This window comes from Dermacentor variabilis, chromosome 7 (genome assembly GCF_050947875.1).
Source record: "Dermacentor variabilis isolate Ectoservices chromosome 7, ASM5094787v1, whole genome shotgun sequence".
Classification (NCBI taxonomy): domain Eukaryota; kingdom Metazoa; phylum Arthropoda; class Arachnida; order Ixodida; family Ixodidae; genus Dermacentor; species Dermacentor variabilis.
In genome coordinates this window covers 92243574-92387752 of record NC_134574.1, presented here as the reverse complement: position 1 = coordinate 92387752, position 144179 = coordinate 92243574, and the positions used below count along the sequence as shown (strand labels likewise).

Sequence of the window (144179 nt, the reverse complement as noted above, 5' to 3'; positions counted from 1 at the left end):
CCCAAACCCGCGCGCGTTTCCAAATAAAAAAGTAAACTATCAGATAACGAACACCAGCCCTCTAAAGATGACATCGCATGTTTATTAAAACTATTGCGGCACTCTAAGAGCACATTGATTTCAGGATAAGCGGATTTGCAGAAAGGTATTTCTACCTTTATTCCCAATCGGCAGCAATAATTTGGACATGATGATTTGTTTACCCACATTTTCTCTATGTTGATGCTTCTGCTGCGGAAGGCGTAATGCCTACACGCGAATTGGTAACGAAAGTTTCATTTTCTCTATAGAAAAAAATCGTAAGGGCTTTGAATTAGGCACCTTTGTTACGACAGCATTACTTTAGAATATTTTCAATGCAGCTGGATGATGTGTTTTCGCATATTTGAATATGGTTAAAATTAGCTACTCACCGAATGCCGAAGCGAACAATATAAAAACGTTCGCCCAAAGATTAGCCTCCATTGTGGCGGATTTCGCTTGACGTGGCGTAGGGTGCTGTCTTAAGCGCGGTGGAGCTTTAAGGTATGTACGCGTTTCAATATAATTCTTTTTCTCGAGGTACTATTGTCTGTACGATTTCTGTCCAAAGCATTGTAGTGTCACTACTCTGAGTTCCGCATGTGTTAGCTCCAGCTGAGCGCTTGATGACGCACTGAAAAGTCGTCGGTTTTTGTTGACGCCTTGTTTTGACATTTTCTAACGGCTATTCCTCGTATTCCAACTGTATTTGTGACGGTGCATAGTGAAGCGCAAGGCCAGTGTACAATCACCTTTGCCGTGATAGTGTCAATAATATCAGGATTGCTACGATATTTTCTAAACGTAGGCTTACAGCTTTTACTAGGCATTCAGAGGTGCTTGGAACCCAAAAATATACCATAATTCAAGCTTACCCGCCGTGGTTGCTCAGTGGCTATGGTGTTGGGCTGCTGAGCACGAGGTCGCGGGATCGAATCCCGGCCATGACGGCCGCATTTCGATGGGGGCGAAATGCGAAAACACCCGTGTGCTAAGATTTAGGTGCACGTTAAAGATCCCCAGGCGGTCGAAATTTCTGGAGTCCTCCACTACGGCGTGCCTCATAATCGGAAAGTGGTTTTGGCACGTAACACTCCATCATTTAAATTTTTAATTCAAGCTTCTCACAGACGACAAGACAAGCAAACTGTATGTGTAGAGGGACACAGAAAAGCCGGAAAGAAGGTTTAGGAAAAAATAGCAGCATAGGTGTTGAGAAGCGACAATAAAAGTGAAGAACATAGCTATGCGTCTCTTAACCTAATTGACGTTATGGCACAATCATAGCAAGGAACAATGCAATACTCAGAGCAATGAACACCTGCGGCGTTTAGAGCAGTGACACTACTATATTTAGGACACAAACCGTATGTAGATAAGTACTTATAGAATGAAAGAAAATTACATAGGTACACATTCATACCTTAAAGCACCAGCACATAAAAGACAGCACACTTCGCCAATTCAAGCGAAATTCGTCACAATGCTGAATCCACAGTGAATTCAATGCAGAATTCACTTCTATATTTGATGAGTAGCTGTATTCCAGCGCGATGTCAATCCAAACCTGCAAACATATACGTCATTGCAGTTACACTAAAATATGCTAAAGCAATTGTGTCCTAATGAAGATACTTAATTCAATGCACTGCCGACTTTGTCCTATAGAGAAAATGAAGCTTTCGATACAGCCCTATGGATAAAACCCGGGTAAACAAATCATCATGTAGAAATTATTACAGCCAATCCCAAATAAATGTAGAAATACCTTTTGCAAATCCGCTCGTCACGATAACGTCACCACAATCCACTTGTCAAGAATTCAACGTATTTTTGCAGTGCCATAGTCGTTTCATTCAATCATTGAGGTCTTTTGTAGATGGTTGGTTTTCGCTATCCGACAGTATGATGCTACAGTGGTAAACGCACCCGCGTGTGGGGCTACTATGACAGAGACATGGTGTAGAAAATAGAGGTGACAGATCGGCGCGAAGGCGCAGCACAGCAGCCACGTGGAATAGTTGTTCGCGTTCACCTTCTTACCGTCAGAAGGCACTAGAGATATCGGGGCCATGGAGGCCTGCGGGCGACGCGCAACCTTGCTAGGCGCTACTTCTGTTCGCTCTGTTGCGAGGCCATGTTTGATATCGGAACAGCCTTCTTCATGGTTTGTGAAAGTATTCGCAATTCTTGAGAATATTCCTTCAACCAGTGAACTTATATTAGCTGCGAGCGACGATAGAAGTGATGGGGAGAAAGTTTTTCACCGCACGTTGCACGGCAGGCATAAGTCGTGTACTGAGAAATTATCCCTGTTCTCCGCACCGAGAGAAGAGCGGGGTGGGATGTCGAGGAATGCCATACCACGCAAAGATCGCATACTGCCATATATCGGCCATCCGTCCTACAGAGGTGGACTTTTAAAAGAAAGATAAGATAAACTGTAAGCAAATGAAATCTTGCGTCTCGACCATTGATGTTGTAATGGACCAACAACTGTCTGCGATTTCCTTACATCAGACACAAAGATGATGTAATTGCTGAGATATTTCGTTACAGTGAAGCCCCTATGTTGCCGCTCTTCCGACTTACGCTGTGACTGTGGTGCATGTGCCACGCAGTACTGTAAATTTTTAGACGCAAATTTGTTATCGTAAATTCCTGTCAGCAGTTATTAGTCTCACACGGCATATCGCTCTAGTGGTTAAACAATGTCGTCCCAAAACAAAACAAAACGATGTCGTCCCCCCCCCCAAAAAAAAAACAAATTTGGAAGCTGCTGCTCCACTGTTGCATCCGTCTGTTTGTATGACAGGTTAATCCCGATATTGATTGCTTCTAACATCCTTTAGCATGAAATCTGCGAAAATTGACAGCATAGAGGCACCACCATGCTTGCCGCGGGCCACGTATCGACACTAACGTGGTGACAGTTCTACAACCTGCACCCCAATCTCACCATAAATACGACTATTTAACGCCATGCTTTCCTAATCTTTAAATATTAGTATTGTCACAAAACACTAGATAACTCAAAATTGTTGTTTCTCAATTGCAAGCACACCATTTTACCAGATATTAAACTTAGGACGAGAATACACGCGCTTGTGTGGTTTCATATATTACTGTGAATAGGTTATGTAGGTAATGTCAATTATGCAGATTTTCTTTCTGGTTTTATCACAGAGACTCCCCAATCACTATATAGTACACTTTGTTCAGAAATAAAATCTTTGATGTTTGATCCGATGGCAAATCAGGGGCTTTATAAAGAAATATTGTTCCGATCTGTTTTATTCCTTCTGTTGACGTCAAGTTTATGTAAGTACCGGCGCGCACATTGTGCGATGGCCTGCAGCTTTTTCTGAATGGCGCCATCAAATAGTCTCCTAGTTGTAGGTGGTGAGTTTTGTTTACTTTCAAAACGAATAATCTTGCCTACGTGGAAAGGTGTGCCTTATCTCATAGTCTGAAAAGAGGTTTGGAGCATGGTCAAGGCCAGAGGGATTGAATTGGGCCGAGCCAGTGGACTGAAAATAGGTAACCGGATGATGAAGGGGGTACCGGCATCTAAGATTGCTCCGCACGCGGTTATATAGCTTTTGGTGGCTGTTCGAAAATCGCGGTGGCCTGCAACGGAAGGCTAAATTCCGATGAAGTGGATCCTCAGCCCAGAAGAAATGAACGAGTAAATTCGTGTATGTGCCGAAAGGACCTGATAACATTACAATGTCCTGCAAGAAGTTCATTATACGCGAATAAATACCCGCTTTCTGGTAGGTGTGACCAGCCTGTGCTTGAGCGATCAGCGGGGAGCCATCTTATATGCCGTTAGGAAAGGGCAGCCTCCGGCTATTGAGAAAAATTATCCCTTTTGTTAGGCACAAAAGGGATTATTTTTCTCAATAGCCGGAGGCTGCCCTTACCTAAATAGAAACACACTGGGTGTAGAGAGATCGCCTAACCACGTTCAGAGACCTCATCCAACACGACAGACTCGAAAGACGCACATTCAGGCCACCGCACGATAAATTGAACAGGAACGAGGCCGTAACTTTACGCTTGCTCCAGACGCAAACCTACCCTAGCCCCGCTATCTTATACCACTGCTATCCGCGTTTATATTCAACAAAACATGCGGACAGAGAGCAACGCTGCGACACATGCTCTGGGAATGTGCCGGAAACAACGGTAATCCAACCAGCTCCATTCGCGACGCGTCCATAATCGCGGCCGTTGCCAGAGTAGAAGGCTCGTGCTCGCTTCTTCCCGATGCTGGCCCGGATGCGGGAGCCGCCGGGAACCTTCTCCGTAGGTGTCGCCACCACTGGGAGGCGGCTATCAAAAGTTCAGAGTTGGCAGACAAGCTCTGGGCCGTCCGGCAAGCCGAAGATGCTGCTCGAGTCCAAGGACTTCGAGCCGTCACCTGAGGCCACCACGGCAAGAACTGCCGGACTATCTTTAATAAAGTTTCTTCTTCTTCTTCTTCTGTTGGGCACATGTTGAATATTTCACGCTTACATGTCACTTTTAAACGGTGATTTTTCGTGGTTTTGTGATGTCGCGTTACAGACCGGCGAAATGGGCGCAACCCGAAAACGTTCGACCAGCAGCGGAGAACTAATAGCGAAAAGGCGCCGAATCAGAAATTTGTTTTTCTATTATGTGGCCTATAGGTACATAATCAATGCGTACACTTTATCTCATATTGGGATCTAATAAGTTGTTCGTGAAGTCTTGTGACAGTCAGGGCAGGTTCCTATACTGCGTTAACTATGCGACCTCCTTCTGTAACGTGACTGAACACCGAAAATTATTTCGGCTAGTTTCTTTGTGTGAAGCATTCAAAGCATTCGCAAACCTTTGTGTGTCACTTGATTTCCCGGCAGGTCGTTCTAACGATATGCAGAGGTTACATGGCGCGGCACAACACCCGAGTGAACAGCTGCTCCCCAAAGGGAACACCACCGGGGTACATTGCAGGCTTGTGAAAGTGCTAGCGCTATCAAGAGTGGCGTAAGTAGCGTGACCAGGGTAGCACGTCGGTGCTGCACGAAATGTGATTAACAAAAAAACGTTACCTGAACCTAATCATTGAATAGGTGTCTTTCACTGGCGCCAGCACCTTGGCGTACAAATCGCACTCGCAGAAATCGAACAAATCGAATTCACAGAACAATATTTTCTATTAATTAGCGAGTAAATATCATGCCACCGACTTGTGTGTGAAGTCATTAGAGACGCCATTACTTACGCTTTCTACTTCCGAATTTCCAAGAATTTCGCCATAGTCGTAATTACGCGAAGGGTCTCTAAACCCTATGATTCTGTGCTTTGGTATGTGGTAATAAGTGATTTAAAAAAATCGTATTATTCCAGACACTTCAGTAACTCTACGTTTAACTATACTTATGCTCATTTACCACATGCAATACGTAACCCCAAAATTTTGTACAGTACTCTCTTTTCCTATTTAGGAGTTACTTATTTTTCATTTCGTCCGCGGTTGTCATAATGATCTACAATATTGATATCTATTTCCGAAATATCAGTAACTCAACTTAAAACTAAACTTCTGGCTGGGATTAAACTATAATGCTTGCGCTGCGTGACTCCTGGTGGTTAAGCTGCACTGTCTACATATACCACAAATCCTCTATTGCCCTTTCGAAATATCGCAACATTCTTGAAGACCACTTCGATGGCGTCCATGCTTCAGCTTTGCTCGATATTGGGGCGCGCGTCTCAGTCATGAGGTCAGCTTTCATCATACTATGAAGATCATTTCAGTTCCCAGGACACAAGTGTTACGTGGACTACACAACTCGGCACACCGTAGCTGGTCATCAGGTGGTTTCTATTTTTACAGTACTTGCGGAGCGCCCTCACGATCTCATACGGGATTTTCTTACTGTCATTTCCTCTCTGATTCAGTGCTGCGCCCGTGTCCGCCGCCTTCAACTGCCTCGCCACTGTGAACTGAGTTACCAACCTCTTCCATCTTGCTCACACTGTAGCGGCTTCCTTCGACTACCATCTAAAACTGTGACGTATGCCCAATTGTCACGTTCGCCCGCTGTTTCTGATGACGAGTGCCACGTGACGCCTCTTACTGATTTGCTCTTCGCTCAAGGTATTGCTGCGCCATACATGGTCCCGAGAATCTACTTTTCACTCACTAATTTGACCTTCACCGAGAAATTATTTCCACAAGGGCTTTCCATAGCTCACATCTGCCCATTGCAAGAGTTTTGGCTAAAAGATGCTGCGCTAGCTGCTAAATTCGAACTGCGAAACACTTCTATTTACCTATGTGAGAGAAAGGCTTTCGCTGCTTTGAGGTGCTCTGTTCCAATTTTTTTACGAAACCGCTCACCCATCTTCTTAACCTCGGGGTAGACTTTGGTAGCGACCATTACATCTTGGCCACGCACCTCCAAGTCGAGCAGAAGAGACAGCGTATGTTCCAGTACACAGACTGGGACAAATTTCGCAAAATTAGGGAAGAGCGAACGGAGTGTGTGGAGAAGCCTAGCCTCGAACAATGGGTTGTACAGGTTAAACAAGACATCAAAGCTACTACCAAAGAGGTTTGTACCGATCTTCCAGTGGAAAAGATGGACAGCCGTCTGGCTCACCTGTTGGAGGCGAAGCAGTCGCTCCTCGCCAGGTGGAAAGGACAACGGCTCAACCGTAGGCTAAGAAAAAAGATATCGGAAATCAATAGAACTATAGAGGAACACTGCAGAGCCCTTTCTAAGCAACAATGGGATGAGGTGTGTAACTCGATCGACGGGCAGCTGCGCAACGGGGGCACCTGGAACCTCCTAAAGCATCTCCTCGACGAGACAAACACTAAAACCAACCAACGCAGCACACTGGCGCGCACCCTACACACAGCAAAGCGAAAATATTCGAACAATGAAATTTTATCCAAACTAGTGAAGAAGTACCTATCAGTTGCATCGGGCCCTACACCACCTTCCCCTGACTACGAAGGCTCCGACAACCCTGAGCTCGACGCAGAATTCGGGATTGAGGAGATCAGGCAGGCGCTCCATGCCCTCAACGGCAGATCGGCTCCGGGTCCGGACAAGATCACAAACAAAGCTTTACGGAACCTGGACGAAAAGTCCATCGAATACCTAACGGACATCATTAACCAAACATGGAGCAGCGGTAAAGTCCCGGAAATGTGGAAATCGGCCAACACCATTCTTATCCCCAAGCCAGGCAAGCCGCCCAGCCTCGATAACCTCCGCCCAATTTCGCTCACATCGTGCGTAGGGAAGGTTGCTGAGCACGCAATCCTAAACAGGCTGTCACGCTACCTGGAGGACCACGACATTTACCCGCACAACATGATCGGCTTCAGGGTCGGACTGTCGACGCAGGACGCCATGAAGCTCATCAAGCATCACATTATTGACTGTACTACGCGGGACACGAGAGCCATACTAGGTCTAGATCTGGAAAAGGCCTTCGATAACGTTCTTCACTCGTTCGTTTTGAACACAATCTCGAGTCTTAACCTGGGGAAGCACTTTCATTCCTACACGAGATCTTTCCTGTCAAACAGAGAAGCCACCCTTAAGATCGGGGACCTGACTTCAGACATGATCAAGCTGGGGTCTAAGGGGACGCCACAAGGGGCAGTCATATCCCCAACTCTCTTTAACCTCGTCATGATTGGGCTATCCAGGACACTCTCTGCTATCGACGGTATCAGTCATACCATATACGCAGACGACGTTACCATCTGGTGTACGGGAGGTAGTGACGGACAGGTAGAGACGGCCCTGCAAGAGGCGATTGATGCTACCCAGAGATACCTTGAGTCCACGGGCCTTCGGTGCTCACCGCACAAGTCGGAACTGCTACTTTATCGACCCAAGCGAAGAGGCCCGAAACCAAAGGGGTGGAAACCACTCGCCGATTGCGACATAAACCTGCGCACAAACGACGGAGGATATATTCCGAGGGTGGATGCTATCCGGATTCTCGGCATGATGGTAGAGTCGAATGGTTCAAACAACCAGACAGTGCTGCGACTCACTAAGAAGACGGACAATGCCATCAGGCTAATCAGAAGAGTGGCCAACCGGCAGCAAGGCCTCGGAGAAGATAACCTCGTGAGATTGGTACATGCGTTCGTAATGTGTCATTTCACTTACGTCGCGGCTATGCACAACTGGCAAAGATCGGAGCGGGATAAGCTCAACGCATTAATCAGAAAAGAATAAAGAGAGCTCTTGGCCTCCCCATATACACTCACACGGAACGCTTACTTCAACTTGGCATGCATAACACGCTAGAGGAAATAGCGGAAGCACAGGAGAGGGCCCAGTTCGTCAGGCTATCTACCACACAAGCTGGAAGACACATCTTACAGGAGCTGGGCGTTTCCCCCACAGTAATCAAAACAAAATTCTGTAGCATCCCTCGAGAGCAGCGGGACCGCATCATTGTCGCCCCGATCCCACGAAACGTCCATCCAGAGCACAACGTGGGAAGACGTCGGGCGCGCGCGAAGGCTCTCCTGGAAAAGGCTCGTGAACGGGCTTCGGAGAACAGTTTCGTAGACGCAGCGCGCTACGTCGACGGACAGGCCTTCGCTGTAGTTAGCGTAGATCATGAAAGGCAAATAACAAACGCAATCTCGATTCGGACGACGTCCTCTGAGATCTCAGAGCAGGCTGCAATAGCGATGGCCTTATTGGACGACAAGAGGACATCAATCTACAGTGACTCCATATCAGCTGTTAGGGCGTTTCCCAAAGGAACCATATCCGAGCTGGCCCTAAGGATACTAGTAAGCAAGGAGATCAAGCCACACACATTGATATGGTTTCCAGCCCACATGGGACAGATCGAGGGTGCCCCGCCCAACCTCAACGAGTCGGCACACGGAGCTGCGCGAGGGATCATCAACCGCGTAGCTACCGGGCAGCGTGACGCTGGGGCTACTGACAATCGGGACTCTCCTTCCTCCTACACGGAAATTACTAAGCACTTTTATTTGGCTCGGAGGATCTACCCCCTCCCACATTGCAAACTCAATAGACCTCAAGCTTTGACACTAAGGCTTCTACAGACGGGGGCTTACCCAAACCCCCTACTTCTTCACAAGGTGTACCCCGAAATTCAGACAACAAATGCATGTGCACTATGCAATGATTTAGCGAATTTACCTCACATGCTCTGGCGATGTCCCGCGTTACACAGCGATAAAAACAACACTTCTTCACGTTGGGATGCGGTCCTACACAGCCCCAACCTCGAAGAACAGTTATGGGCTGTCCAACGGGCCCGCGACGCGGCGGAGAGACTCGGCCTCTCTGTCCCGACGTGGGAGCGGCCCGCTGCGCGCTAGTGCGCGCCCTAAAGGACTCTAATAAAGTTTTTCATCCATCCATCTTCTTAACAAGACGTCCCTTTTACCTAGTGTTCAGCACAAGCTGCGGCTTTCTCCGAGTTCACCACACTCCTTCAGACGCGTCCCATTTTGGCCCATTTCGAAGCATCAGCCGAAACCGTAGTCCGCAATGACGCGACTGGTGAGTGTCTAGACGCTGTCTTGGCCCAAAGCAAACGTCGAACAACATGCGCGGTCGATTCGGCTAGCAGGCTGCTCTCCGCATCGGAGCGAATTTACGCAATTACGGAACGTAAGTGCGTTGCTCTTTTTTAGGAACCTGCGAAATCTCGCCCTTGTCTTTTCTGGCCGACCACTCACAGTAGATTCCGATCATCATGCCCTCTGTTGGCTCACCTTTTTGAAAGATCCTAGAAGCAGACTCGCGCGATGGGCACTGCGCCTGCATGTGTACTCCTGCACAGTCTTATACAAGACACAGAAAGATGGTGATTTTTATCCCGCTACCGCGTAGCCGGCTCCGACTCTTCACCGCGGACGAATAGCGTCAGCATGCCTACTTAAGTGAAATAATCGAGTACCTACGATTCTCACCCTGCGATGCCTGAGTGTGCATGATCACAATGGAGGATGGCGCCTTATATCGGCGTAAAATGTACTCTGACGGCCCTGATTTTCTCCTAGATATACCATCACACCTGCGTCCCCCCCTTATTCACGATCTTCACGACGACTCCAACTGTTGGAGACCTTGGTGTCACACGCATACATGATCGCGTGTGCCATCACTTCAATTGGTGTGGCCTGACCCTTGATTTGGGCGTTGAGTCAGCGCCTTCGAGCTCTGTCAACGCCATAAGAAAGTGTCTACGCTTCCTGCTGGGTATTTACAGGCTATCGAAGTCGCACCTGAGCCCATCCTACATGTTCTTTTGAACATTTTACGATCCTTTCCTTTACCTGCTTCAGGAAGCAGATGTGTCGCCGTCGCTACGGGACGGCAACACAGCGCAATGAGACGATCGCTACCGGCCAGCGCAATGAGACGAGCGCTGGCCACCATTTTTGCTACAGACGTCAAGTACTTTCCCTCCGGGACGTAATTTTAGTACATGGTGCCGCACGTCGTTCGCTGATTGACCCTAGCGGCATTTTTCTCTTTAAAGTCATCGGCAATATCCTGCGCTGGTTCTCCACGCAGGACAACATGGTGACATCGTACTATCACCAGACGAACAGGCGTTCCTATCGCTTGAATCGGAACTTAATAGAAATGCTTCTGAAGTATGCGTCGGCTCCCAACAGTAGTTCGGGCCTTGCACTGACATACCTGACGCCCGCAAAAAAATTCTTATTGCCACGAGATTGAAGCATACACTTCCGTTTATTTCTTAGTAAGATGGCAATCGACTTTACCATTGCATATATTTATTCCTTCCCTTCAAACGTTAAATAGTGAATATAGACGCGACGCCATTGCATGGGTGATTACACAAAGAAGATAGCCATTACTAAAATTCCGGCCTCTCAAGGGATTTGGAAGCACCTTTACCACTACATGCACACTGACGAACGTTTCGCTCCAAGTGCCATTATGCTACTGCGAACCCCCTCCCAACGTGTGGGCCTTTCTGAAAAGCCCCTTAGCCGCTACACGGGCCTGTACCAAGTCCATCGACAAGTGACTGACGTCAGTACCGAATTGTGTTCGATGGTCGCCACTACATCTTCTGATCCGCTTCCCAGCGACATCTCACAAGTCTGAAGAATCAAGCCTTACCAACCGTCCTTGACTGAGGGCCCTTAGTGGCGCCGGAGCAGCACATATGCCGCCGGGTGTTATGCTACCTGCTACTCCGATCAGAAAATGTCAACATTTAGTGGCAGTGGGACGTACCCATAAGTGGCCTCAGCCTCATCTCAGGACGACGACGTGCTTCGCATGACGTTGGCTGCCTTCCATGTTGGTCAGTCGCTTGCTACCCCTTGTAAATGCAAATTTTCAATAGGTTGCGTAATGCGCTGTCACGTAAAATTATATTGGCAGCGCCAACCTGTGATTATTCATTGGTACACGCCTCCGTTGCTTGTTCCCGTAAAATATGCGGGTCGTTATTAGTGCGATTCAGTCTTCTCTTGTGAGTTTCGAGGGAGGCGAAAATAAGTTCAAATACTACATGTAAAGCAGCTGCCAATATTGAGTATACCTTGTCGGCGTCTATAAGCACAAGCAGGAAATTACGCCAAAGCTGGAACAGGGACTTGCCTGTGGATTTGTAGCTCGATGACACCTACATGTCGCGTTGACATACTAGATTGGCTGTCAGATGCCGTACACAGCAAAGATTATACGCCTGACGCCCTAGTCGCAGCTTCGATGGCCCTGCTATTTTCGCCAGTATTTCCGTCAGCACGGTGTGCTGGCATGGATCGACTGTCTCAGATCTCCATGTGGAAATCGCGATGGCCGCAATGAAGAACACGCTAGACAATGTCAACGCCAACTGACATTGTATACTTGCTTGTGCAAAGAAAATGTTTGAGACAACATTGCGAAATAATGGAAAAAGCGAACGTGGTCGAAGAACGTTCTTAATTAGGTAATTGGCGTTCGCAGCAGAACAATGGCAAAGTAAAAATGAACAATATTGAGTATTGTGCCAAGGGAAATGCATACCTAGCAGCGAAACCGCGCTAGGTTAGTGACCTCGGTGTCTACCATTGAGCTTATCATCCAAGCATACCCAAGACTGCGCATGGTTCAACGAATTCCTGTCCGTTTGAACGCCATCCCTGGAATATCAACCAATATTCTTTATTCGTGCATTACAAGCCCTCTCTCTTAAAACGGTTTCACTTTTTGGGGTGTATATTCTTTCCACAACAATAATCGTCCGCAGCCTTGCTTGCGTTTCCTTTCTTGAAAACTCGGCTGCTGCCACTTTTTTCGGGAATGCTGTGTCACACTAATACCAGGCAAGTCCTTCATGACTTCGAAGTACCAGGCTCGCAGTGTGAAAGAAAGGAAATGCGGGAAAGACAAATGGGGTTAATCGTTGTGGGAAAAGGTAAACCCCAAAGGGAAAAATATCTTTAAGAATGGTGTAAACGCGCTCCCCCATCTTGCATTCATAGCAGCGTAAGTCTTCCATTGCGTTGCTGGGAGAGACATTTGAGCTGCCCAGTGAGCCTAAACCTCACCACATCTTAAAGATTATTGATCCATTTGCGAGGTACTTCATCTTTTGAAACGAATTTTCGCTTGCATACACCAAGCGTGCTGATGACACGTGTAGCCATTCTCCTCGGCACAATTTTTATGTGTTGGTGGCTTCGTCGTGTATTTTACTCGGATGCCTGCTGTTGAGTGCAGGCCTGCGGTGTATGTTCTCGCCACGAGGCACACTAACCGCTAGGTCCATTAGTCACTTGATGGTCTTCTGGAGATCTATTAGTTCTTCAAAACGTGACATGGTACTCGAACACAACAGAAAACATTTAAATGTTATAATTGACGCCGTCGCATCTTGCCATATACTATGGCGAGATAGTGGTAGATCATGAGATAGGTCTTCTTGTCTGGAAATTTTCCAAATGAGGATGTCCAATACCTTAACAAACAACGGAAATGCAAAGGAAAACACAAAGGAATCAAATAAAAAAACTGCCAGCAATACAACTCAGTTGGTAAAGCACAACGAGTATCATAAAGGTTTTTTTGTTCATTCTGTCAATGGGAGCATTCAAAAATTCTGGCGGAACCACCTCATCCTTACTAACAAAGTTACGTTGATGATGTATTTACAATATTCAGAAGAGAGACAACCATGCGTAAGCAAGATGGCTGCCGAGATCGATTGAACCTACACGCGTTAAATCGTCTTCTTCATTCACTTCAAATTTTTCCCAGCCCATATCACCCTGCACATCTTCATTTGTAGTCTTACCATGAGCGCCCAATGTGAGTCGTGCTACTGACCTTTGGTTGACATCGAGTCCTGATTGTATTCCTGATTTCAAACAAATACCCGCATCTCGAAAAGTAAGTCCAGCAATCATTACATCTTTCCACATACCCCGGAGCACCTCGTACCTGTTGTATACCCGTAGCCCTCTGTTTCATTATGGCTGCATTTCGTTTCCCCTTTACTGTTATTGTTATCGTCTTGTTTGATTGCCTCGCATATGATTCTTTGTTTATATTTGAATAGTAGCGCCACCTTCATGACCAATCCGCAGCTGTGGGTATAGGTCGTAATATGGAGCCAATCATCAACAACAATATGCGGTGATGGTTGCAAGAAGTAAATTGCGTTGGCACTATTGGAGTATAAGTGCAATGTGGCCTGATTGTTTGGAAATTCCCAACATCAAGTATAGAGAACTGTGCCTTATTAGAAAAACCGTACTGGTGAAGGCGTGAATTTGTTTCCTTTAGGGTATTCAGGCATCATTTGCTTCGTTATTGAGCAAATACGTAGAAAACAACGTATGAAAACTTCTAGTAGAGTAAATATGGTAGATGTTTCCGTCCTGTGAGATATTCCAGACAGCAGCATCACCCAGCAAGCACCAATGTTAAGGGAAGTGTGGAATAGGGCCAAGCAAAACCTTTGTTTTAAAAATCACAGCAGAATTGCAGTTTTTATTGTATTTGTGTAGATCTTAAATGACCTAGCGCATAAAGTGCGTCGTTGTTGCATTTGAAAATTAAAAAATGCAGTCTAGTGAGAATACCTGCATTTGTAGTGCATTTAAATTTTTTGACGTGCATTATGGAGATGACACATTCTGCGAAGCGAGCGGAGGCCGTGAGCTTTCAGAAGCCACCATTCCATGCATGTACTGCATTTCCTTGAACACATTGTAATAGCATGGCCGGCCTGATCCACTGCGTCCTGCGGAATGCGCGATGACCGCAATGAATAAAGTGGTAGAGACATGCGATTTCAAATAATAACATTCTATACTTGCGTGTGCAAAGCAAATGTTGCATAAAGGATTGCGAACTAACCGAAACAGCGAACATGATTGAACAACTTTCTCAATCATGATTGAAATTTGCAGTAGAAAAATGATGGCTTAAACATGAATAATACTCACTCTTGTGGTGAGGCGAAAACATATGTCAGAACGTAACCACGGTAGGTTAGTTAACTGGGTCTCTGCCATTGGGCTGACTACTAAAATGTACCCCGACTCTACGCATGGTTTAAACGTGCCAGCAACTATACCGTGTGCTACTGCTTTAAACGCAAAGTGGTAAAGTTTAGTTTAGTGCTCGCTTCAATGCCGTCACTGGAATGCCTGCCGACTGTTACTTCGTATATTACAAGCCCTGTGGAAGTGTGCCCCTACATTTTTGCTTTCACTAGCTGTACAAATTTGCCAATTTATTGCTGGGAGAGACATTCTAGCTGCGTATTTAACTGAATTGTCAGCACATGCTTAAAAGTTATAGATCCTATTGTGCGGTTCTTCAACTCCCACGATAGCTTTCTTAGCTTCCGTAGATGCCTCGCGAAGATGCCACAAGTATCCATTCTTCCTGGCACGTTTTTTGTTGATTGGCGGTTGCTTCGCGTGTTTTACTCTGATTCTTCCGTTCAATACATTTCTTTGGTGTACTTTCCTGCCACGAGGCACGCCAACAGCGACGTCATATGACCATTCGAAGTTCTTCTAGAGATGTATTACTTGCTGAAATGTTGGCATTGTACAAGAACACAACAGCAAGAATTGAAATGTCATGATTGACGCCATTGGATTTCACCGTTTACGTCAGGCCCCCGGAAAACTTGACGGCTGAGAATCATGCGATCTGTTCAAGGAAAAGTACATGATCGAGTATGTCTAAAACCTTAAAAAAAGCGACATGAGAAAGAAATACAACAGGAATAAAAACAAACGACTGCCAACAATACACCTCAGTTGGTAGAAGACAACGCGTATAAGAAATCTTTTACTAGGTCTTTAGGAACGTGCGCAAGTTCAGAGAGAAGCATCTCAACGTTCATATTATATAGCAATATTAGTCCGACTAGATTCAAAGCCCGTTACGAACACACGGTATTGCAACCATCCAGGTCCATCAACACGCTGCACAATTTCACAGACACTCTGCCCCATTTGACAGCACAACCGAATAGTTTTTCCTGGCACGCTTGCGAATATAAGTTTAATAACGGCGCAGGGAATTACAAACAGTTACGCAAGGATTAGCGATCGCTTGTAGACGTCGTAGACTTTTGTATTCTCTCGAGGAGACGCTTATTCAGTATCACCTTCTTCTATACTTGCTATTGCTTTGAGTGCTTCGCCTTCGCACAAAACTGCAGTTTCATTTTCGGCAACGACCGGCCTGAAGTGACGTGGTAAAGTTTGTTTTACTTCTCGCTTGAATGCCGTCACTGGAATGCCAGCCGACTGTTACTTCGTATATTACAAGCCCTGTAAAAGTGTGCCCCTATCTTTTTGCTTGCACTAGCTGTACAAATTTGCCAATTTATTGCTGTGAGAGACATTCTGACTGCGTATTTAACTCAAAATCAGCACATGCCTAAAGGTTATAGATCCTATTGTGCGGTTCTTCAACTCCAACGATAACTTTCTTAGCGTGCGTAGATGCGTCGCGCAGATTCCACAAGTATCCATTCTTACTGGCACGTTTTTTGTTGGTTGGCTGTTTCTTCGCGTGTTTTACTCGGATTCTTCTCGTTCTATACATGTTTTTGGTGTACTTTCCCGCCACGAGGCACGCCAACAGCGACATCAGATGGCCATTCGAAGTTCTTCTAGAGATTTGTTACTTGCTCAAATGTTGGCATGCTACAAGAACACAACAGCAAAAATTGAAATTGACGCCTTTCTATTTCGCCATTCATGTCAGGCCCCCAGAAAACGTGGCGGCTGTGAATCATACGACGTGTTTAAGGAAAATCAAGGCCAATGCGTATAAGAATTTTTTTACTAGGTCTTTAGGAAGGTGCCAAAGTTCTGAGAGAAGCATCACATCCTTCATATTATATAGCAACATTATTCTGATTAGCTATAAAGCATGTTACTAACACACGGTATTGCAACCACCCGCCGTGGTTGCTCAGTGGCTATGGTGTTGGGCTGCTGAGCACGAGGTCGCGGGATCGAATCCCGGCCACGGCGGCCGCATTTGGATGGGGGCGAAATGCGAAAACACCCGTGTGCTTAGATTTAGGTGCACGTTAAAGAACCCCAGGTGGTCAAAATTTCCGGAGTCCTTCACTACGGCGTGCCTCATAATCAGAAAGTGGTTTTGGCACGTAAAACCCCAAATATTATTATTATTATTACGGTACTGCAACCGTCCAGGTCCATCAACACGCTGCACAATTTCACAGACACGCTGCACCATTTGACAGCACAACCACATAGTTTTTCCTGGCACGCTTGCGAATATAAGTTTTATAGTGGCGCAGGGAATTACAAACCGGTACGCAAGGATTAGCGATCGCTGGTAGACGTCGTAGAATGCATTCTCTCGAGGATAAGTTAATTCAGTATCACCTTTTTCTACACTTGCTATTGCTTTGAGTGCTTCGCCTTCGTACAAAACTGCAGTTTTATTTTCGACAACGAGCGGCCTGAAGTGGCGTCGATTATTTTTTTTTTTCAAAATTACCGGCTGATGTTTTAACTAAGTCAATATTCGCTAACGCGTAACACTACATATCTAGAAAGTAATTCCTAATCAACCATCCAAAGGCGCGAATAATAATATTAAATCGGCAACAAAAGTATCTAATTTCCCAAAGCAATACGCATTAAAAAGAAACGGTATATTTGGGCACTTGATGACATCATTGGGGTTGATTAGTATAGTGATGAGATCGAAGAAATGTGCACAGTTTATACTTCACAAAAAATCTCGCAAATACGTAGCAAGGCCGGGCAGGACTGTATCGCAGGATTCAAAGGTTCTGATAAATCAGGTAGCTCTCGTGAAACGACCGATCCTGTGCTTCAATGCCGGAGCCGCAGTGATTCCTGGCGAGGACTCGTGTAAGCGATTGTCGGCCGCGCTGGCGGCATTTCGGTCGGGCGAAAAGCAAGAACCCAGATCTTCTTAGATTGACATCCAGCTGCGAGAAGCTCACGGGATGCAAATTTTTCCAGAGTCATGCACCTCGTTCCCAACTATAAATTTTATTTCTTATTAAAATATAAGGGCTGATAATGATATTTTCTTTGTTTCTCGACTTAGCACAGTACGTATGAAATAGTAAATTATCCTAATTTTCCGAAGAACAGTTCAGGCGACCTTTTGATAGTCTTGTTTACAATACATAGTTGTGAATTAAGGTAGCACAATAACAGCCAGTGTCATCGGGGAAAGGGAGAAGAAGCTCTATACTTATGACTTAGCTAGAGGTAACAATATGAGGACGGCCAACCTGGCTACGAGGCCACTTTAGCAGCTATCACCCGGAGGGGTGGTGAGCCTACCATGGTCTTCTTTGCTGTGAAATAGCCCAACGAAAAGTTGTTTGCTATTCTTGAGTAGACTGTATAAATTCCAGAAATTCATTTCTTTGCACAAAGTTCTATGTGGTCGACATGTGCACTTCGATGAGGCAGAAGAAGTTGGAAAATCCACAGTAGTTTTTATTTTCAACATCTCGCTGCCGAAACCTGAACACCACAAGACTACAAGATACCTAACTACGGTCATAACATTGGAAGGTAGGCTCTACGCTACCCACTTGAATTTTGAAGTTGTCAGGAATATTCCTGTTAGTCTTCTTCGACACACAGTTCAATCCTGCAAGAAGATTCATTATCGATGCCCACACCCGCAGCAGGAATGGGAGCCTATTATCTGTGCCCTAAAAGTTCCACATTTAACGTATTCCTGGTTCATGTGGATACGCAAGTGCAAGGGCGCTTCATCCTGCAAGGCTTACAAAACACAATTAGCAACCACCTTCTTTGGGTATTCGAGATTCGGTGAACACATTGCTGCACGTGAATTTCTGCCACAATACGATCGCGTTAATAGCAGCAAAGCACGCAGGTTGCGTTATTTGTTTGTTCGTTGGTCTCCCTTAAGAAGGAGTCGGACATAGCGCTACGATGGGCTAACGGGAATAGTGCAGTCTTGCCGCGATAAAGTTGCTTAACCAAATGGGCTTGATTACAACTAGGCTCCACTTAAAGGGACCGTATGAGAACATATTAGGATGGACTAGATCGAAGGATTAGGCTTTCAAATAACGAATCCTCCATTGTAGCGAGCACATATGTTTTGTAACTGAGGGAATTATGAAAATAAAATACATTGAAGTGGTGCCACCTATAGTATATATATGGAGCGCTATAACGTAAAACTATTCCGAACTTTTCTATTCCTATTCTGCAATCATCTTTGCGCGATTGGTCTAAAAGGTTGTTGGACCACCGTCACTTCACCTATTTGTCACGCGACGTCAAGAAAACCGCGATAGGTCCCCATCTGATTTGACGTGCACACGCTGATTACGCATCGCAAAATAAAAATAGTTATTTCTAATTCGACGCCTTTTCACCATTAACCCTCGGCTATTGGTCAAAAGTGTCCGGGCTGCACGGAATTCACCTGTCTGTTATGCGACGTCACGAAACCGCCAAAAGTCACAGCGTCAATGTGACGTGTGCGCGTTAAAGTTGCCTCAATATGCCGAACAAAACCGAAAGGAATAAAAAATGGCTACCGCCGATTGCTCGGGAATTCGCTTATCGAACCTTCCGGAGAGCATGGGTTAATTTGCGTGTAATAAAGTTTTTGCGTAGCCGTGTAACGTCTTCGAGCACTTGCAGCACGTTTCCGACTTCGTTCTGCCGACTATTCTTTGTTGAGGATTCGTTTTAGCGTCATTCTTAAGCGCTTCCGTTGCATGCCGCTGCCATTTTCGACCAGCCAGCTCAAGCTAACTAAGGGAACGCGGACCAATTGCAGACGCCGCCATCGCCCTTTTCATCCGGTTATCGATTTTCAGTGCAGTGGCTCGGCCCCACTGAATTCTTCTTCACTTGAGCGTCCTCCTCACCTCTTATCAGCCAATTAGATAGGACAAGCCCCTCATTGTAGACAATGTTATTCGTTTTTCAAGCAAACAAAAGTGACCTCCTTTGAATGAGGAGAGCGTTTGATTGGTTTGTTCAGACAACCCTGCGGGTGACCGCCCCATACTCTCGTCTGCGGTTACGCAAAGCTGACATCAGGAGCTGGCAATAAAAACATATTGGAATAGTTTTACGTTATAGGGCCCATGATAAGAGCCCGATGTCCGCACGTGACATCCGAGTCATTACTCAGTGCCACGCTTAGCTCTGGTTGATTCTGATAGCGTAGCACAGAGTAAGGTCACTTGGGGCTTAAGGTAACTGGTCTCTTAAGGGCACGCCGACTGAAGCTGCCGGACCACTGCGACATCTTCAGCGGCATTTCTTTATGCAAAAAGGTGTTCGAATATTTGCATATATCTGTGCATGATGGTTTTAAATGTGTAGAAGCTTGTGCGAATCAAAAACCATGATAGAATAAAAACGCGGACGGAACAGCTTTTTCAATAACGAAACACGAGAACAAAAGCGACGCCATTGTGTACCATCAGAAAGGAACGCATTATGATTACAAAGTAAAATAGGTGTGACATTGTAATTATCACACGCGATCAAATGCGGTGCCCATGCATATTAGGAAGAGTCTGGTAGGCATAGCACTCGACCTATGTCATACAGGCCGACTAGGGAATACTAAGAATTTTTTTTTGTTTTTATTGAAGGTACTTCTGCAGATCATCAGCATAATAGTACTTCATTGGAGGCGAGTGGTGCAGCTCATTCCTGGAACAATCCAGCACCCTGTTTCGCGTTTCACAGCACAGGCACCCATAGTGCAAAGGGAAGCGGAGCCAGCGCTCCACTTTGTCACTCGCAGTTGCCCCACCATGCGCGCAGACAACATCGCGGAAAAGCTCAGCTCCAGAGTAGGGTGACCCGTCCAGCGAGCAGGAACGAAAGCCATCCAAGGGAAACCATATGTCAGCTTTCTCGCGGCGCCGCGAAAACGGAACAGTGATTCTTGATTCATTGGATATAACAAAAAATCCTACACGGTAAGTGAATTCTAACTTGCGTGCACGTTCTGCGTATATGACATGCTATCGCCGGCAAGTCGTCGCGACGTTTGCCCGACATGATTGATAAGGGAATAGGAGAGCGTGTAATATCTCTCGATGTCAATCGAAAAAAGCCAGTCATAGCGACAACTGCATGTGGTCTGATCACTTGCCGCTATCCGTAAGAGCTTTGAATATCACAAACGCTTCCAGAATCATGGTATGTTCAATAAGACCTGAGGCGAGGACAGGCATAAAATGGTTTGTTTACCAGCCCATGATTCCGAGCCCCTGATGAGCGCGCTTATAGTGCGCTTTGTGTGTTTAAATGAATTCAGTTTGGTCGTCTATTGCGTACGGGACGATGCTGAAATAAGAGTCGTATAACAGAAGGCGTCATCTTGCAGGTAGGCATGCTTTCGTTATAATAGGCCGCGTTCTTGACGGGGTCTTTTGTCCATGCGCAATCTGCGACCATTAAAGCTGCATACGGCGCCCGTGCTAGTTTGAAACATTGCCGCATACATTCAGCTGCATCCTGCAGGAGGTCAGTTCGGCGCGTTATTTTGAACACACTGAAAACACATGAGGAATTCATGTTTTGGGCTGACTAAGCCTGGGCTGTTTTTTCTCATGTATTAGAATGGTCTGATTATATGTCTGATCTTATATCGCGTGTTGCGGTTCTCGAGCACAGTACGAATGTGAAAGGCTGCCTATGTTTACGAACTCCGTGAGTTATCAAGCTATAAGTTATGCATCGGAATCGAATATAAGGACTACTGTGTGGAAGTACAGTTGCAGTGCCGTTTTGCATGCGCTTACAGTTTTGGACAAGTCTGGGCATTCCCAAAGGTGAGTTGGCACTTCAGATCTATGTCATATGAACAGTTAAATCGCCCTTCCTGGAGGGGGGGGGGGGTTACAAGCGTAATCTGTCGATTTTGCAGTTGCATGGCAGATCAAAATGTGTTTATATTTTTAATATTTTGTCACTGATAAATATTGTCACGGATAAATAAAGTATCAAAATAAAACGTTGCTTTCATTATGTGTTGCTAGCCGTCTGTCATACACAGAACAAATACTTGGTCTAATAAACTAATAACTGTGGTCTATCTTTAACATTTACGTGCCATCAAGAATTTAAAATGCTACATTTCAAACTACAGCCAGACTAGTCTCTGAAAAGTGACCCCCATTGCGCACCTCATAAATGAAGATATGTTCATGCTTTTAGTAAGCCTAGATGCAAGCCGCAGTGAGCTGTTTTTGTTAGTCTTGAAATGTGCGTGAGCCTTCCCTAACAAGCCTTGATGCCCATTCTTATAAGCACATTCAGTAATATCCATTGAACTGGAGGACAGTAGTTGCATCCCTATTGAGCATCACGTTTGCAGACATAATTCTCAAATTATGGCCTCAGAAGTGGCACAGCCAGAGATGGTGCGGGGGGCAGGCACGTGCTTAGGATGTGTGGCAAGTGGTGTATGTGACACACCAGACTACTCACAGACTTGCGACATCTCACGGTGACCAATTCCCTATTTATTATTGGGAATATTCTAACACAGGTGGCGAAGGGTGATTAACTGTCGGTTATTTCTTTTTTCTTTTAATCTAAAAATTCAAGTTTGTTTCCAGTCATGTAGATGTTTCGCAATGCATTCCTCGTGTTGACTTATGCACACGACATTTTTCAGGCCTGCATTTTGTATAACGCAGGAAGGCAGCTGCAAGGATACAAGGATGTCAAAGAGCCAGCCCAGCGCGACTCCACGTTGTGGAGGGGAGCGTACTTTAAAGAATCAAAATACGTTGCCATGCAATTTGTACGAGAAAACTAGAATGTGGCTCTATTGGGTGTACCATTTGACTAAATGTCACCAAAACTACTAAAATACACTGTGTCACACCAAGATGAAAATTCTCACGTGCTCTAGGCAATCATATTAACGTGGCATTTTTGGAAGATCTCTGATGAGAAAGTCAAGATTAAGAATACTCTCTTGAGACAAACACATAGTATTGCGTGCGCAGAGTTAAAGCACCTCCATATGCGTATATAGAAATGCCTTCCTATGACTGTCCAAACGCCAATCACCTCGAGCCATTATTCTCCAGTGAGCGTTCAATGTTTAATGTATGTGCATGCCTCGCTCTTGCTGCCCTTAGTGTCATTGCCTTAAAGAAATGTTGGTATGGCAACTAGCTCAGATGAAGACCGACCTGGTCCGTCAAGCTGTTACCATTATCACGCACATCCTCAAGTCACATCATAATTGCTCGCCTCGCACAAACGCGTTAGATTAACTGGCAACCCTTTTCAGCACTACAACCAATGCTCCATTGCCAGAAAGTTTCAAATGACACACAGAGTACCGATTGCGACCGTGTCAGTGATTTTCGTAATTTGTGATATTCGCTTCCCTACCCATTACCATTATCCAGTACCATGACGGTTCAAACATTTCACAGAGAATGACTGAAGGTTTTAATTTTCATTCCACCTTGACATGTCGGCAACACTCGTACCAGGAAGATTGATGTGAGCACAGTGTTCAGTCCTCGGATTTCAACTGAAAGTAATATAAACGCGATAGCAATAAGGTCCCTGTGTCGCAGAAAGTCCGGCGTTGACGTCGACGTACGCCGTCGGTGGCCTTATCCCTCAGACAAAATGATCCTGACCCACAACCACGCAGACCCTCCGGGTAGCGCAGAAGCCTTAGAAGAAGGAGAAACAGAAGGATAACATGCCGAATGAGTTTTTGAAAAGATATGGCGATTGTAATTATAAATATTTTGGCCATATGCAAGTCGCTTCCTTTGTCTGAACTACCTGAAGATTATAAAACTGCTAAAATTGTAGCGATTGAAAAGTAGGGCGATACTAACACACGATTTAACTACAGACGAATTTCACTTATCAGTAAACCGCATAAAATTTTGGGACACATTATAATCAACCACTCAACCGCATATCTTCAGGAAAACGTTTCTGGTAGGTGTACAAGACGCTTTAAGAGGAGGTTTATCGACAGTCACTCAGCTAAAAGAGGTAGCACACGATCTTTCTTTAAGTGTTAATAATCGTAATCAAACTCCGCTGCTTTTACCAGATTCAAGTAAACGTTTGATTGTATGTGCCAGACTAAACAAACTGTCAAAATTAAACTTCCAATGAGAAAATCTCCTATTATGGGATGTGTAAAAACATCTCACTTATCACAATTTGCCTACATTGAAAACATCCCATCTGCTTATATGCCTACTACATCGGGCCTCCCTATGGATCAGTAGTGGGTCAGATCGTACTTTGGATATTTATCAGTGATATTACGATTAACATTGATCGTAATATAAACTTTTTGGAGACGACTACATATACACGGAGACATACGAATTCACGAGGACGACGTCCTGCGGAATAACACACGAGCAAAAATAACAGAATGGTGCGTTGACTCGCATACTACTGGCAATACAAAGAAAACTGTTTGCAAGACAGTACAAAGAAAAGAAAGACATATCGTTGTTTTTCCTTAGACACCTAACAGGACCCTCGTATCCAGATTTCAACAGAACAAGTACCTTGGTTTAACAATAACGTTGGAACATAACTGGGCTAATGTATGCGACCGGGGTGGTCGCTGTCGATTGATGTCGATTAACAGCGCGAACTTGGGTAAATGGCGGCAAAAGGAGACACACAACGCATCGTTTACCAAAAGTTAGGATAAGTATATTATATTGAATAAAGTTGCACCGACATGTTATTTATATATATATATATATATATATATATATATATATATATATATATATATGCAGAAAGTGCCACAAAATATGAAAGGCGCCTCGGAAGCGAATTGAACCGAGCGCATACTATTCGCAATAGCCTATAGTAACTCAGGTCAGTTTTTTTTGTTTTCGCCATAAATCACTCACTATTAGGTTTAATTACTCAACATTTCATTCAATGGCGGAGCACCCCGAACATAACACGCAGATTTTAAGAACATCATCAAAAGCAACCGATCTAGTTGTTTCCTTTACGATACGTCTCACGTAATCCTTTATTGCTGGTTGAAAAGAAAACACGCGAAATAGGAAAAAATGCAAAGGCGCGTGACGGAGCATTTGCGTAATTATGCTGCTCTCAAGCGTGCCACAGCTGAACAAGGTTGGCTGCATCCTGACTGGTGGCGAGGAAGCGGCAGGGAGTTGTTTGTCTCATCAGCAGCGCTCGCTCAGCAGCGTGCATCTTTGGCGTGATCCGACGGGAGCCGACCTTCTTCACCAAACGCACGCTTGAGAGCAGCACAATAGCAATGCGCAAGCGCTACGTGACGTGGCTTTCTTTTTCATATTTCGCGGATTTTCATTGAACCCACGAAAAAAAAGGACTACGGAAGACGTATTGCCAAGGAAATAACTCGATCAGTGGTTTGTGAAGGTCCTCTACAAATCTGCGTATGATACTTGTGGTCCGAAGAGAATAAATAAAAAGTTTGGTAAACGAACTTCATTTGTTAGTAAAAACAAAAAGATTGTCGCAGTTACTCTAGGCTATAGCGAATAGTATGCGTACGGCTGAATTCGCTTCCGACGCGCCCTTCATATTTCAATAGTTATATATATATATATATATATATATATATATATATATATATATATATATATACCTAAATACATATATATATAAATATATGCGTGTGTGCGCGTGTGTATGTGTGAAGCAAACGAGGGTACAACGTACATTGGATTGAGACAGTATATTTTACTGACGTTTCGCCCAGCAGCCAGTGAAATGTACTGTGCTACTCCAACGTACGTCGTAATCTCTCTTGCTTGATTTTACTACCCGGGCAAGCGTTATTTCCTCAGGCAGAACTAATATATATATATATATATATATATATTTACTGGCTGGTGGGCGAAACGTCAGTAAAATATACTGTCTCAATCCAATGTACGTTGTACACTCGTTTGCTTCCCACAAACCCACAAACACCCACGCACACACGCATATATATATATAACAATTGAAATATGAAAGGCACGTCGGAAGCGAATTCAGCCGAACGCATACTATTCGCTAAAGCCTAGAGTAACTGAGACAATCTTTTTGTTTTTACTAACAAATGAAGTTCTTTTACCAAACTTTTTATTTATTGTCTTCGGTATCATACGCAGAGTTGTACGACCTTTATTGAGTCTGAGAGACGCGGCGAAGGACCCTCGGCCTAATCCGCTATGACAATGCGACTACCCGCACGATGAAGGAGGGCACCCACGTGATGATGATAATATACAGCTGATGAAGCACTGGACAATAAATCTTCACGCTAACTTCCCACGCCCGAGAGCGGCCATCCTGGCGGAAGCGTAAAGGTTTCGGCAACGCAACGTGAAGGTCTTGATACGAGAAACGTCGACCGCGTTGGTAGTGCGGCAGGGTGATAAATTGAGGGAACAAGGGTCACATGATAATTACCAGGAGAAGTCGTTTTCAGGACCATGTATGGGCCAATAAACCGGGACTGAAACTTCTCACGCAACCCAGGAGTGTGAACTGGTGTCGAGAGCAGAACTTCATCGCCGGGCTTGTAGAAAGCTACGCGATGAGATGCGTCATAATAATCCTTGCGGTTCTGTTGTCTGGCTTCGGTGCTGAAGCATGCCCGCTGGCGGCAATGGTCAAGGCGGGAAACATATTCTCCGCAGGAAGATGGAGATGGACTGACAGGGGCAGAGAAGAAAGAAACGTCGATAAAGGAACTGAGCGAACGGCCATAAACAAGGGACAATTGCAAGTAACCGGTTGTGCGTTGAACGGCGGTGTTATACGCGAAAGTGACAAATGGCAAAACTACGTCCCTTGTTTTTGTGATCTTGTTGAAAATAGGCAGCTATCATGTCAGAGAGCGTACACAGAAACCACTCAGTCAGGCCGTTGGTCTGAGGATGGCAGCCTGAAGTAGACTAGGGAGGTGTGCCGGACGCTCTGAGCACTTCGCCTACCCGTTCTGAAAAAAATGATCTTCCGCGGTCGCTCAGAAGGACACGAGGGGCGCCATGACGCAGGATTATGGCTTCAAGAATGAAGGTAGCAACCTTGGAAGCGGATGCAGAACTGACACAAGCTGTTTCGGCTTTGCGCCTGAGGTGGTCGACGGCTGTAACTATCCATCGACTACCGACGGGAGTCATGGGACTTGACCCATAGAAATGAATGCAAACAACTTCGAACCGTTCCGCAGGACACGAGATCGGTAGTAGCTGCCCGGCAGGAGCTGATGATGGCCGCTTTCGACGCTGACAAATGGCGCAGGAAGAGACGTATCTCGCCACACAGGTAGACAAGCCAGGCCAGCAGAAGCGACTTCTTATGCGGTCGTAAGTTTTCTGGACGCCAAGGTAGCCAACAGTCAAATCGTCATGAAAGCCCTGAAGGACACGAGCACGAAAGCAGCGAGGCAGTACGGGCACCGAGCGTCGTCCGTCAGGATGATGGATATGGTGGTACAGCACGGAGGTTTGTAGCTTGAATTCTGTCAGCTGTCGACGGAGCCTGGTGTAAGGTGGGCGCGAAGCTCCACGCATGCGGTCTATAATGCGTAGACAGTAAAATTGGCGACTTGTTGAGACAAAAGTTATTCATGGTCGTCCAAAGTGAGATGGTCAAGAGGGGTGAAGGACGAAATGGCCGTTGAAGAGACGTCAGGGATTGCGTCCCTGAGTGCGGCTGTGGGAAGCATGCAGCGAGAAAGAGCGCCTGCGTCTTGGTGCTCTTTACCAGACCTCTAGGTGATCTCAAAGTCATATTCTTGCAGATGAAGAATCCAGCAACCAAGACGTCCTGACAAATTCTTGACTGTGGAGAGCCGACATAAGCTGTGTGTGGTTCGTAGCAATAGCAGAATGGTGGCCGTGCAGGTAGGGGCAAAACTTATGGACGGACCAAGCCACAGCGAGGCGTTCCTGCTCGGTGATGGTATAATTCTTCTCGGCAGGTGTGAGTACGAGGCTTGCATATGTAAAGACTCTCTCACGCAGTGAGGTGTATCGGTGGAGGAGAGCAGCATCAATTACATGGTCGCTAGTGTCGATGCGCAAGATTGTGGGTGCAGTCGCATTAAAATGACACAGGACATGTTCAGATGTAAGGGCGCCTCTCAGCTGGTCAAAGGTAGATTCGCGTTCTCGTGACCACACTGAGGGAGCACCAGAACGAAGTAGGTTGTGCAAGGAGCAGGGAGAGAGGCAATGTAGCGTATAAATCAGTGAAAATAGGAATATATACGAAGAAAACTGCGTAGTTCTTTTGTCTTTTCTGGTCGAGGAAAGCAAAGCACCGCCGAAATTCTGTCAGTGTCAGGTCGAATATGATCCTTGCTCACAACGTGACCTAACACCTTGATCTTCTTGCTTAAGGGCCTTTTTGGAGTTGAGCTGAAGACGAGCATTAGCGAAGCAATTGAGAACCTCGTCTAGGCGTTGTGGGTGCTGGGAAAATGTCGATGAGAAAATAACGATATCGTCCAGATAGCAAAAACATGTTTTCCACTTGAGGCTGCGTAGAACAGTGACAATCATGCTCTCAAAAGTTGCGGGAGCATTGCAGAGGCCGAACGGCATAATGCTGAACTCGTAAAGGGGGTCTGGGGTTGCAAACGCTGTCTTTTCTTTATCGTATTCGTGCATCGGAATTTGCCAGTAACCTGAACTCAGACCAACGTTCGAGAAGTACTCAGCACCTTGCAGACAAGCGAGGGCATCATCAAAGCGAGGCATATGGTATATATCCTTGCACGTAATCTTGTTGAGCGCTCGGTAACCTACGGAAAATCACACTGACCAATTTTTCTTTTTGACCTTTGACAGATCCGTCCCTCTTTGACAGAGTGGCGGATTATCTCACGTTGCAACATGTCGGCGACGTTTTCCTCAATAATCATGCGCTTGGATAGAGACACCCGATACGGCCGGCAACGTACGATGCATCTGCCGTCTGTCTGAATGTGATGCGTTGTAACGGAAGTCTGACCCAATGTCGAAGAATGGGCGCCGAATGAAGTTGCACGCCTCTTCAACAAACTAAATAACTGTTGTGCCTGCGAATGGGTCAGGTCGGGGCTGTTTAAGGCTGCAAGAGCGGAGGTAGAGGGAGAATGTCCAGCATATGCGATTTCAGGGGGAGCCGCCTTCAGGTGAACGACACAAAGAGGCTCGGAATCAACGACGCAAGCCAAGGAAGTGGCTTTCGGATGGAGAATTTTTAAAGTGTCATGTTCCTTTCTGCGAGCAGCCTACACCCATTGTCGAATATAACTAGGCCTGATACAATGCCTATCCCTTTTGTGAAAAAACGAGCAGAAGGTAACGCTAACGCATCTCTATAGTCGATGACGTCGGACGTGAGAGTGAGAATTTGCTGGGAGCTTGGAGATAGCTCGGTATCTTCTGCAGCGAGCAGACGAAGTGACCGGTACTTTTCATCGCGAAACGAATAGTCGGTATCGGTCAGATATACGACACATTGCTCACAACATATAGCAACAGCAGCAAAGGCAAGGAAATCCTATCCTAAAAAGAGCTGGTGGGAGCATGGCGACAGCACCGCAAACTGAATGTGGGGGATAATGCCGTCTATCATTACACGTACACTACTAAACGCGGAAGGGCGTATAGAGCCTCCTTGAGCTGCAACCAGCAGTGGTCCATGATAAGGCGTTGCAACTTTCCTGAGACGCTTACACAAATCGGCATGCATAACAGAAAAAGTGGCACCAGTGGCCACCAAAACTTCAACTTGCACACCCTCAACGAACACAGACATCATATTACAAGGGCGCGCTGGAGGAATTGTAGTTCTGTCGGTAAACGCAGTTCTTGTTTCAATAACTGGATTACTTAGTTTATCGGGCGACGATCAGCGGTGAACCTTGTAGGCCGGAGCGGTGACGAGGAGCGGCGTCTGCTGTTGCGGTAACCCTTCGGTGCCTGAGTTCTTGCGGGCGGATATGTGGAACGCCAAGGAGGGGACGCGTAACGCAGGTTTCGAGAAGTGGCCCCACGAGAATACGCATCCCGTTAATTCATGTCGTACCCGCGACGCTCATCTTGCTGGCGCTTGCAGCACAAACGTGATATGTGGCCGCGATAACCACAGTAATAGCATATAGGACGAGAAGGTGGCCAAGGTGGGTAGTAGGGGCCGCTCAATACGCTGGGAGATAGGGCGGTCAGATGGGGGCGATAAAGGCTCAAGTGGTATTGAGGGGACATTGGCTGGAGAAGCGACACCAACCGGAGCGTATGTAGGTTGGCACAACGTTGAGCGGACGCCGGTCCTGGGCGTATGTTAGCAGGGGCGAGGAGCCACATGCGAAGAGCAAGTCATGGACGCGAACTCCTCCCTGATGACGTCGCGCAACAGTGCATCATAAGGCTGAGGAGAAAGGATCAACAGACATAAAAAGCCAAGTGATTGAAGCTTCTCGCGAATAATCGCCGGAATCATTATATATAGATCAGGGTCAGCCGTAAGATGGTGCCCGAGGTCCGGCTGCAAGCGTACACACTCGAGCTCATCGAGGCGCTGACACGTCAAGAAGATGTCATCGACGGTAGCCTGGTTCCTTGCGGCGGGTGCGTTGAAGGCCACTCCCCATGCCTTTCAGAATGTGTCTTACCCTGTCCAAATCAGCCATAGTATAATTGACACGGCGACAGATTGAAAGCACCTCCTCGATGTACGATGTGCTCACCTGAGTGTTCGCAAGCATCAAGAGTTTTCTTTGCAAGGGCGTAGTGAACCACCGGCGTTCCAAATTCTTGTCGAAGCTGCGGTTTGAAGGTGGTCCCATGGGAGAAATCAATATCATGGTTAAAATCCAGGTCTTCGTCACACCCTTCAGATAGAATGAGACGTGGCAGAGCTTCAGTAGGTCATCCCACCGATTAGCAGAGCTTACGCGCTTGTAATGGTCCAGCCATTGCTCAACAGCTTCACCTCGAAGACCAGCGAACAGATGGGGATCACGCTGGTGACCACTGATGACCAGAGAAGGCGCGGTTTGCCATGTCGAGTTGGTTACAGTAGAAGCGCCAGGCTGCTCGTCCTGCGACATGCTGGCGGACACTCGGCACAAGTGGCGGCCTGAACAAAACTCTTGGAAGTATGTCAGGCGTGCAGAGGACGGGAGACCAAGAAGCTCCTCTGCCACTAGTGACGTGAAAGTAAGGTCCGACCTGTACTGAATCAGAGAGGTGCAGCCACGGATATATATATATATATATATATATATATATATATATAGAGAGAGAGAGAGAGAGAGAGAGAGAGAGAGATAAACGAGAAGACAGTGAGGTTAACCAAGGGACACCATAGGGGGGATTACTTGTGCTTAATAAATGAAATAAAGAAACGCTAATTATTGGAAATTAAAGTGGATGAAAAAACGACTTGCCGCAGGTGGGCACCGAACCCACAACATTCGCATTTCGCGTGCGATGCTCTACCAATTGAGCTACCGCGGCGCCGTTTTCCCATACACTTTGTTTCGTATTTATGTGTCCTAGTAGAACCCTGGGAGTGTTAGCCAGTGCCACCATTCACAAACCTTGGCGGCGGACGTGGAACGTCCTTTTTGCCGCAGGCGTCACGAGAACGTGATCTTTTTGGGTGAAGGCAACCCCTCAATAAACCCACATGTGCTACAACTGAAGGCATCAATGTTGCCGGATTCGAGACCCTCGTTAGGTAATAAACGAGAAGAAAGGGGGTTGACCGAGGGGCCTGATTTTTATTAGTCATATCATAAGAAGCAAACAAACACTGACACCATAGGGGAACTTATTTGTGCTTAATAAATGAAATAAAGAAACGCTAATTATTGGAAATTAAAGTGGATGAAAAAAACGACTTGCCGCAGGTGGGAACCGAACCCACAACCTTCGCATTTCGCGTGCGATGCTCTACCAATTGAGCTACCGTGGCGCCGTTTTCCCATCCACTTTCTTGGGTATTTATGTGTCCTAGTAGAACCCAGGGAGTGTTAGCCAGTGTAACCGCTTACAGACCTTGGCGGCGGACGTGGAACGTCCTTTTTGCCGCAGGCGTCACGAGAACGTGATCGTTTTGGGTGAAGGCAACGGGTCAATAACCCCACATATGCTACACCTGAAGGCATCAATGTTGCCGGATTCCGGCAACATTGATGCCTTCAAAGTGCCGTATATATATATATATATATATATATATATATATATATATATATATATATATATATATATATATATATATATATATATATATATATTGTGGTATTGCATGTTTTCATTTAGACATTCGTTTCTTGCAGTTATTAGAGTGTGTGTACCATGTTCTATCAATGAAGAACAGAAAAAAACGGAACAAACAAAACAAATTCACAGATAAAGACAAAAAGTAAGAGCAAGAAATAAAAAGAAATTGCATTGAAACAGGAACTAAAGAAAGAGACCTCTGAGAATATAAAAGCCTCAGTAAGGAAATACAAGACAACCAAAAATCTGGGAAAATTACATTTGCTGCAACTTACTAATACAAGCAAACAAAAATAATAGAGAAAAACATAACTCAAAGCTAAAAGAACGACAACGGGCATCCGAAACGAAATGAAAAGAAAGTTTCAACCACTCATGCTCGTGAGGTTTTCAAACCCAAATTTGACAATTGTAAGTATAGCAGGACCCAAAAATTACTAAACCAGCAGATATAGAAGACAATTTTCTTGAAAAGGTGAAAATCGTATCTTAAATAAAACCCCACGTTTTCTCTAAACCGTACGAGGTGATTATTTTTACTTTACACACAATTTTAAAACAACGCCAATTACATTCCTCCTGCAAGAATACTCAAATAAGCAAACAATACTTGCATGAGAACACAAAACACATATGAACCTAAGAATGGCAATTCGCCTGATAACTTCTTACTTCATTACTTTAGAGCACATATTGAACTTTACAAACTGTACTCGATGAGCTTGCAAGGCTCATCGACATAAAATGAATTTTAGGAAGACACGAGTTTTCAGATATTCCTTGCCAAAATTTTCGGCGAAATACAATGACGTTGCATGTACTTTGGGCTTTTATTGTATGAAAGACGGACATTGTAAAAAGCGTAAGGGAAACAACTGTACATATTCCAATGGGAACAAATGTGCAGTTTTGCTGCGAGTTTGACGACGTTATCCCTCAAGAGAAAAGTATATAATAGCTGTGTCTTACCAGTACTCACCTACGGGGCAGAAACCTGGAGGCTTACGAAAAGGGTTCTACTCAAATTGAGGACGACACAACGAGCTATGGAAAGAAGAATGATAGGTGTAACGTTAAGGGATAAGAAAAGAGCAGATTGGGTGAGGGAACAAACGCGAGGTAATGACATCTTAGTTGAAATCAACAAAAAGAAATGGGCATGGGCAGGACATGTAATGAGGGAAGATAACCGATGGTCATTAAGGGTTATGGACTGGATCCCAAGGGAAGGGAAGCGTAGCAGGGGGCGGCAGAAAGTCAGGTGGGCGGATGAGATTAAGAAGTTTGCAGGGACGGCATGGCCACAATTAGTACATGACCGGGGTTGTTGGAGAAGTATGGGAGAGGCCTTTGCCCTGCAGTGGGCGTAACCAGGCTGATGATGATGATCTGTAAACCTACGGCATACTAAAGTTGGTTCCTAATGAATATGCGTTGCAAGCTAACGGCCTAAAATTTTTTATTGACAATATGGGCCATATTACAATTACTTAAGAAGTTATTCACTGAATATTCTTGAGCTCGTTCATTAGTGTCTCGAGTTTTCGTGGTTGTAGCGTCTGCCTCTCCGAATATTCCTGCTTTAGCAATGTAGCTAAGCTACCCGACTCAGATAACTTGCAAAAAATCTGTAAAACTTCGAAATGGTTACCCCGTATACAACTATACAAAAGATATGGAACATTAAAGAATTAACAAACATTTATTAATGTTTGCCTGCCATCGTCATCTTGCACTTGTGTGATCCCATTGTCCTCAGGGCGTCGGCGTCTGATTGCCGTCGTTATATCATCACGTTTACTTAAAAGAGATCGCTTTCATCTTGTCGTGCCGTCGTCCGCATTCGGCGTTTGTACCTTCCATCTACATCCTTTTTTATCCGTCAATTCACCGTCGTCACTGTGTTGCCATTATATTATTGGCCTCATGTCACCATGTTTATAGCGGCCTTAGCAAGCGTGCGCCATAGCAAAGTGGGACGATGCCGGTGTATGCCAAGTAAAGCCAACGCATCGAAAATCACTGAATGACCACTACAGATGTTACATAAACATGACTTCAGAAATACGCTATCCCAAAATATTAGTCGAATTCTAACCGCACTACCATCGAGTCTGACTGCGAGATGAGGTATGCGGTAATTTTTATTACGGCGCTTCATTTAAAACACATAGAATGTCGTACTATAAAACAATATCTGCGTGCAAGTTAGCTGGTAAGTCTATTCTAAAGGCGTAAGGTTTTACGCAGTGCAGTTTTGTGCTGGTGCTTATTATTTACTTATATCTACACCGTACATTATTATCATCATTATACGCGGGCATTTCTACAATGCTTTTGTCTACTCGTCATCGTCGTAATCTGCGTTTAGTGACTTCGTCATGTCTCACAGGCTCTAAATGTGTAAATCTTACTGCTATTTCACAAATATTGCAATATCGTTGACAGCGTACAAAGTGTAGATATGTAAACCTGTCGTTTATTTATGGGAGGACAACATCATCGTCCAAGTGGGTTGACCTTTGGCAATTCCATTGGAGGCGGTGTTGTTTCTTCTGTGCACACACTTACTGCAATAGAAGGAGAGTTGCACTTCAGCAGAAATGAATAAAATTAGGATGAAGTTTAGTTGTGCCAAACATAGATACTATTATGTGTTCGCAATGTTAAGAGTAGAAAAATGCCTTGTAATATGCGAAACTATATTTTTCTACAGCAGTTTAAATGTTATCATTGCAGAAGACGTTAGCGGACACGTAGTATTTTTTCAATTATAGTGGTATATTTTCCAAAAATGTAAAAGATATCGGTGAACAGCTTATAAATACCTTAACAGTGTCTTAATACAGACACAAGTAGCAAAGCCATCGCTTCAGCTGATATTGCTCTATTTACGAATTTATTGGTACAAATGAATCCTCTCTATGCTACTTACCTTGAAAAGAAAAGCTTCATAGAGGCTAGATAACACACAAAACGATTTTCTTTGACAATATGATAAGTGTCTTTCAAAATGTCTTCTTATCATACTGCATGCTCCCTTTTCGTGTGCGAAATGCCAAGTGACTTGAAACAGCAGGTGTGGTGTCAAATTTTAGGAAGTTCGAGGCTTTTTTATAAGCGTATAACTTCGTCATATTGTGACCAATTGAGAACCAGCTTACTTTTAAAAGCATTTAGAAAATGAAATCCGTGTTTAGTATTCGTTTCCGGACCAGCAACGGGGTAACAGCGCTTCATTCAGGCTCAGACAAAAGCGTAGTGAGCTGACGTTTAGTAAATTATGTCTTCATGTTATTATTACGAATAACGTTTCATCGTGCGTTAGCTCCTCCGTTTGTAGTGACCTACTTAGTACGAACCGAGTTGCACTCAAATGCATGCATTGAGGATGTTTGCGCTCACTCCGAAATAACATTTGCTCTGTATGGTTTTAGTGAAGAGGTTACAACGCTGAAGATTTATTACCATGCGGCCGAAATTGCGGTAAGTGAAATGATGCAGTAGTTAATATTTAGGCGCCATTGTTGTCTCATTATCAATAAAAATCACCAGCCTAAGTGCCCCTATAGCAACTGCATCTCATATACATAGTGGCCGCACGAAGTAATAGTTCAATTGTTAAAAGAGGACGACAAAACCCAACTTGGTAATGACTTAATAAACGAGCAAACGTCTAAACGAACGATCAAACGACGACTAAACCGAAGAGTGAACGAGTGGGCAACCGCAGGTTTTCATTGCGAGTGCTCCACCACCGCATCTTAAGAGAAAGCTTTAGCTCGGGCCCAACTCCGACGCGGCCTGTTCAAATACATGTAAAACGCAAAAACGTTTTGATGAGATAACCCCTGGACCGAGTTTGATGAAATTTCTTGCACTTGAGAGAGACAGTTAACTTCTAGTGACTGTTGGAAGCGGAATTTCGATTTAGGCCTTAGATTTTGTTCAATAAATTTTCAAAAATTCGGAAGTTCGAAAAAAATAGAAGAACGAACTTTATACTTTCATAACTCTGCATCAAAAACATATTTCGCAGTTCTGTAAACGGCATCCATTAGACCATTGAAAACGAAGAAATTTGATATGTCATTTTATATCTTAATTGAATTTGTTACCTTGTTTACAAAGCTTGTGCAAAAGCTGTATATCCACATTACAATTTTTTTTTACATTCATGTATAGCATATCAATTTTGTCCTCATTAGATGTACCATTATATGGAATTCACAGATTTGTATTATCATTTTTCGTTTCTGAGTTACAGAGTTAAAAACATGATAGTTCCTTTTTTTTTGAAAATTGCAATTCTTGCCAATTTTTAATAAAAAATTGAAGACGTAAATCGAAAATTAGTAAACAACAGTCACTATATTTTAAGGTTTTCTTATAAAGGCAACAAACCTCGTCAAATTTGGTGCAGTGGTTGCCGAGAAAAACGAATTCTCCTTTTACATGTATTTAGATAGGAGCACACGAGCTAAAGCTTCCTCTTAATTAAGCTCACGCGAATGAGCACGCATGTCTCAAAGACCTATGGTGATGTCGTTCGGCGGCGAACGCGCCCCGTAAGGGTACGTACTCACTTGCGGAAATAAGCGCGTGCCGCATTCCGCAGGCCACACCACTGCGCGTTCGCGATCGCGGAGGGCGGCGGGAAGGCGAGAGATCTTGCCCTCCCTCGAGGTGCGCAGTAAATGACCGCGCGGGAATAAGGCCCGCTCAGAAAATATGGCGCGTGCGGCGGTCGGGCTCGTCGGTAAGAGGGCTGCCCTCACCGCCCACGTGACGACTTCGGCGCCTGTGATTGGCTCACTCTGGGTTGCTGGAATGCGGCGCTGCCAACAAATGGGTTTGGGAACCATCCTCGCGCGGAAGAGAATTTATGCCGCGAAAGCACCTTTCGGGGAGCGCGTTTTTAAGCGCTGTTGTGTCATATTACGAGCACCACATGACGAACACGAGGCGACGAGAGCTGCCATACTGCATGCACCACGTGGCTACCACGAGGCGACGAGGGCTTCCACTTCTCCGCGCCGAATCAAGAATCCGGCAGGGGAGGCGACATCAAGAAGCCTCCAGCCATTTCCGCGTCGAATTCTACCTCTGGCGCCCAGCCACCTCGCGATGCCAAGCCGGTTCCTCGCGATGAGCGGTCGCCGAAGGGAGTTAAGGGAGAACCGCCCATTGTGAACAGATAGAGTTGCTTGCCGCCGCCCAGCGGTCTCATGCGCTCCTACTGCTAACTTTACGCTGTCATCCACTATCTGTAAATATTGTATAAAGTTTTTCGTTTCTCCTTCGTCTGCGGAAAGAGTCCGTCTTTCGTACTCCACCCCAAAGTCGCAACAGTGGATAAGAAGCAGTGGGATTCGAAGCCAGATAACACCCGCTACAACGCTCAACGACAGCCACGAGGACCACCGGTTTCAGCTACTTTGGAGGGCTGAGTTCCCGACGTTTGCCTTTTGCGTCGCCAGACCTTTGTCGAACATGTAAATGCTAAGGACCATTGCTCAAGTATTCCGAAGGGGTTGTAGTGGTTCTGTTTTAGTTCACTTCAGGCCTTGCCTAGATTTCAGGCTATGGAAGAAAAGGTAATTTAGAGGCAAACCGGAGACGAGCTGTCAGATCGCGATGGAGCAGCTCAGGATAAAAGACTTTCTTGATGTTTATCAGGAGATGGACATCTCGGTTGCCGCGGCAAGGCGAAAGAAAGCCATTCTTGACGTTCTGAGAGCACAAGAGGTAACTGAGGAGGAAGTCAAATAGGTTTGGGGAGAAATTCTGGAGATGAAAAGCGATAAAAAAGATGCGTGATGAGGAGCAGGAAAGGCTCGACAAGGCAGACGAGCGAAAAAGACGCGAAGAACGCGATCATGTTCTTGAAATAAGGGAAATAGGAATAGAGCAAGTTCGATTCATCTCAGCGCGTTCAAGTCCCCTTTCCGGTGGAGACGATACGCCTAAACTGAGAATTCAGGACCTGATGCGACCGCACAGGATAGGCGGTGATATCGGATTTCTTCTTGTAAATTTTATTCTAACGTCTGAAAAGATTGGGCTGGACGAATGTCTTTGGTCTCAAAACATTCTTTAAGTTGTTCCAGGAGAGACCGCGGAAGAGATCGCACGCTTGCCTAAAGAAGACTACGAGAACTACGGAAAGGTAAAAGCCGCGCTTGTTCGAAAATACCGCCTCTCTTCCGAGGCAGTTCGATACCGCTTTAGACAGGCAGAAAGGGGCAACGAGTCGCACACTCAGTTCGCGTGCGAGTTAGTCTAACTTAAACCAGTGGCTCAAAAGTGCAGGAGTGTATGGCAACCTTGACAAGATGCTCGAATGCATAACACTGGAGCAGTTTTACCGATTTCTTCCAGAGGAAGCTAGACATTGGCTGCAGGACAGGCTCCCCGAGGTAGACCTAGAGAAGGCAGCGCAGCTCGCTGAGGAATATTACACGCGCCGAAAATTCCAAGGAAAACTGCTCAAGGAAGATAGGCTAAAAATAAAGGACTATTCCGGAAAGCGATTTTGCCCGCGCAACCCAGTTTCGCCGAATAAGAAATTCTCCACGAGCGACGACTTCAGCAAGGCAGTATCGAGTAAGGCTGAGATGCCGAGGGAAGGGCCAGCAGAGACAGCCCAGTCGACTGGGGCCGCTAAAGCTAAGGCAGACGTAGAGCGCGCGTTCGAGGGCCGCAGACCAATTACCTCCTTTCGTTGCAGAAAGGAAGGCCATATTGGCTCAAATTGCAAGGAGAAAATCGCATACGCCAGCATTAGCCATTCGGACGAAAATCTGAGGCTGCTCGAGCCATATATGCAGGATGTTGCAGTAAACAGAAAAAGGTGCAGGGCACTTCGTGAGCCAGCCGGCACCATGGATGTTACTCATCCGTCCTGTGTTTTTGCTGGATACTGTACAGGGGAATGCGCCTTTACACATTTAAACAGAAGAGCTTCCTTTCTTTACTGAAACGAGTCTGGGATACGAATGCGCATCAGGTGACGGTGAAGAAATATACAGTGAAGCAACATCGCACTTGCCCAGAACTGAGTTCCAAGCGTTCGCAAACTGAGACAACAGAAGAGAAACGGCACCAACATGCCCTCCTCGCCAGTGGGTAGACGCTTCTCAGGCGAAAATGAGGGTGGAACGCGATTGCAGACAACCAAAGCTGGCGCGAGGGCCCACGACCCGGCGTCTGCCTCGCCCAGGGCGTGAAATGAGGAGGCGGTATTCTTCAACACGTGCCGCTACATTAAGAAGTTTGAAGGGTTTCAAGTCAGAAAGGCCAGACAAGAGCCCGGTTCCTGAATGACGCGTTTCCCAGCCTTCGTACATCATCGCGCGCCATGAATTTTAGACGTCCTCCGAAGGCTTCTCAGCCATAGCAATAGATGGCGCGGAGCGCTCTTACGGAAACGCGAAACACGAGCCTCGCTGCAGTACATGCCTCAAACAAAACTCGTTTCGACGGTGGCAGCGCGTTGTGCCACTGTATTTTCATTTATTCATATTGTCTTTAATATATAACCGTCCAAAGCCCTCGTGGTATTCGCTCAGCCGCAATATTTAATGCTATAGAGTTCATGAGTTTCTTCACTCACGGTAAAGCGACTATATACATACCTATGTTTGTATCTATTTTTGTTTGTATGTAGCCGTTCTCCTGCCAACCTGATTCATTCGGTAGTGAGTGGTCGAATGGTTAGCACGTCTAGTTTCTGTGCCGAGGGAAAGGTTTCGAAGCCAACCATCGTAGCAACTAGGGTAACGGAGTATGTGCCAATGTGTACATAGTGTCCATTGTTCACCCAGCCTCATTCACGCCGACGGGAGTCACTGTAATATTTGGGACCGGGTGGGTACCTCTGTTTGAATAAACTATGTGCCGACGAATGAACATATTTGACGCCAACTAATGCAATTAGGTATGAAAAACAGGGTATGTGCAGCGATAATTAATCACTTAATTATCTTTCATGTTGAACGGAATCGAAACCATGTCATAACGGTTTCTTATCGAAAACAAACGCACGCATTACCAGGTTGCACGAAAAGTGCACTGGGTATATGCCGCGTCTTAAAGAATGGCTTTCAGGGAGCGCTTTATTGAGCTACGCCATGCATTCACTTGGTATGGGCCGCTCTTGAATGAACCTCTCGCCAGCTTGATTCACTGAGCATGCGCCACTGATATTGCGACAAGTGAGGCAACGATTACCAGCCTTCGTAAGCACGGGTGCTCCGTGCTTCTCGTCTCTGAGGCCACCCGTGCACTTATCAACGGTGCCACCAGATGGCACAGCGTGTGCACATATAAATACCTTGTTATAAGGATAAACGAAGGCATTAGATATATGGAAACACAGAAAAAAGAACAATAACACAGAAAGGGAAGAGAAATGCTGCCATAATGAAGCACAGAGCGCAATGTGGATACAGTAGGTACTAGGTGCTCCGAGGTATGTGGAAAGGTGTAATGATTTCAGGACGCACTTTTGGAAATGCGGTTGTTTGCTTGAAATCAAGGGCAAAAGCAGGACTCGATGGGAACCAAAGGTCAGTGCGACGCCTCGCATTGGGCACTCATGGGAAGACTATAAATGAAGCTCTGCAGGGTGATATGAGCTGGACTAGTTCTGGAGTGAGGGAAGCTCGCAGTAAGATTGATTATGAAGAACGACTGAGTAATATGGAAGAAAATATATGGGCTGGGAGAGTGTTGAGGTATCTGTACAGGAAAAACATTGATTCACAGTGGAGGAAGAGAACTAGAAGCTTACCAGCAAGTATGCGGCCTGTAGGGATTGCAACACAGCAGCAAAGTACGTCAAGCGGACAATCAGAGCGGCTAAAGATATTCTCATGGGTGGCTCAATGGAAAACAAACCTGCCATAAGTAACTACTTGAAAGGAAAAAAAATTTGGAAAGAAAAAATTTATGATAGCTCAAAGGGATGCTGATTACTTTTTGAAGCGAGATCGGGATGCCTAAGAACACGTACCTATAAAGCAAAATATAAGGAACAAGAAGCGCGTGCTTGCTGTGGTAAAGGCAGGGAAACGATGGGGCATGTTTTATTAGAATGTGAAGACATCTGTCCAGTGGTTGATTTAGGCACCGCTGACCCCCTTGAAGCCCTTGGGTTGAGCGAGACTAGTGTAAAAGTAAACATGTCTGCAACAGAGATTAGTGAGAGGCGCTTGAAAGATTGGTGGAAGAAAGGTAGGGAAACGACAAAAAACGGAGACGTACAAAAGCTAAGATCGCAGTAGGGGGTCAGAAAATTTGGTTGTGGGAGCTCATAGTGTTTTGTTTCTTTTTTTTTCTTGTTTAACATAGGTACACCATTAGGCAGTATAAGAGGAAGAGCTTGGTGGCACAACCTACCGGCCCGTCCCAAAAGGGGACGCTCATACCATCCATTCATCCAAAGCACGACACAAAAGCGCGGTTGCCGCGGGGCACGTTTAAGAGCGTTTGCATGCACCGACCCCCCCGTATTTTGAACGCATAGCACAGGCTTCACAATGGCGGTGTTAGGTGGCGCCGATTGTTTTCAGGGAAGCGGAAAAGAGTACTTCCGCAGCATTGCGACACTCATATCTCGTTTTGACGTTGGCGATACGCTTAGTCGCTATATCGATTTAATGCTACTGCATTACGAGCTAACGTTCTCGCGAAATGGTTCCTGCCTCAATTTTGTATTCTTAATTTTACTTCTACAGGTGCTTGCAACTGATAGTTCGTTTTACTCGCTCGTCCATGGGTTCAATAGAGTGCGTATTTATTGAGTGAGGAGAGCCTTTGTTTGGCAGAAGTACTTCGTTAACCGACAACTTTCTCAATACAGACGTTGCACTACTACGCTGTTAGATAAAATTGTGACATCCCCTTTTGCGCAGGTATCATTTCTTTAGCCTAAGATCAAGTGAGGTTTAGTAAAATGTTGGTGTATATTGAAATAAACGAGCAGGTAAGATTTGCAAATCAGAACGAAACATGCTGCACAAGTGTTCTCAAACAGCACGGACATCAAGCTAAAGAGGAAGGCACTACTTTATTAATGTATTGGTTTCATTGTTTCTTCTTTACAAATACTGCAAGCCAGATTGGCCCAAGCAGGAGTGTGATATGACAATACATCAGAAAAAAAAGTTGTTGGACGTAATAGTTCTGTGGAAACCCGCAAGATGGAGAGAACTATATAATAATAAAGGGAAAATGAGACAACCAACCAAATGTAGCTAAGTGCTACAAAGGAAACCCATACGGGTTCCTCGAAAGAAAAGCTTCGTGGTAGAAGAAAAATTTGTCTTGGTGAGGGACTCGAACCCGGGCCACCGCCTTTGCGGAGCAGCCGCTCTACCCCCTGAGCTAACCATACGTCCAGAAGATGGCAGGCAACGTGGAATGGATCAACAAATAAGAATCAGAGGCAATAGCTTGAAGTGATAGCTCTGTGGAAACCCACAAGGTGGAGTGAAGTAATGAAAAAAAAGTTGGTGTAAAAGATACAATATTGTTAAGGAAAAGTTAGGGTTCGAGCTGTAATACCTGCGGAATTAAATTTAGTAGATATGTAGGTTATAATAGAAAAATTGTCGCTATGAAGTCATATGGAAAAATAACCGAGTGGCTACTCACCATTGCACCTCTTAAAGCAGTCGTCGCAAGTTGAAAAACCATTTTCATTATCTCCACAGTGTGTGCTGTCACTTCTCATACAAAACCTAAATAGCCTGTAGTAGTAATAACGAGTATTCCTGCCTGTGCATGACCTTGTAACCGTATAATTAGCGCAGGGGGAAGAAGCTGAAAAAAAAAGCCAATGACGAATTCTTCGGTAAGTTTTATTGCGTAGGTAATATTTTCTTTACTTCATTGCTTCTTATTCAGGTAACCTTCGAAGGAGACACGACAGTTAGTTGCGGTTACTATTCAGGCTTGCGGACGAAAAACGAGCGGTATTTCTTTTTTGTAAATGCCGTTTTACCGCAAGGAGGTCCTCCACTACGGCGTGCTTCATAATCAGAAAGTGCTATTGGCACGTGATATACAATAATTAATAAAATTGCCCTCTAGGTGGTCGTTGCAATGGAAGTTCTAAACCTGCCTCTGTAAAATCAGGTAACTCCGTGCTCTATACTATAGCCTTTATTGTTATCTCTTGTTATAAATGATTTAGTTAAGGTTCTTACTGTTGAAGAATTGCTTTTTGCTAATGACTGTGTTATTTATAAAGAAATCCGCACACCGGCGGATCAGGAATTGTTAAAGAAAGCGTTTAAATGCTTACAATATTTAAGCAGAACTCTAGATAAATCAAAGACAACAATTAAACTATTGGCCTGTAAAACATATGTAGGAACCCTCATGAAATACGCCGTAGTAGTTTGAGATCCCCATAAGAACTAACATCCATAGGCTCTGGAAAGTGCAGAGGAAACCTGTCAGATTTAGCTACCTCTCTTCTAGATGGAAAACATCCCCTAGAACGCTTTTACAGACAGCCAATTTGAAGAGTTTAGATGCAAGGCGGCATTGTGATAGATTAGAACCTTTCTACTTCCTGTATCATGACAAAAAAGAAATATAAAATAATGTATACTTTCAGCCAGTACAGCGACGGCTTACTGGGTCCTTCCACTCGTTTAAAGTCAGTGAATATCTGCCCAGAACAGCCTTTCCTGAGCGCACTTGACCATTTGCGGTAATAGGTTTCAGTCCTGGTGTATATGTCATGCCTATTTGTCTCGTCTTTCTGTTTATGTTTATTTTTCTTCTTTTTTCCCATTCTCGATTTCAATAATTCAGCTGCATTAATAAATATTAAGTTTGTTATGCGTAGCGCCGAGTGCTGTCTCGCAAACCGTTAACACGCTGTTGATCACGAGTTTTACTGCAAAAGGTGTACATGACTATAATTTCGCAGTGTTTTCGTTGTCCAGCACCAGAATTTGATTTAGCGATTTCTAACTAACCTATACGGGTGCAGTGCAGCAGTGGAGATGTCAATATTTGGAACAGATCAGAACGCTCACAGTGAGCAATAGCATGACGTCAAGGTTATCGCAGTACATTAGCACGAGAGAGAATGGTGCTGAATAATCGATGGGCTGGGCACGTATACCCTGTACACCCGAAGAACAACATGCGCACGGCGAGCGCAAGGGGGAACATCAACGAGAATGCAAACGGCGCCGGCGCGCAACGCCCACCGACGAAGAACGTTCCAGCGATGCTGAACGAAAACTATCATCGTGAGCTGGGGCACCTCCGAAACAGCAACAACACCGGAGTCGCAGCGCAAAAAATGACAGCCATTAAACTCTGTGAAGATGGATTGGCAGCCAAAGCCATTACTTTTCATTTTAAAGCTATGACTGTCGTCAGCTTTCGCGGCCATTCCATATTCACCGAGTGGAAAGGCTGTAATTTTTGCATCCTTGTATTGTTTTATACTCACTCCTGCCCAAAATCTGTCACCCAAGGCCAGCTGTATGTACCAAACTAACAAAGACATGCATTTTTTATTTCCAAAGAATGATCTAAGGTCGCAGAAAAATTCTTTGAGTTGCGCACGCATAGCGCAAGCATATATTTATTGAGGCTCGGTACACGTTAACGGACGCACCATGTATGCACGGCGGTTATTGCTGCAGGTCAGTTGCGGGAACGCGCAGTCTACCAAGTGTTGTGTGGCATCTTCTTCAGAACTATTGTAAACCAGCGAGACTGAAACAAAACAGACACAGACACAAATGCCACAGAAGAAGCCTTATAAAACGGTTCTTCTGTGCTGCTTGCGCCTCTATGTGTCCTAGTATTCGTCGTGCTCTTTCAGTATAGTCCTGAAGACTAACCAACGAGAAACCACCAAAACGTTACTCAGGCATCTTCTACATTCGCTCCATTCTGTGAGCCGTAGTGAAGTGAGTTAGGTCGGCACTTCTGAAGTTTCTGCTGTCGTCCTAGCCGCAAGCTTGATGTGTCCGCGTATGTTTTACTCTGTTTAAAGCCTCGGGAATCAGTCGTGTAATTCTAAAATTTCATTTGGAAATGTTGAATCAGAGCAATAGTCTCTTTGTAATAATATGTTGAGGTTTTGCAGCAATGAGAAGCTACAAAACATGGTTTCAACGTAGGTACCATGCTGCTTAATGGCCATCGGACTTTCATATCGTGAATAGAACATGCGGAGCCCTAGGGGCAAGTGACATCAAAAGGCGTATGCTCCTTGCTCACAGCCTCGAAGGGGTGACAATGGCCACCAGCGACACGAACCCGCGTAGGTTGCGAAAAGACACACTTCTGCCTGCTGTTGCCTGTACGTACGACAAGACTGCTAGAAGACCATGACCGGTAAACTTCCCGAAGGCGGAAGTTTATTGATTTCCTTAGAAATGGCCGAAAACTGATTGCAGCGGTCCTGCACAAGCCGAAGAATCGTCTTTTCTACGCGACGACCGCCCTAGGAGCCACAGAAAACTAGACACGCATTATGTTTCGACGGCATCACCACCTTGGCCGAGTCGAATGAAAGAAAACTAGGTACACAAGCGCTTGCAACGACGACAGAGAGAAGGCAGTGCGAACGTAGAAATCGCCGCCGCGGCTCGCATAGTGGCACATCTTTGAGAAACATTTATAATTTACCTGGGAGTCTACTCATCTTGAAAATGCTGCCCATTGATAATTAATTTGCTCAATATGCAGATCCGGGGGAAGCGACAAGCCAGCTGTAGAAGAAGTCGTCATCTCAGGCCGCGGGCGCTTGCGCGGGACCTGAGTATTTGTTGACGCAAAAGAAAATGTAGGGAACCCTAGCGAGAAACAGCTTCGCTGCAAATGCACAAATACAAGTTGCCGTTCTCCATTTGGAATTTGATTTCTCTTCTGTCGTCGTAATGAGGAGAGCTGCATAGATTCCGCGCTCCCGAGGAGCAGCGCGTCTACGTGCTAAACAGCTTCGCTGGTCATCCGCTTTTACAGAGTAGAATGGCTCGTGATATTTCCTTCGTCATAGAGAAGCATCTCACGAACTTAATTTTACGTTGCCAAATCAATTGCCGAGCAACAGTTTGGGACAGTGCACTTACCTTCAAAAAAATGGACAACGCGGCCTTTCACCCACTGTATATCGCTTAGTTAAGAGATATGCTTATTCCATTTGGTATGCATTTGTGGAATATAATGAATTAAGTAAGCAACAAAACTTTCTAGGCCAAGTCTTTATTTAGCGATTAGGAGGATAGAACAAACAGCAGTACTTGATAAGGAAACGCACATGCGACGACATGCGCAGATCAGCTATCCCAGGCCCACGGTGGTAGGGAAAGGGGGGGGGAGGGGAAGGCGAACTGCACAGCATGCTCACGTCCAACGGCAGCTAACAGGAGTCTCCCAGATGAGCAGTTCCGGTGCATCATTATGAAGCCTTCAGCACCACGGGTGCGTGCGGTAACGTGAGCCGCCTTTGTCGTCTGAGCCCTCACTCGCCTTTGGAGCTGCTGTGTTCCGGATGCTCGTCGGTTCGTCATTCAAGGGCGCTTCTACTTTGATTGCCTCGGTCAGCAATTTTCGTGATCTGGGCGACACCGACAACCTAAATGAGATAACCAGGGGGTGATGTACTAGAGGCGCAGTATACTGATTTTTTTGCCATTTTCGGTATTTCCACGACGTGCTCAACTGTTTTGCGGTAATTATATTGTTACAAATAGGCCATCAATTGTTTATGTGTTAACCTCGTTGGAAGTTGTTGCTTACCAGGCACGGAAAAATCTCGAAGTACAAAGCTTACGTATTGTGTGGTTCACTCACCGCAGTTATCGCTCTGCTGAGCCTTGCCAGGAATCTTTCATGACAGCAAGCTAACGAAGACATAGCATAGAATACTTGGAATTAGTGAGAGCAAGAACACTGTCTGCTTCCCGAATATTCTTACGCTTGGGGCTTACATGTTTAGGACATGCATTTGGTTGACGAGCATTCTTGTGTATTAGTCCACACTCCAAGCGATGCGATAGTAAGATTTTCCAATTCGCACTGACATTCCACAGCAGCCACTGCTCTACGTCGACTGGCAAACGATGCAGCTGTAATAAAGAAGGGCGCCGTGCAGTGCTCCGCCGCCGGAACGCCAGCGCTACGCAAGTGGGACTCGGGCTAGACGTTGTTCCTGTTGTGACTGGCTAAGCCTACGCTGTTGCGTCTCCCAGGCGGCGTCATTCGTGTCGTCCGCAGCCGTGTCAGACTGCTTTGTCAGAATTGATAGAGATTTGCTGGGTCTCCTGTAATCCTCCAATTGCGCATTCGGACTCTCCTTGTGATGATGACCATCGAAACTACCAGTAGCTCACCACAACCAGCTCCGCAGTCAAACGTATGCCCCGGTATAGTCCGTCAGCGGGACCCTCCTAACTTCAGCGGCACTGACGACCACGACGTTGATGACTGAATCGCATCTTATGAACGGGTCAGCGTGAACAACACATAAGGTGACATCATGAAATTAAATACCGTTCCTTTTTATCTCACTGTAATTACCTACTTGGTATTTCGGAACCACGAAAGCGATATCACAAGCTGTACTCTGTTCAAGGCGAAGTTCAGCGAGGCCTTCAGCCGCCTTCCTTTTCGAAACTTCATGCCGAAGAGCGTCTGCAATCGCGCTCCCAGCAGTCTGGTGAAACATTTCCCAGCTAACTCGAAGATGTCATCGACCTCTGTAAACGGGTAGATGCGTCAATGACCGAGGGCAATAAAATGAAGTATATATCAAAGCGTATGCACTAGGACGCCTTGCAGATACTGATGTCGAAGAGCCAATCGATAGTTTCCCGAAATATTGAGCTGTGCCAAAGCTATGTAGATCTTTGCTGACAACGCCTCGCCACCCGCCAATCTGTTCCACATCAGAAATCGTTGTCCAGGTTAACGCCACCTTTTCAAGATTGCACCCTCCACTCGCAGATCAAGGCTTTCACACGAGAAGTTGCTCGCCAGCTCTCCCTCGTCTCCAACCCGTCGAAGTCAAGTTCATCTGTCAGTCGGACCCTACGACACGTTTTACAAGAAGCGTTGGAGGCCCTCCCACAGGAGCGGGCGCCTCAGTTCACACACCAATTGACTTACGCCAACTCCGTCGCACGACCACGACCACCAATGTTCCGTGCTCCGCCTGCGATGCCTAGCCCCCTTTTCCTACACACCGCCACGACCTCCAGCTGATTGAGTAACTTATTGCATGCGCACAGCGCACAATCAGCCAATCTGCTATTTCTGTAGTCTTCCCGGAGACGTTGAAAGCCTGTGCCGCCGCTGTGCACTTCATCCCCGTGACGACCCACGCATATCTGCGTACGAGCACCGTTTGCCTTACACTCCAGACCGCGAATAACAACTTCGCCGCCTAAACCTTCGACCAGTTTATGGCCGCAGTTCTCCTTTTTCTCGCCTTCGCGTGCTCTCTCTGATGCCTCGACGTCGCTCTACCGGTGACACTGAAAGCTAAGCGGCGCAGTTCTCAAGGCAAGAACTGCATAATCGTCGCCAAGCTAAAACCCTGTTCTTTAGGCGCCAAATATTGATGCCGCTTTTGAAGCTGTCCTTGTGCTTGCCGTCATCGACACAGGTGCCGCCATATCTGTAACTGGCGAAAAAATATGACCACCAATACGAAACGTCCAGACGCCTTTCTTTGGTCTAATACACCGCACGGGCATAGTACAGCACGTTATGCCGCTGGCTGCGTGTACTGCCAGACTTGAAATTGAAGGAGTGTTCTTCATTGTCGAGTAAGTCGTCCTTCCCCACTGCTCTGAAGATATTCTTTTAGGTTGGGATTCTCTCGTCCGTCACCAAGCTGTCATTGGTTGCTCTCGTGCACAATTCACCTTATCTTCGGTTGGGAATATCATATCTGAAGACGTTCCCTTCCCTGCTCGAAGTTGTCTCTTACTGGCGACAACCATATACATCCGCATACACCCGTTCCGACATCTGTATCCTGTTCCCTTGCCTCCAACTCTACCATACTCTTTACGCCTTCGAGTGCTTTCGTTCATCGCCACCTCTCACCACTTCCAACGGCACTGCTTGGCCTTCAAGCTGGTGCGACTCATCTACCTGAATACAACCACTTCCGATTCCTGATTACGTTGCTTTGCGGCGAATGTCTCGGCACTGTGGAGCCTTACGACACCCTTACCACTTTGGAAGTTCCTGTTGGACTGTCAGAGGTCCACACTCTCTGCTGTAGTCCCGCAACTGCCACATCGCCTGGAGACCTTTTCAGCCACGTCACCGACAACGCTTTAAACCACAAGCAACGCCCGTGATCTTCTCCGTCGCTTCAACAAATTTTGTCCAGCTTTTGAACTTCATGGCACTTCTCTGGGCCGAACGACGATTGTATATCACCGGATTGACAGCGGTGTTCCCTCACCACTACGGTAGCGACCATTCTGTGTATCGTCGACACAACCCCGTTTCATTGATGAATCCGTAGGTGAAATGCTAAACGTAGCCTGACTGAAATGTTCAACAGACCATGGGCATCGCCAGTTACTTTACGAAATCAAAAAGGTTGATTCCATGCGCTTTTGCATCGATTACCCTCACCTAAACAAAATAACCCGAAAGAATGTTTATTCATTTCCGTGGATCGACGATGCCTTAGCCTGCTTACAAGCTGCACAGTTCTTTTCCTCCCTCGATCTAAGCTCTCGTAATTCGCAAGAGCCGATAGCTGCAGAAGATAAGCCAAAGACTGCTTTTATTATGCCAGATTGCGTATACAAATTTCGTGTGAAGCCCTTCAGCCTTTGCAACGCGCCCATGACGTTTACGCGCATGATGGATACCATTCTCTGATGGCTCAAATGGAACACGTGGTTGTATTATTTGGATGATGTATTATCGTTTGCACCAGATTTCTCTACTCATATTCACCGCTTAGGCAGGTTTTACGCTGTCTGAGTGACGCTCGCCTCCAACTAAAGTTGAAGAAATGTCACTTTGAAGCTCATAAGCTGTCCATTCTCGGACATGTCATGTTAAAGGACGGCGTTCTTCCTGATGCCGCTAAGCAAAGCACCGGTAAAGAAGTCCCGAGGCCCAGGTCTCTATATGACGTACGCAGTTTCACTGGCCTCTGTTACTTCCGCTGCTTCATTCGAAGTCTCGCTGCTATTATGGCGCCGCTGATAGAACCTCGCCGCGGAGACCCCAACCTTCCGCGTAGTCCGCAGCTTCCTTTTACGCATTTGCACCGCTACGTCACCTGCTCAGGACCGACAGCACTTCATTTCAATCAGCCTGCTCCCACGGAAATCCACACGGATTCTAGCCATGTTAGTCTTGGCGCTGTGCTCGCCCAGCGAAAGCGCAGCTACCAAAAATATGTTCGTGCTTACGCGAGCCGCAGTCTCACGAAGCTGAAGCAAATTAATAAGTAGCGGAAAAAAGAATGTCTAGTGAGGATCTAGGCCCTAACAAATTTTCTTTCATACCTGTATGGCCAATCCTTTGATGTTGTTACAGATAACCACGCGCTTGGGCTGGTTGTCGTCTCTCAATGATGCCTGCGGCCGCCCAGCCAGATGGGTACTGAGGCTCCAACAGTACGACATTGAATTGGTCTACTGCTCAGGCGAGAAGCACGCCGATGCAGATGCTCTTTAGCGCTCGCCTATCCACGCTGACACTGTCAGTGTCTCCTTCCGAGACGACCCACTTCCACCATTAGCTCATGTCGACATGACTTTGGAGCAGAGCAAGGACTCCTGCATTTCTTCTTTGATAGATTACATCTCTGATACGCCTGCAAACCCACCATCGCGAGCGCTACGTGGAATCGATAGACGAAATCATCTCTCGCCGTACCTACCGTTCCAAAAGCTGCAATTTTCTACTTGTAATACCCCAGCATCTCCACGCTGATGTAGGCGACACTTTCCACGCCGAACCTTAATGCTCGCTGGCTAGTATCTTCAACATCTACACCAGACTACATCATAGGTTTCATTGGCCCGGTATGTACGTATTTGCGCAAGAGTACATTCCATCTTGCACAGAATGCCAACACCGCAGCCTGATCTTTGCCGCTCTTCTGGACTAACGCAATCTTGGCCGAACCATTCGCGACCTGTTGACAATGTTGGGGTAAGCCAACACTGGCACCAGACATACACAGCCGCTGGCAATCGCTGGGTCATTGAGGTTATAGACCACCTCACTTGTCATGCAGAAATGTCCGTGTGCGAGCCGCAACGGCTCGTGACGTGTCCTCCTCCCTGTTTCAACGCTTCGTTCTACGTCACGGCGCTCCCTGGAAACTCCTGAGCGACCGAGCCTGCGTCTTTCTCACCGATGTAATTCAAGAATTATGACTGACTGCCGCGTTATTCATCGCTGTACCACCGCATATCAATCGCGACAAGCCGCTTGACCGAGCCTTTACACCGAGCTCTTGGCGACATGCTTTCGATGTACGTCACCTCCAACGACACCAACTGGGACCTCGTCCTTCCCTATGCGCGCGTACGATACGCCACCTACGGCAACAGCGGGTTTCGCTCCCTTCTTTCTCCTATATGGTCGAGAACCATCAACTGCTATTGACACTATTCCTTGCTGTCCCGACTTGTCAGAAAAACTTCGAGCGCTGTAAACACAGAGGTGTAGCGAAGCAACACATATCACACGTGTTCACTCACAACTGATCATTACGAATTCGCTCGCCTATACTGCGTTTTAAAAATTTCACGGTGGCCGCTTCTGCTGGTTGGCCGGCTCTCCAGTGGTCCGATTATTGCCTTGGCAATGCTATAATTCGATGATTGTTTCTGGCCTAATTGCTCAACAGAGTACAGCACCCCGCCACACTCTGCCTTCCTACCTCGACATCTTTGACATTTGTGACCGCCCCTTGTGCCAAGCCGCAGGCGTGACTCAACGCCTACATACCGGCGTTGCGGGTCCTACTCATCGGCGACCATATTGGTTGTCGGCCCCTGAGCGTCAAATTATTCAAAGTGAAGTTGACAAGATGGTCGCCAAGAACATCATGAAGGCAGCTTGCAATCTCTGGGAATCGCCTGCCCTCTTAATAAAAAATAATAGGCCATTCCACCCTGTGCAGGTGGATTACCAGCGAAGCTGCTTTGAACGTAAGCACGTTGCTTCTTGGGAGCCTGTACTACACCTGTCCTCCCCATTGCAACGACAGAAGATCAATAAAATTCAAAACAGAACACAGCGACTTGTCTTTCTGCTTTTTAGATACACTTGTGAGGGCGACGCGCCTTTTTCATCTGGCCTAGAAGGCGCCTCAGTGTTCTCGCATCTCATCAGCCTGCTCACGACTCATCCAATACTTGACCACTTTCGTGTGGGTGCGCCTGCTGAGCTACGTACCGATGCAGGCGGCCGTGAAATTGGTGCAGTACTAGGCCAATGTCAACATGGCCATAGCCATGTCCTCGCCTACCGCAGCCGCCTCCTGTTAGCCGTGGAGCACAATTATCCTATCACAGTGAGCAAGTACTTTGCCCGCGTTTTGTGCGGTCGGTAAATTCAGACTCTACTTATATGCACCGCACTTCTCTGTACTTACGGACCATCACGCGCTGTGCTGGCTGTGCTCTATCAAATATCCTTCTGGACGACTTGGTCAGTGGGCCCTGCGCCTACACGAATTTTTATATTCGGTTCTCTACAAGTCGGGCCGCCTGGATCCTAATTGATTGTGCAGATATACGGCCTACAATACTAGAAACCCTGGTGAGGACACCAGAAACTCTATACTTCTTCCACGCAGGACCTAATTCACATAAGTGAGTAACAAGACCATAACCTTTCATTGCAAGCAAACAATTCCTTTGAATCATAGCCTAATAACGCATGCGTCCGCAAAATTTCTATTCAAGAATGTGCGTTATACCGTCAAAATGTTCCACAAGATGGATGGGGCCTCCTTGTTCTCGTGCCCGCGCACACACAACTCAGTATCCTCACAGAAATTCATGGTAAGCCAACTTCCGGACACCTTGGAGTGTCTCGTACCTGCGAGTGTGTACAGCGCTGCTTTTTTTTTTGGCCATGTCATGCATGCTCCACCCGCCGTTACGTGGTCACTTCAGAATCATGAAAACGTCGTAAACCACCCCCGCTACTAACTGCTGGACACCTTCGGCCAATTGACATATCCAAGCAACAAATTCTTTCGCATTAGAGCAGATTTGCTTGGCGCTTTTGCGACATCCTTCTTGGGAAACAAATTCATAGCGATGGGAAATAATTATGCCACGCGCTGCGCATTTAGCCGAGCTCTACTCACTAGTTATACAGCTTGTGTGGATGACTTGCTTATTATGTGACTTTACGTTGCTTCACGGCGCCACGAGAAAATTGCTCGCTGACAGTTTCTTTCTCTCTCAAGGTATTTCTGACATACTGTGTTCCTGTTCGACTGAATGCCAACTGACCACTTCTTACCATCTCGAGACCAACAACCTCACAGGACGCTTAAAACACACAACCATTGATAAGCGCGCAATGTATGTTTCGCGAGACCACCGGGAGTGGAACGTTGCTCTTTCCTGCGTACCTTTTGCGTATAATTTCTCTCACCATGATACAGCTGGATATTTGCCTTTCTACCTAGTGTACGGAAAATAGCCTTCTTTACCTCTCGACAGTATGTCCACACCATCTACCACCTTCACTATTGACTATGTCCGTGTGCCACTGCGCACGCTGACCACGCCCGTCAGCTTGCCCGCGCTGGACATATGGGGTCGCAAATCCACCAGAGTGGTCGCTATCATACTGCGCATCGCGAAGCTTCTTTCTCTCCCGGTGCACTTGTTCTTCTAATTTTCCGCTGCCGCCATGTGTGTGCCTCTCCCAAAGACTTCTTTTGCGGTTCACTGGACCCACCTTGTGCTGTGCCAGGTTACACCTGTTACCTACGCGATGGCCCCTGCCATTTCCAATTCCTTCTCTTGCCTTCCGTCCAGTGACGTCATTAACACATGAAGGCTCAAGCTCTACCAATGTGGTTCCGACGACTCCCTTTAGAGCACCTGGATAGCGCTTCCATCGCCTGGTGACTTGGTGTGGAACAGTTATGTAATATACCAGTTGAACAGGCATATCATGATTGAAGAAACAAGAAGAACGATGACGTTACAATCTGGCCCGCATTATTCGTTCTTCGCACGCCTACATGCATATGTGCTTATAAATATACCTGTAAATATTCAATATCATGCACATATATACGCAAAAATAATACAGAATGGACCATTTACGCTATACGATGCCACTTCTAGACCGCACCGTCTAGGATGAAGCAAGGCAGTTTAAAAAGGCAGATTATATACGTAAGCGTGGACGTGAGCCCAAACACAAACACAGCATCATTCTTTGTCCATCATTGCTATTTCTTGACCTTAATTGTAATTATTCCTCCTGTGTCGTACCATCATCCGTATTTCGTCATTCTGCTCTCATCATGCAGTTGACGGCTTGTCACTGTTGTCATGCATTCCATTCCTAGAGATCATTGTGATACTGTGACGATCGTTTCTTTGTCAGCTTATCATGTTCAACATGCGGTTATTGTCATTGCATTAACGTCACCCTATTCTCCCCCTATCGTCATTATAGTTCCATCGTCGTCATTCTTTCTTTCTCATTCCGTTACCGTCACTGTATCGTCATCATACCTTCACCAGCATCTGTATTCTCAGTCATTCACTCCTCCCCATTATGTGGGACTTACTACGGGGTTGTCATGCCGGCGTCATCACGCTGCCGTCGTCAGACATCCCCGTTACTTTGTCGTTGTCGTAATGATACGGTCTTTGTTGTAGCATTGTCATTCCAGTTTAATTTTCGGATTCTCCTCATGATGTCGTATGTCGTGGTCATGGTATAGACTCATCATTTCCTTGTACATTTAGCGTTATGCTCATATAATCGGGTTCTTTCATCTTAGTGAGTTCGTCGTTGCCATTACGTCTTTGTTATAGTGATTTCATGTTGTAATGATTGTTCAACTATCCTTACTGATGCACAAAGTTGCATAAGGTTTTATTGCGTTTGTTTTGGGTGACCGACACGTTAAAGAGGATTGATGTTGAAGCACCTTATGTGCCGCGTAAGAAGCGGCCTACTTAAATATCTGAGACTACCTACAACTATTCTCAAATATTTCTGAAACGTTCTTTTTAAATCTTTGGGACTGACTAAAATAAATAGCCACTTACCCGGAGCTATCAGTACCTCCATTTTAAACACTCTTAAAACGTTACAGAAAGACTTGTATCAAAAGATAATAAAAGGTATTGGATAATGTAAAACTAATTTGGCTGGTTGCAATGAGTCGCAGCAGAGGCATTGTAATTGGCGTTCTTTTTTTACTTTTCCGCGTCAATATAAGTTTCCCAAATGGGGTTAAACAACTTCGTAGAATTAAATATATTTCTAATACCACGCCAATTCTTTATTATAAGAATACGAATGTTCTTGCAGCTAACAGATTTAGTATTAATATATATTTTTATTTAAATACCGTACACCTTTAATGCATATTGAGGACTGAAGATGGAAGTTGGGAAGAATTTCAAGAAGAAGATTGTCACAATACAATCTGACCAAACTAGTGAACCCATCAGCGATAAAATGTCAGGACATGTAGTTCTGAATACTTAAAATTCAGCATATATAAATATTGTAAATAAGCAGCTCAACTCATAAGAATATTGACACGTATCTTCATCGGGCGACCAGGTTTCGCCGCCTAACAAATGTTATTGCACAGCGCAGGACGCGCCTGCATGTAAAAGAAGTTTCTGGAATGTTATCGATGGTTCCGTTAACTGTACTTCACCGCAACTTGTGTCATATGATTGCATGTATGCGCGACGCGAATAGTGTAGAACATTGTGGAAGACACGCGGGTCCCAGCGGTTAATCTGGAACATTCGATGACCGATCTATAAAAGCCGATGCGCTTGACCCGCTGATCAGATTTGCGACGAACGCCGATCGTTTTCGCCGCTACCATCCTTCTTTGAGTGTAGCCTGTTTTTGAGGGCACAAGTTCGCCCAATAAAACGCTCGTTTCGTTAATCACAGTTTTGCTGCATTCTCAACCGTCACTACAACGTGACATCTGGGGGAGGTGCTAGTGCGTTCATGTACCGAACGCCTCCGCAAAGCCACGATCCAAGCCCGAAGCCCGAGAAAAAAACAAATATCGCCCAAGACCAGTGTGCTAGCCGCAGACTGCAAGGACTGCCCCCAGAGCACGGACTTCTACCTGAGACCACAAAGAAGATCATGGTCAAAACAACCTCAATGGCTGCCCCAGCGTCCCACTTTGTCCTACAACAACCTCGGGACCCACCAACCTTCCATGGAGCAGCGACTGAAGACTCGGAATCCTGGCTGGAGACCTACGAACGAATCGCGGCTTTCGACAACTGGGACTCCGACGACAAGCTGCGGCATGTATACTTTGCCTTAGAAGACGCCGCCAGAACCTGGTTTGAGAACCGGGACTCGACCTTGAAAACATGGGACCTGTTCCGGAGCGGCTTCCTGCGCACCTTTACGAGTACACTGCGCTAGGAAAGGGCAGAAGCCATGCTGGACACCCGAGTGCAGCTACCTAACGAGAACGTTGCCATATTCCCGGAAGAAATGAACCGTCTGTTCCGCCACGCCGACCCGGATATGCCCGAGGAGAAGAAAGTCCGCCTTCTCATGCGGGGTGTGAATGAAGGACTTTTCGGTGCAATGATACGAAGCCGAAGAGTTCCTTCGCGAGGCCACCAGCATTGAGAAGACACTCGAAGTGCGGAACCGGCAATTCAGCCGCGGCACGACCTCTACCAATTACGCAGGAATTCAATCACTGGCCACCAACGATCTGCGCGAGACTATCAGAGCGGTCGTACGGGAAGAGCTGCAGAGGTTTTACCCGAGGTCGCAGCCTCAAGTAGCCTCAATCGCCGAAATTTTCAAAGATTAGCTTGAGCGATCGCTTGGAGTTGGTGAGCTGCAACCAGAATCACCGCAGCCGCACTTGGAAGCTATGACCTACGCCGCCGTCGCCCCCCGTCAAGGCCCTCCTCCACGACCCCGCCAGGGCCCTATCACGCCGCAATTCGGTCGTCCACCGCCGCCACCGCCAGCCCGCCCTCCCATCGCCAAGCGCCACTACGCGAGGAAGACGGAAATTTGGCGAGCGCCCGACCACCGCCCGCTCTGCTATCACTGCGGAGAAGCCGGCCATGTGTACCGCCGATAACCATACCGCGACTTGGGACTGAGAGGGTTCGCCGCCAACGCGCCGCGTCCTAACCTTGGGGAGTGCCCACGTGACATCGCCGATTACCTACCCGCCACTCAGTGCGACTTTCGACGGCCGTCCCGTTCGCCGTCGCCAGGCCACTACCTGTCGCTGCAACGCCGTCCATACACTGACCCAGTCCGGGGCCGGTCAGCGAGGTCATATCCGTAAAACTAAAAGCAGCAACTGATTTAGGTGCGGTTGCTGTTCGTCGAACTGACGAAGATCTTCCGCCGCGACGAAAACGCCGAAGAAACTACCTCGACGACATAACGACACGCCCCCGTCCCGACGAAGTGTGAAAGCAAAGAATACGACGACGAAAGAAGACCTGACGGCGTCCTATACCAGCCACATGTCAACGCGACACAGCCGTGATCCGACGCCAAGGCCTAACTGTAACGCAAGACAAAGAACCACCGACCTCGACGTGCTTCTCGACGTCCATGCAGTCACCGCCTTAAGGCCGCCCCACATTCAGCGTTTTCCCGGCGTTTTCTGGCGTTTTGTCACCCGGCGTTGCTCGGCGTGGACGCTGAGGCTGGCGCCAAGCCAAAACGTCGTGCTCAAGAGACAACAGATCTCGCCTCCGCCGTCAGAAGCGGCTCGACAGCGCCGACCAATCAGCGCGTGGCAGGGCGTGGCCGCGCTGCTGGCAACTCTTGCAAGAGACTTCCGCAGATTCGCAGTTCGCGCTGCCATTGCTGTTTGTTTGGTTGCTTCAATCATGCTACCGGCGAACATCGATAACGAGCTTCTTATAGCCATTGCAGAAACAAGGCCGCTATTGTGGCAGACCAAACACAAGGAACATAAGAATCGTGTTAAAAAAACGTTTTGTGGATTGAAGTCGCCGCCATCGTCCTGCCGGGTGCACCAAATGCTGGTAAGATTTCTGCGTTTGAATTGCATGCCTTCCAAGTCTCTGAAACGTGTCTTAACGTTTACGAATGTAGGATCGTTTAACAATATTTTACGAATGTCGTATCAACCTAATATCCCAGTAAACCATCGCGACCAGATATGCTAGTCTGCGGCGATGGCAGAGTGAAAAAAAAATTAGGGTTAGTGAAAAAAAAAACAGCACCAATCCACACTGTGATGGCTACAGTGCTGCTTCCCGGGAAACTCATGCAATGACCCCATGTGCTTTGCATTGTTCGAACGCGCATTTTGTCTTAATCCCTCTTGCGTGTTATTTATTTGAACGAACACTAGGGGTGCATTTTTCGCTTCAATTCGTAGATTGATGTGTCGACGGAGACGAATAAATCCCGGGTGTCATGTACAGCTTCGCTGTTACAGAAAGCTGTTCTTTCTCTTTGAATTGTCACAGCTGACGCTACTACTATGGTATAAAGTATGCTGCGATGAGTGGACACAGGTGCTGAATCTGCAAATGGTGCCAAACTTTACCCATTGCTGATTTCCGCAATTAAACAATTTATTGCATGTGATAATGTTTAGCCGAGAAAGTGTGGCCAACTGAGCAATGCTTCGTGCTCCAGTGTGTTATGGCCATTGTGGATTGGATTAATATCGCATTTTTGCTTAACCGCAATGTTTCATCATGTACTGTCGGCAACAGAGTACTCACAACATTTTATTTCAAAATATGACTATTTGATTGAATGATTAATTGCAGTAGGACCATATTCTTCTCGTTATTGGAAAGCTTCCAATTTTTACACACTTCAAGAGACAAGTTCTTTAAGCAGGCAAAGTTGACAATGTTGAAGCCACTGAAACAGTAACTGCAAACTAAAGACTGTGTTTCTTGTCAGTGGGTGCCGTGCCAATGTTATTTCTCCGCGTGTGCTGCATACGAAGGTTAATGATCTTAAATAAAAGGTAAATATATGCGTCAAATAGTGTTCATGGCTAAAAAAAGATGCATGCCATTTTGACCCCCCCCCCCCGAACACGCAGGTGTAGTGTTCGGGCAGTTGAGGTTCATGGTTGCCAGGTGTGGAGTTGCGAAGCTAACATGTGTTATGATTTTTGCAGAGAATATTGTGCAGACCCGATGGAAATCCCTGCGGGATAAGTTCCGCTGCTTCCTTATGGCAATGAGGAAAGAACAAAAGAGTGAGCCGGTGCGGAGGAAACGGATGCAACAGAGCACGTGGCTTGGCCGTATTTCGAACTGCTAATGTTCTCAAAGAACAGTGTTGAAGGAAGGCCGTAAGTTTTTTGGTGTAAATTTTGTGACCTTCTAGAACCAGTCATGTTTTCATCGGTGAACCTTTTTAGGCAGCAGTACCCACTTTGCAAAACCTGTATTGCAGAAAGAACACTCATAAACTGTCTTGAAAGAAAAGAAAAAGAAGAAAAAGAACTGTCTTGAAGAAAGAAAAAAAAACCTAAATTTCTAGATTTAGTGCAGGCTTAAAATAAACTTTAGCATTACAGCTATGCTAAAGAAAAAAAATAGCGACACATTGCTGCTGCAGACATTAGTTGTAAGCTCACTTTTAACGAACCAATTATCGGTAGATCAATCTCGCTTCCTTCATGCTGTGTATAGTCGGACTGCAGTTCATTGCACTTCTAAAATATTTTCAGAGTTTTATCTCGGCTTTGCATCACTGGGGGCCTTCATTTATACATGGTGTGGAATGGTGCAACTGGTAGTTGCGATAAACATTAAAAAATACATTGCCAATTGTTATTACCAGTCACAGGCTCTCGTGCAAGAATGAGGGGTGCAAATAGATAGCAGATTCGGGATGGCTAGCATTTTAACCTGTCTTCAGTGCACACCTGCGGCTTTAATAAGCCAAGTGTTATTCTATTTCGGTCATAGTTTTGGTTTTTAATGCTTTGCACAGCTTTTTGTGGGAATGCATCTCAATTGATATCTTTTTCTATGTTTATTGGGTGTGCAGAACTTAGTTTTTGTTCGTGCACATGCATAATTTAGACGTAAACCATGGCTCACTTGCTCTTGAATTCTGTAGGGGGCTCGTGCCTTGTCAAGCTGCAATACGCAGCTTTCTTTCCCCACTACCACAATATTTCTCATGGAGAAATAAAAGTACCTTTGACTCATTTACACTCAGGCAGGTAGGATAGCTAGTTCATGGTAGAAGCTAGAGTGCTTTCAGCAGCTTTTGCTTTATGATAAACAGATTGGTCAGATGACTGAGCAATTCTTGTAAACTCTGGAGAAAGGGCGTTCATCTTAAAATAGCTCCCTTAAAAAGGCTGGCAGCCCAACTTATCAAATGCCGCAAACATCATTTGGCAACTCGGAGAAATGTGGATGCTTGTTATTCTTTTTTACTGGTGTTGAATGTGATCATATATACATTTTCCAGAACATCTGGCAACATGAAAACGGCCGAACAACTGCTGCTTGACATCAGCAGCCAAGGCAGCTGCAGTGATATAGATGCTGTGTCAGTGACATCCGAGTGCACACAAGATGTGCCACTGACACCGGCATCCGGCACAGTAGAGGACACAATCTCGGACGAGAGCACACCGAACGAGCCAACCTGTACACCCATCCAGCCACAACCAAAAAAAGCGGAATAGGGACGTGTATGAAAAGTAGCTGCAGAATGTCGCTAACCACTCAATAATTACAAACCAAGACATAGGGACGAACATTTTGCCCTCGCGTTGTTGGAACACATGCGAACTGTAAGGCCGGAAAAGAAGATTGACCTGCAGCTGAAGCTGCTGCAGGTTGTAAAAGAATTTAAAGACTGGTGAAAATAAATGGAGATATGAAACTTGATTTTGTCTTCCAGAATAAATATCATTTGCATTGTAGGACTACACAAACAAAGAATTTTAAAGGTTCACTTCCATTCACCAAATCGGTTACGACTTTGCTGCCCTTTACTAGGAGGTAGTGGAAAAAGGCATTTGCACAGGCCAATAAAAATCAAGAAGCACAGTAATGCTTGCATGGCCTTCTGATATAATGTGATAATGTCGCAGAATTCTATTTTCTAGCAAAGGCCACTACAGCTGGTTATTTATTTTACACATACTGCAGCCCTTATATGGGGCTAGTGCAACATGAAAACTGCGAGCAGAGAGTGAGCATCTGTGCACACAGGCCACTATTGCTGGCATTGAGTATGACAACTTTCACAACACCTGTTGATGTTAGCTTAGCAAAAATGATGAATACAGCCACTCTATTCTGAACAAGGTCGTGACAGAAACTAGCAGTATATACCTAGTTAACTTTTCATGAAATTAGTGTTCATGTGTGTAACGTGGACAATAAATTACCTGCGGTACTGAGATGTGCTACACCGATGACACGAAAAAAACCAGATTCTCACCACAACTGAATTTTTTATTGTCACTCCATTTTGACAGAAACAGTACAGTTGATGCACACACAGGGGTTGGGAATATGAAAAGTGATCCTGCACTGATTTTTGAAGCAGGTAAAAATGATTCTGGAGCAGTCTTCTTTATGCAAGTCTGCAAAGTGGGGTTACAATTCCTACACCTTGCGTTCTGCATCTGCAGCATTAAAGAAGTGTTGAGCAGCCTAAAGAAATTTTTCATACTATTTTTGTATTAGGTGCTGGTGAAGTGACAAGAGGTGCTTCTCAACAAATGATGTGAAAAAGAAAACGAACACCACAGACATTTTTAAGTAATGCAACAGCATGGCATAGAAGCACCTCAAGTACTTTATTATGATTAGATACCTGTCTCTTCACGTCTCGAAAGAATTGCAGTTGCATTTCCAATTGCAACCTCAAGGCTCAAGTTTCCCTTTGCTAGCAGTAGGTGGTCTCTCTGAACTTAGCCATATCTTTATTTGTTTGTAATATGCAAAAATCGGCCAGCACGACCAGTGTATGTGAAATGAGACTGTGTAGCCCGGAAGCTCTGATGCTAGAACTGTGAAAAAATGCAGAGTGAAATTTCTCCTCCCGAAACAATATATAATAGTCACTGCTGCATGCATGCAGACAGCCATGCGGTGCACTGTGCAATTAAAACAGCATGCGCATAACAGAACAAAACATGGAAAAAACATGCACACAAAGTAACAGCTCAGTAAATATCAAACTAGAAGTCCTCCAAAAAATTATTGACTGCACTTTGTCCAGCTTGCAGAAAACACAATAAGCAAACGTGTACAATCTACATCAACTTATAGCACACTAAAGGCATCATTAGAATAACACCAATAAGCTTTTTTGTCATGTTCTCCGTCACTGCAGGATGGTTCATATGCATGTAGTCCTGCTAACAAAACTGTTAGCAGGACTACATGGGAGGTGCCCTATTCGGGCAACAAATGCATCTTATATGGAGACGGTGCTAACAATGTGACAGCTGAACAGCTATAAAACCACACAGAAGGTGTATAAACTCACGTGACTGAATCAAAAAGCTCTGCAGCGCAAATAGAAGTGAACAGAGAACACACACAAAAGAATGGACGCCATATTGTACGTGTTCCCTGTCCACGTCTAGCTTGTGCCATGAAATTTCTGGGCTGTTACACTTCAACTAGCTCACAGCTCGCTTCTGCTCATGACTGACTTTGCTTTGCCTCTTACTAGACTCGCGATTGAGGCACTGCAACATCTGGAGTTTACACTAAGTGAATGTGTACGCCTGTTCACACCCACTAGTGGCCAGAACATGAAAGTTACGGCGCACACTGCGCTGGCGAATTTTCGCCAATGCCTGGACGAGCCACAGCTGATTTGGCACAGCATGGCAGAATTTCCGTTATTTTTTTCACTTTCAGTGCTATTTGTGAGCAGCATGTAGAACGACTGCGGGCTGTGATGAAAGCTATTAGATTAGCAGGTCTGACGATAAAACCGCAGAAATATCATTTCGGCTTTCGCGAGCTCCTTTTCCTCGGCCATGTCGTCAGTTCAGAAGGCATTCGCCCGGACCCTGAGAAGACTGCAGCAGTGGAGAAATTTCCAAAACCAACCGACAAAAAGGCTGTCAGGCGATTCTTAGGACTTTTGCGCCTACTACAGATGCTTCGTCAAAAATTTTTGAAGGATCGCTGAAGCACTAACGCAGCTAACAAAGGAAGACATGCCTTTCGGCTGGTTCAATGAGCAGAAGAATGCTTTCAATGAGCTCCGAAAGTGTATTCAGAACCACCCGGTGCTTGCTAATTTCTATGAGGAAGCCAAAACTCATATTCACACAGACGCAAGCAATTTAGGCCTCGGTGCCGTCCTCATTCAGTGGCAAAACGGAGAGGAACGAGTCATTGCGTATGCTAGTCGAACACTTTCGAAGGCCGAGGTGAACTACTCAGCGACATTAAAAGAATGCCTCGCGGTGATATGGGCTATCAGCAAGTTTGGACCATACTTATATGGCCGACTATTCCGAGCTATCAGCGACCATCATTCGTTGTACTGGCTGGCGAATCTCAAAGACCCATCTGGACGGCTGGCGAAATGGAGTCTGCGGCTGCAGTAATACGATATAACGGTCGTATACAAGTCCGGTCATAAGCACAGTGATGCTGATTGCTTGTCACGTGCACCGAATGAATACACGGAATCTACGCTTAGGGAAAATGGACAGGATTATCCGTTCTTAGGAGCTGTGACAACATCGCAAATGGCTCAGCATCAGCAATCTGAACCGGACTTACGCCTGCTCATTGACTACCTAGAAGGACACCCTGTCGACATTTCACGAGCTTTTGTCCGCAGCTTGTCATTTGTCCTGAGAAATAATGTCCTGCACAAAAATTTTAACATAGTGCAGAGACATTTCTGCTCGTCGTACCTTCCAAGTTACGACTCAAGATTTTTGAAGCATGCCACGACGACCCATCAGCAGGACACTTAGGAGTGAGCAGAACATTCGCACGCATCTGCATGAAGTATTACTGGCCAAAGGTATTGACTTCTGTGCAGCACTACGTAAGAACCTGCCGGGACTGCCAAAGACGTAAAATACCACCATTCAAGCCAGCAGGTCTCCTACAACCGATACAGCCACCGAAAACTCCATTCGAACAAGTGGGAATGGACTTATTTGGCCCCTATCCCACATCGTCATCAGAAATGTGTTGGATTGTAGTTGCAACTGACTACCTAACTTGATATGCCGACACAGGGTCTCTTGTCAAGGGAGTGGCCAGTGAAGTAGCCGATTTTTTTTGTCACTAACATAGTACTACGGCATGGCACTCCTAAAGTTCTCATCACGGACCGAGGAACCATATTTACGGCCCACTTGACACAGTCCATTATGAAATTGACGCACACCAGTCACCGAAAAACCACCTCATATCATCCCCAGACAAATGGACTGACTGAAAGACTTAAGAGAACGCTGACTGATATGTTGCCAGTCTACATGCACACGGAGCACCGAACATGGGACAGGATACTACCACACGCAACGTTCGCGTACAGTACAGCTTTGCAAGAGACGACTCAAACGACACCTTTCCAACTCGTTTTTGGCCGGACCGTCACCACGACCTTAGATGCAATGCTACCAGTAGATATGACCTCCGAAATTGACAATGACGTCAGTGACTTCACCCAAAGAGCTGAAGAAGCACGGCAGCTGGCGCAACACCGCATTCAGCAGCAACAGCAAACCGACTTGGAGTGATACAACTTGCGACGAAGAGACGTAAAGTATGCACCTGGACTCCCGTACGGATGCGCCGCCTATTCGAGAAGCTTCTTCGTTATTTTGGCTCGTATAGGATAATTCGCCGAATTAGTCCCTTGAACTACGAAGTTGCTCCAGAAGGTCAAGCAACCTCATCACAACAGCAGCATCGAACAGAAATCGTCCATGTCCGAATGAAGCCGTACTACGACAGGCAATAACTGCTTCCGCCTACAAGCATTGCGAATTCATGACAGTCTAGAAAACGCCGCCCTCTGTATGAGCATCGGGACGATGCACTCTTGGAAGGGGGACAATGACAAGATGATTTCAAATTACGCTCGCCAGCCGCCTCCTGTGTCCGTCCAGTGGTTTACTGCTACCTGCGAAAGATAGCGGCACAAGAGAAGAAGAGGTGCGGGTCTCTTGTGAAAAGACTGGATGTTCTAGTGAGGCTCTCGTTTAGCTGTTTGGCAGGCACAAGTTGGCCCAAGGTAAAGTGAATAAAGTACCGTCACTCAACTGTGCGTTACAATATGAAATTGCCCCAGGATTTATGTTTGCATGTGATGGTTCACGGGTGGATAGAGAATGAAGATGAGGATGGTTGCCGATTGTCACTAAACTGGTGTTCTGACTGACGCCATGACTGATTCATCGCATAAGTCGATAGGATCTACCTCAACAGCATCATGAGCACATCTAAGAAGATCGACCTGACCAAGTACACCAAAGATGATGCTTCTGTGGACAAGTGGTTGTGCCTCTTTGAGATGAAAGCAACCAATACTACATAGAGAACATCAGCTTCATCAGAGAGCATCTCAAAAGTGAGGAATCCTGCTGCTACCAGACAGATTTTGAACATCGAAAGCTCATGGGAAGGCATGTGACCTATATTAGAATAAATACATTCAATGAAATTTACTTCCTTGCAAGTGGCAAAAGCTGTTGCTCCTGTAGATGCCTTAAAGCAACATCTTTTGATACGCCCGGCTGTTGCCACTGCCAAGCAACTTCCCCAAATGTGCTGCAGAAGTAGGCAGTGAAGATGTTTCTCGCATCTGCTGCCTGTGTGTGGAAATTTCGAGCATGTGTAGAAGCAAGTGAAAAATAATTTGGTTGTGATCCATCCTGAGCTTCTCCTCCCACACTTTGCCGCCAGTGGCCTGGTATCACATTTCCAAAACTATTTTCTCTGTCCACACACCCATGCCTCTGTGCATTTAACTTCATTATGAAGTTGTGCAGGATGCAGGCTGCTTTGATTATATAATAGACGTTAGTCGGATGGAGGTTTATTGTGCGAAGGAGCACTCTCCACCTTGCTGCCGTAATCCCAAAAGCATTCTCGGCACACCTTCTGCAAGGAAAACATGCAGGACACTGTCAGCAAATAAAAAATTATTGTTAAAGCACTCGGTGCATTAACCATTGGTACATTTAAACTTACAGTAGATAAAATGAATGGCCTTTCTCTTCATTTTTTCAATTTTTCTGTTATGTTTAGTGTACGGGTCGCATAGAATAATAGCATATTCTAGCTTGCGTCTAACAAAAGTAACATTGCTAAGTACTTTAACATTGGCAGGTTAATATCTGAGCTTGTGTCATTAAAACAAGTTTTTCGGAAAACATAAGGGAAGATATTGTTAAGATGTAATTTCCAAGAAGGGGTATTAGTGAATGTTACACCTAGGTATTTGTAGTTTTTAACTTTCTTTAACGGGACAGAGGCCAGTGTGTACTCTTAATTTAGCAGGTTCTTATGTGTTTTGCGAAGACGGACCGTTCTGCCTTTGTTCAAAGTCGTGACCCACTCATCACACTATATATTGTAGGTTTAAATCAAGTTCAGTTTGCTCATGCACTGAAAGATATTTCACAATAAATGCAGGCATCTGCAAAGAGTCGAATTTTTGCATCAGGTGTACAATATCATTAATGTACAATAGAAACAGCAATGGCCATATACCGGATGTAACGGGGAGATAGCTAGAGTTGTTACCATCAATTGAAGCAAACTGCGTGCAACCAGAAAGGTAATCTGCTATCCATGCAACAAGAATATCAGAAAAAATAATGTTTCTGCGCTTCTTAATAATTAATAAAAGCTCAGAGTGCTAAAAACACGAAGGACGTAGAAAAAGAATCATACCACACGCTGTGCATACACGTGCAGTATAGGCTTCTTCAACATCGTCGCAGTGTCCCACAATACTGAATTTCCCATGCTTTACCTTGCTCTGCTCAGCCTGTAGTTGAAGACCCTCCTTTCATCAGTGAGCTGCTTTGCCGGGAAGGGTCTCATGAAATCCTTGCGTAATTGAAATGCCTCATCCCCAACAAAGGCATAGGGGGCGACAGTTCTTGTACCAGGCAGGCAGCTTGCAGAAGGTGTACCGAGAGTCCCACTGGCCAGTGCCTTCCCGAATTCCGAGCTTTTTAATATTCCTCCATCATTCTGCCGGCCTTGAGCACCAACGTCAATGATGGTGTACTGATAATTGCTGTCGACGGCAGCCATCAGCACAATGGAAAAAGTGCTGATGGCGGTCACCAAAAAGTCACCATATTGGTACACCATCTTTGCAGATGTAATAGAAGCACAAATGAAAACCGCACTCAAATGACATTCTTTATGACCTTGGAAATATACATTAAGAACAAATGCATCAATTCTACAGAGAAGTGAGATGCCTCACATTTGAGCACGAAATACCTACATTTCAAAAGAAACAGTTGTGACTGCTCCAAGTCACTCACGACTTGTGAAAAGCAGCACCAGCCTTTTATTATCTATAGAATAACAAGAATCACCCGGATTGACTGCACGCATGGGAAAGGGGGGAGGACGGCATCTCACATACAGGTATTTAGCCGAAGAAATCTCTCTTCAAATGATAGACACTTTTGCTATTGTTATGCAGTACACCTTCACAATTTTTTCCTATTGGTCTTTGCAAATTTCAGGAACCTGGTACTACCAAAGAGTGCAGTGCATGCATGTTTCTTACTATTGGCAGCTAGATGGCTACTATACCAATTTTTAACATTGTTATAGTGCTGTCTCGCACTATCATAGACCATTGCCCATTCTGTCCAATGTATACATTTCTGCAGCTTCAACACATTTCATGGACGACATCAGAAGTGCACATGGTGAATTTGGTATTGCGACTAGCAGAACATTGCGGCCGTATTCGATGTTTATATTGGAGTCAACAATTTTGAAATTTTGCACTGAGCAGAGAACACTAGGTTTATTTGATGTCTGCTTGCTTAATGTCAACTCAGTATTCGAAGGGACATAACACTGCCAAAGTAAGGCAAGGTAAGCAGACATTGCCAACATAAGCAGATATTCTCTGCAGTGGAGAAGACAATAGCTGATAAAGAGAGAGCATTAATGTGCACATAAAACTAAGTGAAACATAAAATATAGTGAATATGCATATGAAACAAAAGAATGCCACAACCAAGAAAGTGATTTGCTGGAATAATTTCACATCTTGTGTAATTGATCAGATGTACGGTTTACTGATGTACTCTTTAATATGTGACAGATGGCAAAAATTGTGTGCTTAAATGTGCCTAGTGAGCGAGCTTACCTTGTAGTTGAAATATAGGCTGCCGAAATTGGGAGGTGCAGTGATGGCGACATGCTTGCCATCCACAGCTCCCAAACAGTTGGGAAACTGCCACTGGGAGGCAAAGCCTTGGACACTTTCTGTCCAGTCTGCCTCAGAGGGCACCTGAATTTATTAAAATGTTTTTCAGAAGCCATTACACAGGCAGTGCATATGATTACAGTGCAGGGCTTAATACTACTAGATGGTTTTATTAATGCAGTATATACTATGATCAACACTGACAAGACTAATAATATTATGGTGAAGTATAGGAGTATCCACTAAGTGTACTGGTGTAGATTGTTAAATAATAGGTTTAGTGTGCTAGCCTGTGCTAAAGAATCTTTAGTTAGGGTGACAATATTACAAATCATTTTGTACTCAGAACTGCACACTGATTTAAATGAAAGAATGGCTGTTTGGCCAGGACACCACTTAATGGTTTCAAGTGCACATGAGTGCATGTATCACAATTAACATTTCATGCGCATTACTCTGCCAACCTGTGCTGAAGAACAGCTGTTTCAAACAAGCAAGATGAATACATGTCACATGCCTCCTTTATGCACTGCCATCACTGCTCAATGAAACAAGTACAAAAGTGCCAGCAGTGGTAAAAGGCAGTTACATTATGTATGCCTGCATTTAACATGCAAAAAAGGTATGTCAGCATATTATGAAATATGTCGAACAGCATGGAATTAAAATAAGTGCATCCACACTAACACAATCATCAGCAGAATGATACTTTCAGAAAGGGAACTGCAAGGACTAATGCAGTACATAAATCAAGGTAAATAAGCTAATAATAACAACATAGGCACACAAATAAGGTCAGCTGAAAGCCATCCTGCATGTATAAATGTTACATAATGATTGGCTAATGAACTCAAAATCCTTTAATGTTATTATGTGCTCCCTACCTTCATGAAGTGATCTTTTAGTCGCGCCCAAATGCTTCGGCAGCATAAATGAATGCATAGCCTAGCCGTCTCTATGCCCACTCTATAAGCCAGTGCCACGTCCTTAATTTCCTGGCCAGGTGCAAGGTAGCTGAAACAAAAGATGGAAGGCCAGTAAATGTATGCATGGTTTATATACAGGTTTATTAGCAATACTATTACCATTATTTGACAGTAATGATAATGTCAATGATGAAGTACTCGTTACACAGATGCTCCGACAGGTTGGGAGTTCCTGTTTATTACTCATAATTTTGAATAAGATACTAAGCACATGTTTCATTGCATTAATTGCTGTTGCGTAAATAGGAAGTTATAGTACACAGGCATCAGTTAACCACCAATCAACAAATGCAAATCTGACAGCTTACTGAAAGATGGTAATGATTTTTGCAACACCTTGGCTTGTTGTACAGGAAATCAAGTTGTACCAGTAGGTTATTTATAGGCAGTGATATAGCCATTTAAATTACCAGAGCAGTGCAAACTACACACGTAGCTTGGCTCTTTACCTACAGCAAAATGTACTTGTAAAACTGACTTACATGTCCTCTCACCAGGTGCCTTGTAACTGATTATTCTAGTGTTCCAAATTAAATACAAATAAACTGAACTTATACCAACCTTAAAGTTATTGCAAGCCGTTCACCAGGTGCAAGGGGCTCCCTCACAACATACTTGCGTTTGAGGTCCTCAACCACAAATGAAAGTAATGTGTCGAACATTTCTGGGGTCATTCTATAGAACTTAAAAAAAATTATGGTCCCCTTCTCTCATCCGACGCATCTGTAAGTAAAAAATATATGATGAATAATGCAATGGTGATTGATGAAAGTTTACAAGCTATGGAAAACTGCCAGAACTTGTTCAGGCACATGCCCAACGCGAGTCGTTGACACAAAAATGTAATGAAGACAAAGACAATGCTGGATGTTTGTTGAGGGAAGAATGGTTGGGAGAGGTTACGAAAAGTGAGGCACATACCCTGTCGCCCAGGAATGGGGTAGGTTAAATATAAGAGAAGCAAAGCAGGCAATGTAACACATGCGCAACTAACTGTTTTGCTAGAAATGTGCTCGATTCTGGTGCTTCTGTGTTGTGAAGTTTTATTTCAAAACGTATTATACTTGCAACGTACAGTGTCCCAAATTAAATTTTATGCTGATCATTCATGCTTTGAATGGTAGTAAAGCAGAAATATTTGCTCAGATACTTTTTGACAACTGTTATGTAAAACTTCAAAGAAGCACCTCAAAAAGCGTGAATGCAAGTAATAAATTGATATTTTCAGTATATGCACAAAAATAAAGATCTGAAAAATCTGAAATGCACAAAATACGCGCCTTGCTCCTAGTTCTCCACTTTTGCAAGTTAAACGACGGGGGAAAAAAGTCGTATTAGGTGGCGCGAATATCAGCCATAGTGAACGAAGTACATGTTTTGCGGGAAAGCTGTTTCTTTGCAGGTATGAAAAGGGGCAAGCACCTCTGGTGCAGGGAGCAGTTGCCGAGTCTCTTGAAGCAATGGTTCGCAGATTTGGGAGCTTGCACAAGCCTCCTCGTATTTGATTATTGTGTTCAATCAGCTTTTTTGAGCACAACTTGGTCTAATCATGCCCCAAGAACTAGTGCTGGAGCCTTCACATTCTGTGTACAGCAATAGTACTGCACTGTACAGTTATGTACAAGGTTGCACAGTAGTGTACACTAATAAATTAGGGCATCTGCACGGCTAATTTTCTGAAAGTAAGAAATTAAACGGCTAGTAAAGCAGCCAAAGCTCGATCTGAAATGGACTCGGTGCTCTTGTGCGACGAAATACTTGACACAATGGGAAGGATTGCTCATACTAAGTTTAACATATGCAGTTGAAATGTTGATGGTTAAAAGCAGTCCACAGGGGCAAAAATAAAATAGCACTTCATATTAGGCTAACACAATAATCAAAACAATGCACTGCTCAGCAGGTACTGTTTGTGACATTGTTAGGCGTTGCGTAAACATCTGGTCCAAAAAATTAGACAGCCTGACAGAAGCTTGTGTGTATTCCCTGCTGCTGTATTTTAAAAATTATGTTGCACAGCCGATTAAAGAAATTTGGTGTTGGTTGTTTGTGGGAGTGCTAGGAGCAGTAAAAGGCTAGTTTTGACGATGCCCCCTGTCGAAGTTTTTTTTTCTGACTCCTCAGTCTACTGAACGCTGTCAAATCTGATCAATAGTTAAAGCGCAGTCATCACTTCATGTGTTGCATGACATTGCTCATGGAACATTTCTAATGGCAATGTTTAACAGCGTTTTCAAAAACTGTCAATCAATTTGATCGATTTCTCTCTAATGAAAGAGATAAGATATCTCTGCACTTTAAAAATATCTATGAGCCGACGCTATACTTACATGTTTTATGTACAACTGTGTCTAGTTGCTTAGTCTTTGAAAACATAGAACACTACCCCCTTGGTCACTATTCAGTGCTACAAAAAGCAGAGCAACTACTTGCACAGTTTTTAAGAATGGAGTAACCCAAATTGACAAAATCAAGTAAGTTGTTCAGCGTTAAGCCTTGTTCCAATAGGACGCCTGTATTTTACAGATGCTTTCTAGGCTATATTAAATGCAGAAGCATTATGTTGTGACATAGTATTTATTACACACAACGGTGGTTTGCTCACTGGCGCTACTTTGCAGGTCAACATGCACTGGTATAAGATTCAGTGCGAAGATATAGATCCACAAATATGTCCTGTGAAATAATCAGAAACCGAGCACAGAATTTTTTTTAAAGGCGCGTACACAAACACGCACATGCTTTTAGCGGCACTCAGTGACAGCAAATACGCAAAGTCGCGAACACGAATGCACCAATCTTGGAGAAAGCCAGAAAAAGAATTACTTAACCTACAACAAGCGGCCCATTTCTGCACTTGGCATCACGAACAATGCGCGTCTGTACAATATACATTTGCCACTCGAACACTCTTGTGTCGAAAGCTGGGCCATAAACAAGATAAATTGAGCCCGACGAATAGACCTCAAACAGTATTTACAAGTGCGCAGGAGTTGGCACAACCATAGAGTCGTTGAAAGACACGGTAGTAGCACGTTTTAGGACAATAATTACGGGAAGAAAAACAGCAAATGGAACTCACCGCCGTGTAATAAAGCCCTTCTTCCTTTCGGTGCATGAACACGGGTCGCACCCACCAGCGCCGGCGTCGTCGCTCTTGCCGTCTCAAAATAATGAGAAGCAGGAGCTTCTTTTTTAGCAGCAAAAGCTGCTGCCTTCTTTCCATGATGTGGCGTATGGCGTATAGCAATAAAAAGCACCTACTTCCCCCTCTATCATAGAATAAAGAACCCTCGATGCTCAGCTTCGCATGCCGACGCGCCGACCGCTCGTGATGTTCACGCCGATATTGCTGCCAGTTTTCTGAAGCTTAGCCTTGTGCAATTTTTCTACACTGCCCTGAATATTTTATTTAGCGTTAAACTATGCAAAAGGCATAAATATTGCATTGAAGAATACTTATGACAGCTCTTTTCATTGACATTTCACAATAACCTTAAGAGGTATCTGGTAAAATAAATCTGGTCACATTGTGCGACGCTGCGCTGGCGCTGGTCCGCGTGCCGCTCGCGTGGCTGGACGCCCTCTCTGGCGCCGTTGATGCGACCACGCCGGGAGACGCAACGCCAAAAAACGCCGGTAGAATCGCTGAATGTGGGGCGGCCTTTAGTCAATACAGGGGCCGATTACTCCGTCATGAGTGGGCACATCGCCGCCCAGTTGAAGAAGGTTAAGACTGCATGGGAAGGCCCTCAAATTCGGACCACTGGAGGACACCTGATGACGCCGACTGGAATCTGCACGGCAAGAATTACCGTTCATGACCGAACTTACCCTGCCACCTTCGTTATCCCCCAACAATGTTCACGAGACGTCATTCTCGGCAAGGACTTCCTAAACCAGCACGGCGCAGTCATCGACCTGAAGTCGAAGTCGATAACCCTGTCTGAAGACCAAGCGATAAGTCACCATGCCTTAAGCGTGCTCGAAAGTCAAGTCAGCATCCCGCCTCGCTCCAGCATTGTCATTTCCGTCGGTACCATAGCACCTGTCGACGTAGAAGGCGTCATCGAGGGGGACCGACGTCTACTGCTCGACCGTGAAATTTGTGTCGCAAGAGGGATCGCTCGACTGCACGGAGGGAAAACAGAAGTGTTGCTGTCAAACTTCAGCCAGGAGTTCAAGCACATCAACAAGGGCACTACGATCGCGTACATCGAGGAAATTCTGGAAACTAGTAATGCGTTTGTCCTCTCGAATTCCGCCGCATCTACCCCGACGACCATGGTTCCCGAACCAGACTACAACATTAATCCAAATTTCCCCTTGATTAATCAAGCAAAGCTCAGAAATCTGCTCCGACGATACAAAGGCTGCTTCTCGACGTCATCAAGGATTCCACAGACACCAGTCGCAAAGCATCGCGTAATTACCGAGGAGTGCGCTCGACCACTCGGCCAGAGCCCTTACCGAGTTTAGACGCGAGAACATGAATCTGTTAGGCAACAAGTCGACGCAATACTCCGCGACGACATCATCAAGCCGTCGAAAAGCCCGTGGGCATCTCCTGTTGTACTGGGGAAGAAAAAGGACGCAACCCTCCATTTCTGCGTGGATTATCATCGACTGAACAAGATCACGACAAAAGGCGTATACCCTCTTCCACGGATAGACGACGCATTGGATCGGCTCTGCAACGCTAAATACTTCTCGTCAATGGACCTCAAGTCTGGCTACTGGCAAATAGAAGTTGACGAGAGAGATCGCGAAAAGACTGCCTTCATCACGCCAGACGGCCTCTTTGAGTTCAAGGTCATGCCATTCGGATTGTGCTTGGCGCCTGCAACGTTCCAGCGCGTCATGGACACGGTGTTAGCAGGATTGAAGTGGCAGACCTGTCCTGTTTACTTGGATGACGTCGTCGTCTTCGTCGGAAATTTCGACGATCACCTTAGGCGGCTTGCGACAGTACTCGAGGCCATAAAATCATCAGGGCTCACTGTGAAGCCAGAAAAGTATCGCTTCGCTTACGATGAGCTTTTGCTCCTAGGCTGCGTTATCAGCAAATCCGGAGTACGCCCCGACCCGCAGTTCCCGCAGTCGATCCACAATAAGGCAGTGCGTAGATTCCTTCGCATGTGTGCCTCCTACAGGCGCTTTGTCAAGGACTTTTCACGCATCGCTGAGCCGCTAACGCATCTAACCAAATCTGATGTCGAGTTCAAATGGCAAACGCCGCAGGCCGACGCATTTCAAGAACTGAAACGACGCATGCAGTCACCGCCAGTACTTGCGCATTTCGACGAAGACGCCGATACCGAAATCCACACTGACGCCGGTAGCCTAGGCCTCGGTGCCGTCCTAGTCCAGAAGAAAGACGGACATGAACGGGTGATATCTTATGCTAGCCGGTCGCTGTCAAAAGCGGAAGGCAATTATTCTACCACTGAAATCCACCCAACCACCCAACACCGCAACATCCAACACCCAACATCCACCCAACGTCCACCCAACCAACACCCAACATCCACCCAACCAGGGAGCCCCGTACACGCCAACGCAATCATGGTCGCCAACGCAACACCAGCAGCAGCAAGTGTAACCGCGTGGCAGTGGAACTGTCGCGGCTTCGCAAGGGAGTAGGCGGTCATCCAACAGCACATAGTACATGCCGCGCGTAAACCAGACGTTATACTACTACAAGAAACACTAACCGACGCACCGTCCCTCCCCGGATACAGAGTGTACAAGGGACCGCCCGATGGCAGAGGCCTCTGCACCCTGGTCAGGAAGGGACTCACGTTCGTCGAACACGAGCTGCACAGCAATATCAAGATCGAGCACACACCGAAATCATCCCGGGCAAGAATAGAAAAGGAAGCATATTTCTGCTCAACGTCTACAGCAACCCATCGCAGAGAAAACAGAGATTCAAGACATTACTGCACAGCCAGCACCGCAGCGGGTCGCAACACGTTGATCGCGTGCGGAGACTTCAACGCGATGAGCCCTGCCTGGGGCTAGAACAAGTACACAGCAAAGGGCCGCGACCTGTACCAAGACGAAACGGAACTCGACTTCACCCTCATCACGGACCCGACACATCCGACGAGAATAGGTAACTCCGTGTCCCAGGACACCACTCCGGACCTCACGTTCGTCAAGAACGACATCCGGGGCGCGATCACCTGGAGAAACAAAGGGACCGACCTAGGTAGCGACCACACCATCGTTGATATCGGCATACCGGAACACAACGACATTAGCATCAAAACACACAGATGGATAAACTGGGATGCATTTCAAAACGCCAGAAGCCAGAATGCAACGGTGACGACGAGATCAAAGACATCGACTCGTGGACGGCCGAAATCACCAAGAGTGTACGCGACTCGACTAAAGAGATTGAAACGGGCGCGGAGATCGGCAAAGTAGACAGTCGGCTTGCGCATCTTATCGAAGACAAACAGTCGATACTCAATCGCTGGGAGAAACAACGTCTTAACCGCAGACTGAGAAAGAAGGTGGCGGAGCTGAATCGAGTGATCGAGGATTACTGCCGCGCTCTCTGCACGCAACAGTGGAACGAGATCTGCAACGCGGCAGACGGGCAGATGCACAGCGGGAAGACGTGGAACCTGCTGCGGCACCTGCTCGACGAAACCAAGACCAAATCACACCAAAGGGTCAGACTCGCCAGGCTCATACATCAGGCGGTCTCAGCACACGGCGTCGACGAAGTCAGCAGGCGCATTAACGACAAATACCTGCCGACTACGCCTACCAAACAGCACGCGCCGTACAGCGGCCTGCCTAACGCGAAGCTCGATCGTGACAACGACGTCGACGAGGTACGCGCGGCCCTGCACGACCTCAACAGGCGGTCGGCAGCCGGCCCGGAGCTCGTCACGAACAAGGCTCTCAAGAACCTCGATGACGGCTCGATTTAAAAGCTCGCAAAATACTACAACAAGTGCTGGAGAGTGGGCGCGCTGCCAAAGCTGTGGAAGACAGCCAAGACCATCCTGATCCCCAAGCCGGGGAAGCCGCCGGACACGGATAACCTCCGGCCCATCTCCCTCACGTCCTGCGTGGGCAAGGTGCTGGAGCACGTCCTGCTCAACAGGTGGCAAGACTACCTGGAACGAGAAGGGCTGTACCCGGCCACTTTGATCGGCTTCAGACAGCACCTCAGCACGCAGGACGCGATGCTGCAGCTCAAATACCAAATCATTGATGATGGCGGCAGCACCCGCGACAACAATGCAATCCTAGGGCTGGACCTGCATAGCGCCTTCGATAAGGTGAAACACTCGGCGATTCTGTCCCTAGTCTGCAAGCTCAACATGGGCGAAAGATCCTACAACTATATCAAGGACTTCCTCACGGACAGGACCGTCGAGCTGCGAGCAGGCGACCTACAGGCCCAAGAGAAGAAGCTCGGGAGCACTGGCGCACCGCAGGAATCGGTCATTTCGCCGATGCTGTTCAACCTGGTAATGATCGGAGTGGCCGAAAAGCTCGGGCACATCCAAGACGTCAGGCACACCATCTACGCGGACGATATCACGCTATGAGTGACCGGCGGCAGCGACGCCCACATCGAGTGTGCGCTGCAAGCCGCTGTCGACGCAATAGAAGACCAGCTGCAAGGCACCGGACTGAGATGTTCGCCGAGCAAATCGGAGCTTCTCATACTCCCACCTACCAAAAACAGCAGAAGCAAGACCAGGGGCGCTATAACGTAAAACTATTCCAAACTTTTCTATTCCAATTCTGCAACCAGCCCTTCGCGATTGGTCAAAATTTTTTTTGGATCACCCCCATTTCACCTCTCTGTCACGCGGCGTCACGAAAACCGTGATAGCTCCCCATCTCATATAAGGTGTACACATGGAGTATGCATGACTTGACCGAACGAAAGAAAAACAGTTATTTCTGATTCGACCTCTTTCCGCCATTAGCCCTCGGCTATTGGTCAAAAGTTCTCGGACTGCGCCCTCTTCACCTGCCTCTCACGCAACGTCACAAAACCGCCAAAACTCACCGCGTCAAAGTGACGTGTACGCGATAAAGATACATTAATATGCCGAACAAAACTGAATTTTCTTCTGAATAGGCGCAGGCTGCCCCGTTCCGAAAGGAAGAAAAGATAGATGCCGCCGATCGCTCACGCACTGGCTACGCGCTCCTGTCGGTGAGCATAGGCTTATTTGCGTGTAATAAGACATTTTGCGTGGCCGTGCAATGTTTTGAGCACCTTCGGCACGTTTACGACCTCGTTCTGCCAATTATTCTTTGCTGAGGATCCATTTTAGCGTCATTATTAAGTTTCCGTTGCGTGCCGCCGCGATTGTCGACGAGCCACCGCAAGCAAGGGAAGGGAAAACGGACCAATCGCAGACGCCGGCGCCAACCTCTTTATCCGGTTATCGATTTTCAGTGCAGTGGCTCGGCCCTATCGAATCCCTCTCCACTTGAGCGTGCTCCTCGCCTCTTGTAGCCAATTAGATAAGACAAGTTGCTCAGTGTAGGCAATGTTATTCGTTTTTCAAGCAAACAAAAGTGACCTCTTATGAACGAGGAGAGCATTTCATTGGTCGGTTCAGACAGCCCTGTTGGTGACCGCCCGATGCTTGCGTCGGCGGTTACGCAAATTTGACGTCAGGAGATTGGAATAAAAACATATTGGAATAGTTTTACGTTATAGGGCCCCAGACAACGCGAAAACACAAAAATCAGAATTGTCACCAAATCCGGCAACGTGATCCCTGAGGTCGGCAAAATTAGGATCGTAGGCATGGTCATCGAAAAGCGCGGAAGAAACGGCGAAACTATCACCCGTCTCAGGGCAAAAGCAGCGAACGCGATTCGACTTTTAAGATGAGTCACTTCCCGAAAGGCTGGCATGAGAGAGGAGATCCTACTTAGGCTCGTCCAATCCTTCATCATCAGCCACGTCGCGTACGTTGCAGCCTACCACAGATGGCTGCAACACGAACGAAACAAAATCAACGTGCTCATCAGAAGAGCGTGCAAGACGGCGCTGGGCCTGTTCGAGTCCACGAGCACGAACCGCTTGTTACAACTTGGATTACACAATACGCTCGAAGAAATAGCCGAAGCGCAACGGACTTCTCAACTGGAGTGGCTGTCCATGACCAAAGCCGGGAGGAAGATACTGCATGATCTGGGAATTAGACGCTTGAACGAGGTGGAGATGAAGACCCAATACCGAGGAACATGAATCCCGAGTTCAACAAGGGAAGAAGAGCGGCGAGGGCCAAGGCTCTCATTGACCAGCATGCCAACGACGAACACGCGCGGTACACGGACGCGGCCGAATACCAACAGAACGCCTTCGCAGCGGTCGTCATAGAGGCGTCAACCGGCGCCACGAGGACGGCAGCGAGCGTGAGAAGCGCCGGAGCGGAACAAGCTGAGGAGGTAGCCATCGCCCTGGCCTTCGCCGACGCAGACTGCCAAACGGTGCTGAGCGACTGAAGACAGGCGGTGCGAAACTTCGCCAAAGGCCAAATCTGCAGGGAGTGTGTGAGTGAGTGAAAAACTTTATCAGCTCTAGATTCACTGGTCTTCTGCGGTCTTCAGATGGAATCGTCCATCTTCTGGCACAACGGTCGGTTGCCCTTAGTCCAGGGCTCCGCTGGATGCTGCTGCCAGTTGTGCTCGCCGAATCAGACCTTCTTGGTCGACCTGGCGATCGCTGGAGAGCACTCCCTCCCATTGCTCCGCACTCGGGTTTGGTATAACGGGTACCACGTCTATCTTCTGGCATGCCCACGTTATGTGATACAGCGTGGGTGTTTCGTGGCACCAGGGGCATTTGTCATTGTATTGTGAGGGATAAATTTTGCTGAGTACGTTTAGGTTCGGGTACGAGCCCGTTTGCAGCTGCCTCCACGCGACAGAGTCCTCTCTGCTAAGGGAGTTGTGCGGTGGTGGATACCGCTTTCTGCAGCCCTTGTAGTAATTTAGTATCGCCTAATAGTCTTGGGGTACAGGTTCGGTCTCCTCGAGGTCGCCTATGTTGGATGCTCGGTAATAAGTGTACCCTCGAGCTATCCTGTCCGCCTCTTGGTTCCCTGCCACTCCCGTGTGTCCCGGCGTCCATACTATCGTATACCTAATTGGTTCTTCTTTTGTTTGTCGTTCTGTTATGGGGTCTCCGGAGCGGAGTATGCGGAGCGCTCCGTGCCCTATTCTGCCGCGTAGGTAGTTGCGGCACGCTGTTTGCGAGTCTGTAAGGATTGTTAGAGACCGTTTAGACCGATATCCCTCCGCTGCCGCTAGAGCGACGGCCGCTTCTTCAGCCTCGACTATCGTACAGCCTTGTAGTGATGCGCTGGTGATCTCGCGTAGGGTCGAATCAATCACCGTTGCTACCGCGTTGCTGTTGCTCTGCCCCGCTGCTCTGGCGTACGTGGATGCGTCCACGTATACTGTCGTTTCTTGGGGTGCCAGTGTCTTTTGTAGGTATTCAGCCTCGCTTCTCTGCGTGCTTTGTGTAGGTTGGGATCCATGTTCCGGGGTATGGGTGCTACTTTCAGTGTGTTGCGATACTCGTCCGGAATTGTTTCGGTCCTCTGTATCTCTTGAAGTTGATCGGCGCAGCCTAGTTTCTTCAGGAGCTCCCTGCCAGATGGGGTCTGCTGTAGTCTGCGTTGTTGGGAGACTAGTTGCGCCTCTTTCAATTCGTCGAAGGTGCTATGTAGTCCTAAGGCTAGGAGCTTTTCGGTTGAGGTGTTGTGGGGAAGGTGGAGTGCGGTTTTGTAGGCTTTGCGTAGAATCGCGTCCGCTTGTTGTACCTCACTCTTGATGGGATTGTAGTATGGAAGGGTGTATGCCACTCGGCTGACGACCAAGCTTCTGACCAGCTTGAGTGTGTCCTCCTCTCGCATGCCGTGGCGTCTGTGTGAGATGCGCGTGATCATGCGGGCCACTTGTAGGGTGGATGCCTTGAGTAGGGCGAGGGTGTGGGTGCAGCGTTGGTTTGACTGTATCCACATCCCCAGGATTCTGATGAGCGTCTTTTCCGGTATCGGCTTCCCCTCGAGGTAGACGTGGAGCTTTAACTCGTCGCTGGTGGGGACTGTGCGGTTTTGCTTTCCTCTCCAAACTCTCAGCAGCTCGGACTTCTCAGTGGAGCAGGCTAGCCCTCTTGCTCTGACGTAGTCCTCTACGCAGGTGGCTGCCTCTTGTAACTTCTCTTCTTTCTGTCTGAGCGAGCCTGTGTTAACCCAGATGGTGATGTCGTCGGCATACATGGCATGGTGTATGCCGTCGATTTCATTTAACTGTTTTGCCAAGCCAATCATTGCTATGTTGAAAAGCGTGGGGGAGATGACCGACCCTTGAGGCGTCCCTTTGTTTGGAGTAAGGAACTTCTCTGATCGGAGCCCTCCGAGGCCAATCGTTGCCGTTCTGTTTGAAAGGAAGGCTTTGACGTAGCCGTAGACTCTCCTCCCGCAGTTCAGGTCGTTCATGCCCGTGAGGATAGCTTCGTGGCTTACATTGTCAAAAGCCCCCTTGATATCCAATGCCATTATTATATTCTCCCCACTCCTGGGGACGTTCCCGAGTACTTCTTCTTTGATTTGAAGCAGTACGTCTTGGGTCGATAATTTTGCTCTGAATCCAAACATGCTGTGGGGATACAGTTCGTTGTCCTCCATGTACTGTTGTAGTCTCAGCGTCACCACTCGTTCGTATAGTTTTCCCAGGCACGATGTGAGCGAGATCGGTCTGAGGTTCTCAATTTGCAGTTTCTTGCCCGGTTTAGGAATCATCACTACCTCCGCATGCTTCCACTCCTCGGGAACGGTCTCAGCTTCCCAGTGTTTGTTGAGAAAGTCGGTTAATTCTGCGACTAACTCTTCACTGAGGTTGCGGATGAGTGCGTTATTTATCTTGTCTGCACCCGTGGCTGTGTTTCTGGTTGTGTTTCGAATCGCTGCGTAGACCTCTTCTCGCGTGATGGGCCTGTCCAGGTTAACGTTTTCTCTTCCACGGTAGCGCTCTGCGTAAGCTGCTGGATTTGTGTCCCCGAAGCATTTAACGCGTACCTTCTCCAGGAGTTCCGAGTCTGGTCCCTCGAACTGGTGGATGAACCGGTAGATGGTTTTGTTGTTTTCTGCCTTGGTCTTGGTCGGATCTATGAGAGCCTTGAGGATATGCCACGTCCTCGCTGTGTTCAAAGTTCCGTTGAGGGAGTCGCTGAATTGCTGCCAATTTTGCCTTGCCAATTGCGCCGCGTACTCCTCTGCTTTCGCTGTGACTTCTGCGATCTTTATCTTTAGCTTCCTGTTGTATTTTTGTTTCTTCCACCTCTTGGTGAGCCCGCGTCTAGCTTCCCACAGCTTGAGTAGTCTGGCGTCTACCTCGGGCGTCTGCGTCGTTCGCGCGATTTCTTTGGTGTACTTGCGCTGTTTTTCAATGAGCATTTTCCCCCACTCTTCTATCGATTGGATCCCGTTCTCGGCGAGATTCCTATCGCATGCGTCTCGAAAAGCGCTCCAGTCCGTAATTTTTGCCGATCCCAGCTGACGCCTTAGCCTGTCCGAAGTTACTTGCGTCTTGAGTATGTAGTGGTCACTACCCAGGTTCTCTAACAGGTTCTCCCACACTGCTTGTTCCGCTCCTCGTATGAACGTGAGGTCGGGGCAGGTGTCGGTACTAACGCTGTTTCCGATTCTGGTTGGAGTGTCTGGGTCTGTGAGGAGGTTGCAGTCGGTGTTCTCTGCTGCCTCCGCTAGCGTTTTGCCTTTTGGGTTTGCTGTTTGGTATCCCCAGCTTTTGTCCATGGCGTTAAAGTCTCCTAGGATGATTAGCGTGCTGTCTTTCGCTAGTTTGCGTGCGCCATAGAAAAGCTCGTAGAATTTTGCCTTCCTCTGTTTCGGGGGGCTGTATGCATTTACAATAAATATACTGCCCCTCTTTCTTTTCTTCTTTGGTATAATTTCTACAATCACGTGCTCTACGTCGGTGTCGGCTATCCTGTCGTGGCTTATGGCGATGAGTGCCTTGCTGACTAGGGTTGCCGTTCTTCCTTTCTCTTGAGTCTCGTAACACGTGTATCCTGCGAGTGTTGGTGTCGTGCCCGTCTCTTGAAGCGATATAATGTCGGGCGGTGTTTGTTTTGTGTGAATGTATTGTTGGAGGAGGCCCTGCTTCTTACGGTAGCCTCTGCAGTTCCATTGCCATATATCTAAGGTTTCTTTCTTGCTTAAAGTTGTACTGGCCATGTTTAAGCCTCGGTGTTGTTTGCGGATGTGTCGGCGAGGGATGCCAGCGCGGGGCGGTGGTAGGCCTTCTCTCTAATGTTCTCGGTAAACTTCTGCTTGCGGATGCTGCTCCGGAGCTCTGTGACTTGTAATTGCACTTGCTGCATTTGTTGCTGCTGTTGCTGCATCATCTGCTGCATCATTTGCTGAATCTCTGCTTTAAACGTGGCGAAATCCTCGTTGCCTGCTTGCCATGGGGCTTGGGATTGTACGGTCTGTGGCTGCGGAGAGCTGTTCGACCTAAGGTCTCGCACTGCCTTCGTTAGCTCTGCTATTTGGCGTTCTAGCTCTTTCTGCCTAGAGCGTGATAGCTCTAATTCGCGTCTCAGCGCTATTTTCTCTGCGTCCTCCTGTCTAGGCTGTTCGCGAGTGCTGTTTGTGTTGTTCTTTTCGTTAGCTACCCCACCCGAGTGCGGAGCAAACCAAGGGTTTTCGGCTCCCCAGCTCACCTTGACGCCGCCGCTCTTTCGGGTAGGCTCGTTCTTCGTCTTCTTCTTCTTCTGCTGCTGCTGCAGCTGGCTCCCTCCCTTAATGGCCAGGGGCGGCAGGGGCGGGAAGGACCGTGACCGGCTCCGTGAACGGCTCCGCGACGCCCGGGATCTCGAACGGCTCCGCGAAGTCTCCCTCTCCGAGCTGAACCATCTCGGCTTCTTGCCGCGATCGTCCCGGCTGCGACGTCTGCTCTCGCGTCCACCGCCGTTGTTGCCACCGTTGGTCTTGCCTCGCAGGTCCCTGGCTTTCTTTAGTCGGTCTTGGCACTCCCGCGATCCGGTAGCGTGGTTGCCTCCGCAGATCAGGCATCTCGGGGTACACTGGTGATCCTTTGGCGGGTTCTGCATCCCGCACTGTTTGCAAGCCTGGGCGTCCGGTGTGGGGCACACGTCGGAGCGGTGACCTTGTTGGCAGCAAACGTAGCAGATTTGTCTTGTGGGCCGGTACGGGTAGCACTTGTACTCGGCTCCGCAGTAAATGACGTGTTTCGGTGTGATGGGTCCATCAAAGGTGATGACGGCCGTCTTGGTCTTGCCTAGTCTTCGGGCGCTGTGGATGGTGACACCCTGTGTGCGCGTCCACAAGTCGGTTTTCAGTTCCTCCGGTGTCGCTCCGGGGTCCACTCCGTGTATCACGCCACGCCGGGTGTTTTCCGGTGCGGCCACGTAAGCGTTCACGTCATATGAGCGTCCCTCGATAGTGAGGCTAGTGATGCGCCTCGCGAGCTGGGCGGCCTCCTCGTTCGGCGTGCTCACGATTATTATGTTGGACCCTGTGCGGAGTCTCGTGATCAGGTCTCTTCCCTCGAACTTGTTGCTGCATGCCGCGGCTACGGCCCGGGCCACTTGAAATTGCTGGAGCGACTTGACTACGAGTCCCTTCGGTCGCAAAATAATCTTGAAGTCGTCTCTGGGGAGCGGGGGCAGCCTCTGCCTAGGCTGCCGCTGCGCTCCTTTCCCGTCTTTTTTCAGTGCGCCGGATGCTGGCGCGCCAGTTGTCGGCGGTGGGGCCGGGGAAGTCCCGGCGCTGGCGGCGTTCCGTCCGTTCTTCCTCTGTCGATTCTTTTGGCGTTTGGTCATAACCAATTCCCAATTTGCTTCGTCTTCTTTGTGAGTGTCTTGCTGCTCCTGCATGGCGGAGTCCTCGATCTCCCCGTCCGCCGAATTCTCGGAGTCGGAGGCACCGAGGTGGTCGTCATCCATCTGTTGTGCTTCTCGCAAATTCTGGGCTAGTCTACTCGTCGATGGCTCAAAATTCGGATATTTCGTGGAGCGGGAGTCGGGTCCAGGCTGCATCGCCATCGCTGAGCGGGCCTGGCTGCCCGCAAACGCCCGTAGTCGTGCTAAACCTCAGTAGGCTTAGCGGCGAGCGTTTCCCGTCAAAGTCTGGTAATTTGCCAAAAAATGGTCCTACCGTCTTGAAATCGGTGTCCGGGTGATCCAGCTTGTGAACTCTCTCAGATCCAACCCAAAAGTTGGCGGCCCGGTGGGTCGAGATAGTCGGTGAGGGTCGGAATCTACGGAGCTCATGCGACGAACGTCATCTGCAGGGAGGCTCAGCGCGTACTGCGAGCGGTCAAACTAAAAGAACAAAAAGTACGACTCAAGTGGTTCCAGGCGCACGCGGGCGACGCATCGGGACGCAATGAGAACCACAATGAGACGGCACACGCAGCGGCGCGAGCGCTAACCAACTGCGCCCCGGCTACAGACCGTCCGACGTGGTTCGGAACCAAGGACTGCATGACAGATTACAGTGAAATCACGAAGGCCTATCGCCAGGCTCGCAGGACTCTCCCACCCCCGCACCCGAGACTGAGTCGAGCGGAGGCGGTAGTGCTGAGACAGCTCCAGACAGGATCGCTACCGAGCCCGAGACTGATGAATCCTATGTACCCGGAGACATATCCGACAGATACGTGCAGAGTCTGCCGGAGGGAGACTGCAGACTACACGCACATCTTGTGGGACTGCGTCAAATATCCAGAAGATTCAAAATCAAGAACGCTCCCACCGCGGCTCGAGGCAGCCGCGAAGAGTTACGACCGAGACGATCAGCTCTGGGCCGTCCAGCAGGTCCTCGACGCGCTCGAAAGGCACGGACCCAGCGAGCCGGCAACGGTGAGCGGAGACCCGCGCCGAGTAACGGCGACTTCGAGGATGACGTAGGCCCTCGTCGGGGCGCGCGCGCGCCCAACTGCAGGCATAAATAAAGTTGTCTCCAATCCAATCCAATACCACTGAAAAGGAATGCCTCGCCATCATTTGGGCTACAGCAAAATTCCGCCCTTACCTATATGGCAGGCCATTCAAAGTCGTCAGCGACCATCACGCGTTGTGTTGGCTAGCTAACTTAAAGGACCCTTCAGGTGGTCTGGCGAGGTGGAGCCTCAGACTGCAAGAATATGACGTCACGGTAATCTACAAGTCCGGATGAAAACACTGTGACCCCGACTGCCTATCACGCGCCTCCATCCATCCCCCGCCGGAAGACGATGAGGACGACGCCTTCCTCGGAATAATATGCGCAGAAGACTTCACCAAGCAGCAACGAGCAGACCCGGAGCTAAAAGGCCTCGTCGAGTATTTGGAAGAGAACACCGACGTAGTACCTAGGGCTTTTAAGCGCGGATTGTTTTCGTTCACTTTAAAAAACAACCTGCTCGTAAAGAACTTCTCAGGAGTCCGCGCCAGCTACTTTCTTGTTGTTCTGTCAGCACTGCGTCCAGAAATACTGTACGCCCTAAATGACGATGCAACCGCTGGGCACCTCGGATTCTCCCGAACGCTGTCGAGGATACAGGAAAGGTATTATTGGCCGCGTCTGACCGCCGACGTCGCCCGTTACGTCAAGACATGCCGAGATTGTCAGCGACGCAAGACACCACCGACAAGGCCAGCAGGATTACTGCAGCTAATCAAGCCTCCTTTTCGACCTTTTCAGCAGATCGGGATGGACTTGTTGGGACCGTTTCCGACGTCAACATCCGGAAATAAGTAGATCGTCGTGGCGACGGACTATCTCAGCCGCTTCGCCAAAACCAAAGTCCTACCGAAAGGCAGCGCAGCCGAAGTGGCGAAATTTTTCGTCGAGAACATTCTGCTGCGACATGGTGCCCCAGAAGTCCGCATCACCGACAGAGGAACAGCGTTTACAGCAGAGCTCACCCAAGCCATTATGCAGTACATCCATACAAGCCAAAGGAGGACAACTGCCTACCACCCGCAGACGAATGGTCTCATGGAAGGCCTGAACAAGACCCTCGCCGATATGCTAGTAATGTACGTCGACGTCGAGCACAAGACGTGGGACGCGGTCCTGCCGTACGTAACCTTCACTTACAACACGGCGGTGCAAGAAACAACACAGATCACGCCATTTAAGCTGGTTTACGGCAGGAACCCGACGACGATGCTCGACGCCATGCTGCCGCACGTCAATGACGAGGAATACCTTGAAGTGGCTACCTGTCTCCAGCGCGCCAAAGAAGCCCGACAGCTCGCCCGCCTGCGGATCAAGAACCAGCAGAAGACCGACAGCCGACACTACAACCTCTGACGACGCTTTGTCGAGTACCAGCCGGGCAACCGTGCTTGGGTATGGACCCCGATACGCAAACGAGGACTCAGTGAGAAACTACTCCGACGCCATTTCGGACCCTACAAGGTCATCCGACGTATTGGCGCTCTGGACTATGAGGTCGTGCCAGACGGCATTTCACATTCATAGCGTCGCCGTGCACGTTCTGAAGTGGTCCACGTGGTGCGCCTTATAGCCTTTTACGGACGCTGACGAGCTTCCTTATTTTTGTTGTAATCTTTTATACGAGTGGCTTTGTTTATTGCTTTGGTTTGTTTGCAGCATCGGGTCGATGCGTTTTAAGAGGGGTGTAATGGCACGTATCTTTATCGGGCGACCACGTTTCGCCGCCTAACAAATGTTATCGCACAGCGCAGGACGCACCTGCATGTAAAAGAAGTTTCTGGAATGTTATCGAAGGTTCCGTCAACTGTATTTCACCGCAACTTGTGTAATCTGATTGCATGTACGCGTGACGCGAGTAGTGTAGAACTTTGTGGAAGACACGCGGGTCCCAGCGGATAATCTGGAACATTCGACGACTGATCTATAAAAGCCGACGCGCTTGACCCGCTGATCGAATGACGAAACTAGCGTTTTATTGGGCCAACCTGTTCCCTCAAAAACGAGCTACACTCAAAGAACGGCCATAGTAATGAACGCGATAGGCGATAGTCGGAAATATGTTCTGCTGGTCAAGCAAGCCGGCTTTTATGCGAAAGTAACTGAAGGGTCCAGAGTAATCGGTCGTTCCCACGTGTCTTCCAGAAAGTTCTGCACAACTACTCTCGCACATGCAATCAGATTACACAAGCTTCAGTGACAACAGAACCATCGATAACATTCAAGAAACTTGCAATACATACGGGCGCGTCTCGCGCTGATAAGGGCTCACCCGAAAACATAAACAATTCCACATGTCCGCATACTAGCAACAATGTAGACGGAGCAAACACTGAAACATAATGAACGACTTTATGCGCAATACAACGGCAGTACCTTATCTTTGCCCACGAAGCACTACTGCATCGGTAGCCTGTGTTTGATAGAAAAATTCTAGTCCATGAGCTGGCCTATTAGAAAAGGCGGGCATTACTTGCGCAAAAAATTGAAATGCATAATCGAATAAATTGCCAAATTTTACTACTTAAGTTTTAAACTAATTTCCATGAGCCACATGTTACAATTTATAAATTCTAATGGGTGAAACGGCAACGCTTATCCACTTAAAAAAAATGCGAGGATGACACTATTTACGAGATATGCGCATTCAGACTTGTAAAATTGCAATTTCCTTGCAGGCAGTTCTGAACCTTGATGCAAAGAGGCACAATACTAACTGCAACGCCAACGTGTTTCTCTGCAATGTTCCAGAATAATTATTTCTAAACTAATGGTATTCTGAGAATTCCATCCAAGTGGATCAACCTTGTGAACTCCGCGGCCTGATTATGTAAATTGCAATAAGTGCTACAGGGGAATTGGTTAAAATCTTAAATAGTGAATTTTCGCTAGTCAGCCGGTTGTGCATTTCGATTTTTTGTTGCAAGTAATATACCTCTCTTCAAGTAGGCTGGCTCATGGATGACATATAATAGGGATATCTGCCACAGGCAATATTTAAAATGATTGAAATGTTCGCTAAAACCCCCGACATACATTAGGTTGGCACAAAGCAGAAACAGAAACGACAATATGAGAAAGCAATTGAGCAAATGGTTTAGTTTGTTTCACAGCATACGAAAAAAAATGCGACGACTTGATGGAGAAATAGGAAGAATAATATTGGATCGGAAATCCATAAAATACATTGTTACAAGAGTCCACAAATAATGATACTAGAAGCAATTTCATTTGTGCCTCAAGTGTCGTGCACTAGACCACCATGCTGAACTTCGAGTGCTTTGGTCCATGCTTACGTGCCAATAAAACAATAGAGAGTTTTATAATTTGGGCCCAACCGTCTTCGGCAGACAAGAAAATTGCGCGCCGCAAGAGTGCACGAGCACAATCTAAGGCAGTCTTGGGTTCTTGCGTTCGCGTTGACACAAGACCCAAAACTCTAAAACTAGCCAGGGTCCCCAAGCCGTCTTGGGTCTCAAGACAGCATACTGAGCTCGTTGCACTAACACAATAGTTATGTTTACTGCATATTTTTGTTTGCCATTTTGATCAAAAATGCATTCTGTTTGTTTTCACTTGTAAGAAAAGCGTTTCTTTTTTTTTCTTTCAAGCACATTCTTATTTGCCCCACTACGGTGTACTGAGCGCTCGACCCGACGCTGTCTGCCTTAGAACCAATTCTAAAACTCTCCTTTTTCTCTCAACCCAAGAACAGTGTACGCCACGCGACATGGAGACTCAGAGTCATGTGCGCACAATTCTAAAACACTCTATTCTATGCAACCTTATAAGCCTGAGTAATAGCTGCTTCGTAGAAACAGAAATTGTATACATTAGAGCACTTTTCAAAAATTTGATTCCTCCTTTATTCAACAAAAAAAAACGTTTCCACTTTCAGGCGCATGGAAATTTTTGTTTTTTGTAAGTTCGCCTTCACAGCATCCTTTTTCTGGTTTGACATACAAACGGGACCTCGCTCACGGTATTGATAGGCTGGAGGCAGATTTCTTACGTGAACATAAGAAGCTAAAGACATGGTTGTCATACATATTATTGCGGTCAAGCTTAGAGTTTCGGTTTCTAAGAAAAGGTTTGTTATAAAGAACGCTTCAGAAATGGCACCTGAAATACCCTAATATAGGGAACATCTAGGCATTCGTAGAACATTGTTTCTATTGCAGAGGCACACACGCTGAAATAAGTGCAACTAGTTATTTAATAAATCATACTCCGATTTAGACAGATTACCTTGTACTCGATATAGGACCCGGTTTGATAAAAACAGTCGATTGTCTTTTGGCCACGGGGGAAGCGTATACACGTAAACCAAGGTCTTCCGCTATGGGCATGATATTTGCGCTCTTCTTCGCCTGTTCCCATTTTCGAGCGGCTGTTGGCCGGAATTTGTTAAGTTGCAGCAATTTATGAGCATAAATACCTGCATGACTGAAAGTGGTTGTAAACTTACCCAAAGTCAGATTTCAACTGTCGCATCAGGATAATTTGCCTGACCATTTTCTTATAAATTTTATTGGCCTCTGAGGCGTCAGTACTTTTTCGAGTATTAGATACAAGGGTTTTACAATGTATACTTTTGTAATAAAAAAAACGCCTAGCAGGTACTTATAATATGCTCTCCATCTCAATATCTCTATGCTACGCGACCACAATTATCTATTAGCCTTTGTTCGATGCAGAAAGTATTGTTTAGGAACTAAAAAGTTTGACAGAATACAATTTCCAAGAAAGTCGCGTCCGCATGGATCAGGATACGCAATGGGCCAAATAGTTCTTTAAAATTTCCCTGCTTGAATAGCTTTAAATAAAAATATGAATTTTTTCTTTACCTATTCGATCGGGTGGAAGGGATCCGACAAATCCTGGTAACCCTGCAAATGCATATTGCTTAACATTATTGGACACTCAGTTCAGTAAAATAAAAACACTTGCATATTGAATTGATCTCATGGCACTGAATTGAACAGAACTCTGAACCAAGACTACACAGATAGACTGAATCACCTTAAAGAAACCCTGTAATCAGGAACCACCCAAACAGTGACCTTCAAAAACCCTACGCCGCTGCTACCAAATTTGATCGAGCCGAGTTCCTTAAGCCCCGCCCGAGGATCACAAGAACAACAATGCCTCTTCTTACTACTAAATTCTCAAACGCACTCCCAAACGTGAACAAGATCCTCAGTAAACACTGCCCAATTCTCCATACCAAGCAGAAAATTAATAAGATTTTTCCCGATCCGCCCAGAGTAGCATACAGACGCAAAAGTTATTTTTGTGCATGCCAAACTAAGGACAAAGATGAAGCTTCGAACCGGTCCCTATGACCACCCAGGTGCTCTACACGCAAACATATTCAATATACAACTACAGTAAAAAGTACAGCGTCGAATTGCTTACACAAGGCAACCTCGAGTTTGACCTGCACATCAAGCAACGTAGTCTACTGTCTGGAATGTGCCGCTTGTAGCAAACAATAATACACAGGCGAGACTGGACAATAAATTCATACAAGACTCAACGGTCACCAAGCGGATACAAAACAGAATTTACCTAAAGCAGTAGCCAGTCACTTCAATGTACATGGTGCTATACTCCACAAAGCAAGGTTATATGGGGTGCTATAACGCAAAACTATTCCAAACTCTTCTACTCCAATTCTGCTATCAGCCCTCCGCGATTGGTCAAAAACTTTTTTCGACCAACCCCCACTTCACTTGTCTGTCACGCGACGTCGCGAAAACCGCAATACCTCCCCATCTGATATGATGTGTACACAGTGATTATGCATGATTTGACAGAAAAAAATAGAAACAGTTATTTCTGATTCCACCCCTTTTCGCCATTAGCCCTCGGCTATTGGTAAAAAGTTTACGGGCTGCACCCACTTCACCTGCCTGTCACACGGCGTCACAAAACCACACAAGCTCACCGCGTCAAAGTGACGTGTACGCGATAAAGATGCAATATTATGCCGAACAAAACTGAATTTTTTTCGGAATAGCCGCAGGCTGCCCCGTTCCGAAAGGAATAAAAGATGGCTGCCGCCGATCGCTGAGACGCTGGCTACTCGCACCTGCCGGAGAGCGTGGGTGTATTTGCGTATAATAAAACATCTTGCGTGACCGTGTAACGTTTTCAAGCACTTTCGGCACGTTTACTACCTCGTTCTGCCAACTCCTCTTTGCTGAGGGCCAGTTTTAGCGTCATTCTTAAGCTTCCGTTGCATGCCGCCGCGATTTTCGTCCAGCCACCACAAACTACGTAAGGGAAGGCGACCAATCGCAGACGTCGGCACCACCCTCTTCATCCTGTTATCCATTTTCAGTGCACTGGCTCTGCCCCAGTGAATCCCTCTCCACTTGACCGTTCTCCTCGCCTCTTGTCAGCCAATGAGATACGACAAGCCGCTCAGTGTAGGCAATGTTATTCGTTTTTCAAGCAAACAAATGTGACCTCCTATGAACGAGGAGAGCGTTTTATTGGTCTGTTCAGACAACCCCGGTGCTTGCGTCGGTGGTTACGCACGTTTGACGTCAGGAAATTGGAATAGAAACATATTGGAATATATTTACGTTATAGGGCGATACACTACAAACAAATTTCCCTTCACCTCGCGAAAGGGAATATAAGGAATCATGCCTCATACACAAGTTTATTTGCCTAAGTCCGACAGGAATTATTTGGCACATGGCAACATAGATAGAATCTTTAAAAGCAGTAACCTATATCTGAAGTTCTCGTAACAACCAAGGCAAAAAACACATTATGCCACCAGCTAACATTAACTCCTCCCGCCCCCTTCTAACCTCAGCTATTCTCCCATTTCAATTTTTTCCTGCCTACTACTCAACTTAATATACTCTTTCATGCTTTACGTTGATATCAACCGTACGACTCCCCTTTCCCAAGTACACCTGCCCCGAACGCTTCTGCGTACGTCGCCCTCCTATTTGTTATTCCGGTTTTGATTCCTCCTTTTTTGTCTGTTTTTATTATATATATTTTTTGAAATATCCTCATCAACACATTCAAAAAGCTCAGACGCCAGGATACCTTTTTCGGCGCCTCAGCCACAAAGCGTATCGCCACTTTTCTATACCGACGTAACAACACCTACGTTAAGCTACTGGGGCTAACGTCCATTGAACGACTATGTCACTCCCTTCCAGTTAGCCCATGCATTGCACCGCGGACTCTTTGTCGCCGTCTCAACACCTTCAAGATTACTCGACGCATTGCTGCTACGATACTAAAGTCAATCTTTCAACTGATGTCTTTTTTTCGGTCTTTTTGCTACTCGCGCACTGACCGCCTGACCGGCTCTTCTAAAGCCACAAAAACATGCCGCCAACGGCACCCCTCAATGCTCCCTAACCACTCGCTTCCCCAACATCGTCCCATGCCTTTCTTTTTCTTTTCTTGTTGTTTTTATTTCTTCTTTGGGTCTTCTCTCTCTTCTTTTCTTTCTTTTCCTTTCTCCCCGCCTTGCCATTCTCCCGCTGTTGTCTCCTCATCTTAGGAACCACGCTCACAGATACCAGGCGACAGCGTTCATTCTCTTTGAAGTCTCTCCATTTACAACGAGCCGCCACCGACAACAACCGCACTTGACGTCACTATACTAACTCTTTAAAACTAACATGCCGAGGATAACGAGGCCACCTTTCACGAAGATAGGTCCTCCTATTGAAACGTTGGTCAGCCTTTCCGAGGCGCCTTATCCCTGTTTATAACCTTTATACCACAGTGTGCTATTGTATCTGTCAACCCCTTTCCTTTAAGGATCTTCTTTTTACATTTAAATATGTTATTTTTATCTTCAACAAGAATTTGTAGATACGATTGTAGCTTGATTAGTGAGTAGCTCAATTTGTATAACATGTCCCTGAGAGTGATTTCGTTTGCTTAAACCGAATGTTTGTGTGTAAAGGAAAACTATTATTTGTCTTAAGCGTTTGAATTAGTTAAGAGAAATATTGCCAGCTTTGAGTAGCGGAAAAAAAACAATCCTTTCCCGGTTTTTTCACAAGGGAAGAAAAGAACCCTTATTCTCTCCACTTTTATTGCTTCAAATTTTCACCTAATTAAACCCACTGAACTTCAAAATTGCAGAATATCAGAACGAAGGACGTTAAGAATATTGTCTACAGACGCAAAAGCCGAATGTCGAAGCGTCATTCTGCTTATGAAAATGGAGAATTCAGCAGCAGAGAAATAGGAATCATAAGAAGATATGGAAGTCCTAGAGCCCAAACTTACTCGGGAAATGGTAATGAAATTATGGCGAATTATTGTGTTTACACGAGGGACCCTCTATTATAAGCTTTCGATGTGATTGCAACGTTCCACTTTATCTAATGTTATTAACAATGTATTTTGTCAATTATATAAATGGAGGAAAGTGCAATTAAAGGAGTTTGCAACCCATATTAGCTGCTAAAATACCATTTTGTTAAGCCCAAGAAGCGTTGCGATACAAACAACCACAGAAGCAAGCTGTGTAGGTCATAAACAAGACATCCTATTGGGAGTTGGGCTAACACAGGATGCATAATTTATACAGAATACTTTCGTGTGATGACACTTTCACCGCTGTCAGACGAATAAAAGACGTTGCGTACTCTTGGTAGAATGCCGTTTGTACTTGCCGTGCAATATGTGTTGAACTCTTGATAGGCTGGACAACTTCGTAAACAAAAAGTAAGTCTATTTTTGGTGGGTAACCAACTTACGGCTATGCAGCGTGATTGAGACAGTTTAGTTGGTACGCGCACATGCAATATTCGTGTCCTGCTAAAATATCTACTCACGATCCGTCTTTGAGTGTTGTGCCCCGCCTGTAAAGTGCAATGGAAATCAAAATTAGGACGCTGCGTAGCAAATTCACAATGTTGTAGCAGTACTTTATATTATTCGGCACTAATAACATTATTGCATGCTATTAGTGAGTAGTGCATCATATATTTTTGGTGCTCCAGAAAGGCGAAGTCATTATGACGATGAAAAGGGCATTGTTTGTCTGCACAGATGAGCAGAATATATATGGACTCCAACGGTGAATTAGAAAGGAAGAATGACGCTAACTACAAGCAAACCCACTTTCTGAAAAGCATTCCACCATCGGTTTGAAAAACTGTGTTATTTCTACTTGGGTTGGGTACACGTGAAAGAGTTAGATGGGACGAAAACAGGTCATTCAAAATTTGTGCTCTTGCAAAAAAATTGACGAGGTGGCCAGGCCAAGCAAAGGCAAGGCGTCTAAGCTCAACTAAATTGGGCGTTACTACATCACGAAATAAGGGGGTAGTACCAAACATTGCGTCACTTCACCAGTGTCTCAAGAAATTGATATCCCAAGAAACATTATTTCGAGGCGAACCGCCTTCATTGTGAATATCTATTCTCCATGCACGAACACGAAGACCTAACGAACTGGAACACATAATGCCGCATGTTCGCGATAAGAAACGGCTCTACCCATTAAACCTTTTAAGAGATGTTTTTCGCTGATCAACTACATCTCGGCAGCTTAACAAACCTCAGCGATTGTGAAAGTGAGCACTTTGCTGTTCCCGGCAGTCAAATCACCAATGTTTGTGTCGCGCGCGCTGAATGCGCGAAAACACGCAACAACCCTTATTTTGTCGGATGGCTGAGTCAGTTGCATAAAGTTAGCAAAGTAGTGCCGGCAAAGACAAAATGTCAAAGTGGTTAACAATGAGCGCTTTAAGAAATTGTTGATTGTCTTGAGTTAATGTCCCTATTGTACTCAGCACCAGTACTTGGCACACAAGGGTCCCCGCACCTTTCCTTGGAGATGAAAGCTACTTAGATTCCAGGCCGAATTAGGAACAGTCTAGTTACATAAGGCACGCCAAAATTCTGGCAAAACTAATCGCCCGATAAGTGTGGGCCGAGGTAATTCATCGCCGAGGTAATACGTTGTCTCACTGCTTTATTCGCCGACGTTGCCGATATCCTCGTTAAGTGTCCCGCTCCACAACACTATGAGCACCAACAACGAGAACTCTTTCAACGCCTTCAACAATTTGGCCTGGTTGCCAACCCTCACAAATGCTTCTTTGTGTCGTCCGAGCTTGAGTTACTTGGCCACCACATATCAGCACTGGGAATTTGGGCGTTGCCCTCTCGAGTCCAGGCCGTTAAACACTGGAGCATCGACTACTTAATTCCAGCTGCGTGAGTTCCTGGGCCTAGTAAATTTCTCCCGACGTTTTATTCCACACTGTGCTGAACTTCGTGCAACCAAGGGCGCCTCGTTAGATACCTCGGTCTTCCGAACGTCAAGCTCTTTTTAGAGCTGCTAAACCAGCCGTCGCAGATCGGACACAGCTCATTCACCCGAGGACTAACGTGCCTGCTCGCTTCCTGGTAGATGCATATAGGGTTGCCACGGGCGTTGTTCTAATATCCAATATTCTAATATCCTATATACAATGCTTTAATATCCAATATCCATTATTTTTTCCGCCAGGAATCGGCTCTGAGTGGCGCCCACTTGGTTTCTTCTCTCGGAAGCTCCAACCGGCCGTGACTCAATATAGCGCTTTTGGCCGTGAGCTGCTCACCATCTACTTTTATCATCAAGAACTTCCGGCACTTTTTGGAGGGCCATACTTTTTACGTTCTAACCGATCTTAAGCCTATCGTGTATGTCTTACGTACGAACTCTTCCAAATACTTCGCACGTGAACTTCGTGCGAGGGCTTTCAAAACAAAGCCGTATGGTTTTCTTATAATTAGGCACTGGGAGGCACGCGAAGACCCCCTGTGCAAATAAGTTATGTGGCCAGGGAGACACAAAGTGCGATGATAATTATCGCAGTCCGCATCCTAAATAAATAAAATTGAATTTGTCATTAACTTTTTGTCCACTGCACTAAGTTGGTATGTTTGTATGGAGAAGTTAGAGGCAGTTGTGTTTCTAGGCAGTATCAGTTGGAAGAATTCCTCTAGCGTGTCTGTGCTCCGAGATATCCTACTCCAAATTTAAATTCTCATTCGCATGATTACGCATGCAAAAGACGATGGTCCTTGCGTGGGCTGCGCAAATAAAGTGACTGTTGATCTTGAGCAACAATTGTACGGCAGACTGCGCTGTCATATGTTGACTTCGCCAGCCGAGAGGGGAAGGAGAAATTACAATCTTTGCCTATGCCTGCGCCCTGTTGTCAGACTAAACACCGCACGCTGCAGCCGCGCCAGATGAGGGAGGAGCTTTGCGTCTATCTTCACTCTTTTGCATGCGCAAGCATGCGAACAATTAAAATTTCGGGTCCTATTTCTCGGAGCACAGAAATGCCAGAAGAATTATTCCAAGAGAAACTGTGTAAAAACACGACTGCCTTTAAATTTTGAATACAAACATAAACAATTACTACAGTCAACAAATTGTTGTCTAATAAATTTTGCGTAATTCGGCTGCTGAAAGCAATAATTATGATCTCACTTTGTGTTTCCTTAGCCACATGACTTGCTTGCAGAAGCGGTCTTCGCGTGCCTCCGAGTGCCTAACTTAGACAAAATCATAAAGCATAATTTTCAACTCCCGGTTACCGTTCACAACAGATATCCGCCGTATCAGAGGCGCCGATAACGCGGCAGCTGACGCACATGCACGCCATCGCCTCCCTCGGCATTTCTACATCTGATGCAAACTGGTCACGCCAAGTGAGGGCGTAGATGAAAAACCCTGAGTTGCAAGAACTGCGTAAAGACACCATTTGCTTCCTTATGCAGCTCTTTTGCCGCTCGTTTGTTTGTCGTTCACTCTAGTGCGACATTTTAGCGGCTGCACCTCGCGCCTTCACTCCGGCGGCCTTTCGTCGTGTGGTTCTCCAATAAATTCACAACACCTGCCATCCCAGCATCAAAACCACGCAGAGTTTCGTTACATAGCGGTACAACTGGCCGAGGTTTAGCACCGATGTCCGCCAGTGGGCCCACTCATGCCTGACCTGTTAGACCGCCAATTGTCCCACCGCACGAAGACTCCCACGCAGTCTTTCTCGCCACCTGGCTGCCGCTTTGACGAATTTGATCTTCATTTGGATAGAAAATTCCCACCTGCATTCGATCAATGATTGAGCCAATGGCTCGAAATTGTGCCAACTGCGGAAGCGGCTGCCAAAGTCGTTGTGGCAGCATGGGTTTCCCGTTTCGGCTTCCCTAGCATTGTTAGAACAGATCTCGGCCAGAAGTTTGACTGTGTTCTTTTCACTCCCCTCAACCGCCTGCTTGGCACTAGAGAAGACGCTGTAAACGCGCCTCATACACCCTCATACGATGAACCGTACCGTGTCCTGCACAAGACGCCGTAGTCCGCCAATATTCTATAGTATGGCGGTGAAGAGATTGTCTCCTTAGACCACCTAAGACGAGCCTACCTCGACAGGCCTCCCAGGGAGCTCCCCGCTGATTTCACTGGACATCCACCCATCTGCTTGTTACCATGCTTTGACTAAGCTGAATCTCTTTAGGTTTTATAGCACTTTCATTTAGTAAGAACTGGGACTCTGCTCGACTCAACTAGGAACATCCCGAGTTTTTGGTGGCCTGCTACTTCAGAGCTTGCTTGGTGTCCCTGGTGAGTTCTACTCGGCACCGGATTTGTTAAAAATATTATATTGCGCTTCAATATCTTTATTCGTCGCAAGCGTCCCAGAGCGGAATGTCGCATAGTTCTGTGGTGGGGTCAATAACCCATAATGCCGAAATTAAACAACGCCTTTCCCTTGAGTGGCACTTGCGAACATGCCCCAGCACAACCTTGTACACATCTGATCACAAAAGATGTCGGAGAGTTCGCGCAGGTGTATTTTAACAAGCGAAGCACCACACGTCTTGTGCAGATGTTGGGGTTAAGTTCTCGCCTCCGGCATGTTATTTTTTGGTGCACATTCGCTTTACATTGCCTGAATTTTACTATTCATTAATAAATATATCATTGAGCTTCTTTTATACCTCATCTAGCTTCATAATTTCTCAATTCTTCCCACAGTAGTAAAAAAATTTAGCCCGTTGATCCATCTTGTTCTACTTCCCAAGTCGACGCCAAAAACATGAGCCGCAGTTTTGAATTGAAGCCAGTAGAAAATATTAAGCGGACAATTGTTCTGTACCAATGCGTGGCTTATGTGAAATTCATGCCATGAGTGTGAGCGCGTTAATAAAGCTGTAATCATAGATTAGTGGCACATTTCCGAGCGATTTAGATTACATTAGTTCTGTACACTTTAGTGGTGTTAATAGGTGTCATTTATGTATTTGTAAAACTTCTTTTATGAACATGCTATATTTACATTTAAATATATGAGTTATCATTCTGACAATACGATCTTTCTTTGTTTGTATTTGTGTAAATATTTTCGAATAAACTTTCAAGAAAAACCTCATTCTACTTTCCCCTGTCAAATGCAACAAGAATAATCAAAATTAGAGAAGTGATTGCCGAACGAAAGCTATTCCGTTCCCATCTGTGTACGTAAGACATAAAATCAACAAAACACAACAAAAAATTTGCCCAAACGCACTAGTGTGGTTGTCAGTCATCGAAACAAATGACGCCCTCTTGTACCTGGCCAGTTTCTTACTAGCGTCGTCAAACCTTTTGGATGGTTTGGCCCTCGCAAAGATAATTCTTAAAAATGTGTGCGAAAGCATCTTGTTTGTTGAAAGTAATAAACCTTTCAAGAATTATTTTATACTCTAAGAATGTTTTTGATCACAGCGTTAACATCATAATGGCGCCCAACATAGTGGACGAAACTCGTCTGGCAATATTGGGTTCCCAGAAGTGCCACTGAAACTTTGTCTCGAGCTTGGTGTACTTTCCTGATGATTCAGTTAACTCACAGCGGCGCTTTATAGCTAAAAGTCTACGAAAATGTTTCAGCTTTCCCAATAAAAATATAGTATGCTTCCTCCACTAAAGAACAATATGTTTATTAAGAGAAACAAACCAATTACAGGTGGTATCTTCATTAGTGAGAAGGCCGGCTGATTGAAATCATTACGAACACAGTCGTGATTGATTTCTGGCAAATACAGGCAAAGAAGTTATTTCAACCTTCATTCTACTGCAACAGCAAGTGATCTCTGTGATTTTGATTTCCGCATTTTCAATCAAGTTCGCACTTGCTGTGCGAAGGCAGTACATCTAGGCATGAACTTTCCAAATGATATGTTTGCATTCTGTGGCATATCAGAAACTTAAGAAAGTGTGTTCTAGTAGGTGTATCACAGCAAAAACTAGTATTTCAGGACAGTTGGAGCAGGTAAGTGTGTAAGATTTAAATAGAATGCAAAGATCACAGCGCAGCACAGTTACTCACCGAAGGCAAGAGCGAAGAACAACGGAAGCACAAGGCATACTTCTGTTTGCATGACTGCAAATTTTAACTCTTGTAAGGCAATTTGTATTTGACGAAAATGCAGAGCCTTAAATTTAGTCTGCACACACACACACACGCACACGCACTCGCACACGCACACACACACACACACACACACACACAACACACACACACACACACACATATGAACCCTTCTTTTTTGTATTTACCGTTATTGCACCTGACATCTACTGGGGTTAATGTATGCTACGCCCTGCCTTGCCCACGAAAAACAAATTCATCGGAACCCGCAGACGTCTTTTCTGACCTTCTATTTCTTTATTTCGGCGTAGAAATGTTAGTATGGTCGTATTCTGACTGTTCATCACGCATATCGCCTAGACGAGCATAGTTGTACGTCTCGCTGGAAATGTCGGCTTGATTTGGCGGCCATTTCTCTACTTCTCACAAATTGGGACACAAAATGCTCCCATTCCCGCTGCATTAGAGCATGTACATACGTCTACAGCATTAAAATCATTTTCTGAAACTTAAGACTGACGTTCAAGTTTGTGTAACCTAAAATATACGGGGGTGGGTAAAATTAGAGCCAGTTTTGAACCTGGAAGTGTCATGGTTTAAATGAAAGCGTAAAAAGACTGTTCTAAATAATAAGGAGAAAACTCAGGTGTTACAAATACCCACCATCAACAGAAACATCGGTTGTGTAAGGAACACACAAATAAGTTCTACCTGCATACGATTGAGTGCTAACAGTGGCAAGCCACGAATAATGGTCGCAACTGTTAAGTCTCTAAGGAAGTTAACATTCGGAACAAGAAATGTTTTCGTTTTAATAAAACCTTTCGCTCCAGGGCTCCTATTTGAATGCATACGAACGGAGAAATCGCTTTTCTCTGCAACCATTCCGCAACATTTTGTGAAATTTGTTTTATTTAATAGAAACAGGTAAAATGTAGTGACTTGAAAGCGAGCCTTCGATTTAAGCCATTGATGTTTATAAAAATTGTCTAAAATAGGCAATATTGAGAAATCACAACAATCTAGTTCACAACTTTGTAAACCACGAATGAAAACTTATATTACAATTGTGCAAATTGCATGTAATAGTTGATCTAAAGCGGATACAATTCAAGCATTTTACACCACCCTCCAATGGTCGTTCTTGTGTGAGCATAACTCTTTTTAAACTCCTTGTAAACATTGCTTGAAATTCACGTGAACTGTAAACATATATAATAAATTTGTCAGCTCTAGATGCTCTAAGGCATTGAGTTTTCAGAATGGATGTATCTGATTTTGTGTAGAGGGATAAATTTGAAAACTTCAACTTTCCATCTACTTTAAGGTTACAATTAGATAAAAAATAGCAGTAGGAAGAATTCAAGCACTCAAGAAACCTTCTGATTTCGAAAGTCAGTAGAATAGACCTTTGTAACTATAATGCTAGAAATTTCCGGGTTTATTTCCGAAAAGCATTTCCGTGCTTTCCATATATTTGAATAAACATCATCGATGTTGGGCACGAGCTGAATAATCCTCTTAAGACAGAGAAGGTTTCTTTGTTTTTTTTGTTTCACGAAGATCTTGGTACGAAAAATTTAATACGCATAAAGATAGACACAGGTTACATTTCAAGGAAGCGTTCATTCGATATAGAAGTCATTGAGTAGGTAGGCATTTCCGCTCATTTGATTTAAGGTAAGCGTACTATGAAGCGAAGGTTCACACACCGAAGCAAAATTTTTGCTCATGTGAATCCGGTGCCTTGCACACTTCATATTGCATTTAGGTGTTTAAACAGCATAATGAAACACGGGTCTTAAAAATTATTTTAAAATGAGCTTTTGACCATTGCTCTTGGGAGGACACCGTAATTTAAGACTGCCAAAATTGTTCCTGTGCGTTGTTCTGCAAGGCGTTGGGAAAACACGATACCCTAGTTTCTTTTTAACCCGTGTTCGTATGTTACGCAGTTGTCACCGAAATCTGTGAGGCGACGCTAATTTGTCATTTTGTTCCTCCTTTATGCTTCGAAAAGTAGGCATACAAAAATTATAATTGCGTACTTTAATTAAGGAAATGACATTTATGTCTGATGAGTTTCACAGCATAGGTGTACCGTAGAAAACTAAGGCAGCAGCCTGGAAATCTATTAAGATAGTGAAGATTGATGTTGTTGAAAATGTCTTGTAGTTTTACTCCTTAGGAAGGTACGAGATATGGCGTTATTGACTCATTCCAGGCCGCTCCTTGTAAGGTGATCTATGACAATCTTCAACGCTCATGGGAGCCACCCTGGCTGACGTCGTTTCCGCGCATCTCCTTAGCTTGGAACATGCGCAGAGGGAAACATACTCAGTACAACCAGATTTCTTGCGATGTAGTTACGCCACCTACGCACTCACCTTCCCGTGGGATATAATATGACATCTGGTAGATTGGCAACAAAAGATGTGTTAACGAATGGCGTATTGGTATACTCACTGTACCGCACGTAACACGAATAACTATGCGAAAGAGCTGACACAAATACTTAGTGTGTGCCGTGGACAGCCATTACCAATAGCGCGCACACCTTGACGACGTGGGTGGGTTTAAGTGGTAAAGGTGACTAAGGTGTCGTTAACATAATTTAAAATTTTATTTGTTTAGATGCTTCTGAGTTCGTAGGCTGACAGGCCTTTCTCGCACTACAACCGCGCAGAGCCTCGGAATATAAATTCCTCTATAAGAATAAAAGTCAGCAGTTCCATAAAGTTGCTGCTCATATTTTAAAATCCAGTGAAAGTGTTCAGCTTCAAAGACAAAATTAGAATTTCGCCGATAATACGGGAATGCTTTCTGGTAAGTAAGAGCAGTAGTTAATAGGCGAAGCGAATTTACCAATAAATACTGCTGTCTCTGAGCAGTAATACACTCTTCAAAGGCTGGTTTCGGAGCTCGAAAGTACTGTAGTCAATTCCTAGACAAGTTGCACTTTGAAGGTCGCCGACACCACGAAGACGTGTTGACGACCTCGCATAGGCGAAAAGCTACACGAAAAATTCAGTGACATTTGAAACGACCATATTGAACTTTTTTAGTCTGTAGAAGCAGCACTCGAAACATCGGCGCAGAGTCTCATTTGAGCCTTGAGAGCAGCACACGAATTACCGCTGCTGCCACGCAGCTGTGAAACATCGCGAAATCACGCTCCATATTAGCGCTTATAGAACAGAGACGGTGCAAGAAGCTTCCGTGATAAGACTTTATTGATTCCAGCGAACGTGCAGAATATTCTCACTTTTTTTATTATCTCTGCCACTGGTAAAACGCACTTTGCGCGCACACGGATTTAGTATTGGCGTCACTATGTCATATGAGCACTTAAATCAGAAGCAGGATCCGTAAGCGACTCAGCACCTGTATGCTCGCCCATGCGCAAGATGTGAGCATCTGCCTAATCGTAACAATACTCTGAGGGCAGCTGATGACCGAATAGCACGCACAGCGACAAAGATAGCCACAGACAACAAACGTCAGAAACAAAGCGTCCCAAAATACGACAGACTAAAACATTCTGTTGTGTTTTTCAACTGGGTGGAGTTTCCTGAACTTTTCACTCGTTCGTATACTTGAGAACGAGAGCTGAAGCTGTATTTAAGAATGAATATATAAATTCTTTGCCAAATATGAACTGTAACAATCGATAATAATTGTCCGAACCAGGAAAATAGCTTCTGCGGACGGCACAAATGAAATGAAAAGAACTAGCAATATTTTAGATGAGAAGAAAGGAGGTTAACCGAGGGGCCCGATTTTTATTAGTCATATCATAAGAAGCCAACAAACACTGACACCAAGGACGACACAGGGGACATTACTTGAGCCTAATAAATGAATTAAAGAAACGATGAATTAAGGGAAATTAAAGTGGAAGAAAAAACAACTTGCCCCAGGTGGGAACCGAACCCACAACCTTCGCAAAGGTTGTGGGTTCGGTTCCCAAATGAAGAAGGTCAGAAGAAGGACACGGTCAAAAGAAGGTGTAAAACGACGACACGGCACTGACTCTGAACTGATATTTTATTGAATATATGTCTAACATATGCATTGTTGCCACTTCGTAAGGTGTTCGCTATGTTGATGGCTTCGTTAAATTTTCTACAAGTGACATTCACCCCGAGGTTGTCGATGAAATTTTGACGGTATTCAGGCAGCCCTGTATGGGCCTCGATTTTTCTTTCGATGTACCTAACGATCATCAACTGCAGTTTCTAAACCTGAGATTAACCTTTAGTAAATGTAATGTAAGCTGGAAATATGATCGTAGGTCGGTTAAGCCCATTTTGAACTGTCCATTTTGAAATCCGGTCATTGTAAGTTGTGAAGCGGGCTATAACGAAGGCTATCCTAACTGCTGCATTAAATAATTTGTGTTTTCTTACGTCGAAGGCTGCATTTTCTGATCAGGTAAATCGGTTACTGGACGCTGGTTACCCCGGAAGTGAATATTTCTTCTGCAAGTGACAGTATGGTTCATGGCGTCAAGAGCATAAATGACCAAGGTAATAAAGCTAAATTCGACGAAAAAAAATGAAAACGCAGTAGTGCCGCATGTGCGCAAGTTCACGCATTGGCTTAAGAACACTGGTTCAAGGTACAATATTGACAGGCGTTTTCCTGGAAAACATAAGTTACGTTGCTTATGCCCGTTAGTTGATAATCGGATAAAGGATAAGCAAGTAAACATAAAGTGCACTCTCAAATATGTGAATGGGTACATCACTTACGCTAAGCAGATTGTGTATGCCATTTCATTATCTTGTGGTAGAGAGTATGTTCGACAAACGAAGCGCTGTGTGAATGCTCGATTTAGGGACCATGAACTATGTCTTCGAGCGGTTGCGTCACTTCATCTCCCGGAACATTGCAAGTCGTGCGGTTGTCGCCCCTATATAAAAAAAAAATAATGCAATTTATAAACACGCGAAGAAATTGACTAGAGGAATCGCTGAAGCTTACAATATAAAGATCAGGGACAAGGCGTGTATCAGCGAACCATCTATCCCTCTTAATGACAAGGAACTGCGTTACCTATGGCAATTTTGATAATGCGTCAGCTGGTCACAGTTGCCGGGATGTACATCTCTCTGTATCGTGCTTGTCATGGTTATCAACAGGCATCTATGTATACGTTAGACATATCTTCAATAAAAACTTCAGCTGAGAGCGCCGTGTCGTCATTTTATACCTTCTGTTGTCCGTGTAAATGCGTTGCGCTCTACCGAACCAAACTATGAATCCTAACCAACCGGCCCAACTTGCTGTCTTGATACTGTATACAGATAGTGCCACCGGCTGCACGTAATCCTCTTTGGAAAAAGTAGCATTTCAGAAAAATAAATACAGGCCAGGAAGATATACAATTTTTATCTTGTAAATGTTCTTTTAGTTATTTATCGTGATATCCGCCAGTGTTATGTGAAAATGAGGTGTTTTTACTCCTATGCGGGGTCAGAAAAATATTGTAAACAGTTACCTGAACCAACAAATTTCACACGCCTGAAACCATCAGAACTGGCATCCGCGCAGTTCTCATTCACTATACTTTATGTCCGACTTATTTCGTTTTATTGCGCAAGTGTCCCAGTTCCACGACTGCGTACCTAAAGGGCAAATTTTACTGAGGGACAGCTGACTAGTCAAATGGAATCATAATGCAATTATCCGAAACCAATATCTCTGTCCCAAACGGAAATGAAGGTGATTGTTTAGGCATGTGATAATTCCTAAACGCCAAGCAGTGTATTGGCATTCAAAGCCTTTCTCACCATAGTTCAATGCCCAATTCTTGCTGCGAACAAAATGAAAACACAGATACGAATGACATGTAAGCTACGTATCCCCAACAAAATGCGCAGATAGAAGTGCGTTCGTCACATACCGCCTAAGGAATGTATGCGACTTTGTCTATGTTATGCGAATTAGAAGTATGTGACCCTTAGAACAGTACAATGACACATGCACGTAAGCACATAGGAAGCTTTGGCCTCCTCCTTATATCTCAAGATGCCAGCTTGATTGATATCTGTATAGCATTTCGGAAATCATTGCTGGCGAACAGCAATAAATTTGTAAAAGAAATCCTGCACTTTTACGTGCAAAATCCACGATATGTTTAAGAGGATCCCCGTAGCAGATAACTCCGGATTAGCTTGACAAAATGCGGTTCTCTGACGTGCGCCCAATGCACGGTACGTGGGCATTCTTGCATTTCGTTTCTGTCGAAATACGGCTGTCGCCGCCGGGATTCCAGCTCGCACGCTCAGGCTTAGCAGGGCAACGCCAAAGCCACAACGTCATAGCGTCGAACCAAAAATAAGTGGTATCTGCACTGTTTCTCGAACACGGAGGCTGTCACTGCTACAGAAGACGTGGCAAAAGTTGTCATCAATGGGAAACTAACTTTGCCTGAAAGCATCATATTCGCAGAACAGAGTCAATAGCTACATTGTTGTGTCAGAGTGAACGTGTTAATGCGGTTAGAAAGGCTTGAAACCAGAGATGCTTAAATAGGTCGTGCAGATGTTTATTGTCTGTATTACACCGACGGCGTTAATATAAGTGTAGTATAAGTACGAACGATTGAGATGCGTTTTTTTTTAAAACAATACAAATACAATACCTACCATCAAACACCATGCAGTAAAATCTCGGGGTGGTAAATCGAAGAAGAAACCCCAATTTACTGCCCCTGGTTCAATTATGAATAAAAAAGTGCATTTGAGGAGGGGCAGATAACCATTCCCACATTACACTAACATGTTGGTAGGACATGGAGGCCGCTTTTTGCGCTCAAGACACTGACGAAGGAGAGGCTGAAACACACGAGCGCAGACATGCCGTAAGGATCACGATGTATGAAAAATGAAGCTCACTACGGCTGCTGTCTGGGCATCTTGGTAGGACACGAATGCAGCGTTTTGTGCAGAAGCGTGTCAGCGTGAAAGATAGACGTAGAAGACTGCAAACATGTACAGTTTCCCACATGATCAATGATTATCCATTGCTCGCGCACTCACTCAAGGAATGACTCAAAGTTTAGAGTGGCCCTCTTGGCTGGTCTTTTTTAGACTGTGTTACGTTGGTCATCTGCCACTGTGCGGACGAACTCATAGCCACTACATCAGTCGGCAAGTTAAAAAGGCCAGGAGATGGAGGTAGCCAAGTACGTCATCAATTTTCGACGAAGGGTAATCATCTTAGTGAGGTATGCTTTTGAGACGACGGTAATCAAGAGAGAGGCAAATCAATTAATGTTTCGTCTTCAGAAAAGCTAGTCGGGACCCCCAAGAGTTTCCGTACGCTCCCTATTGAAAAATGTAGTATGAAATTATACCTGCTATCTATACATTCTTACGAACCACGCATACATTGTTACGAGTAACGTGTCCTTTATATGTGGCACGTATCCGTTAAATATGTGCCACGTATTGAAGCATATGTGCCCCCCATTCATTTATAGGTGGCTCGTAAAGAACAATACGTGCAACGTATAGAACGACATTTGCCTGGTATCTTCGTGCCTATTCTTCGTGCCTTAATAGTAAATCCATGCATACCTTGTAAGCGCAACTGCATGGCCGTCTCTGGTCCCGAGTTGATGATTTGTAACCAGCAGAACCAAGTAGCTACCCTAAAGCAAACTTGTTCCTGTCTTCTCAGAACTTAAGTGCATATCTGCATGGTAGAACTTTTCCTGCATACATTGTGCATTATAACTCTACAGGATCATTTGAATTGCTGTGTTTGAGAAATATTTACACAACCAAAGCTCTTCCTTAAATCGCACAGCAAGCTTACAGGTAAAGTTAACAGTGTGAAGTAAAATTCTATGCGAAGTTTAATTACAAAGTAAGGTTCTCTCCAGTAAAAATATTCCAAAAGTGGATTGTTGCATCATTGTTTGTCTGCACTTGTTTTTGGAAGGAGACATATTGAGCTAGCAATGTGTTCAGTGGATGTAGGTATATCAGTTGTGATAAATCTGCTGAATAAAGAAAATTCTATAGACATAGTCAGAGCATGTAAAACTACAGTGATTCGACGTGGAGACAGCATTAGAGAGTGACAACCTGAAGGGTTTATAGATGGGAACCATTACAATGGAAGCCATTGCAAGAGAGCTGCGCTTGCAACTTATGACAGAAAGCGTGAGCTGAATTCTGACAACGTGTACATTAACACAAAACTTTCGATGACCACGGAGTTACGCCTTTGCTTGCCAAATTGTTCCATAGATGACAACGCTGCTTTATAAAATGATGATACATTGTGTAAATACATATGAGCAAATATTGTTAAGTTGTGTCAATTTAACTTTAATATTTACTCCTTATATCCCCTGCAGCTTAGTTTTTATGACACAAATAGAAATTGCCGGAGACCTCACGTCGGAAGAAGTCGAGCTCGGACAGCGTGGCACCCCCCAAAGATCCGTCCTCTCGCCCACGCTGTTCAACCTGGTGATGATTGAGCTCTCCGAATGCCTGCCGAAGATACAAGGCCACAACCATACGGTATACGCGGACGACATCACCATCTGGTGCTCCGCGGGGTCGGACGGCTTTATCGAATCCGCTCTGCAGGAGGCAGTCGAAACTGCCGAATGGTACTTCGACCACACGGGCCTCAAGTGCTCCTCCGCTAAATCAGAGCTGTTGTTGTAAAGCCCAAAACGACAAGGCAAAAGGCCTAAGGGATGGAAACCACCGACCGAGCGCAACATCAATGTCCGCACCAAAGACGGTCACCCAATCCCCAGGGTCGACTGCATCCGAGTACTGGGAATGATTATCGAAGTGGGCGGATCAAGCATCCGAACGGTCCACAAGCTGACGACAAAGACGGACAACACAATACGACTTGTACGCAGGGCGACCAACCATCACCACGGCCTTAAAGAAGACAATCTGCGGCGTCTCGTACACGCGGTCGTCCTGTGTCACTTCACCTACGTCGCAGCAATGCATAAGTGGAAACAATCGGAGCGTGACAAGCTCAATACACTCATCCGAAAGGTAGTGAAGCGCGCCCTTGGGCTCCCAATCACGACGCCGACGTATCGACTCCTCGAGCTCGGGGGGCACAATACCCTCGAAGAGATCGCTGAGGCTCAGGAGAGAGCGCCGATGATACGACTGACGATGACGAAGACCGGCCGTCACATCTTGCGCGAGTTCAGATAATTCCCATCGAACACACAGGATCCAACGGAGGTGGCATCACAGGAGCTCTTTGTCGGTACTCCCTGAACGACAGCAATACCGTTCAGAAGGCCGCATTGAGCCTGCATAGATTGGAAGCTGTGAGCAATATCAATCACATTGTTTCAGGTTTGCTTGTATAATGTTTAACAACACATGTTTTACACTGAAGTGGTTGTTGTTCCAAATGCACTTTATGCATATCTCTCGAGATGTTCTGCCCCTGAGGAGGGGAATAAATCACTCTGCTCAAAATTAAGTGTTGCCTAGCAGACACGCCGAGAGACATTAAGTTAGCGTGTAATTGTTAACATGTTTATATGCACTAAACCTCTATATTTAGAAGCCATAGGTGCCTAGGAACATTTCAGGACTAACCGAACACAATAACATAATCCAAAATAACATGAGCCAAATATATTTGTTGCTACTTTGTACAACACGATACTTCTAAATGAGGAATTTCGGATCACTGAAACTAATCAGTGATCCACTTTTGTTGCGTCTTGTAGGTTTTGGCTCCAAGAGTAATTATTTTTAGCCCAATAACTATGATATTTACCCGCCTAATCACTGGACTCCTGAACTGTGATACATACAAGTTTCTTCCCCCACATTATGATGTGACGGCACCCCATACGTACTGTTGCAGGAAGTGATGACAGCATCAACTTCACATGTTGGCTATTTTACGAGGCGCCTGTTGCACACCACGATTTAAACCTTTCATGGTCATAGACATGAATATACGGCCCCGCAAACAAAGTAAAAATGGTCGATGCCATATATATACGACGCTGGCTGCATCCTAATGAGCACGCTAATTCGCTATCACTTTTTGCCCAGCTAGTGCTGGTACTCTTTGGGAATACAACGAATATTTTGTTCTGCTGATTGTTTTGGTTCTTGTTCCATTTTTTTCCTGCCGCCGGGTCTGCTATAGCTCGCATATAAGTGGGCGCGGCGGTTCCGGTTTTGTCCTGCAGGCAGTTCATTCTTCTTGCACTCGCTAAACTGATGGCTATCTGGTTTCCAATATCTGAAAGGATGACCGCTTGGTACTCACTAATTTATTGCTCATAGGAGTGCGACTACATCAGCTCACAGGAGGGCACTAGTAGACAGAAATGATGCTGCCGTTCCTGCTTTTCCAAGTTTAAGGCGAAGCTGTATACGTCTACCATTCAAGGAAATTTTCATGTCGTTGGCGTGGTAAGCAAAAGCTTACGTGGACCTATCCCGGGGATTGTGCAATGCCAGCCCGATGCCCGGCGGAGGTGAAGCAGGCGTTAAGCACACCCCATACGTTGGCCGATCCCAAAGATTGTGCAATGGTATGGTCTCCCCCCAGGCCCTCCGCATTCTCCAAAGCGCCAAAAGTATCTCTCCGCATTCTCTCATTTGGTTTCCCGCTCACTTGGGGTCGATTGAGGGTTCTCCCTCTAACCCTAACGAGGGCGCACACGAGGCCGCGCGAGGACTCGCTGACCGCGCCGCCTCAGCAGTCGCCCAGCCCCGCGGGGAACCCTTGCTTACGTTTAATGAGATCACCACGCACTACTATCTGCCACGACGGGTCTTCCCCCTGCCGCACCCCGCCTTATGTAGGGCGCGGGCGGTTACCCTTCGCCTTCTACAAGCCCGTGCATACCCTAACCTCGCGGTTCTTCATGCCATATACTCTGAAAGATATCCCAGTGTGGACTGCCCTGCCTGTGGACTAAGGGCAACATTGGACCATGTGTTGTGGGAGTGTGAAGCCATCGGCTCCTCCTTCAGCGAGGATAGGTGGGCTGCGCTCTTGGGCAGCCCCGAACTCAACGACCAAACCCTGGCCGTCCAGAGTGCCCGCGATCGGGCCGTCAAGCTGGGCTTGGCGGTCCCTACGTGGGACTAGCCGGGTGGCGCGGGGTCTCCCCTGCGTCTTCTCTGGACCAAAATAAAGTTACTTCACTCACTCACTCACTCATGCCGAGTCGACTCACGGTGGAGGTGCAGTTCGCCATTAAGGGGCCCACATACACAGCATCGCTGGTCATCCTTCTTCACAGAGTGGAAGGACACTGAGATTTGTTTTCGACACTCGCCACTTTATTGCCTTTTGTTGCCGATAAGATGGATTAGGGGATTATTCTGTTTTCGTTTTCTGGTGAGCACACGACCATAGACTTCACCTGAGTGCGCTCACTTATGCAGTTTGATTACGCTATGGACAGATTATGCTACGTCAAAGCAAAATATTTGTTTGTTGCTTTACAATTGCCCTGAATAACTTTAGGATTTTTTTTCGAAATCGGTATCTGAAGAATATCAAGACATGCAAAAATACCCTTTCATATCGCATTTGGTGAAAAAAATCAACCTTCAAAAGATTTATCTTGCCTTGTGCTCTTTTGCCGTGGACACTATTATCTGCAAGTTGCACACATCTGAATAATAAGCTTTTCAGTGCGTGCTTGAGCTCAAGAGCCGTTCGTCCGACATGCAAACACGAACAGAACACTGTCCTGCATCATTTCTCCTAATGGGTACATTAGATGCACCATGTCTGGAAGCCGTGCATAGACAACAAGAGCCCGTTGCGAGAGCAGACTGTTCACATTATCGAGGTTTTACTGCACGCAGTTGTGTAAATACAGTGTATAGCGGGTATTCAGCGCGTGATAATATTTCTGTAAATGACCAGTCCTTATTGTAAAATGGCCCATTCCTTTAAACGCACGTACACATTCCCCAAGGTACTTTGCATCTCTAAAAATTTAGGTTCAAGAAGCCATGGCAGGTATCTTCCCAGCCCAAGTCCAATGCAGAGAATCATTTCTAGAAAGCCTAGAATGTAAATATGTTCTTTATTGAGCAGATAACATTAATCAGGAGATGCATAGCTTCTGATGAATTAGCTGATTCCAATCATTCATCCATTAATCAGAGCCCGTAACAATCGGGCTCATTCAGCAGGAGCTGCATTAGATATATATATATATATATATATATATATATATATATATATATATATATATATATATATATATATATATATATATATATATATACAATTGTGCGGCACACGAAACCCAATAGTAACGTAAGGCAGTGCATGCAAAGGATACAAGGCTCTCGCATTGTACCGCAGTGCAGATGTGGGACACGAGGCCCTCGCATTTGTCCGCTAATTAGGAGGCCTTCGTAAAACCGCGCATACGTGGAATTCGAGGTCCTCGTATTCATTTGTGGGATAGGAGAAGTAGGTTACAGAGCTCAAGAACAACGTCTCATTCATTGCACAACTGACATCGCTGCAGAAAATAAATATCAAGTACGCAGCCACAAACACCGATACTTTGCACATACGTTCATTCAGAACAGGTTAAGGACAACATGTGCTCAGAAACACCCTTCTATATTTCTTGAACCTGTAACAAAATTACAATTTAAATCTCCAACACATTCGGCCAAAATATTTGCGTCATTTTGCTTCAGTTACACGCGAAAGGGTAGCACTTTTTGTTTGAAATGTACGACATGATATTATGCATGTCATTTTCATTTTTATTGTACGTCTTTGTGAAAATTGTCATCTGATTGTGCATTGTGATATTCTTTTTTGTCTGTGCGCATATGCTTGTACTGTTTGCCTTTTTTTTCTATACATCATGTGTTTGCACAGCGGAGGCGAGAGCCCGTCAAGCTGGGAGTCTTGTGGTTTTAGTCGGTAGGCATGTACGAGAGATGGCGCTACTGACTCTTTCCAGGTGCTTCTTAAGAGGCGATCCCTGACAAACTTTAGCGCTTGATGGAGCCACCCTGCCTGACGTCGTTTCCGCTCTTCTGCTTAGCCTGGAACATGTGCAGAGGGAAGCACACGCAGCACCACCAGCTTTTTTAGGACGTATTACGCCATCTACGCACTCACTTTCCGGGGCGATATACTATGACATCTCGTAGACTCAATCGCTGTCATTATTTGGCATTTCAAGCGAAGGGCACATAATAAAAGAATGTGAGATTTATGGACTTGTATTTGCGAATGTGGAACAAACCTTCTTTTCTTCCTAGTCTAGACATTTCCCTTTCGTGTTACAACCAATTACTCATGAAGAGAAATCAACCATATGTTTTTTCAGTTCTCCCTCAACTGTAATGCGACCACTGGGGCAAGGAATTTAATCCGCGACGTTGTTCGCCTTCGCATGACATCCCTAAATCTAATTCAAATGTTACACTAACATAATTCTATCTTTGTCTAAGCAGATTACCCCGTACTTCCGGAGTTGAACATTCACGTGGCTACATGATCTGTAACAGGATGTAATTTGACGGCTCGACTAGCATTGCCATTTTAAGATCACTCAATCTTTGAGGAGGTAATCATGGCCTTTTGTATAACGAAGAAATATAAACAGTTGTCGTACCATGAAGTCATCTGACATTGTTAATTGTGACATCACGTCAAGACGAGAGCCCTCGCTGATGCCACCCAAAGCATATCCATGTTTAGACATTATTCGGTTGTGTAAAGACATTCGTTTACATGTGACTGCTGCCTTTCGCAAAGCAGGTTCTTAAGGTTTCGTTTCCGCATTTATGCGACAGTGCTTTATTTTAGCTCGCAGTTCATGTTTACTGGTAATCTTCTTGGATGTCATGTTTTACGCTTGCTTGAAAACCTGCGAAAAAATTGTCGCTGCGCCAACCTAACATTGATTTTAGAGGTTATTGCTAGAGCATTCACACACACACACACACAAACATTTATTCGACTTTCAATCTATTGGTTTTCGTGCCAATAATGGCAGTCAACGGACGTTGAATGCGAAAGTTTGATGCACATTTCAACATTGCCGAAAGCTGCATGCTTCCAGCAAACACAAGATATGCAGCCCCACCGCCCTTGCTGTAGGTGTAAGTAACGGAGAGTTCTAACTCGAGCAGCTCGTTGATGATCTCGGAAAACCATTAGTTCCCAGGATTCAAAATGTCCCTGTCGAACTAACTCTAACTACTACGGGCACCCACTTCTCTGTGGAATTCTAGTAAAGAATCACTATGTTTGGAATGTTGGCTACGCCACATGGTGTTGGTTTCATTTAATTTTCTATCGGCTAATGCTTTTCGCTCGAGGAAGGCGAATATAGTAGCACATGTCCACCACTCAGTTCTTAAATAGTTCGATTTCTTTCCGTTTGTTTCTAAAGATCAAAATACGGGTTTCGTTTGGGCATCGCCTCCTTACTACCACGTATTACGTGTCCCTTCCAACTGTGGGCTGGCCATAGCTGTTGGCGGGGTGCATTAAAATATTACGAAGACCACCATATGGCAATCCCATAAAAATGTGAATAGTCCTGAAAAATTTTGTGGTCTCTGTAAATGTAGCACGTACATTAGACATGCAGAAACCGGGTGATGAGCAAAATCGTTTTAACAGTGGGTTATGTGCGTACTGTGTATGTGGTTAGACCTCCGCAGTCTCTAGTGCACATCTTTATTATATGAAGGTGCTTGCCTGTTTGAGTGCTAAGCATGTTGGTACCTTAGCCTCATTGCTTGTCAAGCACTACTAGTTTTTTAATGATATGCAGTTAAGGGGAAAAAACGTTGGTCTGCTGCTAGTCAAAGATGCCCACCGATCACGCTAAGAACCCGGATTCAGTTCCGCGTGTGATACTCTCTCGTTATAAATTTTTGTATTTCTACTTCGGCTACCGGGTCATATTATAGAGGCCAAAGAAACTCCCCATCAAGATTGTGTAGAGAAAGACAAAGAAAAGCTGTCGCATTCAAAAGAAAAACCTGCTCAGGTATTTTTAGTTTTCGGAACCTGAAGGCTCTCACTCCAGTAGCTACTCACGTAAATGAGACATCTTGCAGGGAGCAGACTGGACAAACGAAAGAACCAACAAATGCAAATACATTGTTCGCGTGAAAATAAGTTATTAGAGCTAAACACGCATGATTAGAGAAGCATGAAGAAACCTTGTGATAACAAACCGCGTATTAGTAAAATCACTTTAGCCCACGTAACATAAGAAAACTATGCAGAATAACTGATCCAAATAATGAGCGCGTGCCGTTGACAGCTATTACGAACAATGTGCATAACTGAAAGACGTGGGTGAGGTAAAGTGGTGCTTTTAACGAGAAGGTCTTAACTTAATGTAAAATTTAATTCGTTTAGATGCCTCTCCAAGTTTGTAGGATAACATAAACCATCCTCGCACTACAACCACGCAGAACATGGCTTTATAAATGCCACTTGATGATTAAACGTCAGCAGTTGGATAAGGTTGCTGCGAATATTTCAAATACCAGTTAAAATATTCGTGTTCAAAAAAGACAAAATTAAAATTTCGTCGACATTTCGGAAACACTTTCGAGTAAATCAGCATTGTAGTTAATAAGCCTATAAAAAATTCCCAATCAAATTAACTACCGCTGCAGAGGAATGCGCTCTTCGAACTTTGCTTTTGGAGCTTCAAAGTGCTATTAACATTTTCTAGACAAGTTACCCTTTGAAGTTCGCTGACACCAAAGACACGCGTTCCGCTGACATAGGCAAAAATGGTACGCGACAAAGTCGGTGACATGTGAAAAGGCCAGATTCTACTGGCCTTTTCACATGTCACCGATGTTTTTACTGGTAGATGCAGCAGTAACAACCCTGGCGTAGAGTCTCATTTGAGCCTTCTGAACAGCACACGAATGATAGTTTTGGATCAACATGAAAGCATATTTATTTTCAATGCGTAATCATGTCTATGCCTGCCCAACCAGTTTGTCGATAACGTGAGACAAGGAATGGCTCATGCGCACCTAAGGTAGAGGCAAGGTAGAGGCTCAGCAAGGTTAAACGGACAGCGCACATATTTATTGATATCACCCATACAACACAGAACGCCGCAGCTTCAATAATAAAGCTGAAAGCGCGCATCTGAACCAACAATAGAGCACTGCATGCCCTCGTCAGCAAATGCAGCGGCGCTTTTACAACAGCTCCGTTAGATTACCTTTCATTCACCATAATTAACACCTAACTTCGTGAGTTCGCCGATACCAAAGGGACCTGTTCAACTCGCATAGGCGAAAATGCTACACGAAAAAGTTAGTGACATGTGAACAGGCCAGATTATGCTTTCTTTGGTCGTTAGAAACAGCAGTAACAACCCCGGCGAACTCTCACTTGAGCCTTTTGAACAACACACCAATGACAGTTCCCGCCACTAAGCTGTCGAGCACCAAGAAATCGCGCCCTATAATAGTTCTTATAGAAGAACGACGGTGCAAGACGCTTTTGTAATGTGGCGTCATTCATTCCGGCAAACGCGCAGACTATGCGGACTCCTTTTGATTGTCTCCGCAAGCGGTAAAACGCACTTTGCGTCCACACAGAACTAGTTTTAACGTTACAGTGTCATATGAGTGCTTCAGAAGCAGCATCCAAAAGCGACTCAACACCGGCTTCCAGACACACGCGCATGATCTGAGCAGCTGCCTAACCGTAACAATGCCCTTAGCGCAGCGGTTCACCGAATAGCATGCGGAGCGATAAAGATAGCTATAGCCGATCATCAACGCTCAGCCATAAATATTAGATCAACATGAAAGTAATGCTACTTTCAATGCATATTTATTTCTGTACTTACTCAGCCAGAAATTTTTCGATCACGTGAGATAATGAATGGCTCATGCGCACCTAAAGCAGAGGCTACAAGCGCTCCGCAAGGTGAAGCAAGCAGTGTACACAATAATTGCAATAACCCATACAACACAGAACATCATATGCTTCAAAACGACCATCCGCCCCAACAATTAAACACTGCATACTCTGAACACGAATTGTAGTGGTTATGTTGCAGTAGTGGCGCTAAATTACCTTTCACTCACCCTAATTTACACCTCAATCCGGGGGTTTGACGCCCATCCCACGGACTCCCACTATCCTTATTACCTCTATTTTTAGACCCACTCTTCTGCTTTGCCTCTCCAGGTCAGTGAGGATGCATTGCAATTGGTCGCCTCAGTTACTAAGCAAGGCAATATCATCAGCGAATCGCAATTTACTAAGGTATTCTCCATTAACTTTTATCCCAAATTCCTCCCAATCCAGGTCTCTGAATACCTCCTGTAAACACGCTGTGAATAGCATTGGAGAGATCGTATCTCCCTGCCTGACCCCTTTCTTTATTGGGATTTTGTTGCTTTCTTTATGGAGGACTATGGTAGCTTTAGAACCGCTATAGATATCTTTCAGTATTTTTACATACGGCTCGTCTACACCCTGATTCCCTAATGCCTCTATGACTGCTGAGGTTTCGACAGAATCAAACGCTTTCTCGTAATCAATGAAAGCTATATATAATGGTTAGTTATATTCCGCACATTTCTCTATCACCTGATTGATAGTGTGAATATGATCTATTGTTGAGTAGCCTTTACGGAATCCTGCCTGGTCCTTTGCTTGACAGATGTCTAAGGTGTTCCTGATTCTATTTGCGATTACCTTAGTAAATAGTTTGTAGGCAACGGACAGTAAGGTGATCGGTCTATAATTTTTGAAGTCTTTGGCGTCCCCTTTCATATGGATTAGGATTATGTTAGCGTTCTTCCAAGATTCCGGTACGCTGGAGGTCATGAGGTATTGCGTATACAGGGTCGCCAGTTTCTCTAGAACAATCTGTCCACCATCCTTCAACAAATCTGTTGTTACCTGATCCTACCCAGCTGCCTTCCCCCTTTGCATATCTCCCAAGGCTTTCTTTACTTCTTCCGGCGTTACCTTTGGGATATCGAATTCCTCTGGACTAATTTCTTTTCCATTATCATCGAGGGTGCCACTGGTACTGTATAAATCTCTATAGAAAGCCTCCGCCACTTGAACTATCTCATCCATATTAGTAATGATATTGCCGGCTTTGTCTCTTAACGCATACATCTGATTCTTGCCAATTCCTAGTTTCTTCTTCATTGTTTTTAGGCTTCCTCCGTTCCTGAGAGCATGTTCAATTCTGCCCATATTTTACTTCCTTATAAGGGCTTAACCCAGCCAAAGTTGGTCAAAGAAAAGGTCTGTTTTTTTACGTATAAACAGATTCTCATTACGAACAAGTAGAAGCAAGGATGTCCTATCTAGAATGTCACGTGCGTCGGTGCTTGCTCATTGTTTGACTCTTTGATTAACTTTTTAACACTTTAACCATAGAGTAACCTAGTGTACGACAAGAGCGGACACTCGAGCCTTTTCGCGGACGAGTTACGGAGGTTCGCCGATTCCGCCAGGTGGCAGGGCACATCAAAAAAATGTGGCTGCGGCTGTGGACGTGGCTAGCAGTGGCTCGCAGTGGGGCTCAACATCCCTTCGGCCATGGTCATAGCGCTGCTCACTAAACTCTATGGCCACGGCAATGGCGTGATCGACGATGGCGTGATTCTTATGGCGTGGTGCTGGCGTGGTTCACGCCGTGCGAGCACCCCGTCATCCCTGTAGCTGTGGCTTGCAGCTCTATAAAATGGGTTTGATACGGCGATCGCTCCTGGGTTTGTCTTCTGCCAGCTGCTCCTGCTGCTTCGTTGTCGCCGTTTCTTGGTAAGACCCAAGTTTGTTCTTTTGAATGTGTTAAACTTTTTGTATTCCGTTACGACGCTCGCTATTCTGTAACCTGTTACTGTGCGGTAGAGCGTTGTTAACATTGTTGCATCGTGGGAATGTGTCGCGATGTGAAATTTGGCGTAAAAATTTTTCCCTTCTTTGCACTTGTGAAAATTTCACGCTTGTTGAGTTGCTTGCATTTGCGCAAACAAAGCTTCTGCCGGGCACGCTTCTCAGTGTGGTGTTAAGCTTACGGACTATATTTGCTATGTTCCGACATTTCTTGGGAAATAACAGTGAAAGCGTAGGACCGCTGTAACTCCGTTGCTATGTTAGCTAAATTAATAGCATTTGTCCTTTTGAATATGCGTTCTGGCGTGGATACGCAGGCTTGGCGTCGCTGTTTGTTTTTGCGTAGGCGTCCCTTAGAAAAGTTTTTTTTTTAATTTTCTTGTTGCGACAACTGTGCCTGAATGCTTTGGGGAATGAGCAATGTAATTTGACTTGTCGGAAGAGGAGGGAGAGGAGCCGAGATCAAAAATCTCTTTTGTCAGGTCATGCCGTCGGGAGGTGTTGGCTACGGCAAGTACTGCTGTGTGAAATGGTGTGGGAACAACGGCAGGACACAGAGGCAGCCTGGCATTAGGTTCTTCTGGCTGTCACGGGATGACAGGTGGTTTTTATGTTCATTTCTTGGACCTGTCACTTGTTACCCTCATAAGCTAGCTCTTCCTTACGGCGTTAATCATTGTGCACACGTACTCGTTTTTTGCCCCATGATGTAAATCGTCAAAAGCTTTCACATTACATCACGCACATTGACTGCAAGCATCTAGCACAGTTACATTGAAGATATACACCTTATAAATGCTGCTCTATTTATCGAACTTCCAGATTTGACCAGCTGCTTTAGTCGTCGGTACTTTTACAATTCTGTCAAGAGCTAAAACTGCACTAAGCGGGCACTTTTCGGCTTGATATTTAAAATTATAGCATTGAGCTCGGTACTTCTGTCTGCAAATGTCATTATTACTAAACTTTCCAGAGATAATGGACAGAAAGATATGTAAAGCATGACTCCTTTGCGAATCAATATTTTTTCCCCAGTGCAAGGATATGGCTGCAGTATGCCGGGCGAGAGGACCTTCTTTCAAAGCCAGCTTCAGCAGTGAGCAATAGATATTGCGTGTGCAGTGAACACTTCACAGCACACTGCTTTATGGACCCTGGCCGGACAAAACTGACGAAAAGTGCAGTTCCTTCTGCCCCCCCCCCCCCGCTGACACGTTGGCACGTTGGCAAGTCATGATAGCCCAGCGTAACTTAATTTTGTAGGGTTATGCATTCTATGTGTTCACATATTTCCACTGGAAGTAGTATCATATGTGCCTCTCTAATATGTTCACCTAACTTACTGATTAGACCTAAGCTTCTATTTGACTGTGGCATGAGCCACATTCTTTGTGTTAATGCAATTGCTAAACTCCCAGTATACTCACTAAATGGTGTGTGTGTCCCTCTCATGTGTTTTATTGTTTAACCAAAGGTTGTCCTGTTGGCGCAGTGTTAGAGCCGCCAACTTCCTTATGGATGTGCTCTTTTCATTTTTAACATATTTAGACCCTGTGAGCATATTTTAACTCCCCTCCCCTCCCCCCGCTAACATGTTGGCCCAGGGTAACTTAATTTTGTAAGCTTATGTATTCTATATGTGTTCACATATTTTTACAGGAAGTAGTCATACGTGCCTCTCTAATAGGTTCACAAACCTTAATGATTGGTCCTAAGCTTGTTTTTGACTATGGCAAAAGCCAAATTCTTCTAAGTGTTACTAAACTCTCAGTACACCTGCTAAATGATGTGTGTCTGTTTTAGTGTGCGTTTTGTTGTTTGACAAGGTTATGTTGGCCCAAGTAGCGCGATGTTCCGAGCCACCAACCTCCTTGTCGATGTGCTGTCTTTTCATGTTTAACACACTGAATCCCTGTGAACATATGCACATTGCCACTGAATGCTCTGTGCTTTGTTCTACACTGCATTGGTATTTTGTCTTGTCCAATCCTGTCATCGGGCCCATCTGGGATGTGTCGCCAGTGAAATGTTTAACAGCATGATCGACGATTGGTCCTGGACAATCCGGGTTGGTGACTGCAGTGCAGCTTTCCTGCCCACGAAGACAGTGATGGATCATGGCAAGCCAAGGTAACATTTTTTTCGTATGCAGACCAATCTGCAGCATTGCATGTAATGTTTTGTTGTGTTAATTCAGCAGTTTGCAAATGTATGTGTGTGTTGTGCACCAGTTTCGTGTGTCAGCTTTAGCTTTCTGACCGATATGTTTTTGAACTACCAAACACAATTTGTTTGCATTGACTGCCCTATCCTTGTGCAGACTCCATGGGCATGATTAGACTTTGGTGGGATAAGGCTGGTGGGATGAGTAGCTACTAGGAATTGAAAATACGCAGGAACCACGTGTTGCCTGAGGGGAGAGGGCTCTCACAAGCCAGTGCATGGTGTGTAACTCTACCAGCCCAACTAACAAATCCCGACCTGGGAAACCCCGCCACTTCCAGGGCAGAGGTAACTGGCGCCATCTATTGGGAAGGCGGGAAAACAACACCGCTTCCCTGGCACGGCCTCTTAGATCAGTGTGCGCGGTGCGCTCCGTGCCAGGACGCTGTGCCCTTTCGCCTCTCCTCCCAACTACTCTCCCCGTGCTCTACCACGTCACTCTTTCACTTTCGACTCTCTTCGCACCGGCCCGCCGGCCCGGCGCGAGCTTAGCCCACGGCATGAAGTTGCATGTTTCGTTATCTGCTGTTATCGGAAAGCGTGCACTGCTGTGAGTTGACCGGCGGTGGCAGTTGCGTCAGTTTGGTGGTTCTCGATAGCTGTGTTCTTGTGCTCAGCGATGTTTCACCCTTTTCACGACTCACACCGGTCGTGCATTGTTCAGTGGTGCACGAAAACGTCAAAAACAAGCCCTCCAAAGTTCTTCCGGGTCCCTAAAGGCAACAGGTTAGTGCACCGACCTAAGGGCATAAGAAGCCGCATGTACACGAACACTGCCCTCTGCATGTGTTTGCTCGATGAGTCTCCGGAGGTCGTTTCACCTCGACTGTGCCACACGCCCTTCTTACCGGTAGAAAAATATGACATGTGGATGGTCCTCCTCATTGTCACCTGGTCTATGAGTTTATTTCCTATGCCAAGTCTCATTCTGCAACCTCACTCGTATGTGCCTTCCACCCTCCCGCGTCTCTTATCTGCTTTGAGTTTAATAGATCTGAGTTTTTTTCGTACCTGCAGCCGAAGACAGGCCAGTAGTCGAAGCGCTTTGCATCTAGAGACGGCTACTGAGGCTATTTATTATGCTTCTGAGTGAGCTGATCGCTAGCCTAAATCGGCAATTTTTATTTTCTAGCTCCTTCACACGCGCATCACTGCCATTCTCTGACTGTGCGTTACGTTCTTTGTTCTCGTTGGGTGTTTTGATTTTATGTCGACGTTCTTTAAGGAATTCTTCGTTTCTTCCTTGGTCTTATCTGTCCGCGTTGTTCGCCTGCCGGTCTGGATTCTCTTGCAGCAGCACTCCTCGATGGAGGCTTTTCCATTGATCGAGAGTGCTTCCTTGAACGCGAACGTCCTCTAAAATGGCAGCCCTTTCGCTACGGTGAGCGCACTCAAAGGATGCAGCCTCCTGCAGGCGCAGGTGGCTCGCTCGGACTTAAAGACTGCTCGTTGACTTCTTTTTGACTCGTTGACTTGTTGACGTTGTTTTGGCACATTGTTCCCAGCTTTCATTTTTGCCGCCTCCATCTTCGGACGATGTACGGAATTCGGAAGCGCTTTGGGTATTGCTTATCGCGCGCTGGGTAGGGGCCACCACACGCTTCAGTAACTGGGTTACGCATATGTTTTTATTCCTCCCCTAGTCCCGTGTTCTTTTCTAAACCACATATCTCGCCCTTCTTAATATCTTCTTCTTGATCTGTGGAGACATCAGCGTGCTGCCCGATACACCCACACGTATAAGAAACGTCGTTTTGTCGTATTTACAACGAACAGCTCACTAAAGTTTAGCCACAAACAAATATATGAGGCGCTCTCATTACCTGGAAAAAATCACGGCTGTTCTTGTCTTCTTGACTCGTTTGACGTACAGAGCTGTCAGGTTCACATTTGCAGGTGCCGTCTCGGGCTGCCAGGTAATCCGAGGCTTGAAAAGTTTTATCTAGAATCTGCAGTTGCTGAATAGAAATATACGCTGCAACAAGATGATCGTTGGGCCTAGCGATCAGCAGAATGTTCTGCATCATCGTACGACATATTGCATCCTCGGTTGCCTTGGCTTCGGTAAGAACCACCGCTTTGTATAAAGCCCGCGACAAGTGTGCGATGCCAGCTTTCGCCACGTAAAATCTGCTCTTCGTGCGTACGATAACCTTGATCTGCTCCCTGGGTAGTCTTGGCATCCTGCATGCAGCCACTACTGGGTTGAGCTTCCCTTTTCCCTGTTGTTTGAAGCGTCCATTTGCCGCGATATTCATATCGGCCCGCAGATTGTTTCGCGTGCGAGAACACCGCTTTCTTCTTCTGTTCTTTCGCGAACGGCGTCGGTCATCTTGATCTGTTCAGTTCCTCCGGGTAATCGCCATACCTTCGACGGTAATGGACGCCGGTATGATGAACCGGAAAAAAGAATAGGTTCAGGAAAGATGCAAGCCGCTTACAGGCCACGAACAACTTCCACATTTATGGGTGAAGCCTAAGCCGCCTCGTACACGACGCGTCCAAGACGGTTAGCGAGTTAGGGCTAACGCGTCCACAACGTGACTGACAGTCAAAGTCGCGTAAAGTTCAACGAAGTCCACCCACCACCAAAAGTTTTGTATCGACAGCTTCCTTGCACATTGCTGATTCCGAAATTGCAGAGCTTTCACAGGTTATATGGTAGAACTGGAGAAAATCAGTTGAAGAAGCAGGATCCTATGGGACTCACGACCGCAGTGCTCGACCTCTTCTGCCTCCGCCTTCACAGTTGCTCGATATCCGGCAGCACGTATCTGATGGCTCGAACCTTGCAAGAAGGTGCCTTAGTGTATACTGAAGAGTAAACACAGGTATTGAGGCTACACCGTGCACATTTCACATCACATGACTTATGGTACCGTACGATGCTGATCATGGTGATGATCCTCATCATTTATTTTCATCCCTTTTGAAGGGAAACATATGGGTAAGAGCTGAAACAGGCGACCACAAGAAGGAAGACACATACAATATACTTTACTGTACAACATACAGTATACTGTTGTGTACACCATACACCATAGTGTAAACCACACAGCCGCACTGCTTTAGTTGATCAGGTCCAGCTACATGCAACATGCATCTACTACATATCAAGACACAATCTTCCCTGGAATAGAGTTCGACTGCAATGCAAAACTTGCACGTATCGACACTACACGGCGTTCATGTCAAGTTGTGAGAAGTGATACCATACGGTGTTTATGATCATGATAAATGAAGATAGCGATTTACTATCATTTTATTATAAACGGGGCAGAGACTAAAAGCCACCTATGCTGCTTGAGATATTCAAGTTTGCTGTACATGCTTTTCAATTCCAGTATCTTTAAATCGATCTACTAAATCTTCTTTTTCAGCCTCAAACTTTCTGTATCTGCCTTGTACGTCTACCCATAAACTGCTGCATTCTGTGCCACCTCGTGTGATAATATGCAACTACAATGCAAAATTTGTACACATCCAGGCTCCTGCGGCGCGCATCTCATGTCGCGTGACAAGTGGCACGGTATGATGGCAATGATGATGATGAGTTGTTTGCATATCCTTTGAAGCTGGGCAGCGACAAAGTTACCTGGCATCTTTGATATATAGTTATGCAATAAATTTTTTTTATTGTAGGATATTGTTATACATCCCTTTAAAGTTATTCTTCTTCCTCAATACTTCTCCACCTCTCTTGTGCCGCTACCTATGCAAGTGCTTCATGGCGTGCCACCTGGTGTAACATTACACAATTGCAAGGCAAAGTGCGGACGTGCCGACGATACTCGGCGCGCATTTCGCATCGCAAGACAAATGGCACGGTGCCATACAAATGATTAAAATGATGATTATGTTTTTAATTTGAACATGATTTATTAGCATTCCGTTTGAAACACGGCGGTTTCAAACACTTGTCCAGCGCGCTTGATTTATTAAGGTCTGGGACTTGATACATCTCCCTAGGCTTCTTTTAAAAGCGAAGATTTCTTTGCCTCTTCCTTCAACTTGCCCACTGCTGCTGCTGCTGCTGCAGACCGCTGCTGCTTTCCGGCCTGCCGCTAACGCCGGCAACGTCAGGACGTAGTTGAGACTCGCGCCACTAACGTCGACCATGTAGGGACGTGGTCGAGACGTGGCCCTGTCATAAAAACATAAAAGGTTGCGCAGTCGGTGTTTTATTTCATTACATTTGTTTATGAGCTGTCATACTCAGAACTACGATGAATAACTTACTAAAGTATGCAAGAAAACGTATACGTCTCGTGGAGGGCCTGGGCGGCTGTGGTTCAGAATGATTATTCGCCTTGCGACGCCCGCGGCGTCGACACCAGATTTTCTGCGACACGGGGCACTTAACACTATCGGTTTAGTACAGGACACGAGTGTGGCACAAAGCAGAGACGACAAGAGAAGCGCGTGTCAAGATTTACGCCGTCTCGCATCTGCACAAGGCCCTCTCGACGCCTACCTTGGCGTGACCCCTCATAAATTCCGGGGATGAACTGCCGCGCTTGTCCTCGTGTTCACCCGCATCAGGAACGACAGTAGAGGGAGGAGGTGGGGAGAATGTCAACGAGGGACTAGAGAGGGAAGACGCAGTTTTGTAAGCTACAACGCTACAACCAAGAATGGCGCCTAAGCGTCCACTTAGTGCCGACGAGACGAAGGCTCGCATAGAGCGTCGAGCGGAGCAGGCAAGGTAACACTTCACATCCCGTCACGACTGTCGTATGCCGGCAATGTATAACCGCAAAATATCCTCAATTCACTCAAACAGCAGACAAAGCTTCAAGTACATCGATTCCGAAAGTGCGTGGGATTTGCATATTTCTTTTTCAATACTTCTCACCTACCTTGTGCCGCTACCAGTGCTGAATGGATGGATCTTAAGAACGTCCCCTTAGGAACAGGGTGGAGGGATGCGCCACGAAGCTCTTGCTAATATTTTGTCTATTGTTCTACACCGGTTAAAAAAGAAAAAAATAGAAAAAGAAACAACTTTGAACGCCCACAACAACATTTTATGACCCCTTTTTGTGAACTTTGCTTTTGTAGGTCTCCATTTTTGTCCTTTCCCTACTTCCACCAAACTTCCAATCGCCTCTTACTAATCTCTATTGCGGACATGTTTACTTTTCCCCTGCTGTCGCTCAACCCAAGGGCTTCAAGCAGGCCACTGGTGCCTAAATCGTTCGCTGAGCTACACAATTGTAAGATGTGAAAAACATGGAGCATGTTTTTTTATAACATGAAGAGCGCTGGTCTTCACATTCCAATGAAACATTCTCCATTGTTTCCCTAGCTTTACCGCAGCACGCACATGCTTCTTCTTCCATCTTATACCTCGCTGTATGGGTGCGTGTTCTAAGGCATCGTGGTCTTGTTTCGTAAAGTAATAAGCTTCCCTGTGAGTTATCATAAAGTGTTTCTTTCCTGATTTAGCTTTTTCCTCTGAAGTAGTTACTTATGGCAGGTTTCTTTTCTATTGACGCCACCGATGAGACAACTTCAGCTTCTCTCACTTTCCGCTTGACCTTCTTTGTTGCTGTGTTGCCCACCCTACAGGCCGCATACTTGCTGGCAAGCTTCCTAGTTCTTTTCCGCCTCTGTGAATCAATGTTTTTTCCTGTACAGATACCTCAACACTCTCAGAGCTCATGCACTTTCTTCCATATTCCTCAGTCGTTTTTCATAATCAATTTTACTGTGAGCTTCCCTCACTTCCAAACTAGTCCAGCCCATATCACCCTGCACAGCTTGACTGATAGTCTTCTCGTGAGCTCCCAATGCGAGGCTACCCACTGACCTTTGGTTTCCATCGAGCCCTATGGTACCCCTGATTTCAAGCAAACAATCGCGTTTCGAAAAGTAAGTCCTGGAACCATTACACCTTTCAGCATGCCCTGGAGCATCTCGTACATATTGTATCCCCAAAGAGCTCTGTGTTTCATTATGGCTGCATTTCTGTGCCCCTTTACTGTTAATGTTTTTCTTGTGTTTCCATATATCTATTGCCTTTGTTTATCCATATGCCAAAGTATTTAAATTCTGTTACCCGAGGTATTTCCTGGCCCTTTATTGAAACTGTCTGTTCAATGTCTTCATTAAATACCAAAGCACATGATTTTCTAACACGTAAATTCTTGCCTTCCTGTCCACAGATATCAGCCAGACGTTGAAAATCACTGTCCTTGTTAGCTAGAATAGCAATGTGGTCCGCATGAAATAAACCTGGAAGCTGCTACTCTAATACTGTACCCTACTATAAGCCTGTACGTAGGATATAATAAACGTGATATTAGTTCCCTCTAGAGCCCTCTCCATTCTCACTATGTACATCATAAACAGCAGTGGGAATAAAGGACACCACTGCCTCAGCCCCTTGTTGATAACAACTTTCTTCTCGCTCCTTGTTCCTTCCCATTCAACACAAACGGTATTTTAGGTAAATCTCTCTCAAGAGCTGTAGACTATCGTCACCTAAGCATTCCCCTTCCAGACTATCCCACAAAATGTTGCGGCCTACGTTGTCATACGCCCCTTTAATGTCTAAAAAGGCCCCATATAATGGTCTGCTTTCTACTCTTGATATTTCAATACACTGAATGAGAACAAATGAGTTATCCTGCAAACGCCTACCTAATCTGAAGCTATTGTGAAGTTCCCCCAAAATGCCAATATTTTCTGTGCATGCTTGCAGCTTTGATTTGATTGCCTGCATTGCTACTCTCAATATTACCGCTGTAATGGTCAATGATCTATACGAGTGAATTCTATCTTTCTGCCCCTTACCATTATAAATTAAATTCCTTCTGCTTTCTCGCCAACTGTCTGGTAAGTTTTTTCCGCTGTTTTCACCATAGCTTCCTTACTTTTTGGTCCTAGTTCATTATTCAGCTTAACGGAAACCTCGTCTATCCCTGGGCTGTGCGTTTAGGAATTTTCTCTTCGGCTTTCTTCCGGCTGAAATTTTTCAACACCAGCCCCTTTTCCATCCAGTTCTCTTTCATGCGCTTTTTTTCTTCAAATACAACCCCGTCATTGCCTTGGAAATATTCGGCTGTTATTTTTGGGTGCAATTTAAAGCCGCTTTAACCTGCAATTTGTTTCCATCTTCGTCTAGGATATGTTGTTGTGTGGTTGTTGACTTCCTGCCTAATAACTTTATGTGGTTCCAAAAACTCTAGGTGCGGCCTTCCTTTCCTCACGTAATTCTGACAACGAACGTTCACTTTCACCTTTTAATTTTGCTTGCAGCAGCATTTGAACCATAGCCTCTTTCTACCGATATAATTCCCATTTACTGGTCACTTAATCCTGCGGCAAATGCGCCTTTTTTTCCTGCCTGCGGTCTCGAGATGCTTTCTGCCGTTCGGCGATCGGTTCTCGTATCTCCTTGTTCCACCAGCTTTTCGGTTTCTTGTTCCTTTCCAACGAACATGTTGTTTCTCTTTCCGTATTTCTGTCATTATTACACTCAGAAGCTCACCATATTCCCACTCTTTACTTGACCATTTGCCATGTTCTTCCTTAACTCTAGCGACTATATTTGCTATATGTTCAGCGTTCAAATTTGGAGTGGCCATTTCGCTCTCCTTGCTCTCTTTCCCAACAACATATCCCACTTTTAAAATGATACGTTTGTGGTCACTCCCTATCCTGCTAAACCCTGCCTCATCGATAACCATTTCTCTCAACTTATGAATTCCTTCTGTCATTAGACAGTAATCAATGGCCGATTGCCGGTTTTCCACTTCCCACGTGATCTGTCCTTCACACTTGGGCGCTGTATTCACGATAACGAGGTTATGTTGCTCACAAAGTTCTAGCACTGAATTCCTGTTATTGTCGGTATAGCCATCTAAATCCTCTGTGTCGGCATTCATGCCACCTAATAGGACAATTTCAGCACCATTCCCGAAACCCTTAATATTAGCGCTTATGCATTCCAGTAACTCTTTATTGTTCTCCGTGGAATTTTTTGCTGTCCACAAATACGTAACGCCCCAGCCAAATTTCTTTGCCACTCATTGTAACTGATAACCAACGATGCTCTTGACATTGTGAATTTACTCTTTTCCATTTCGCTCCCTGATGGATGAGCACTCCGACTCACCCTCCCTTTCTTTTCAAGTTAGTTCTGTTGCACCCTTCGCAAACATAATTCTCAATCACTGGCGGCTCTTCCGAGTCTCGAAGGTGCATTTCTGTAACCGCATAGACCCATATTGGTTCTCTATTTAACTACTCCGCAATCTCTGCCCACTTTCTTCTGCCGCCCTGCATGTTTACGTAGCCTATTGCATGACAAGCTCTCTTTCTTGCTTTCCCCTTTTTTGTGTTATTGATGGCGATGCTATTCTGAGGTTCCCATAGGACACCTTCATCATTACTACCTTTTTAGGCTTGTAGCGCATCTCAGAAAGAATAAAGGGAAGCTGGAAGGGGTAATGAAAGGGAAAGAAGAACAGAGAGAACAGAACCTATCATTTCCCCTTTCACCTTCCTTTTTCCTCTTTCTGAGCTGCGCTACAAGCGTAAAAAGTCATGACACTCCAACTTGCCCAAACTGCCACTCTTTTCACCTTCATTACTACCTACTGTGGCCTCCTGAGCGACCGTTGGCCCCCTAAAAGCAGCAGCGTTACCAGGAAGTCGCCAGCCCACTTCTCGGGGAAGCGTGTAATTAAAGTGAATCCTGTCTCGTTGAAAACCACCACACTTTCCAACTTCCATGTTTACTTCGACAACTTCGACGCCTTTCTCTCGGCTCATTTTCCATATCACCTCATTAACAGCCACTACGGCTCTTTGTACGTGACTGTCATGTACAAACAGCTCCGGCACCCTGCACACAACGATCTGCGCTTTAGGGGATAGCTCGTGCAAGTCGTCCCCCCCCCCCTTCGCCAAGCGCTGGGCTAGTCTTGTCCTTTTCCTGTTAGGACGTCATTTAGCCCACCAGATAATATGACAAGGTGGCGCATGTGGGCATTTTTCTCGAGCTTTTTTTTTTGCTTGCTCCATGATGGAACCTTGTGTCCGCCCTGGAAATGTCTCTACCGCCACTTTTTTACCGCATTTCACCCTCTCCAAAATTGTTTCTAAGCACTTTGCCAGATTTAAGTCGCCAGCGATAATCACAATTTCACTCTAACCTTCCTCTCCCTGCTTCCCTTTGTCCTTTTCCGCGTGATTCGGATTCGACGAGGGGAATGGACCCCTGCGCTCTTGCCTTTTTCCCGTGGCGGCCTGAAGGTAGGTCTTCTCTTTCCATCTAACCCCCAACCACGTTGCACGCATTCGACTTAGTTTGCTGGCACTGCCTCTTCTGTACCGTCGGGGGACTGCATTCCATTGTCACCACCATTCTTGCTCACAATGGCAGCCCTGTTCAGCTTTTCCTCGGCTGCTTCAAGTCTTTTTTCCACTGCCGTCTATGCATCACGTCCCCTATTTAGCTTATTTTTGAGCTCTTCAACCTGTTTGAAAAGCTCTTCCTGGAAAGCCTCCATTTTCTTCAGCGTAGCATCGACCTCACATTGTGTGCCGATTGACTCGTTTCCATCTCCATTCTCAACCGTCCCCTCATCTGCCTTGAGGTACCCCCAGGTCTTGTGGTGCCACTTCTACATGGCGTGCCACCTCCTGTGATATTATGGAGCTGCAATGCAAAGTATGCACATATCGACGCTACGTGGCGCGCATCTGATATCTCGTGTCTGCTCCCACGCTACAACACATCTATAGATTATTTTCAGTTATCAACTAGCAAGCGCCGCGTGGCTCAGCGGTAGAATAGCTCGCTCCGGAGCAGCGAGTTGTGGTTCGGATCCCGGTGGAAACCGGGTATTTTAAACCTTATAGGGTGTTAAGGCATCCATCGTCGACCATTTTTTGAGCGAAAAATCATTCTGAACCGTACATACCCAACCACGCGGGCCCTTCCGTGTATCGTAGACCATGTTACTAAACTAATTCAATTCTACAAAGCTAAATGCGTCCGAAAAATGATAAAGATATATTTACACACAACCCATATACATGATAGCCACGAATTGTAATTTGAATTCACGAGAAAACGTAATTCTGTAACAGGGAAAGTTAATAAACAACAACTTTTCCACTGTTTTTCGCGTCCATAGTGCGGCACACCCTATTCCTTGCAATACCATATAGATTGCACTCGTTCCTGTGCATCCGCAGTCCACGCAAGAAGCCGTGATTTTACCAGAAAGCTAGCTTTCGCGCATAGTGTCTTCCAGTAAAGATTACGGCTACATAAGGTGCAGTTTCCCGGAAGCGTGAGAAGCTGTCAGACGCCTGTGAATACTATCGCGTTCCACACCTAAATGCGAAGCTTAATCGTGCTCCAATTTTTTTTTCCACTCCTGGCGATAAGTTCGATGGACACTGGCGGAGGCGGACACCATCGCCAAAGTAAACGACGATTCGAATGAGCCCATAAGAGTTTAAGCTGAAAAATATGTTAGGCGGAGACCATTCCCAACCTAAACGCTTATTAAAACGAGCCTATAACGGCTTAAGCTGTAAAATGGTAACTTAGCCGCGCATCTGTTCGAATTGTCTGTGTTCGCCTGTGCATAAAGATTATAACACCACAACGAAGAATTTCCTTTAGGACTTATCGCTTACTAGGGTTGACCGGGGTAGTTGTAGAAGTGTGGGAGAGGCCTTTGCCCTGCAGTGGGCGTAACCAGGCTGATCATGATGATGCTTACTAGGGCAATCTGCAATTAAAGACAGACAAATTTGTTCGTCGTAATTCTGCGCCACCTGTTTTTGGAAGCGCCCACGCATAGGGAGTCATTGGTGCCCTTTGTATTCCAGGAAACATGTAACATCTAAACTAAAACGTGGTGTTTCATGCATGCATTTGCCAAACAAAGAGAAGGAGCATTCTAACAGTATTCCGTCGAAATTAATGAGTTCGAGCGCAGTGCTGTTGCGTTTGTCTTTGTAGCACCGTTTAGTTTGCACTGTTGCGACTGCACTTTATAGTTCGCCGACCTATACAAAACCTTTGAAAAATGGCCAAGCAGGCGCAACGGCTAAAGTCGTTAGCCTTTGTGCACGCATTCCTGCATCATTCTGTATCAATCTGCGTATGCGCACCTCAGCTGTCTTCCTTAGGCGAGCAAGACAGCTCTGTATGCGCCTCCGCATCTTCATTGCTTCCTTGGCATGGTAGACGCCAGTGTCTGTGTGTGTGCGTGTGGGTGTGTGAACGTCAACGCCTTTGTGTCGAGTGCGCCCTACCCGGTTGCAAAATCCGCTTAACTGGCGTCCATCTTCCGAGTGGCGGCAGCAAGCATGAATAGTGTCCGCCCTCTGATCCTCTTTGACACAGGCGTTTCGAAGAGGCTTTAAAAATGGTTCGCAAAAGTAATTTAGCCTTCCGCAGAAGCTTGGAGCCTTCCTGTCGCTCTCCGTCACGAAGCTTGTAGAGCTTCGCGTTCTCGTAGTGATATATTTAAATGCTCTATGTTACTCGTTACGTCAGTCGCGCTCCGGACCTCTAGGCGAATGCAACCACCACGCTGCTGGTTTGCCATTTTTAACAACACTGATTATACGACGCGGGTGTTCTGCTCTAATAAAAAGCTAAATAAAGCGAGTACTTCGGTTGTGCCACCAAAGTATCATCGTCATGCCGTACTCACTGCCCTGCATTGTTATTAAGCTACCGTCGCCGTCACCATCACGTATACTGTAGGCACCACCATTGTCGCTAGCACGCGAGCATTGTCGTTATTGCGTTATCGTGGGGCCTTTATCTGCGCCATCTCCGTACTCGGGGTTTGCTTATCGTACCGCAAGCATTGTCGTACGCTATTCAAAGAAGCTAGCAAAAAGAAGTGCAGCTACAGAACTGCTTTGCACGTGAAGACGTTAGAGACAAATGCCGTGTGTTGTTCGCTCTTATTTGAGCACAGCAAGATGAACACGCATAACAGTAGTAAGTTAGCCACGCTTCTGTTAGAGGTGTCTGTGTTCGTATGCATACAAATTATAGGAGCGCAACTAACACTTTCGAACTGCATTTATGGCCGATATAACGCAATCTGCAACTCACAACAGATTTGGTCATCCTAATTCCGCGCGACCTCTTCCCATAGTATGGCATAAAGTTCCAGAAAAACGGCACTTTCATGAAAGGCAAGATTACACCGCCCTTGTATAATGGCTGGACATTTCGGGTGTTCTTTTACATTGAAAATTGGTGAGTATAGCTGTAAGCTTTTCTTTTGTGTGTAATACACGCGAAGAATGCGAAGTTGAATTGACCAATATAAACTCGTTCATCATTCTTGTTTATCTTTCGGTGATAAGTCATATTGTCCCTACATAGGCCTGCTCCGGCAGGTAACTTAGCTAAACAGATAGTAAATAATTTATTAAAAAAATTTATTTACTTACAAAGAACAGGGGTGAAAAAGATTGAAAACGGTTTAAACATCTAAGCAGTCATTAATCCAGTAGACTTAAGCTTCCAAGAAGTCAGAATAGGTATTAAACGGCGGCAGAATAGACGCCGTTTTCGAAGGAATAATTGCTCCTAGAGTAACTGAAATGCGGGTTCTGCAGCTCTACCTGCATATTTTCTTTATGTATACAGGAAACATTTTATTCATTTGAATTGCCTTCGCAGCATAGATAATAAGTGATTTTACAATAACCAAACATTTCATTCTTATCAAGCTCAAGTGTTGACGTTACGCCTACAGAACGTACAAGATGCCATTTTACAAAATTTTTTGGACGCTTCCTAGTAGTCAACATATCAAATAAACGTGCAACATTACAAAAAAGAGGGGATAAACACATTGCATCATTACCGAGGTAAATATGAAGACTCACGCATCGTTTTTGCTGCTTCTACCAAGTTTCTGTAATTTGGAAGTACAGGTGCCTGGGAACGTATACTAGAATATTTCCCTAAGGGAAGAGAAGGGATGGAAACTTTGGTGAAAAGTACTTCAACTTATGATTGAAAGAGCACACACTTTATGAATTGAGCTCATACTTCCCCATCGTCATACAACTTGGGGTGCAAAAGAAGAGAAATGCATTTGGAAAGTCCTTTCGGAAATATTTTTGGGCGGCATACAAGAGTGCGAATGCGTTGTTGGGCAAGTTGGTTCATTGTATTTGGAAAGATTGGTTGCGCTTTCTAGACGATCACAAGGAAGAAGAAAGGACAAGCGCAAACTAACAACTGAGGTTTATTCGAGGAAAGCACTTAAATATCAGACCATGCCAGCGCAGGCGCATCAGGGTATCAACAGCAGAAAAGAATAAAAAAACACAAACTCAGAAAAAATATTTAGATTGCCAACTTGGCGTTGTTTATCAGATTCCCCTGACATGCGGCAAAGCCTACATAGGCCAGACGGGCCATTGTTTGAACGTGCGAATCCGAGAACACAAAAGATCAATTATAAACTGGGAGCAACGTCATTTACCCATGCATTGCTTAGATCATAAATACAGGCCTCTGCTCAACCAGGTTAAGATCCTGCGCAAGTGCAATAACGAAAAAGCACGAGAACTTCTAGAAGCATATTATATAAGAAGAGGGGACAATCATGCATCAGTGACACATCGGTCATGCTTTACAATAGGGAGGCACGTTTCCTAGATAATATGTTTAGCTGAGCCACGCCATTGGTTTTTTCTGATTTTGTGTTTTTTTCTTCTTTTCTGCGGCTGATACCCTGATGCGCCTGCGCTGGCATGGTCTGATATTTAAGTGTTTTCCTCGAATAAACCTCAGTTGTTAGTTTGCACGTGTCCTGTCTTCTTCTTTGTGATCGTCTAGAAAGCGCAACCAATCTTCCCAAATAGAAGAGTGCGTTTGGTGAACCAATGTACCAGGGGCCTTCTTTCAACGAAAAACTAATCTTTAAAGAACCTCTCTTATCATTACAGCTGTAATTGTTTACGCATGGGCTACACTGTTAGGTGCCATCAGAAGCACGAAAGGTTTCATAAATAATTCCCTAATAACCAAATTATACAAATCTATGTTTAATTATCATCCCTAGGGGGCATATTTTATTTGTAAAAGTACATGGAATATCTATGCACAGCCGAAATTGTAAAACCAGTTTCTAAGTCTGTCTAAAAATTTAAAAAAAGGATGTTTCGCCCTTCTAGTTTTATGATCGTCTGGAACTGTTAGAGGTACGCTTTTGGGAACCTAATAACTCTATCACCTGGATATTTGGAAACGTATGTTTTGGTCACATATTATGAAAGCTTTCCCATTTGTTAGATTTCTGCTCAGGCGACGTGACTTTACTCCTCACATTCAGTTTTGCGATAAGGGTTTCTCAAATGTTATGATGAGAATTATTTATTCTATACTCTTTATTTATCGAAATTAGTGTATAAAATTTTCTTGCTTTTAATGTCCGCCTAACATGCTAGCCTATTATAAATATACGCAGCGGTCTCGACGTGACATTTTGTTTTTAATAAATTCTGTATTGTATAAAATAATACACATGATGTTTCTGCTAATTTTAAACATGCTCAAAGAATGAAGGTAAATTCAAGAAAATCTGATGCACAATACACTTTGACAGCTGTCACATGACTCGGGCTTTTGTTTCCGAAGGAAGTGCGGTGACTATTAAACACCGATGAAGGAATGACGTCTGACAACGAAGAATGGAATTCAAACGAATCATCATTATGCGGACAGCAGCGCTGCAGGGTGTTCAGGAACGGATATGGCAGCAGGTAACTGAATCTGAAAAATGAAAAGCCCGATTCTAAAGGAAACCATGTTCATAGTTACGGGCGAACATACTTGTGTCGTTACTGGTTAATGCAGTTCTTGCTTCATACGCCCTGAGAAAAGCCAAATCTTTTTCAACCGATTGTTGATTTTGAAGCCTCCGAAAGACCACGCGCAAATAAGAATGAATAACAAGAAATGACTGAAATAAGAATGAATTCGTAATGTATTAGCATCGTTTAATTAGGAACATTCTGAGTATTATTTTATAGCTGTCAATATTGTTTTTTTTTAGTTTTTTTTTCGTTGTTACTGAGCACCTTGATTCCGCGGTTTATGCAATAAACGTAGTGCGCTTGTGAAATACTGAAGTAGAACCACGAGGCACTTGATAGACGAAATCCTTTACCTAAATCGTACGATAAGTCAGGCTTAAGCACAACTATCACGCAAAAGATGTGTGTATTCGTGCTAAAGTATGTCTTCGAGTATATGCTCATGTCCACCTCATCACGACGAGGTGGGGTATTCTGTAATTGCCCAACCAGCAGACAATCTATTCTGGCTGTCGATGAAATGCTGATTGTCTGGGCTGGCGTACATACGACATCAAAGTGGCAAATGTTTCACAAGAAATATTCGCTTTGAAATAATTACGCAAACCGTAACCCCTAAGCGAAGCGACTTTTGGGTTGAATAGTCTGGCGGTAGCAACACCTTAACGGCTGCATGCTAGAACAGCAAATGGTGATGCTGATATCTTAAAATATATATATGGGCGCTTTGCTGAGCTAAACTGCGATTGGCGAAAATATATCTATGAGTGCCTCTGTTTCGGTTGTCTGAACTGTTCTGCGAACGGAATCCGCCGTGGCCGCAAGCATGGGATGCAGGACGCGCGTTCTTCGGAGATATCCGACTGACTCGGCTATATCTGTCTGTTTCGTTTATTTATTTATTTTATTTATTTTATTCCTTCTACTTCAGCTTTTTTTTATGCACCGTCAGTGGGATGCGAAGAACTCTTTGCGCTCGTCGGAGAGACTCCACTGACTTTATTATTTTTTATTTTTTGGTTTACTTTTTATCGGATATACAGCTGCTCCCTCGCTAACAAATTTTGAATACTGAGAAACCTGTCAACTTTCGTGGATCACCCATTGTTCACTCGGAACCGCCTCTCACCTTTGATGGATCGCCCATTGTTCACCTAAGGCCACCTGTCAACATTGATTGATCCCCCATTGTTCACCTAGAGCCATCCATCAAGTGCTGTGACAGTCGCCACCGGCTGCAATTGATCCCCGCTTTATTGCGTCCACCGCGGACCGTCCTAAGACACTCATAAGCTACGAAAGGCTTACGCCTTAAAAGAGGAAAGTCAATCTACAAAGCATGGGCAACTATGGCTAAGGAAATTCAGGATATTTGAATTTTTACTGTCGTAGACAGAACGCAAAATTGGTGTCGAGAAATGAATTCAGGAAGAACACACCTCACGGCCAGTGTTGACTATAACACGTTTAGCATTGAAACAGTGAAGTAACACACGAATTGCTGCCGCAGAGACTTGTTATGCATAAGGCCTGTACGCAGCACGGTTCCTCTCTAGCGCTTCCCTCCGAGCATGATCAGCCATCTAACACCGTCATCGTGAAGTCCGCGCGAAACACGTTTGCGATTATATATTCCGGGAAGAAAGCACTATTTCACTCTTGCTGCGCATGCCTCAATCTTATGAAATATTACGTGAGTCAACTGTATAAAAATTTATTCTCCAGAGACACACTTTCAACATCAGTAAATATTACCCAACATTATTCATGTCAATTGTCGTATCTGAGCTTAATTTCGACGCGTATTGTTTTGCTTTAGCTAAAAAATTCGGTTTCTATTCCGACAAAGTGCGTACAACGCAGGTCACGATTGTTTACATCAGTCGCGACATGGAGGCAACTTGTTTAGGTGTTGCTTAATTATTAATTTTCATCGTGGGTAGTGGCATTGTGAACTATTCGAAAACTAATGGAAATATTAACGCAACTACGGATACTGAGCATTTGATTCTAGGACCGAATCGAATGGAGCAATGCTAAGTTTAGTATTCGACAGTTTTGCACATTCTAACACCCCTAAAACTAATAAAAATCGAGCCAGCGGCGGAATCCCATCTCTTAGTAAGTATCGTGCTTTCAGTATAGTACCTAGCGAAACTCTACTGAAATACGACAATTGTGAAAACAGTGAAACTTGGCACTAGCCAGGGCGCACCTCTTGGTAAGCTTTTCCTAATTCTGGATATATGTAGTGTATCACTGCTTGATGTATACGTTCGAACGCCGACGTGGATGGGACAGCATTCAATTATCAGTCCAGAGCAAGCCAATAGACGGCTACGCGTCTTTCGCTGTTAAATATAGCATATTGTCCACGTCCCTCAGTCGGCTGAGTCGGCAGAAGGCACGACAGCGGACAGGAGTCCACAGCAAACTTGGTTGGCATAATGTATTGCAGAATGCTCTTCTGTGACGGATGTTGTAACTTGGTGCATCTGCGAGCTAGTATAGACTAATACGAACCCACAAAATCTGGCGATTTTCCTTTGCGAAGGCAGCAGATAATTCGCTTTCGATCCCGAATATGCCGGCGACTTGACACGGTAGCTTAGCATACAACAATGTGTGATCTTTGTGGCCGCAGTGGGGAATAAATGGTGCGAAACGTCCTGCTTCAATTACGTACACGCGAACGTCACGTAAGTGAACATTTGATTCCGTGTTTTGTGCTAAATGTCAATATGCATGAACATTAAGTCGGTAACGGTCTTCTCAATTCCTTCTGTAAGTCCGCTTATCTTTAGATAGTAGGCAGTTGTATTTTTATACGTAATGTTGCTCAATTAAAATATTTCTTCCTTGAACTGTGCAGTGAACGCCGTGAATTGCGTATTGCTGGCGCTACCAGAAAATTAAGCAAGAAGTGATTTGGGATAATAAAACACGCAGAAAATAACAGCGTAGAATAATTCAGGACAATATAGCAGTTCTGGCATACGAATACCGGTTTTTAATTTCCGGATATATATGATGTGTACCGATCTTGCCAAATTGCCCTTGTAGTCAGCACGCAAACAATACTTTGGTGTGTGAAGAGGACTTGCCACCGAATGCCATTGGTCTTATATCGTACATAGCACACTTCTTTATTAACATATTCGCTTACGTAAACGGGGGTGCTGTTTACGATACCTGAAGAAACGCACAACACATGATAGTAGGCAGAGATTGGGTCCCTCTGAAAGTACCGTACTATTATAGCTGATAACAAGTGCGTCCCTTGTACTTATTCACGATATTCGGGGGAGTCAGCAGCTTGCAGGAGATCTAACGGTCCATGCTCTTCGACCAGCTTGCTGGCTTCGCCTGCAGATGGGTTACTTAAAGGCACTGAACGAAAATGTTGGATCACACTCGCTGTGGGGATTAGGTAGACGAATCTTCCATTTGTGTTTCTTAAGCTAGGTGATCCTGATTAGCAAGCATTTGCAAATAGGAACCACACGACGAAGAAAGGACGACAATGGAGCGACCATGACGGCTGTGTAGTCACTTTATAATGGCGCACTTTGTGGTGATAGAATGATGACGACGGGCCATGACGACAAAGACCTGACGACATATGCTTGACGACGCTCGGATAAAGGACGCTGTAAAATCTACGGTGGTCTGCAGGTGCTGTAACACAAGAATGCAAAGACAAAAATCGCTTGACGATGATTTCGTGCCGACTATGGAATTAACGTCGAAGCAGGGAAGATGATTGTACAACTACGATGGTGGGAAGGCGTCATGCCGTTTCTGGGGTTTCGGAATGGTACGGTTACGGCGCATGATGAGGATGATGTGGCGTGAGAAATAACAGCTATGACATATCGTCAATGGCATGCCGAGGCTCAAATTATCACAATGGTTTGAGAGCGAGTACGTGACGGCCGCATAAGGGCGTCACGATGTTTGCAAGATGGCGACTGTATGAACAAGATGGCATAAAGAAGAGATCGCGAAGAAAATTTCACAACGAATACTGAATGGCAAAGACGGTGCCACGATAAAGACATGATGATAATAGGACGATGACAGTGGAGTCATTAGGACTATATGATATATATACCGAATGACAAAGACAGTATGACGGTAACTCGGCATCGACGATGCAACGCCGACAAAGGCATAACAATCATGGATCAACGACGGTATAACAATGCAGGTGCGAAGGTGGCCACATGCTAACGACCACAGAACAACCCAGTCACAGCGAAACAGTGAATATGGCGGAATGATGAGGATTGTCTGAGAACAAAGTAATTATTGAAATGACATGAAGGAAATTAATTTACAACGACGACGTCACAATTCGTGTTGGTAATGCAGCGCCGTCTATACCTACATGCATCACCTGCTGTCGCGTACCGGCTCGATTTCCATTTAGTCCAGTGTGTTCCATACTGTGCCCGATACCGACCAATCGTGTGAGACTGTAGTCAGCGCCGATAAGAGATGACAATAGCACCGTGGCGACAGTAAACTGGCAACTCCTACAGCCGATGACATGGCGTCAAAGACTATTCATTATGATTCCGGTCTGTTACTGGAGCCAGCATTACCGCGACTTTCAACCCTTTCAACAAAAAACAGCTCATTTTCCCTGAAAGAGCCACAAATTCCCTGAGGTTTCCATGTGTTTTTCTAAGCTACTCAAAATCCCTGAGAAATCCCGGTTTTCGTGTTTTTCCCGGTTCGTAGACGCCCTAAAATCAGTCCTTGTTTGCTCATTTTTGAGGGGTGTGCGGTGGTAAAAGTACACACGATATAGTCGGCATGTACACTTCCCCGCACATTTTGTCAGTCCTGCACAAGACACAAGACGTCACGAAGAACTGGAAACAAGTAGCTAGCGAACAGACTGCGTGAGGAGTGGCAGTCATCATAATTTGCTCAATATTTTTTTCGCGTTTCAAACATTATTGATTGCTCTGCCTTTCTTAAGTGCTATGAATGTCAGGCTAGCCATTTTGTATGGGGCAACTCACATGTGTGGAAAAGCACTCATTGCAGAAGCGCATCTACTATCGTTCCTTTACTGTCATTGCATCATTGCCATCGGTTTGAAGTTGACGTCCATTTTCAAATTTCAGTTCTTCGAATACCATGACCCCGCTGTAAATGTGAATTTTCTGGTAACAGCTGGGGAATTTTTCTCAACGATCCCAACTGCTGACCAATTTATGTGTTTCGAACTGTCAATGCCAGCTGGCGAGTTCGTCAGGCTGGCATTTCAAAACTTCGACATTGAGAACCTAGAAATCGTAAGTGATCTGCAGAAAGGTCTAAGCGTGAGGAGTTCGAGTGACATGTATTTTCGCACTGCATTTACAGAAATATAATCATTATTGTTATTACGCGTTCAGTATTCCTTAGGTTGAAAATTTCATTCATCCCCCTAAGAAGAGGTAGCGTTTGCAATATTCTTAGCATTAAGTTGCCATTTTTTACTATTTGTACCATTGCACCTTCATCTCTTCTCGGACCTCCATTGAAAATAAAAAAGATAGCGAGTATTCTAAAAAGATAACCATGAAAAAATGTCATGCTGTAACGAGGAGACTAAGGAGGCGTTGTTCCACCAAAATATTTATTACTAAATGTGCGAAGCTTTATCAGCTGCAAGTTACTCCGTTGAATGCCTACGTCCGATCTGAGGCTGTGATAAATGTTTTTCAGCGTGGCGTTGCTTTCTGTGCTCAGCACTTTTTCACTTAATTTTATTAAATGACTACCAACGCAAGATAAACTAGCATCGGGAAAGTAACGACAGGTTGTTAGCTAACTCATCTGGTTAAAGGATCAGTTACGCATCCTTTCATTGTGAAACTCATCCTTTCAGGTTGTGAAAGGATGAGTAATTCACATCTCACCTTATTCTGAAACGATTGGCAGTTCTACCAATCGACAAATCTAGGTTAAATGAAAAAAAAACACGCTTGCCTCTTTCAATTTTCTATAGCAATCTGCATGGCTTGATGAGGCTAACCAGGCGAGAATTTTAAACCATCTTAAGTAATAACCTGTTTTAGCCGCTACATTTCGGGACAAAATTCCTCAAGCCCCTACCACATTCAAATCTTTCATGGTGTGGTGAAACGCTGATTACCTTTTAATGTTATATTGCGCGTTACTGCGGTGACTACAAGACATTTATTACGTAGTGCGAGTGTTTATTGACGAGCCTTCATAGAAGCAGCCGACAAAAAACTTGAACACTACGTGCCAATGAAAGCTGTAGTCTACAAAATGTCGCTGGCTTATTTTTATTTGTTCAAATGAGGGATATGCTGTTTCCGATACTGAAACCAACCAGAACTTCAGATATTACGTGTTTATAGAGACACTGTGTCTTGCGCTGCTTTTAAGTGGAGAATTCAAAATCTGGAACGAGATTCATTGCATTGAAGGAGGAATTCATTTGATTGAAGATGTTAATTTCATAGTCCCCATATTTTCGTTGCTAAACACAGCGATATCAGTAACATGTCGCAGTTTCAGCATCAACTGGCATTCTTTTGATTTACCACATGCTGCCTAAACTCGAAGGTCAAAAGATTCAATAGAGGAAACATATAATTCTTCGTTGGCGACTTCATTACTCGCACAGAATAGGATGTCAATGATTGGCACAAAACTTGTCTTTTGGATATTTTATTTATTTCATGATCCTCTGTTTCTTCACACACATATTTGTCGCGAAAACATACATATCTTTCAAAGCCACTGCTGCCTTCACACTAACTTTTATAATGGCACATTGGTTGCACAGGATGACAAATGGAAATACACTACTTCAAATTCACTCCATAATTTCCATCTATTCCCAGGCTTCCTTAATGAGACAAATGTCAGAGGTCTCAAGATTGCCTTGTACATCTAACAAAATTTATTCATCTTAGTGTTAGAGATGGTGCATGTTAACAAGAAGGACGTGACGAGGAAAGCCTCTCTCTTTTTCAACGAAGCAAGTGGCAGCGATGTTCTACATTACATTGACTGTGTGACAAAAAACAAGCAAATTGGACCTACCTGCCGGATTCAGGCAATCATGAAAGGATGTGTTGCACAGCAACAGAAAATATCACCAGAGTAATGGCATACTTATGCTGGTTAGCTGAGAGAATGGGACCCCTACGGAACCTATGGTGTTGTAGTTAAAGCAGACGCCTTCTGCACTGCGCTACAACCGCTGTAACAAGCACGCCTATAGCCGGAGTGGTAAAAAATCAATTAGGCTACGTTGGCGCACCGTGTGCACAATCGCAATGCAAATTGTTATTGTAGATCACTGCTATCTATTCCAAAGCTTCGATTTCTCGTTTGCAGACTTCATGGGGCGTACCAGTGCAGCGTTAAATTTTTAGCGCAATATGTGCCATAAAAACAGTTGAAGTTGAAGTGAATAGGTGAGTGATTTTCATTTCCCGAAGCGACAGCGGCGATATGTTAAGCTGCAACAAAGGTGAAACAGTGGGATGAAAAAAAAACGTTTTGACACTATGAACGCATTTACTATCTCCACCAACGATTTCTTTCTTTTCTTTCAGGGTGCTTAGGCAAAAAAAAAAACGCGTATTCAATTCGTCGGGATAAAGGTCGTACGTGTATGCGAGGTGAAACACACTGAGCTGGTGATTGGGGAATAAGTTAGAATTTCCCAGATTACATTTTATGAAGGTATGAGATCGCAATAAGCATGGCGCAACTAGAATGCTGCCTCCGCTGCTTGGAACCAATCATGTGCATGAGGCCTTGCTCACAAGTAGAAAATGTGCAAATTTCCGTAAACCTGGCAAGTTTGTGCATACGACAGCCTTTTTGAGGGATGGCTTTACTGTTACAATAAAACAAAATCTCGCACAGTCTCTCGATCCGTTTCGGTCTGTAGTGCGTTATTAAGATACGGTATAGTTCCATCTATTTGCATCATCATATGACGGAGTCAACTATTAGCAAATCTTGGCCCCAAGGCGAGTGGGCCTTTCTTAAGGACATTTCGCATTTCTATGGCACAGCTTTAATTGAGAGGACAATGCACATGCGTTGGCTATAAGAGTGTGCTCGTGTACTTTCTTGAAACGAAGTTCCCATTCGTTCATGAAATGCAGCAGAAACGCTGCTATAATTCCGCTACAACGTGGCGTACGAAAAGTAATCCTATTCGTTTGTTTTTCTGCACTTCTGCACACAGGGATAAGCCTTCTCTAAACGAAACAAAGCAGCCTTACTCGCATTCAAACAACTTTAAGCATATACAGATTCTATAAACAATATACCAAAGATAACGCGTG

At 45.5% G+C, this 144179-nt stretch overlaps 1 protein-coding gene across 1 annotated transcript; it reads right to left on the bottom strand.

Moving 5' to 3' along the window:
• Positions 1 to 34307: 34307 nt before the first annotated feature.
• Positions 34308 to 99924, bottom strand: LOC142586940 (uncharacterized). The gene is made up of 5 exons (XM_075697815.1): positions 99859 to 99924; positions 94315 to 94341; positions 90331 to 90372; positions 42508 to 42675; positions 34308 to 34418 (listed from the first exon to the last, which is right to left on the bottom strand). The coding sequence occupies exons 1-5, from the start codon at positions 99908 to 99910 to the stop codon at positions 34348 to 34350; spliced, it is 360 nt and encodes a 119-aa protein (XP_075553930.1). The 5' UTR covers positions 99911 to 99924; the 3' UTR covers positions 34308 to 34347.
• Between the last annotated feature and the right edge of the window lie 44255 nt (positions 99925 to 144179).

Bases quoted from the DNA above. Each gene is read 5' to 3' on its own strand.
- LOC142586940 (XM_075697815.1), bottom strand. From the start codon at position 99,910: ATGCAAACAGAAGTATGCCTTGTGCTTCCGTTGTTCTTCGCTCTTGCC. The intron at 90,373-94,314 runs GTGAGTAGATAT...ATGCATTTGCAG, and splicing joins ACAACACTCAAAGACGGATC to GGTTACCAGGATTTGTCGGA. The intron at 34,419-42,507 runs GTGAGTAGCCAC...CTTCTATTGCAG, and splicing joins CTGCTTTAAGAGGTGCAATG to TAAGTGTGTGCACAGAAGAA.